The sequence below is a fragment of the Aythya fuligula genome, chromosome 13, assembly GCF_009819795.1.
Source record: "Aythya fuligula isolate bAytFul2 chromosome 13, bAytFul2.pri, whole genome shotgun sequence".
Classification (NCBI taxonomy): domain Eukaryota; kingdom Metazoa; phylum Chordata; class Aves; order Anseriformes; family Anatidae; genus Aythya; species Aythya fuligula.
This window is the reverse complement of record NC_045571.1, coordinates 12851768-12964296: the sequence shown is the minus strand read 5'-3', so window position 1 is coordinate 12964296 and position 112529 is coordinate 12851768. Positions and strand designations below refer to the sequence as shown.

Sequence of the window (112529 nt, the reverse complement as noted above, 5' to 3'; positions counted from 1 at the left end):
CAAGTGGGATTCATGTATAGATTTGCCCCACTCGCAAAATCAGAATTGATTGAGAGCATCTCTGTTTCTTACGAAACCCAGAAGACATGAGCGTGGCTAGATATGTTTTTTTTTTTCTTTTGCTTTGAAGTTTAAAACATGCCTGGCAAATCTGATCTTTGCAGTCTGTTCCCCACCTGATGTGCAAAAATTCAGAGGTCTTTCCAGAAGCATGGGTTCGCTGAATCTTTGTGCTGAAGGTGCCATCCTGAACGCAGAAATCTGGGCAGTTTCTGTTATGAACTTGGCTTCAATTAGCCTAGAAAATACTTGTAATGTAGGTTTAGCAAATGTTGTTTTTAATGTGAAATAATTCAATCCATGAATCAAACAGCCTCCCTGCCCCACCCCCTGCAGCTGATGACAGCATCTTCCCACACTCCTTCCTTGGTAGCATTGTTTGACTGTTCCAGCTCCAGTAGGTTTCAGTTACCAATCAGCGTAATTGTAATAACACACCAATAATAAGAGGAATTTAAGCTTCCTTTTCTTGTAGTTGAAGGCTCTTGTGCAGAAGTTTGAAGTCTTAATAGCAGTCACACGAGCAACATGCTGCACCCATTAAGTGTCTGCAAGAGGGAACGGCAGCACGTTAGAATGATAAAGGGCTGGATTTGGGGGACTCAGAAACAGCCCAGTCCTATCAGATGGCGCCGGTACATGAAATATGAGAATGGAAAACTCTAAGGATGGCTTAACATTTTAGTGGATGCCAAGGACACCCTGAACAGGGATGTTCTGGGAATTGCTTGCAAGTTGCTGGGACTGGAGTAATTAGAGTTGTCTTTAGTCTCACAGAAAAGCACGGCTGTGAGCAACGAGTTAATATTTTCCCCTTGCATGTGGCTCAGGTTTCCCCGTCAGGTTTGCTATGTGTTTTTGCAGGTTCCAAATTTGTGAATCGGTAGTTTGTGCTCAGGTGACATCCCAGACCGCTGCTGCAGCCAGCAACGGGTTAAGCACAACACCTTAGAGCAGTTGGAGGGCTGAGCTGTGGCAGCTCCTTCTGCTTTGTATACAAGAGAGCCACCGGCTGCTCTTCCTGCCAGCACGCTTCCTACAGAAGGGGGAAGGAGGGGGGAAGATTAATGGAAAAAATACACATATCAAGAAAGACCCAACAGCGAAATACCCGTCCTTTGTCTGGAAGGGCTGCCCGCTGGTGCCGCTCCCGGCCGGCTGCCTGCTGGCGGAGGCTCGCAGGCAGTTGTGGGGTCGCAGCCACGGGTGTCGGGGTGTGGGGTGCCCAGTGGGGTCTCTGGGTGGGTGTGCGGGTGTGCGGGTGGTGGCACAGCGGGGCTGGCAGCAGCCGGCGGTGCCCAATGCCCGACGCCGAGCTGCGTCCCCGGTAGTGCCGGAGGCCGGCGGCGTCAGAGCGAGGCATTTTCTGTGCAGTGGGCACAAAAATGAACGTCTGCCAGAAGAGATCGATGTGAAACATTCTCTTTTATTGGGTGGCTGCCCAGCCCTTCTGCTGCAACAGTAAATCCAATTGGTTGCTTCCTCCTACCATGCGCAGCTTCATGTGGGAAATGCCCTTTTTATCTACAATGGCTGACTGCACTGTGCCGCACTGTCAGTGTCTGGGGAGCCCCTCTCCAGCGAGTACGGCTGCTGCTCACAGCTCGAGTTCGGAAAGGGGGCGATTGTCTTGTTGTAGCTGATTCTATTTCTCTTTTTCCTGCAGGTTGCTGAAAAGTGCCTTTCCTGAAGCCACCGCTGCTTGGATTTCTGTCTAGGGCTGCCTCTCTCTTCCCCCTTTGCCCCCCTTTCTTTTTAATTTGGCGTTGCTTGCAGTTCATACCCTGACGGCAACTCATCCATCCTCTTCCTTTTTTTTTTTTTTTTTTTTTTGCTCCCCATTTACACACAGTTTGCTCAGCCATTTTTCTTCCCCGAGTATGTAGCAAATATTTTAAAAAAGAAAAAAAAAAATCTAACATCCTTCAGCTTGTTTTGATGCTCGTGAACCGTAATTTTTAGAAGCAAGAAAAAGAAGGAAAAAAAAAAAGTTTTCCCCCTAAGGACCGAGACCATTCCACAAACTGAAGTGCTGCCAGCAGCATATGCTTTTTGCAAGAATAATTGAAACCATTAACTGGAGAGCACAGAATTCTTTTGAAAGTCTGCCAGTTATTTTCAAGTAACTTAGGCAGTGGCACAAAATATAACACTTATATTTTAACTTCTACAATTGCACTTTTAGGAGCTGGCCTCTAATTTGATTTTCAGTTATTCTGATAAGATTTCTATTTTATGATTGGCTTTATGTTTAATTCTTGTTTAAACAAACACGATTTGACTTAAATGAAAACCTAAGTGCTGATGAATAGGAGTTCTACCAAAGCAACAAGTTAGTTATTTCTTCACATTTAACTTGAATTCACTTTTTTACCCTTTTTTTAAAAAAAAAAGAAAAAAAAGATCAGCAGTAAATATTGCCCTAAAGAAGGGTGTGATTGCTTGCATTTTAATTTTTGTTTTTAATATGGCTGTAAACGTTTCCCTGGTTCGTGATACAAAATGGCTGACATTAGAAGTGTGTCGAGAGTTTCAGAGAGGTACTTGTTCTCGGTCTGATGCAGAGTGCAAGTTCGCCCACCCGTCACGGAGTTGCCATGTGGAAAATGGTCGAGTTATTGCCTGCTTTGACTCCCTAAAGGTGAGGACTGTCTAACACATGCATTACCTAAGCTCACTTGCTTTCCTTCTCTTCTGAATCACTCGGCGTGCTGGGGTATGAGATATACAGAATAACTGGTTTTTGTTCCGTTTCTGCGGAGAGGTTGCTGTTGGTGTGGGATGTAACTCCCAAAATCTAGGTTAGGCAGGAGTCTGCTTTTCCTTTGTTCAGTCTCATTCAAAAATTGAAAGTTTCAGACAGCTTTTTGTTTAGAAATCATAGTGATAGTAGAAATAAGTGATGGGGGGGAGACTCTGCAGCAGTTCTGTTTTGATTGAGTCTGACATCAGGTGCAATTGCATGAAGTGTCAGAGATCACAGGGGGAGAGAGAAAGAAAAAGAGGATTTTATCCAGAGCATTTTCTGATTTCTACCTCAGGTCTGATACAGCTCTCACTAAAATGGAGAATTCATGTGGGCAGCAAATGCAACTGAAATGAGAAAAGTAGAGAACTGAAACCCAGTGCTTTAATTTGTGTCCAGAGCACATTGGCTATGTATTCAGTGCAGGGATCTGAAATGTGCTTTTAATGAGCAGAAATAAAAGCAACATTTTAAGATAATGAATCAGCTTTATGTGTATTTCCTGGAGACGGAGTTGCAGTTGCACTCTACCACTGTCCTGTAGATGAGGAACAGGCAAAATATTTGGAGAGTGGTGTTCACAGGGAAAAAATGGTTGTTGGGAAAATGCATTCTGCAAGGGATATAAAAACACAATTGTTCCGCTAGTATTGTCTAAGTTAGAGCTGAACCTTTTTGCTAGTGATCATCTTTGTAAAGTCAATTTTGCAGGGAGTAAATGGTTCTTGGTTGCTTGTTGCTGTCAGAGTTCCAGGGGTAACTTTCAAAACTTCTGAAATACTCAGATTCTGAGTTAGGGTGGGTTGACAGGGGACGTGAGCATCTCTGGGTCACTTCACTGGAGGTCTCTGGAAAGGAACTTTTTTTTTTTTTCCCTCTCTCCTGAAAGTGGGGCCCCTCAAAGGTGTTTTAACTAGGATGATAAAAACCTTGAGATGTCATGGATAAGTGATTGCTTTCGAGAACTCTTGACATTGTGTTTAATGTTTTGATTTGAGTAATTAACCTGTTTGAATATCTAAAAGGAATCTGGTAAATTTTATAAGCTGAAAAGTTTTCACTTGAACTTCAACTGTTGCTTGAAAAGCTTTGGGTTTATTTTTATGAGCACAATGACTAACAGAACTGGTGGAATTATGTATGTGCAGGTTCAGACCAGGACTGGATCTGGTCTAACATGGGCTTACCCATTTTATTACTGTTTGTGGCTTCTTCATATTTTCACTTCTGTTCCCTTTTACCAAGAAGTTCAAGCTTCCTATTTGCATTTGGTTTTGCTCTTTTTAATCTGAGCGTATACAATGACTTAGTTGTACAGTGACTTTCAAATGTTCATTTACATTGCTGGCCTGCTGACAGTAAGAGACAGAAATATTCTTTATCAGAGGGGGGGGGAAGTAATGTTCTTTATGCCCTTGAAACTTCTTGAATTGTAGCCAGTGGCAGTGCAGATATTTTGAATGAAGAGATTAATATGTTTACGTTTTATAGCATTCATTTGTGAACTGAAAGGAGTGCTGTAATGCCATGTAAGATTACCATGTCTTTTGCAGCACCTGCCCAATGCTTGCAGCTTTCTGAGGGGGGCATCCACTGCGCAGCCACCCCTCTTGGCACTGAGCTACTCTGACAGCAGTGCCCAGTGCATGACGATTCCCCGCGTGCCCCGGTTGCAGCACAGTGTTTGTAACGTGCCCAGGCTCTCTGTGCTGGGCCTTCTTCTTCCTCTGCACAGCTCAGGCCGTGGGATGTGCAGGACACATGTATTCACAGTACAGGTTCAAATCCCTGCTGCTGGCAAGAGCATGCACTTCTCCTGCATCAGCACTGAGGAATGTGATGGGGAACACCATGTTGAAAAAGGGGAAAAAGAAAAAAAAAAAAAAAAAAAAAAGTGTTGGCTCTATTGGTATGGTCTTGGTATGTCTCTACAGCTCAGCTTGTTTCCTCTCTAACTGGCTGTTAATAATGTTCTCATTGCAGTTTTCTCCTGACACAGTAGCAGATGCCCAATATGTGCTAGTTATGTGGCCTGAATTTTCATGGGAACAGGTTTTCCAGATTTTTCAGGCTTCTGATAGCCCTGCGGAGGGCCAGCAGCTCTGCCTCCCAGGAATTACAGCTGGCAGAGAGCAGACTGTTCAGCACGTGGCCAGGGGTTGGGGGGGGCTAGTTCTGCACCCCTCTCCTCACCCAAGGAGTGAGCCACAGCCCTTCCTTCCCCAGCCCCACAGCTCCTCTCTGTAACCCCATGGGTCCAGGTGCTCCTGTTGGGCAGAGCCTGGTTCTGCCATCCCCTGAAGGGTGCAGCTCCCAACCCTGCTTTCCCAGCCGTTGTGGCAGGCTAACAAGGGTGGGTAGGTGGATGTGTGAGCGCACACCGCACATTTCCCAGTGGAGATAACCGCCCTGGTGACTAACCACCCGAACAATAGCCTTTCTGTTCTTGGGCCTTGCGAGCCCAGCTCCAGCCCTGTTTGCAATGGTATCGAGGGGCTTGTGGTCATAACAGTGGCCTCCCTTACCGGTGGCAAGGGCAGCATTACACACACATCCAGAGCTGTAACCACCTCTGCTGTCTGGGTGCATAACTATTCTCTGTCAGTGGCTGCGATGTGTGGAAGTTCATCTTTGTCTTTCACCATGCTGCTGCTTGCTGGGGAGGAGGTTTTCAGTCCTCCAGCCCACCCTAGGCTTGGCCCAGCGTTGTACTGAGGTCCCCCTGTTAACGCTGTTGCATTCTCAGACCTGTTACAGGGAGGTTTTCCCTGCCCGTCCTGTGCACATCTTTGTGTGCTCAATTGCTCTTCCCCTCTGACAGCTGTTAAACACCAACCCTCTCCTCTCCGGCGGAGGGCTTTATGACTGCTTAGTGCTCTTTTCATCTTTTCACGCCCTGCATTAGCCGAACATCTGTGTTGCTTTATTGGAGACAGGATATAAGATGCTTGCTGCTAATAAGTTTTCCCGTTGTCTTGCAGTCGCCCAGGGCTTTGTTCAGAGGTTGCTTATCTGCATCCATTGTGTAGTGCTGTTGCTTGTTTTTTCTCACAGACCTCTTAAGCCTGAACAATGCGTTCATACAGGAACTTCTGATAACCCAGCATACAATGGTTTCACCTCACTGGTCAGGTCACGCACAGCATCTATGCGCTTGCTGCACCTTTTTTATTTTTTCCTTCCCCAGCCTCGCACAGCAGTTCTGCTTCTGTCACAGTGGTAAGAGCAGCAGTGCTTCCAGAAGTAGTCAGAATGCTTTGGTGTCTGTTGGCTCACATGTGAGGGTGTGCTACCTGTAAGCACGTAAAAAAAAAAAAAAAAAAAAAAAAAAAAGGACTCTTGGTGAGGTAATGCAGGGGCTTCATCGATTGCAGGGGCTTCATCGATGCTGCGGTGGGATGCACCAGCATACACTCCGTAGGAGTGATGTGTAGTTGTGAAAAGCTTTGGTCACGAAATATTTGGGTCTTGATTAGGTTGTAAGTGCAGGGCTGGATCTTGTCCTGGAACTGTGGTTCTTCGAAGGGGGAGTTTGCACATTTGTAGGCAACAGAAGGAACCTTTCTCAAGCAGATTGATACGAAATTTAAAAATAGTTCCTGTGAGAAAGCTGTTCACAGATTTGAATGAGATGCCAAGAGATCTCTCACTCTCTACTCATGCTTCCCCCCCCTCATTAGTCTTTAGGAACAGTGTTATTAATTTGCCTGAATGGAAGGACAAGTCTGCCCTGCTTGGTGAGGGGCAGCTCAGGGGTACCCAGTCCAGCTGCAGCCATGCCAGCCCTGTTCCAGAGGGGACCACAGAGGCAGGTGGGCAGTGGCCAAAGCCCTGCAGTACCCCCTGGGTAGGTCTCACGAGGACACTCAGACATCACTTAACAGTGTCACTGAAGAAGAAAGATGTGGTCTTCGTGAGGTGCCCTTCACGTGCAGGGATGTCAGTACAGACAACAGCAGGCTCATTTCAGAACAATGCCATCAGCTCATCCTTTTCCAGAGGGAAGACCTTGCCGCCACCTCCCCCCCCAGCTGCTAGTTGGTGAGGTGGTGTGAAGTCCGTTATGTTTCACTAAGGAACGTTTGTTTAAGAAGCTATAAAGTAGAAAATAACATTTGAGCAAAGGAGAAGACTGTACTGTCATCGCTGTAAACTGAGATGCCCTTTGTGTTCATTCATCAGCTTTTCTCCCAGGCTCAGTATGCCCTGGCCCATGCATAGCTGGTGTTTTTTATAAGGGTCAGGACATGGTTTGCTGGCTCATGGCAATTCCTACAAAGGCTTGTCGTGGCACTGTGGTGGGCTGTCTGCGAGTGCTCATAGAGTCATTAACCTTCCTATTCAGATGGGATCAGGCAGCCGCAGTATGAGTCTGTCTGATTCTTAATTCACTGGCCAGCAAATTGTTAGTTGTATTCTTCAGTTTCTAAGGATGTCAGGAAGAAAAAGAAAAAAAAAAAAGTTCACTTGAAACACAAATTGATAAGCAGTAAGCTGATAGAGAGAGCATTAGTAGACAGTGAGGAGGTATTTAAAGAATATGTGGGTAATACACGCCAGGTGTTCAAAGAAGCTTTAATTTATATTGCTCATAGTTTGGGTATCTGTATCGTGACCTCATGGTTTAAAAAAATACAAGCCTAACTTTGTGTTGTTTTTCTTTTTTTTATTTTGTTTGAATTTGCTTTATAAATAGGTGTTTCCATATGCAAATTAAAGTTTTGAAGAGCACTTCAAAAGACAAAGACTGTGTGGTGAAAATTTTAGGGTTATGAATTTTGACTTCAGGAGATCAGATTTAAAAATACTCATAAAGCTACTGGGTGTTTCAATGAAATTCTAAAGAAAAGTTATCTGTGAACATGCATAAAATCAGTAATATAGTTTTATTTAAATCCTCTGTTCTCTAAAAGAGGTCACTATCTGGTAATCGTATTCAAAGTCCCACAGCAACCTGAAAAGCTGACTGTGTTTAGGCCTGACACTGGAGTACCTGAGGTTGTTCCTTACAGGTTTCATGCTGATTGGTACTTGTTTTTTGCCGACTTCATCAGAACTATTTCTGATTGTTACTGATTTGCAGTCAAATCTTTTCAACTTAAATAAACTACAAACTGGCAAACAACTGAAAACACCCACTAAACTTAGCATATGGTTACACTCTTACAGAGGAAGAAAGAAAACAAAGCCATAGAGATATTTTTGGAGAGACCCTGACTATATCTGAGCTCAACATAATGAAGGTGCAAATAAGTCAGGTGAACAACTTTAAGCCAAGTTACCTTTGTGAGAAACCTTTCCTTCCCATCAGTTAAGTCACTTACCTGCATAGTGGCAGCTTTTGATGATAAGACATATTTGCAGCAGCACGCTGTTGACAGTCAGTGTCTCGTCTGGATGATCGCAAGTCTTATGGCACGCTTTAAGTTTATTTTTTTTCTAGTGAATCAAATATCTGGAAAAGGGAGAAACGTATTTAGACTAAGTTTTTATTTATAGGAACTGTTGTGAATGTATTTCTCTCAAAACAGTCACTTCTGTGTGAAGTACCACTGTGGTTTTGACAGCAGAACCTGACAGGTGTGTGCTGGTGAATCTGGCTTTGGTGGTTTAAAAGGATGCTGTCTTGAGCTGTCCTCTTGCTGCTCTGTCATAGGTTGAACATCTGAGATGAAATCCCCTTGGTCCTGGCTTTTTGTTAAGGTGCTGGATGGGGAACTTAAAGCAACTGGAAACAGACCTGTGTTACCTGCTGACTCTGCAGAACAGTAACAGACAGCAAGGGGCAGGAAGGTATTATTCATTGCAGCTATTTGCAAAGATGTAAGGCAGAGCCTTTGGCAGGAATCTCTTTTCTGTGCTTTATAGCAAGCAGGTGATTTTGAGGCATACTGTAGAGGGAGAAGGGGTTAGCCCTATCCTTATCTCCACTGGGTCTTTCTGCAGCTGAGCAGCCTCAGCAGGGAATGCTTTATCTTGGCCTTTATGTTTCCAAGGATATGTGGCTTGTAAAAACCTGGTGTTGTTCAAGGATAACATGACAAAGACAAGATGTCCATAGATTTTCTTGTGCGTAGTCTAGTTTTGGTGCTACGCTGGAGCAGTGCTCCCTTCTTAGCTCATTGCTAGAAGAGCCGAGGAAATATTGGGAGCATCAAGTAGCTCTGATGGAAACTGAGAAGTGAGACCCCATCCCAGTGTAGAAGGCTTCTTGGGGATTCCTGGAGATTCATACTTTCTTAACTGATAAGGTTTGGGTGACTTCTTCCTGAAAGAGTTGGTCCTGGTATACCAAATTGGCCTGAATGGCCTCAGACTCTTATACCTGTGGAGGGTAGATTTTGGGTGCTTGCTTTCCCAGGAATTCATGTGCTTTGTAGTGGGTGCTTGGCAAGCTTGGTGTTATGCTGGGATTTAACTCGTCAGGGAGATGCTGAGCAGATCTGTGTATGGCAGTGTGCAGTTGCCTGAATTTGGGGTGCTGTTCTCACGTGTGGTGTCCTTGGGTCAGGGTCAGAGAGTCTGGCAGAGGTGCGAGTGCAGACTTGCACTTGAGGGCTGGGCCCCTGAGGTGGTCTTGGTGCAAGGAGCCACACAAGACCTCTGTAGTTTTCTTTTAGGTATGTGATTTTATTTTTTTTTCTAACTTTTCCTTGGGAGAGTTTCTCAGATGTGTTTGCATTTTCCCTAGAACGCGTTGGATAGCAGAGCTGTGGCCACAAACTTGTTCTGAGACCACACTTTGGAGGCCAGCCTCTTAGGGGAGACAGGCCAAGCAAATTCAACAGCAGGATTTTCCTGCCAACCTCTCCTCTCCTCATCAGCCAGCCCTGGCAATGCAGGGCCTCTGCTGCTGTCTGCAGTTCAAAATGTCCCGATCTTGTCCCCGTGGCGTGAGCAAACCACTATCCCAAAAGGATAAAGCCAGCAGCATTTACATTATTAATATCAGCCAAGAGTAACCTTGGTTTTCTGGTTGGGAAGATGATGGTAAAGTGCTGACTGCTGCTCACAGTTGCCTAAAAAAGCAGGAGAGAAATTCTTTTGGGATGTGACTCTAAACCCTTCTGAGTTACGGCGTCCGCTTAAGCACATACATTTTGAAACCTTTTATGGGCATATTGCAGTGTTGCATGGGCCATGGCATGCCATCTCCTGCTCCTGAGTCTTACTTCCCTTTTTTAAGGGCAAAGCCCTCCAGACTGACGTTCCAGTTATGTGAAATACTTAAGTCTGACTTTAAGCAGTTTAGAATTACTGTGGAAAGCGAAGAACTCCTTGTGCTGAAGTGAGCTGTTGAATCAGGTTTTGAGAGAGGGAAAGCCCTTATCAGCCCTTATCCAAGGGGAAGAACTGCCTGTAGTTTCCTCTCTTACCTTTGGTTTTCCAGTTCAGTAGAGCTTTCTTCACACATGCTCACAGTCCTGCCAGCTCTGCTCGGATGTGCAAGCACAAGCTCAGTGCCTGTGACCCAGTGCAAATGCAATGCCGTGTTTGGCAAGCCCCAGGGGTTGTCTCTGCACTGAAAGGAGTGAGATGGGGCTCTAAAACCTAGCTGGCAAGTTCTAGCAGCTTTTACATTTACCCTTGTGTGTCTGTGAGTCAGAGCCAGGAGCTGGCCAAGGGAGTGCAGAGGGGTTGGTTGTGCCTAAAGTGAGCTCTGGCATCTCGGTGTCCAATGTAATGTAACCTGCAGCATCGCTGGATCCACATGGGGAAGGAAGTTCAAGCCTTCCTTCGTCTAGCCCTGATCTGTAACAGTAGCTGATGCTGGGATTCACATAGATGTCCCAAACCTGCAAGTCCCTACCCTAGTGGGGGTTGGGGCAAATGGGATCCTTGTAAATGTGGAGCCACGCTTGGGCATGGTGTCCCGCCTTGCTGCTTCGTCAGCAAATCTACCCAGCTATTTCTCTTGATTGCATTAGCCTGATGAAGCTGGCTGCAGGGAAGAGGGTGGAAGATTCCTTCAAGGAGAATGGCACTGAACGAGCACATGGAGTTGGTGGATTTCTTCAGTAGTGTAGCATCAGTTTGATGTAATCCCTTTGCTGACAATTGCATTCTGCTGCTTGGTTCACTCATCTGAAAGAGGGTGCAGTAATGTGCATTTATGTAATTGAGATGTTTGGAAGCTTTCAAACAAATACAAACAAGATGTGCCAGGTTTTCTGGAGAGCCCATAGTCTGACATCTCCCACAGAACATTTAAATAAGTGGTTAGATTTCCAAGTGAGGAGCTGAGCTCTTTGAAAACCTGCCCCTATAAATATTGTTAAGCTGGTATTAAAATAAATGAATTTGAGGCACTTGGGTGAATGTTGCCCCCATACAAGCACAATTTTCTTTATGGCTTATTAATGTTATTCTTAAAACTGCAGAGAACCATGCAGTGACCACTTGTCCCATTTAGTCTCTCCTACTGTGTCAAACGATGGCCTTTTGATTAAAGGAAAAAACAAGGATTTGGAAAAACAGCCTTCGAAGTCTTGCTATGATGCAGCCTGCCTTAAAAGTGTTGCAATGCCAGTCTCCATGCCTAATTGTACTTCTTGACCTCTCAGAAGCAGTACAAAGAAAATGCCTTAGACTGAGTGGAGTTGAGCTACTGTAGTAACGAGACCCTGGGTGTCTTAGATGTCGTGACTGAGTAAGCATTTCAAAACCTGACTCTGTCTAAATGAATAGCTATCAAATGTGGTTAGTTCTGCAAACAAGACTGCCTGTTACTGAAAGCCCTCTCTCCTGGAACAGAAGGGGAAACATTCTGCTTAACTCTATCTAACGTGTTAAGGTGGTAAAATATTTTTACTGTCCATGCGACATAAAGTACATGGCACAAAAGGAGTGGTGATCTGTGCTCATGGGAGCCTTGGCACTTCTGACATCTGACTCTCTGAACATCTGCTCAGTGTCTGGCCTTGGTGTTGGCTTTCAGTGACTTGGTTACTCTGTCCCCACCATCAGAAGAGTTGGTGGCTGTGATTCTGGACTGCTGGATTTTAACCTCTAGGTTTATTTTCACTTCTGTCTGAAGCCAGCACCTTGGTGTGGCTCTGTGCTGTTTCCTGTGTTATGCTTGAGCTCCAAGCTGGAAAGCTGGGATCCAGAAGTGCCTTTCTGTAGCACGTAGTTAAAACCGTGGGGAAGGTACATACTCCTGAAGGAGAAAATGGGCTTGCTGAGAAATGAGCGTACTCAAACCGAGCACACTTGCAATTCCCAAAGTTTGTAGCGAAATGTTATAGCAGATGGCCCGCTTACAACGTGGGATATTATTAGAACCATGATCAGTGCTAATAAGGTCATTGACAGTGGGGGAGGAGGTCGGTGTCTGACCTTGTTTGCAAGGTGGCAGCCTGCGCTCTAGGGGACAAGTTTTTCTCTTGCGGGAGTAGAATGTGAATACACGAAACAGGCCACTTCTGCATGCTTTAATGTGGCTGCAGAGGAGACAGAAACACCCACTGCCCAGCCCTGCACAACTGCTGTGGAGACACTGTGACCCTTGGCTGAGGTGAGCTCGCAAAGAAAGCACCCTTAAAAAGTGGAGACAAATTCTGCTTACAGTAACAGTCCCAAGAATGGGAGCCCAGGATCAGTTTAGCTAGCTGGTCCTAGAGAATTAGTATATCAGAGGCATTGCCTGGTTCCCTGCTAACTGGTTAGTGGTGTGCACTGAGTTTTGTCATGCCTCTGTCCCCAGCACTCCCTCTGGGTGGGTCTGCATGGATCAAGTTTTCCTTTTCTAGGCACAGCCTCTCCATGTCAGCGAGTGCTGCTCCTCAGTGCATGGGGGAATTGGATCATCTCATAGCAGAGAGAAGGGAAAAGTAGCTCAGGTTTAGAAACATTACGCCTTGAGCCTCCTGAACCTTCTTTGAGCCCAGCTGGAGAGTTGAATCCCCATTTGGGGTTAGCAAGGCTTAGCTGCCACTGCGATGGCTGGAGAGGGCTGGTGTGCATCACTGCTAGGCAGGAAGGTTTGAGGGAAAAGGCAGCTCTCATCCTCCCGGCTCCTCAGCGAAGCAGTGTCTTTTAAACGGATCAACTTGAGGCAGGCTTACCTGGGCACTACATTAACACAGCGTTTGCTTCTAGCTGGTCTCTTCTAAACTAGGCGTCAAAGTAAACCATGACAGACAGGAGTTTGGGGATCAGCTGGGTTGTGGTAGTGGTGCCCTTGTCCCTGTCCAGCAGTACATACACCAGGCTCTGATGAGGGTTTAAGCCCTTAGCCCAGATGGTGATGCTTTAACTCTGTCTCCTTGCTTCTGCTTTGAATGAGCAGGTAGCTGCTGTGGTCAAATCTGTGTGCTTATGGAGAGAAAACAGCTCTGCCCTGCCTGCATGGCCCCACTGCATCGAGGGGCTGCAGGAAGAGCATGTGAAGTACCCGTCTGCTTTTGCTGGGGTCAGGATTCGGCCAGGGCAGTGCAGCCACAGGAGGGTTGCAGTTAGCCTGCCTGAGAGCGCAGCCTCTATGTGACGGGGGTTCCTAAATCCTTATTATCCGCAGGGGCACGGCTGGCGCTGGGAACAATCACATGGAGATTAAGTCCTTAAAGAGCCCCTGCCACAACTGAGCAAAGTTTGAAAACAAAACCTCAGCGTGTAATCTCAACTGCACCGGCTGATCCTGCTGACCGGCGTGTCCTCCCATTGCTGGTAGTTACCGCAGGATCAGAGCGTGAGTTGAGCTTGCTTTCTGACCATTAAGTTCAGCCTGATCGTGCATGCTCCGTTTGTGCAGCACCGTGCCACATGTGGTACTGGGGCTCTGCTCCTGGGGGTCCCTTTTTGTGGCACTGCAGGTACGGAGTGCTGGCTGGGCTCTGAGCTTGGCAGGAGGAAGCAAGAGCCTTGCTGGGGGAGGCATTTCAGCCTATGTAAAAATGCTTGAGTAGCCCAGACAGTAGGGAAGTGAAAGCAGGAAATGGAGATGAACCTTCAAGGAGGGCTTGGAAAGTCACGCAGATATGGCAGAGGTGACTCCCAGAGGTTTGAGGTCAACTGTAGGAAGTAAAGTGCTTCACTCCCTGTGAGGGAATCTTGTTGCATAAAACTGGATTTCTGAGGCACAGGCTTGTCTTCTGATGCAGTGTTGCTTCTTCCCAAACTCTGGAGTGGCAGGTGTTAAAAATGCATCTGGCGCTTTTTGCAGGAGTCCTCCCAAATCTCACTCCCATGTCACAAGACTTGCAGCCTTGTTCCAATGCCCACTTTCTCCTCCTTTCTGCTCTGTATCCTCCTCCCCACTGGGTTTATTTGTCCCTGAGCCCTCCTGCAGCTCTGCTGCCCTCTGCACCCCTGTTATTAGATGGTGGTGTCAGTGGGGACTGAACGAGGCAACCAGGGCAGTCTCCTCAGCCTCTCCCTCCTCCTGTTGCTTCTGTGGTCACTTTTTAGTTCAGTGCATCTGGTACACTTGCAGATAAGCAGTAATCATCACGGTTACCTCCCTGCAGACTTCGGCTCCCTGCTGTGTCAGTCGTGTTGCCTGTAAAGCCCCCGTTGCATTCTGAGGTGTAGGAGCTGGAACAAGGCGAGCAGGCTGAGTGACTCAGAGGTGCTCAGAGCTGGGGAGCTGTCAGCTTGATGAAAGTAGGCCAGAGATGTCTGAAACGTTCATGGGGCCGGGAGAGGTGGATGGCAGGGGAAGGTGGTGGGGGCTGCTGCAGGCAGGGGGGAAATAGCTCCTGGGAGCTCCTGGGGCTGGCACATGGGGTGGAGAGGCTGGGCACAGGCACGCCAGCCTGAGTGGCACGGGCTGGCTGCCCACCGTGCTGTAGCAGGGGGTGGATTATCCAGCACTGCCTCCCCACCAGCTCTGTGTCACACTTCTGTCACCGGAGCCCACTCAAATGGTTTGTGAGCCACGGTTTGGAGCCTTTAGGAAAAAAAAGTGCCTTGGGGGCTGAGAGGTAAATGGATGGGGTTGCTTTCAGCTGGCGATGCAGAGGTGGGGAGAGCACCCTGTCTGCTGCTGGGAGGTAGGAGCTCAGCACCCAGGGCCACGTGGCTGCAGCTCTGCAGCTGCAGCGAGGAGAGGCTCATCTGGAGGCTCGCTTCCAAGTGAATTGTCTGCCTGAGTTAGCAAGTCTTTGAGGAGGGAGCGCAGAAGTGGTCTCCTGCAGAGCCTGTGCGCACAACTTGCAGGCTGAATTCAATTGCCTGGATGTGAAATGCAATGGAGTCAGTCCTCCTGCGAGTCTCAGCAGAATCGTAACTGGATGCTTTCCCCCCTTGCTGTCACACAGCCTCATGGTTATGGAGGATCAGTAATTTGGAGATGATTCATAAAGAATGGTAGCAAGCAGTTCTATATTGTAGCTTCCTACAGTGCAGAGAGACATGGCAGAGAAGGGGGCTCTTCATGTGGCAGATCTGTGGTGTGACTGAGGCTGCTCCCAGCAATAGTGTTGTTTTTTCCACCAAGTCTTGTGTATTGAGACTGTGAAAACTCTTCAGGCAAAGACCGTCTTGTTCTATGTTTGGGTAGTATTCAGAGCAGGACCCAGAGCTGTCTCATCGATGAGTGTTTGTATTCCTACAGACAAAAATCCCCTGTTGTGGCCTTGTGTGATGTAGCGCAGAGTGGATTAAAAGGATTTTGATTGCTGTTGTTTTTGTGTTTTTCTGTGTGGGTTTTTTGGAGAGCCCAAGGTAATGTAAAATCTTTAGAAGCATTTACACAGAACGGAGCTAACGTTAGCTAGGATAAAAACACCAATGTAAATGATTTTTGGTGTCTTGTTTTCTTAGAGTTGGCACAAATCGACTTAAAGCGTCCTCTGAGTGTAACCCTGTCAGGAATAGCCCAGCAAGATAAAAAGTTTTAGTGCTATTCTTTAAATACTCCTCCTTTGTATCAGAGGTACTTACAGAAAAGTTTGCATGGGATTTCTGCCCAGGCTCTATCATAAGTCCATCTATCAGTTTAAACGAGTGAGAGCGTTTTTTCCAGCCGGGTGTTCACTGACGTAGGCACCGGTTGTGCTGCATTCCAGACTCGCTAATGACACTGGAGCTTCTTTGCAGCAGCTACTCCTCTCACGTGGCCAGCGAGGCTGCAGATGTCCTCAGGAAAGGTCACGTTGCCTTGCAGAAAAATCTTTCCTCACCCCATACGCTATGGGCCCGTCTTGCTTAAACACAAATTAATGTTTGCATCACAGCTGACTCTCATCCTGGCTCTACGTGATCAGGGCAGTGAAAGGTCTTTTTCTTGCTGTCCTTTTAAGAGAGGATTGTGCTGTGTCTGAAGGTCTCTCTTGTCGGTGGCAGCAGCAGAATACATGAGGTCGGGTGTCTGCCAGCTTATGTAAGGAAGTCATATTGTCAAGATAGCTTTTAAAGGCTGTTTTCTATTAGAAAGCGAATCTTTGCATTCCTTTGTGTCTGCAAAAGGCTGAATGGCAGGCAGGCTGTATTGTATGGGTGACTGGGACGAGGATAAGCAGCTCAGAGTGGAAGTTGAGGGCAGGAGTTTGGAAATTAGAGTGGTAATATGGAAAGGACAGAAAAAAAGAAAAAAAAAGTAATTTGATCAGTTTGCTTTTTGCGACTGAAGCCTGAATAAACAAGTGTGTGCACATGGATGTGCTTTAGTTCCTTCCACCTCCCTTAGCTTTTATGCTGTTGAACCTAAATACCTGAATCTGGCAGTTACTAAAAACAAACTCCAAAAAACAAAGGGGATGAAATGAAATCTCTGGTCAGTTCCATTTCTGTTGGTCTGCTGAGATGGACAGACAGACACACACACATGTCACGTTCCCCTCTTTACTGTTCTGTTACTGAGCAGTGTTATTCTGGGCTTGTACTAGTGCCACTCAGAAGAGAATTTAGGTCAGGATTTCTGGCAGGGCAGAAGTTGCATCCTGCAGGAGAAAGTGGATACATCTCCAGAATAAGGCTGTACAACCTTTTCAGTGTCCTGTCCTACAGCTCTTGTTACATGAGAGGGAACAGATCTAATCAGCAGCTACATGAAATTAACCTTTCAGCGTCTGAAATTGTTTTCTATAAAATGCCTTATGAGTTAATCCCCGTTTCTGGCATTGTTTGGAGAAAACAGACGTTACTAGATTTTGGGGGTCTTTGAGCAGTATATTGCCATAGCTGCTCTGATTTCCGGGTCTGTAGGTCAGCATTGCAGCCTCCATTTGGCTTCTGTCCTGGGAAGGTTTTATTATTTGACTGTGCTCAGTTAGGAGCAAGGCTGTGGATCTGCTTTGGCTCAGCAGGGTAGGGAGCCTGAATTTGCACAGACCCCCAGGAGACTCTGGATGACAGACTGGGAGGAACAAGGTTCCACAAGGAGCTTTGTAATGAGGACAGATCATTAGAAGTTTTTTCTGTGGCTGAGGCTGCTCTAATATATCTATCATAAATTAACAGGTTTTTAGATGCTGGCACAGAATTAGGCGTGCTGTCCCTTCAGACTAGCTGCCTGTGTGGTACTTGTGACGGGCACACATGACGTGCAGTTAAAGCTGTCCCATAGTTTGCAGTGTGTTATTGACCAAATTCTCTTTGCCCACAGAGATGGTATTGCATTATCTTAATGTCTGCGGACAAATTACTGTCTGTAAAAGACTCCTCCTGTTGTTGCTGCAGCCCATGTGCTCCACTGCTGCTGTGGGCTGTGCCCTGGACTCTTAACAAATATTTACACTGCCTTTACCTTCCTTTCACTTGAGATTGTGGCTAAGATTGGTGACATATCTGCTTTCTAGTGCTAGACATTTCTTAAAGAACACATCTGAAGGAATTTTCTTAAATGAAAAATCCTCTGTGACTTAAATGTGCATACGTTACTGGCTGTAATAAAGTATAAAGAACACAAATCAATCTCCAAAAGCTAACCAAGGTGAAATATTTGCCTGGGGCAAGGCAGGTTTTATTTTTCTTTTCCTTTATTATTATGTTTTTCCTCACTTCATTTCTTTTCAAGCCTTGCTGCCTCCTAGACAGAGGAGGCCTGTGATTCAATGGCACTTGGCCTGGATGCCCCCCTTGGAAGCTCAGACCTGTTTAAGGTGTGCGGTCTTTCCCATTGCGCTTAGCAGGCTGGAGGAGCTCTCTTGAAGGTGCTTTCTTTGCACCAGTCTCAAAGGCCTGTAGGAGGTAGTGGATGGTCTCCAGCTGTAGCTGACGCTCGGGAGCATAGCTGCCAGCAAACCTGAGCTCATCAGCTATGAGGTGAATGCTAAGTGAATATTTGGGAGCAGATCCTACGGTGGCAGCTGAGGACGTCATCCTCTGCTCTGTCTGCCTGTAGTCACCTTCTTCAGTGGATTAAGGTTATGGAAAGAGGGGCCACCCTGTGCTGTTCGGACGTCTGTTGGTGTCACCAGCAGAAGGGTGGAAAGCTGGGGTTGGCACTTCTGTGGTGTGCCCCCCTCTGATAGCTGGAGCTAGGAGAGCCCAGCCAGCATCTTTCCCTGCCCAGAGAGCTGCTGGCACAACGGTGCAGCTGTGTTACTCCATGGCAGCCCCTTCGTAGCTGAGGCTGAAAAACATCCTGCCAAGTTATTTTTCCAGACTGAGGATTCTCCCTGTGAATTGTCAGCCCAGATGGAAATAATTTTTTTTTTTAACTTTTTCATTATTTTTTGAAAAACAGGAATCTGTTTATGCCCATTAAGCTGTTGCTTTCAGAGTGAAGCAACAACACGAACAAAAATTGGGCTAATTCTCAGATGGTAAGATATTATTTCCTGCCAAGTTCTAAAAATTGGGGGGGAGAAGTTTTTATTTGCAGGTTCATTTTCTGTGTTTTTTGTTTTGTTTTTAATTATCTCCAAAGCACAGGGAGAATGAGGCTTTCTGAGCATCACTTTGCCCTCCATAGGACAGGAGAGAGGGTTTGGGGTTTGGCCTCTTAGTTAACAGTCTGTGCTTCCTTGTTTGTCTTTTCCCTTGTGTAAACTCAAGGAGTGAGGCAGCCAGAGGTGGTCACACGTCTGATATTTGTATTCATGAACACAGTGCTTTAACGTTTATTCTCCTGGGCTTTAATGTACTTTGCTTGGGTCTGTCTACGTGTGGTTTGCCTGCTTCAATTGTAATATTCAACAGACTGTAGGTAGAGGAAGGTCAGAAGCATCAACTTTCCATATGACCTTGACAGATTCAATCAGCCAGTGAAAGTTGTAGAATTGGATTATGGGATTTGCAATGAAAAAGTGGTTTAAGGAGCAAGACAAACTACACCTCGTATTGTCAAAAGCTGGCCTGGTGTAATAGCAATCTGGAGCAACACTGACAAAAGGTGTAAAACATATTAAAGAATTTTTTTTGTGTTTTTTTTTTTTTTGTTGTTATTGTTGATTTTAATACTGTATTTGTGCAATATTTTGAGACTGGCATAGTGTTTTTTTTTTAAATTATTACAGAAAAAAATCAATGAAATGCCAGTGTTTCTATCTTCCAGGTAGAATCAATTTCTTTACTTAAGAATACCTCCACACAGAAACATTCACCCCTAGGAATATTAACACTGGAGGATGTCACCTGCTTTATGTCCTACTCTAAATACATGCAGTGATCCTAGGGCTAAACAAGCTTTTAAGCTTGCTCTCTTTACAGGGCACTAAATGCATTCTTTCATAATTGTTATTGATCCGTTGCTTGGACAGTTCTAAGGCTAGGGATGTCTATAAAAGCTTGTTGCACTTGGAGAAAACTTGTATTTGATACTGTATTAAAGAAATATTTCACTATGCTTTTAACATTCCTGAACCTGGGAGCATAGCAGAATACTTTGAAGACATTAGATATGATCAAATGATAAGTTCAGAACTCCAAACTTGATGACACTTCCGTTCTGTTTTAACCTCGTTTCAAGTATGTGCTGTTAACGGATTGTGAACAAAACATAACTTGATCAAAATGTATTGCTGGATAAGTGTTTAAAAAAAAAAAAAAAAAAAAACACAACTTTTTTCCTCTTTTGTGAAATGAGATTGCTGTTCAACACAAGTAGTAATCTCTCACATAAATATGTTTTCCTGCTCTTTGGCTCTGCAGTTCATAAAAAAATATGCTTTGACAGTGCTGTACTCTTTCAATATATATGTCTTGGACTTGGTAAACACTGTCCATTGCTTGGAGCAAGCAAAAATGTTCCACAAAACAAAAAACGTAAAATCAATACACGTTTTTCATTGAGCATAGCAGAGCATGCCATTGGCCTGAATGAAGAGAGCTTGGCAGGAGAACAGAGCTGGAAAGAGTTGTCAAGTTGTAAAAATATAATGAAGGAGCTACAGGGCTTTTCCCCAACAAAATAACTGTTCTGAGTTTGTAAGAACTTCAAGTATAACAAACAGCTTGGAATGAAAATCCTACATGAAAGCAGGACAGCCATGACCTCTTTGTGCTGTCCTGGGGAAATTCAGCAGAACATTGCTGTATTCAGCAATGTGCAAAAGTAAATTTCACTCACAGCAGCTCTCGGCTTTCCTAATTGCCAGGTGAATGAGGAGTGGGGAGACTAAGCTGGTGCCTGTGGCTACTTGGAGTCCACCAGAGAACAACAGAAACATGTCACCCTTATTTCTAATTAAAATTTTTAAAAAATTGCCAGGGTGATGGTACTTGTTTAAATACACGAGCTCCATGCTAACAAGCCATCCTGTCTGTGTGGAGCAGGATTTGCCTGCAGAGTTGGTAGCAGTTATGGTTGTCACTGGTTAAGGTGATACCAAAAAGGGTACACTGATGTAGAAATGTTGCAGTGTTGGCTTTGTTTTTCTCTTGTGTTCTGTTATGAGCTATGTGACAAAATTGGCTTCACAAACATTTTTAGGCTGCAGACTTTTTAAGAGAGTCCTAGATAAGCATGTTTGTATCCCAGCAGAAAGCCTCTGATGTTGAGAAACCCCTGGCCCAAGTGCTTTATAGCTTTGTGCATTCCATTTGAAAGGACCAGTCTCTGCAATAGTATTTGTCCACACTGTGCATCTGTTTCCAGCATTTTGCTTCTGATGTCTACTTCAACACTATTTCACTCACCAAAAAAAAAAAGTTGTGCTTAGCTTCAAAAGTACTGGTGAAATCGTTTAGTAGCTGAACTGTTCCTGTCCCATGATGGGAAGCACGTCCCCTGTATGAGCAAAGTGCTGCTGTTTGTCACACAAAGCCTGCTGATGAGGGCCTGTCAAGCTGTAGGACAGGTGCACGACCAAAGGCCCATCAGCTTGGGTTTGTGGCAGGTTGGAAGGGCAACTTGCTTCCCTGTCTTGGGATGGAGAAGCGGTCGCGGTATCAGGTCCCCTGAGCTTGCCTGGGGTGCTGTGTGGCCTGAAAAAGCCACAAAGGGGGAAATAATGAGTTTGTTTAGATGAAAACTCCTTCCTGGGTAATCAGTGCAGCTGTTGGTTAGTACCTTGTCTCAGCTTCTGAATACCCTGCTCGTCTGTCTTCAACCCAAGGGCTCCAGCACAGTATCTTTCCCCAAGGCAGGGGTGTGCAGGAACATGGTCTCTTCAGCTTTGGTTTGGGCTTTCATGGGCAAAGGCCTGAATGACAGAGAGATGGAGGTACAGGTCTCCAGCACTGTTAGATGAGCAGTCCCCCTCAGCAGGCTGTTGATGGCTTTTGTCTGGACTCAAATGTACTTGCAAAAATGATGCTGACGTTTTGCTTCCTCCTGGCCTTCCTTCCACCTCCCTGCAAAGCAAAAATATTCTAGCAAAGCAGTCACAAGGGTCAGACAGGGAGACTGATGAATGGTGCCAATGTGCTGGAGCCAGGGGTTTTTGTCTCAGCTTCCCATTCCCTCTGCATTTTTCTAATTTACTGGATGTAAAAAGCCTCACTGGACTGAAGTGACTATATTTGCCCCATCTGCCTTTTTAAAGGCTGCAGAGGAACAGAATTTTTTTGAAGCCCAAGTCCTTGCTTACCTCCTGGTTGGCCTCCCAGAGCTCTGCCCACAGCTGTAGGGAGAGAACAAGGTAGAGCAGGACTGGAGAATGTACCAGCATCTCTTCCCTGGGGTGAGCACGATGCGGCTCCTTGGTTCACTCTGAGAGCTTGCTAGCTGCCCTGTGCTTGCACATACCACTGGGCTTTGCTTTGAGCTTTCAGTTCAAAAAGACGCGAACTCTTCAGAGCTGCCAGATGTCACCTGCTTTCATTTGAAATCATGCAAAACATCAGAGTTCACTTGCTTCAGTCAAAATCACATCTAGGCTTGCTCAGAGAGGGCTTGACCTGGCGCTCATTGAAGCCAATGGAAATTCCTTTGCTATTTCAGTGACAAGCCTTGGTAGCGCTGGGAGCTTGTGACAGAGGCAGTTTTTCCCCTGAAGTTTGTGGATGTCTGAGGCAACTTGAGAGTTTTTACTCCTCTGTAGGAAGCACCTCTTCAAACAGTATGTAGGAAATGGCAGCGTGTCTCTTTCTGCCAGGAAATAAGATTGGGAGGAGGGTGAAAGGTACTTCTGACTTGCCCTCTGTTCCCTGACAAAAGACCTGACCTTCTTTGTTTGAGCAGCCTGCGTCTGAACTGACAAGCTGCTGCTGCAGCAGAGAGCATCATTTCATCGGAGCAGAAGCTGCAGCGTGGTTAGACGCCTTGGCACCAGCCCTGAGAGGGGGGGATTGCTTCTGTCCCTGACATGAGGCCAATTAAGTGAATTACATGGTGATGCGTGGAATCATTTTTCTTGTTTGTAGCACTCTTCTGAGCAATATGATAGTAGGAACTTGAAAAGCATTTGGCTTTGCTCTGTTTGCTCCCAACAAAATCTGAAGAGGTTTGTCTAGCTACTGCAGGGGGAGCTGACTTAGGACGAAAGAGCATTTGGGGTATTTTCAGCACTTTTCTTCTCATCTGTCTGCTCAGGCTCAGGGAGGTGGCTCTTTGGATACAGAAGGTGAGAAGTTCAAAGAAGTGAGGCAAAGCTCATCCTACAGACATTGCAAAGCTGTGGTTTTGTGATTTTTATGGGTTGTTTGAAATGTATCTCCAGCAAATCACATATTCATGAACTGTACTCGTTCTTAGCTAGACCATGCATTTCACAAGAGCTGTATTATCTGTGACTGGAAGTTACCAGATCAGCCGTAACTAGCATTTTTCTGCATATACTTTGATACTTCTGAACAGTAGGAAATGTGTGTTGCTGCCCCTCTGTTCGAGGCTGATCAGCCATCTGGTAATTCTCACTAGAAGATAACGTTATACTTTTTCAGCTATGAACTGTTCTCAGCAGGGATCTACATCTTAACAGTAGTCTGTGGGCTACTGAGAAGTAAGTGGGTCTTACACCTGCATTTGAAAAATGTCAGGTTAAACCAGCACCTGAAGAAAAAAAAAAAAGACAACCAAAAAAAACAACCCACAGATTTGCTGTAGTTTTTTTATTAGACTGTTGCAAGTAACTTCAGACCAACAGTTCCATTGTATGAAACATTATGTACAAATGCATGCTTGATTGCAAATTGTCCTGTCCCAGGACGGGTGCAGACCACTAGCTCTCTAGCATCTAACAAGGATGGCAAGAGAGGAGTGGAGGAAGCAGTAGAATTTGAAATCCTTTGGGACGGGTTATTTCAGAGACATGGAGATGGAGCACTGACATTTGATTTGGGAGTCTTTGTGATATGGCACAAATCAGTTTTCAGGCAAGACAGGGAATAAAGCATAGGAGAAACTTCTGTGTGACAACCTGTAACTGTTTGGAAGACTGCTAAGAGTTCAGTAGCAGCCTAGAAGAATGTGTTTGGCAAGACTGTTCAGTTTATTTGATTTTTTTTTTCCTGATGATTTGAATGATGGAAGAGAGATTGTGTTTGTTAAATTTGTAGGGTGTTCTGAGCTGGGAGGAACTACAGGCACTTCAGAGAACCAGGTCTAGAGTTGCAGATAATCTTGACAAGTTGGAAAAATCATCTAGAAAAAAGGTTTAAGTTCAATAAAAGCAGAGTGAAATGAGAAGTAAATAATCTGCTGCTTGATGGAGGCTTTTTGAGAGTCAACCAAAAATGCTATACTGCTACAAGCAAAGAAAATGTCATATTAGGGTGTATAAACAGCAACATCATCTGCAGGGCAGGTAGGGGGAAAAAAAAAAGTCCAATCTCCACAGCAATGGTAAGGGGTTTTCTGGAGCTCTGTACCCTGTGAATGCACACACATCAGCAGGGGTGCAGGGTGACTGGAGAAAGCTGCTCCTAATGAAAGGTTTAGAGACCACGTTCAGAGTTGAAAGAGTGTGGTTTGCATAGTCTAGAGAAGAGAGGTTTGAGGATGGAGATAGATGTGGCTGCAGTCTTTAAGTATGGCACTTTCTCAAACAGGAAAGGAATAATTGCTGTTCTGGCCCTCTGGGGTGAAACAAGGAGTTTGGGACTTCAGTTACAGGAGGTGCAAAACCGCATTTGGGAATCAGGAGTAGCTTTGTAGCTGCAGGGAGAGTGATGTGTTGGAGTTCCTTGCCTGGGAAATACTAAAAGTGGGGAGAATAGGTGGAGTTGATCTGTGTTGGCCTAAGGATGGTCTCTCACTTATCCAGGTCCTTCTAGACCTGCTTGTTAAAATCCTTGTAAGTGGGCCAACAGCCACTGAGAACAATGAGAACACATTTGTGAGGAGCAGGGCTTTGTACATAATCATATTCTAAAACCTCTTTCTGAAAGTCAGCTGCTCTAACACTACAAGGAAAAAAGCATTGCAATTAAGGAGAAGCTATCTGATGTACTGTGCTTTGGTCAATGTTCAAGGGAGGCTACAAGATTGTACTTCCCACTGACTCAGTCAGCAGCGTAACTTCAACATTTCATTAGTCCGTAGAAAGGAATTGCAGATAAGGTATGTAGAGAACTAGTCTTTGAACTGCAGCAAGTGACAGCTTGGCTGCATGAACACCAATCCGTGAGACATAGCACTTGCTAATGATCAGGCTGACTTGTCTGCCCCAGCTTCCTTTGTTTTCCAGTTGCCATTTCCATGCTATTTGATGTTTGCTAGGCATTTTGCTCCAGCGGGGAGATGGACAGCCTTCTTCCTCCAGCACAACCCTGTACTTGTGTGGGAAGAGGAATGTGGCACAGCATCGGAGACAGCAACACGAGCCACACGGTGCAGTAGGCATGCTAGTTGTTCATCCGTGGAACAAACTGCTTAGGGACAAACTGTAGGGAACATGAAACACTTGAGTTAGGGGAGTGGGTGGACAGTGTTCCCAACTCCCCGAACATTTGCATTCCTGGGAAGGTAACTTTGAAGCTGTGAGTCCTTACAGGGTTACCAAAAGACTTGGAGCTTGGACCAGGTGCCAAGTCTGCCTGCCAGTGTCTCTGTCATCTTTAAGAGCAGATAGCAATAGGGTTAGACCTAGGGCAGCACATGCAGCTCCTCACATGCTCATAGCATGGGCATAGGAGACGAAGTCCAGAGCTCCCCTGTTGCTGGCTCCCCCCATCACACGCTAATTCATGCATTGTGGCTACGTCTGCTGCCTGGTCTGTGTCTGCCCTCCAGATGCAGTTACAAAAACCACGGTGGCCAAGGATGTGGTGCACATCCAGCACGTGAATGCTGTGCTGGGCTCTGGCAGGAGCGAGGATCCCCCCAGCTAGGAGAAGGCCTCTGCATGTGTTGAGTGGGTGAAAGCAGAGCGCTTCGTGCCGCAGAGCTGGAGCAAGAGGCACTGAGTAAGCAGGGCCAACGCATCGATGACTGTGCCTCCCCACAGAGTTCCTCTGAGGGGGGGAAAATCTGCTGTTTCATGCAAGGAAGAGTTATGTAGACAAGCTGTGTTTTGGTGCCTGGTTTTGTGCAAAACATGGAAATCCTTTCCTGCCTGGTCTCTTTTCATTCCTTTTCCTGTCAGTCATTGCACGTGTCACCAGTGTCTGTGGAGAAGACAGCACAGTCAGGGCCCAAGACCAGTGCAGCCTCTAGTGTGTGAAAAAGCAACATTAGCTTAAAGATTTTCACATGAGAACTGCTGGTGATTGACAGGACGTACAGCACAGTCATTAAAACCAGAAATGCGTCTGCTCTGGAACCTCTCACTGGCATCCTGAATTAAAGTGTGTAACAAACTTCCTAGCAGTGTGGTGCAAATGTGAGCACAGCCTTTGGTTTATACTGAAGGTTTTGTTTTTGTAGCATGGTTTGGCTCACTTCAGCAGCCTGTAAGGGGAGAATTTGTGCAGCATGCTTGGGGTTGGCTCACCCAGTTAGGATGCAGATGACCAGATGCAGCCCAGCAGACTCCAATGAGGCAGGTGTAATACAGGTATTCTGACTGGATTTAAGTGTGTTGCCATCAGTGCTACACTCAAAACAGCTGGCTTTGTTACCTACACTGCAAGCTGCTGTCGCGTTAGCTCGTGTCAGATGCCAGCCATTTACAGTATGCACCATCACAGCGTGACTTCAGTTGGCAACACAGAGTCAGTCACATGCCAGCAGCCTACTGTAAGGGTGGGGGAGTATGTGGGAAGAAGGGGGAGAAGATACTCTCATAAAATGCTTTAATGATTTATTTTTAATATCCATTTTTTAAGCCTGGGGAATTGCAGTCCATATGCTTTTCCCTCCTGGCTCTAGTTGGCAAAGAAGCTGATGAATATGGTCCTTCATACTCCTTCCATTTTGTGAGGAGCCAGAAAATATGGCTATATTTAGCACGTTTCCAAGGCCAGCAGCAGTGTCTGTTGCTGGGTGGTGATTCCCTGGCTGGAGGCTTGTGTGCCACCCTGGGAAAGGGTGGGAATGTGTGTTGCCTGGAATCGGTACTCGTGCTGAAATAACAGCACCAAAACAAACTCCACCAATTCTAGCGCAATGGATGCAGTGGTTACAGCAGGCTCAGCACGCTGCTTAGTGGTGTGGGTCAGTCTCTCACCGTGCCTTTCCAAATGCACACAGCCATCTAGTTCAGGTGCTTTCCTGTGTGATGCTCTGTGCTACTGTGTAGGGCTCTGAGACTATCTTGTGCCCTTGTGCTGAACGTCGATACGCTGGAGCCGCAGCTGCTCACTGCATCAAAACAATTGGTGCCTTTTAGAGGTAAAAATATTCATCTGAAGCTTAGGAGCCTGACTCCTGTTATATTTTCTCTTCCCATTTTCCTAGGCGAACCCAGGTATAAAATGGAGTTGTCCTTATTTGTCCCCATCTCACTATCCACACAGCAGATTTGCTACCTGTTCCCTGTTGTTTTCCCTGCTGTGTTTCAGCTGGTACTGAGAAGTGAATAATGTCAGTTCCTTCTTCCTTCTGGCTGCTTTCGTAGAGCTCAAATCAGTCTTGAAAAGCTTTTGTGTTGCTGAGAAGCACTGAGAACTGTAGACTTCATGATAGAAGTGTAGAAGAAGAGATTAGCCCTACCAGTATGGATGTTCAGTAGTGCCCATTGCTTTAGAGCAATTTTGAAAGTTTTTTTTTCATAGCTGGATGTCTGAACTGGGGTTGCCAAGAACAGAAATGTTTTGTCTCTCTGTCATACCATCAGTTCCTAACATTCATCGTCAGATGAAGAATCGACAGCAGAGTTGGAGAGTGAAACTCTTCTCAATTGTGGCTTTTAAGCAGTCATGGTGAAATGCAGCAGTTAATGATGCTTGGGACTAAAATGATGACAAGTGGGAGCTAGGTTGAAGGTGCGATTTTGAATTTGCATGCCATGGTGATTCATTTAGCCTTCCTGGAGCCATAGAAGGCCTGAACGACAGCAGTGCTTGCACTTTACAGCCTCTGCTCTGCAGTAGCATCTCTGCAGCTCTTAATTCCTTGCAAATATGTATCACAAATCCTCACTGAAACCAGTAGCCCTCCTTTTGGGCACTGATTTCTGCTCACAGCTCTGTCTGCAGACAAGACCTCATGCTGTATGTTGTTTTTCTGATAACAGAAACATTTTATTTTCAGAACCCCCCAACTGGAATCAAATAAACTCTGTTTTGAAGGGGGAGAAAAAAAAAAAAAAAAAAGCAGGTGCCCCTGCTTGGTGTGAAGCTTTGTGACATGCAAAGTTTCAGTTAGAATAGCAAAGTCCTTTTCCAGCTGAAGTAGGTCCTGTAAGTATTATTTATAAAAATGGAAGCTGTTTTATCTTCTCCATTCCTGCAGTGAGGAAGCAACTTCCCAGATTTATTCCAAATTTGGTAGAAATTTAGTGTTTTCCCAACATGAGCTACTTATGCCAAGTTTCAACCAGGAAGAATTTGTAGGATTAATATGTAAGCCCTTGAAGGCTGTAGCTTAGAATAGAGCAGCTGCCTGGCCGTTGACAGCACACGGCTCTGAGTGGGTCTGCATCCCTGCAGTAGCTGTGGAGGTGGGATGCTGCAGGCGTGCTCTGAGCCTGAAAACTGGGCTCTGGTTCCAGGTGATGGGAAGGGCTGCGGAGGGACCTGATCCTATGGAGCTGGACAGATGCCACCTTCTTTGTGAGCTCTTCAATGCACATGGGTTAGGGAGGGGAAGACCGTAAACAGATCACAGAAACAGCTTGGTTTGGAAAAATAGATTCAAGATGGTGTCTAACGTCACCTTGAAGCAACGTGGTTGCTTTTGCTGTTCCTCCTGTCTGCAGGCAAGGTGAGCAGGATCAGTCTGGGAAGCAGGAAGGACAACCCAGGCCACCCTAATTCCAAACGAGTCTCCTCCTCCTGGTTTAATGCAGTTATTTACCTTTTAGTAGTGCTGACTTATCTGGGCACCAAGCTGCGTGGTGCCTTTTTACCCTCACTTCAAGCAGATGTAAGAAAGTGTCTGGCGATGAAGATTCATGTACTCAGGGCCTGTGAGCAATTAACTCAGTGCTAGGGATCTGGTGCTGTTGGATTGCAGAGAAGCCAAAACAATAGCATTATAAAGCCTCCTCTTTTTTGGTTTGGTTGTCAGGAGACACTTAGCACCTCCTCTAGGAGCAAGGCACACTCAGAAGCCCGCCTTTGCAGAGCGAGAAATTTGCAAGTGTTTTTTTCCTGTCCCAGCAGGTTTAGCCCATCACTTCTTGCATTTAATTATTTGCCTCTAAATAGGAGTGGTGAGCCGGGAGTTGTGTTTAACTGCTTGGTCCCCTCAAAGCAGATAAGAGGAGTCTGTCTCCAGTCTGACACTGCATTGTACGGCCCCTTCCACGCTGCAGACCAACTCTGCAGCCCTCTTCTCCGTGAAGTCCATGTCCCTACCAGGAAAGGGGCAGCAGAAAGCACACCTAGATCTTGCAGCTCCAGCAGCCTGCTTCTCCTGGTGTGCTGAGAGGGTTAAAACCCATAAACCCATCCTCTCCAGGGTGTCAGATCACTGGCTTTGTGCAGTGATTCCACCTGTACTTTTCTACTGGCAGAGACAGGCCTTAAAAATCCCCGGGGGGGGAGCATCCTCAGTTCAGGCAAGGGACATCACAGGGAGGTTTCCACAAGCCTGAGCCCTGTGTCTGGTGGTGTATAGCAGGGTACACATGTGGATCTGGTTATGGGGTTATGGTTATGCTGTGTGTGATCCTGCCAACAGGCAGGGACAGGAGATCACCTCGTTTGCCCTTTTGTTTTTTTTTTGAAAGCACACTTAATTATATTGAGGCTGAAAACTCAGTGTCCAGCCCTTGGAGAGAATGCCTGGGACACAGGCTGGGTAATGGATGCTCCTATTCCTTTGCTGTCTGCAGCAGCAATTATTAGTTATCTGTCATGTAACAGCTCTGCGTCCCTCAGGTCTGGCCCTGTTCTATTAGGCTCTGAATAGCCACAAGAATTACTGTCCCCTTCCCCCTCCTCCTCAAAAAAAAAAAAAAAAGAAAAAAAAAAAAGGCACAAAACCCAGAAACACACAAACATTTTTGCATAAAAGTTATTTATAAAACTTGTGCATAAGTTGTGCAAAATGTCTGTATTATTCTGTATGCCTCTTTTGAGGAGGAAAAACATAGAGAAAGGAAAAAAACAATAAGAATAATTATTTATTCTTAATGTTAAAATTTGTCACTAGTTTTGTGTGGTTAGTGGACTATTGGCATTTATTATTTGTTATTTTATTTAAAAAAAATGTTTATTTGAAGATTCATATGACTACTTGCAAACACTATTAAAGCAAGGTACTGTTTACAGATGGTTTTTGAAAGTGATTCGTTCAGTTTATTTCAGGTAATTTGTATTGTTAGTGATACTCTGCTTTTTTGGGAGCCACAGGTTTCACTTGTACTTTTATTTATTTAGGGGGGGAAAGTAATCAGTGACACAAAGTACTGTGGCTTTTAATGAATGAAAGCACAAAGGGGAAATTGTTTTAATTATTACTGCTGTTACTGCTAGTCTCCAGAATCTCAGACTACATGTGTGCTGAAGACCAGAGGTACTTTTTAGGGAGAAGTTGTCTGTTGTTTTACCCAAAGCAGCTGGGGAAGCGGTAGAGAGAGTTTTGTTTCTCGCTGTCTGGTTGTCAGGGCCAATTAAGTGGCCTGGTGTTGGAAGGGAGGGGAAAAACAAGAATCACAAGAAAATGGGGAATTTTGATACTGCTTCTATAACTGTTGTTGCTAGCTTCTCAGAATAATGGTGTTTGTGTTTTATTTTTATTTTTTTTACAACAATCGTGTTAATGTCAGGAAGCTTCATTTTTGGATTTAGCTTGACAGTGTTCAGTAAGTATTACAGCAGCAGAAGTCATGTTGCTCTTTTCTTCACCTAAGTATGGCATTGCTACAGGAAAATCACAAAAGTAGCACAGTAGGTACCAAAATGCCTCTGCCTGGATGATTGTGTTGTTACAGTAACCCAAACAATCCTTAATTAAATTTCTCTGGCTGCCATTAGTGTTACATGCACTGAGATGCTGTTTCATTATGTTTTCCAGGGCCGGTGTACCCGAGAGAACTGCAAATATCTCCACCCTCCCCCACACTTAAAAACGCAACTCGAAATAAATGGACGCAACAACCTGATCCAGCAAAAGACAGCCGCAGCCATGTTTGCTCAGCAAATGCAGTTCATGCTACCGGGCGCGCAGCTACAGCCAATTGTAAGTTACAGCAGTGGATTGGGTTCACGTTGGTCCAGATTTGTTGCCTGTTTACTTCTGGAGGCCTCAGCCCTATGCCTGAGCTCAAATAGGCAGATCTTCCTTCTGCTCTGACTCAGGCAGCATCTGGGTGGGTGTTGAGTACTGCCTGAGGGCATCCAAGTGCAGGACTGAAGAGCTACAGCAAGCCTGGCCTTTGGGTTGGTCTCATCCAGTCTCTGTTGTCACATACTGTAAGCACAGGGCTCTGTGATGCTGCCTCTGCATATTCTTGCAAGGTGTGGCTCTCCTTTCCTCTGATAACTAAGTACCTGTGCATCAACTGGAAGCATCTTAGCGCTAGCTGGATTTTTGACCAGTTAATTCATGTACATCGCAGAAATTGAGTGTCTTGATTCCAGTGGGTCATGTTTTGGATATCTGGTCTGCACAGGGGTGAGGATGCTGGAATTCTTCTTTTCTGTGGCAAGAAGCCAGCTGAGTTCCTTGGACCAGGTACATTGCACTCAAGGGCTAAAAACATGGAAGGTGAATCCCACCCAGCCTGTAAGGTATTTATGTCTGGGAGTGAGGTGAATTTCATTGCAGCTGCCCCAGCAGAGAACTGTGTTCATGTCACAGACCTGTCATGGTTTTTCACAGTAATGCTGCTTTATACCTACAGCAGGAAAGTTTTACTTCTCTTCAGGTAGGGAGGGAAGCTTGTGGGAGGTAGGTGTTTACAGAGCAGGTGGTTTGATGAAGCCTTCGTTAGCTGTCCCTGCTGTGGACTATCAGTTAAAGCAGGTTTTCAGGCTGGATAACCCTGTTAATGCCAGGGAGAGGATGGCTTGTGCCTGCTGGCTGGTGTATCTGGGAAGAGGCAACAATCATCTGGTGAGTTTGAGTCTGTCACTGTGTTTATCTTTAAGAAAATGTCAAAGGTCTTGAAGAAGCTCTTCAGTGCTGACATAAATAAGCTGCACATTTTTAACTGTGAGCCTAATTAGGAATTTTCCATTTAAAGTCATGGCTGAATGTCTTTCCTGGGGCAGTGTGCACTTGATGTGCAGTTGCTGGGTGAGGCTCCTTGGGCTGTGCCACCCAGGAGGTCTGACTAGATCCCCAAGACAAACTCTTCTAGCCTGAAGACATATGAGTCTGTAAATCAGCCTGCACTTGGCCTCGTGGCGTCCCATCTACAGTGCCTGGCTTCTCTGCACAGATGGGGCTTCAGACTCAGCATCCATCACCCACTTCTGACAAGTTTGGGTATCACTGGTTTATCTTTATAAGACATTGAGGGAGTGTTTTTCCTTCTTGGAGGCTGTTGTGCTGTTTGCTATAGGAGTTTGATATGATGCTGTGCTTCACTCTGCCTCTGGACTGAGGCGTTTCTGCAACATGGCACATTCCTTCTTTCTTGTGAAGGCTACTCCATGATCATCCTGCATGTGCTAGCAGCTTTATCTTCACCCTGCTATGTAAGATAGGGAAATGCTGTTAATTCTTCCAATTTCAAAGGTGGAAAAGTAAAGCAGAAAAGAAAATGGGCCACAAGAAGAATCATTAGTTTCTCTGGATCTTAAACTCAAATCTGCTGCAGATTTTTGCACCTCTTTTTATGGAGTTCACTTTTCACCGAAGTGCATGTACATGAGAAGGAAATCCTGAATTCCCACAAAATGGTAGCACTGGTTTCCTAGCCCTGTATCGAAAGCAAACCTTTCCTGTTTGGGGTTTTCCTCTGTGGGGAATTCACAGTGGATGCTCTTTGGCTGGCTATTCAAAATATCTTTGGGATTTCCTCTTTGGAAAGTTCCCATCTTCCCACTTTGCAATCTTGCAGGTCCAGTTCACTTCTACCACAATTTCTCTGCTGCCTTTTAAATTGCCTCTGAGACTGAATCTGTTGCTTTGTCTAGTTAGTGCTCTCATTTCAGAGGTAACCTTATTTGATGAGAAAGGTCCCTGCTTTCTAAATTGTGCCATGAGGGAGACATGGGCAAAGAAGAAAAATAAAAATTTGTTCTGCGATGACTGTTCATTTCCTGCTTTCCCACACTTTGCTCAGAGTAAACGAGCTCTTGTTGTAATTCCTGCTGCCCAACTTGTTCCACACCAGTTTCAGGACAAACAAGAGACTGCTCTTTCACCTGCCTTTGATTTCCCAAAGATGCTGCCAGTGGAAGCAGGCTTTGAGATTTTTTTTTCCTCTCTCTCTAAATGAGAAGGGTGGGGCCTCCTTCTGGCTACACATGAAATTCTTCAAAGCAAAAAGCATTATATCAGATGCAGCAGCAGAACAAATCCCATGTGATCAGAAAGCTGATCAACAGTATGCCTGCTTAATTGGGATGCTTGCCAGAGACAAGATTTGAAGCTGTATATTTAATAGCTCCAAACAATAGCTGAATGCCTAGACATTTTAAAGTGCATTTTCCCCCAGAAAAGCTACTATGTAAAAACAGTACTTAATTTAGCAGCTTTGCATCACAGTTCCTGAAATGGCATTGGATGCGTCTGTGTATGAGCTTGCATCTAAACATTCACCATCAGATCTTCTTGCACCACTGCTGATATCCAGCGAGTGCTAATCTTCCTGTTGAACCAACAGTCAGGACCCTCATGATGCCTGTTTAATGAAGGCACTGCTTGGAGAACTGTGTCCCAGGTGGGTTGCCTGCTGCACACTGCTCACAGAAGCCTACTAGGTGTGAATTGATGGTTGCTAGCGTGAGCCTATTTCTCTGAAGTCTCTGGTTGCTCTCTGATGTTGCTGTTAACCATCCATGCAAAGCTGAGAATCACATGAATGTTTGATGCCCATGATGCAGTTTTAAACAGAGTGCTTCACGCAGCACTTAAAAACAAGTCAGGCAAGGACACAGAGGAGAGTGTTTACTCTGTACGTTATACTCCTCTTAGAGGAACCTTGGGGAGATCACATAGGTGGCAAGTAGGAAGGCACCTGTGTTAGCAAGTAGTAAAATTTCAACTTTTAAAAGTCCAAATTCACCTTAACTGTTGGCTTTGGCTGAACAGTGTTGGAAGCTCTCTGGGATGGTTTTGCCTGTGTCTCTGTTGAAGACCAAGTAGAAGTCAGCTTGGAGGTGGATAGAGCTGGGTTCTGGCATTGTTACAGAGAGCCATTTCAGTCAATGCTCAGATTCAGTTACTTTGAGACGTGTGTGCAGAAGTAAGGACACCAAAAGGTGATGCACCCTGGGCCTGATCCACACCCTTTTTATTCTGTTTCATCCCTTCGCAGCGGTATGAGGCAGACTTCTGGAGCTGGCCATGGAGGTGCTTCATCACTGATTGTGTGACTGACCCAGTGGTGCCTGGTTGTGACTTTCAAAGTGCTGTCCTGTTAGTGCTGTCAGAACAGATGGCTGAATAGAGCACTGCAGTGTTGGTACAGCTGCCTCTGCTGCCTTGCAGCTGCTTCTGCTGCTGCCCTGGGAAGTTGTTTCCCCTCTCTGCACTCTGCTTTCAAGCCCTACATTTTTTCTTCCTGTCACGCTCTTTGTAGACTGAACTGTGACATCAATCAGTCATGTGCACCCTCAGTGACAACCTGATCCAGGCTTTAACCCAGCCCTCTGTCCCTCTCCTGATGCAGCAGGTCTCTGCCTCTGCCCTGTGGTACTGATCGAGGGGATAAAGCACAGGGTGACCAACTTTCTTGGCCAGTAACATGGATAAAGTGCAGCAGATCAGAATTGATATTTTAGGAACATGCTTGCTCCATGCAGCAAAAATCTGGTCCTGTGGACCTGTAGTCAAAGGCATACTACAAATGGATAAGCACAAATACCTTTGCCTGCCTGGGAGCTGGTATCTGCCAGCAGTCGGTGCCATGGGGCATTTACACCAGACTTTTATGCAACTGCAGCCCAGTCTTTGAGCTATGAGTGTGTCTTTGTGGTCTGACTGGGGAAAGAAACATCTGTGGTAACAGGCAGCTGGACACTTTGTCCAGTTGGGTTCACTCCAGCATGCTCAGCCTTCATGCTGAAGCGATTGTCTTGCAGCAAGTCTCATGCAGTTGCATTGCATGGGAACACAAGTTTTCGCTTTTTCTGAACAGTACCACTTGTGTCTTCAATATCAGGGTCTTCAGCCTTGTCAGTACAAGATTCTTATCTTCTATATTTCTATCATCAGACTGTAATAAAAGCTGCCTTTTTATTTATTTATTTATTTATTTTTACTGGGTCTCTCATTTTCAGGCTTTCCCTTTTTAGGGGCTGAGGTAACTCAGAATCAACACTTCCCGCCTGAGGCAGCACTTGTGCTGTGCTCAACAAAACACCAGCCGCTCCACTGCCTTCCTCTTCACACCCACTCTGTGTTTCTGCTGTAGCTTTAGCACAATTTCTGTTAGGCAAATTGAATGCAACTTCTAGTTTGTTAACAAAATCAGCTGTTCCAGGTCATATGTCATTCTGGTGACACACTCCTCCCTTGGACAGTCCCTTTGTGCTCACGCCTTCAACCAAACACCTCCTGTGCTCTGGATCTGGGAAGAGCTCAGAGCTGGGCAGTCAAACAACGGTTGCTGTGGACAGAGCAGCCTGAGCCTTTGGCAGGTGTTCCTCTGCGAGATAGTCTCTCAACACCCATTTCAGCTCTTTTCTTTCTTGCGAGCATTTTAATATTTAGTAAACGAGTCTTGTGAGCTGCTACTGGTTTGAGCCCCTCTGCTACTACACTGTAACCTGTTTCCCTCTGCTCAGGAGTTACTGGTAGTGTTTGCATATGCTAAGCTTAATAAAAGGCAGTCTGCAAGGAAACCTGTCCCTGTATTTGCTGAACTTGCGAGAGCTCTAAGGAGGACAACAAGGGAAAGTGGTGATGTTTTCCATTAGGCTGTTTTACCCCAGAGCATACTGGTACTTGTGCAGATAGCAGGCTCCTAAGTCTGACATACATGAAGTTTTCAGGGAAAAGCCAGTTCAGTTTCTTCAGATGACCTGGTAGAGTTGATCCTTAATTCTACTGCAGCCGGGCTGCCTGCTTCCAGCAGCATCCCTCTGTCCTCAGTCGGCATGGGGACCTGCAGGCTGCATGCCCTAGTGTCCTGCAGCTCTGAAGGTGATCATCTTTGCTCCCAGTCATTAAAAGGAGCCTATTATGCAGGTCTGTCATTGAACCTTCTTAATGCTATCCAAGCTGGCTGTTGCCTGTGTTGTAGCAACCTGTGTCAGACCTCACACTGCTCAGGGAGTAGGCAGAGCTGATGGCCGTGCTGATGCCTGGCAGCTCGAGGAGGTGTTGGGACTGTCCCGTGGTGTCTCCAGCATCAGCGACTTCACCCAGCCCACCAGGCTCTTCCCTTGCACATGTGTTTGTCGCAGTCTGTACTGCCACAGGTGCTCCAGGTGCTCGACTCAATTTATAGTGGCAGTCGTTTGGATTTTTTTTTATAATCTTTAAGGCAAGCTGAAGCATTTCACCATTCCCACAGAGATGGTGCTTTCAGCCTGCTATTCAAAAGCTTTGTCATGAGATGCTTCATTAGTGTTGTTCCCTCACCAGTGATTTGGAGTTGTATTGTTGGATTTTGCACCGAAATTACCTTAGCAGCCTTCTATCAGGGGCTCACAGCATGTGTGCCTGTCCACTGATTATAAGACATTTTTTTTCTAGTGTGCAGTCAAAATATTGATCTGTCAGGCAAGTCTTTTGCCCAGCTGCAATCACAAGAGATGAATGGGAGGTATGTTAAGGAGAAGACTGCTGTTTGGAGTAGAAATTGCAGTCGGATTCTGGCTGCAAGGAAGAAATTTGCTTCTATTCCCTCGGGACAGGCCTGGCACAGGGGACCTGCACAGACGTAAAGGGAAGAAAGATTTGGCTGGCAGCATCTTTATTACTGGTACTGATGCATAAGCCAGACTGGATTTCCCAATCCAAGACAGGCAGCCGGGGCTGGCAGTGAGCACAGCCCATCTTTTCCCCTCATCAGCCACAATAAATACAGAGCTCCCTGATGCCAGCTTACAAAGGAGCAGTTTTCAGTGCATTTAGCACACATCAGACTTAGACACCCTGTGTTTTTAGGTTTAATGCATTGAGTGAGGTCTGTTTGTTTTCCAGCTGTGCATCTGGATTTTAATACATCCTTCTCCTAGCTAGGCTTTGCCTCTGCTCTCCTGGGTTTCCTGGAAGGAGGAGCCCTGGGTTGGGTTCAGGCTCTTATTTAAATATGGGATTTTCTGGGAAGATCTGCTGACAGATGTGGCCTGAGGAGGGCTGGGGAGCTGCATCAGGGCAGGAGGGGAATGTGTGGGTCTCCCAGTGGCAGTGGCTGCATGGCTCCTGAGTTTTAGACCCCTGCCCTCGGGCAGGGTGCGGAGCAAAGCTGTAGCTTTCAGTCAGCAGCATCAGGTGCATGGTTCAGGCAGGCAGAATAAATAACCATGAAACCTTGGGAATGCTGGAGCAGATGCCAGACAGGGCATGGAAACAGGTGAATAACGGGTAGCAGGAATAAAATAAAAAACATCCTGATCCTTCGTGTACCCCTCTGTAGGCCCCAGAACCGGGAATAAATAGCACTCCTTAATTGCTCTTCATGGACGTTTCTTTCACTTGATTCACATCAGGTTCAGGTCTGTTAGCTTGTGTTTTGTGTTGCTTGCTCCCAGTGAAGAAAGGAGATGCCCATGAGAGTACGGCTTCGTAGATGGGGACTGTGTTTCAGGGAGCAGGACCTGTCTCCCAGTTGTAGTGTTTTTTTTTGTGGAGAGGCTGGTATATATAATCTCTTTGGGAACACTTCAAATATCCTGCTACATATTTCTGGTGAACTCATGCACTGTGAGGCATTGCAAGCCCCCAGCCTTACTTCCTGGCTCCACAAATGCTCCAGCATCTTCCCCTTGAGCAGTGGGAGAAGTGCCTCTCCCTCCATCCACGCTGCTCTCTCAGGATACCTGGGATTCCTGCTGTATTAGGTGCTGGAAAAACATCGAGTAGATTTGCCCACATGTCTGTGAAAGCCACACGTACTGCAAGGTTCAAGCTACTATGGATGCCTAAAATAAGTGCTGACAATGTGTGTCAGGCCCTAGCATAATCCTGTGCAGACTGGCCAGGATGAAGAAGCGCCTTAAAATAGAATTAACAACGTGCATTGTGACAGAAGTAGAGCAAATGCCGTTGTAATTACTAGTGCTCATAGGAAAGAAAATAGCCCAATGGATACTGCTTTCTCACGAAAGTGTTCAGGGAGTCACAGTGTTTGAAGATCCTTAAAGAGCTTTTCTAGCAGCAAAAGGTGTAATATGTCTGGGAGCCACTGAGAAGTGAAAGAGAGAAGAAAATGATTTATTAAAGGGCTGTGGACTGGAGGATCTCTGGGTTTAATAGTTAGTCTCCCATCAGCTGAAGCAGGGCTTGGATCAGGCTCAAAAGAAGGAACATTGGAAATCCCTCTTAGAACATTATTTGGTTCGCTACATTTAAAACACCAAGGCCCACTGATTTCAGGAGGCTGTGTCTTGGCATTGTGGAGAAGAAAGTGGGATGTATGCTGGAGGTGACCTTTCCTATCAGCACAGGGGCTGCTGCTATCACTCTGACCCTAAGAAGAGGGCATCATTAGGCAAAAGATAGGTTAGGTCAGCTTAGCTGGTGTTACTGTGGGTTAATTTATTCCAGACCACAACGAGCAATGTGTTTTCTAGTATGTCAAAGTACTGGGATGAGTGTGCTTTCAGAAAACAAACTGTTCACATACACTTTCTTTTAGAAACCCACAGGACTGGACATACAAATGCAAAGGCAAGGAAGGGGTGATGCGAGTGGCCAAAGCTATGCCTAAGGCCATTTTGTAAGCACACTTGTGTTTATCACTAAGCAGAGGCTCTAGCTACTGAGGACAGTGTCGTGTATGCCAGCAAATGTGATCAGGCTTTAACTGTAAGCCAGAGTTTCCAGTGGAACAGGTGACAGAAGGAAAAATAAAAACAGTTGCAAGTCACGGGCTGTTTCCCCTGGGCTTTGTGGAAAATGCTTCCTTGCAGGCATTTGTAGAAATGCTTCCTTGCAGGCTCTTGCCATCTGGGTGGTCGGGGGGGTTACTTTACATCAACTGGGATTGGTTCCATTCCCAAACACACCTCAGATCTGATGCTTGAAAGTTTCACAAACTCCCTGACTATAGGGGCTATTCACAGACTTAAACTCCTAAGCAGGTATTGAATTTTAGTATGATCATGCCTACCTAGGAGAACGGAAATTCTTCTAACAGACTGGAATTGCTGGAGAAGTTCAGGCAAGGGAAGCTGGTCTCTGGCCAGCTGCACTCTCCTCTGCTCTTCTTGCAGGACCTGCCTAGGGCAATTAAGGATTCAGGAACAGTCAAGGTCTTTATGGCCTGATGTTCTGTCTCCTCATGGGAACATCGCTTCTCGCAGCACAGGTGGGGTCCTGAACCTGCTACTGGCCCACCTGAACGAGCCGTCTCACCTGGCATGCTCTGACCTTGTCGCTTCCAAGCCAGCTACCCATCTGCTCTTGCAAATCTCTGAGGTCTGGCATATTGTGTCGCTAATGATGTTGGTGTCCTCTTGTAGCCATTCCCATGGAGCGTAGGCACGGGATGTTCCTGTAAAATGGCTTTTGCCTGGAGGATGTTGTCAGTCTGAAACCTATCAATGTGCAGAATGGTAGACCTTGAAGGGTATCAGGGCAGAGATGCCTCATGACTCTGAATGATCCAATTTGTCTACCTGAGCCAGACTATCCATGGTAACCTGAAATTCAGTGCAGGTTTATAGTAAATTCAACCATCGAACTAACTGGGTTACCTGCTTCTAGGTCCTGAAGCTTCAGTTTACCTTGAGGTCCCTGTACAGCATTGTGGTGTAGACATACAGAAGCTGAGATATTTATTTGGAAATGAGAAGTCTGTTTTATTTGGGCCTGTCTTAATTGCTGGCATGAAATCCTTAATTGTGTCATTAGACTATAAAGATCATCAATATGCTTTGATCTGACAAATAAAGATGCCTTGTGTTCAGGATGAGTCACAAATTTGTGAGTCAGGAGAAACGAATAGATCACAAGTAAATGGCGATAAATGAATAGATTGAAGAGCACAGCATTTTGATGTTGCTAATCGAATTGTTTAAAGGGATTGAAGTGCTTCAAGGCTTTGTCTGGATAATCCAAGGGAGAGCTCTTTAACTAACATTTTGTTTTTCCTTTTTCTATACACAGACAACGTTTCCTGTGACTCCATCGCTTGCAACAAGCCCCACGATGGCTTTTAGTCCCTACTTGAGTCATGTCTCTCCTGGGATGGGCTTAGTTCCTGCAGAGCTTTTACCAAATACTCCTGTCCTGGTTTCTGGAAATCCTACTGTTACAGTACCAGGAGGCTCTGCTGGGCAGAAACTGATGCGTACGGATAAACTGGAGGTATTTGGACGTCTGATTTAATACTGCTAAAGGGAATGAACAGGGCATGTGGGTCCAACTGTTGCACTCTGCTAGCATGATCTCATGCAGTGCAGTGCAAAGTTAAACTTAGACCTCTCCTAAAACCGGGCTGCTGCCCTCTTCTCGGGCAGACTTACTTGCAGACCAATCCCAAAATCTTATGAAGTTACTGGAAAACTGGGAGCACTCACTCTTCTGATTTCAGTAGGCATTAGAGCAGGCATGGAATTGTTGTTTACTGTGTGTGATTTGCCACGGTTACAAAAAAAAATAGGCAAGTAGATAGTCTGCCCTTTAACTGAGTTGAGTGGGAGATGTTTTGGAATGACAACAAGAGGGTGGAAGTAACAGACACTTCCCTTGTCTTGAGACAAGCTTACTAAGTTTTTACAGAAAATATCAAGCATTATGCTGTTGGGATTGCTGAGTACGGGGCATTGGAAAGACATTTCCCCGGCAGGCTTGCCCTGACAGTTGGCTGGGCATGCTGGGACTTAGTGTTGGAGGAGTTGTATATGTCTTTCAGACCCTGAGCAGAGGCTCTGTAGGAAATAAGGGCTGAGGACTTGAATGCAGAGGCTCCCACAGGTGTAAATTATAACACAGGAAGGTAGTGGAAAAGGGTGTCATTTCAAAACATATTGTTTTGTGTTATGTGCTTTGTATTGCATTGCTGATTGCCTCCTTTCTCACGTGACATCTCACCTTTCCCTGCACACAATCTGATAGCATACCGGTATGTGATTTACGCCACTGGCTGTAGGCCTTAGCAGTGTTTCTTAGTTCTTTCATACCTTCAGACAAGGAAGCCTTGAAGATCCATTTTGTGAAACCTTTTTCTCTACCTTTGCTGCTTCAGTGCTCATAACTTATGAGGAGCTGCACGATCTTTTTAAGGCTAGCACTTTTGGCAACTCCTTATGAACACATTGCAGTGGAATCAAATGCGCTGTCATGTAACCCCAAGGTCAGAGTTTTATTATTGAGGGTAGTGAGACTATATGCATGGAAGAGGTTATTCGTATTTAAGAATAAGAACCTGTTGCAAATACCACAGTTTGCAACATTTAGAATTAAAAGTCCTACCCATGAGTATGCTCCATAAAAAGAATATATGTATATACATATGTATATATGTATAAAATTAACCTGGGACACAAATGGCAGAGTTATTAAAATCTTTTTTTTAAAAACTTTAGAGGCTGGGGAGGAATACTGAGCTCCTCAAGTTTTGGCAAAACACCATTGACTTTCCAGGTTCAGGATTCAGGTCACTTTCCGTTTTGTACAAATTCTGTACTTCACTTACATTTGTTAATTGGCATTGGTAACAATGAGTTTTCCTCATCTTGTGAACCAGTTATGAGTAGCACCAGTCGTCCCTGTGACTGTCTAAGTGGTACCCAAGAGCATGGATTTAGAATATACCCATAATTTAATTCAGCCAAAGAACTGATATTCTTTGTTGAAGATACTAAATGAAGAGTAGCATGATGTCTTTCTCAACAATGTGACTTTCTTTTAAGGTTTGTCGAGAGTTTCAGCGTGGAAATTGCACACGTGGTGAGAATGATTGCCGTTATGCTCACCCTATAGATATTGCAATGATAGACACAAATGAAAATACTGTTACAGTTTGCATGGATTACATCAAAGGTCGATGCTCTAGGGAGAAATGCAAGTACTTTCATCCCCCTGCACACCTGCAAGCCAAAATCAAGGCAGCTCAACACCAGGTGAACCAGACAGCTGCAGCTGCAATGGTAAGTAGAGCTCTTATCAAGCTATATTTCTATTGCTGAGAGATTTCATTTGTGTTATATGTGTCATTTGCGGAAGAGAAGAGTATTTTGTAAATTGCTGAATAGAGAGCTGAGAGCATGTGCAGTGTGAATCCCATCTTTCCATCCTTTGTGTGTGCTTGCTGTAGCATGAAGCACTGAGTGAGGCAGTGCCATCTCACCAGTTAGGGATGCAGTGTTGAACCCTGTGATTTTCTGACAAGACGTCATGAGGTGAAGTGCATCAGGCCTGAAAGCAAGTTCAGCAGTACACAGAGCAAACACCTTCCTGCTAAGACGCAGGTGTCAGGTTAGCTTCCTCAGTACACAATGAAAGGAAAAAATATTCATATTATAATATATCCTTTGCAGGGGAATCTTGGCCTGTTGAAGTCAGTAGCAAAATTTCCACTTACTTCAAAGCAGACAAGGTATCAATTGTTCCAGCCTAGCAAACAGGAGGCTTGTGCCTATTACTTTAGCCAAGGCTTAGTGAAATGACAAGTCTCAAATCAAGGATCACTTCCTGATCTGTTTGATACTTAGAGCCTGGTAAGGATGGTCCCACCTGCATTTTAACTTGAATTGTGATTCTAATACCTAGAATTATAAGAAGTCAAAGAAAACTTACCAGCATGGATCAAATTCCTAGGTGGAGTGAATGTTTGCCATTCTGTTGACTTCCCTTTAATGACACCTTCATTCTAGTTGGAAACTTGTCTTCCAACAGTGCATTAGAAAAATCTAGTTGTACTGTTGAAATTGTCCAGAGTGGGGATGACATTGCTGTTATGATTTTTTCTTGTGCCCTCATGGCAAAAAGGGCCGACAGCATCCTGGGCTGCACTAGGAAGAATAATGTCTGCAGATCAAGGGGGGTGATCCTTCTCTTCTCATTCCTGGTGAGGCCATAACTGGAAGGCTGTAGCCAGTGCTGGGCTCCCCAGTGCAAGAGAGACATGGACATACTGGAGTGAGTCCAGCAAAGGATTCACTCAGATGAGTAGATGAGTAGTTCAGATGATGAAGAACTTGGAGCATCTGACACACTGGGAAAGGCTGAGAGGGCTACAACAGCTGGAGAGAGGGATGGGAGAGGGTAAAGAAGACAGAGGCTTACTCTTCTCTGCAATGCTCAGCGAAAGGACAAGAGGCAGTGGGCACAAATTGAAATACAGGAAATTCCATATGTAAGAAAAAAGATTCTTTACAGTGAGGGTTGCCAAACACCAGAACAGGTTGTTCCATCCTTGGAGATACTCAAAACCTGCCTGGTACAGTCCTTAGCAAGGTACTTTAGTTGACATTGCTTTGAGCAGTAGGTTGGGCCTTTCCAGTCTCATCAGTTTTGTGATTATGTGAATAAGCAACATTAAAAAGGTCCTTGCCTCCTTTTTGATTTAGAAGTAAAGATACTAAAATTTTTCTAAATACCTTTTTTAAAGACAGTTAAGAAGGTTGCTTATCATTCATGGTGAAACATAGTACAAAAAAGGGGAGGATTCACAAATGTTTTTCTGGTAACATCAACATTACCTGGAATGTAATTTGAAGAACCAATTTATAATGGAGTATTTATCTATCCTGAACAGTTTATTTGTTATATTTCTTATTGTTTTTATTATTATTGAAACAGCAGCCAAGGTCTGTTGAAAAAGACCCTTCTGAAATTAAACTCGTGTTTTTTTACAATTGACACTTTACTTTTTCACTAATAATCTAGGACACTGCTATTTAACTAAAGCCAATGCATGTTTTATTCATGCTGCCGGCTTCTCTTAAAAATGTAATTAACCTTATTTGTATGCTGTTAACTAGAACCTTTAAAATATTTATTGATGGCTTGTTGCATCACCCTTGCCACCAAAACAGCTTACATTATTCATTGACTTTTTAAGTTTTGATGCACTTACTGTACCTGTTGAGGAATAAGACTTTATATTAAAGCGAAGACTGGTGCCCAGTCTTCTTGGATCAAAAATCACGTGCCAGAAAAATGGGTGTAATAAGGCCTTCTAAAATAGATTTGGAATGATTCCAAATATAAATTCAGAAGACATTCTGAGGGACACAATCCTGCAGTTACTTTTCACACACGAGTAGTAGCTCTACTCTCTGCAACTTGGCTCAGGACTGTGCAGCACAGCCGGGTGAATTGGGTCAGGCTCACTCCCTGGTTCAGGATCACACTTAAGCTGTGCTTGAACCTTCCTTCTTTACCAGTGGTCCTTTTCCTGCCATGAGCCCTCCTGCTGACCTCCGCATGTAGCTGCAGAATTAGGGCTGGAGCCCAGTGCGAGTCCACGTGCAGGTGCTAATCCCCAAGCACTCCTCACCCGCTGTGCCAGCTGCAGTGAAAATGCTCTAGGGCACACGCCCATGATGTTATTTCTTTATTTCTGAAATTTACTGAGGCAAAATAGCTGACTAGCCACTGGGCCAGGTAATTACTCAGACATCCCATGTTGTGCATGCCTCGTCTTTTTAATATATTGTATAATGCATTCATTTTTATTTTTTTCTCTTCACCTCCCCAAAATATGGCTCTCTTGACACACCTCTGCTTGCTGTTTTTGTTACTGTGCTTGACCCCCCTCCCTGGCCCATTGCCATCATGTGCTCGCTGCCTGCTAATTAAGACTCAGCCAGCTGTCAGATCACTGAAGCGACCGCTCGAGGCAACCTTTGACCTGGTACTTGGACCTTTCACCTTCTCGCTTTGCACGTAACCATCTGCATGAAAGCCTTCCTCGCTTGGTCTGTTGTGTTAGTGCCTGGGGAGACTGCCCATCCGGGTCAGAAATGTTAGTGTCCTTTCAGACATGCCGATCCTGCACCCACACGCCACCCATTAACCACGTGAGCTTTTCCTTCTAAAGCCCAGATGTGTTTTGGAGGCACAGAATAATCCTGGGGGCCTTTGTGGTGGCAGGCAGCTCAGGATTTTGAGCGACTTTTTCCAAACTACAGCAGCAGAGTTGTGAAACGCAGCGTTTCGGTGAGGATTTAACTCCGTTAGTTCTGCACTGTGCTGGATATGCCACAGGATTGGGTGGTGCAGGATAGATCCTGTTTGTGCCACTGAAGGCAGAGAGGCTTTTTGTGGTATGCTCAACAACACGGCCTTGCCCAGCAGTGTCGTGCTGGTACTGCCCTTGGCAGGGTGTTCTGTTCGATGGGCACAGACCAAATTTAGGACTTCTCCAATCCTGCCTGTTTCCACTGTTGAGAGAAGCAGAGAGAGCTAAGCAGCATCACAGAGATTTGTGCTGGGAGCTGAAGCAGGTGTAAGGCAGGACTTTGATCGTGTGTTGGGTAAGCTGGGAAGGCCATGGCTACTGCAGCTGGCTCTGGCTCTGGTTCCTCCTCCTATATCAGAAAAAGCACCTGGCTCTGGGTGCCTGTTTGCTTCTGCCTCAGGCATGGGATCTGCTTTGCAGCCTTCTGCTTGCAAATTGCCTTCATGTAAGCTAATTTTGATTATTTTCTAAGCCCCAGATATATTTACCCATCTTTGTGATCCTCACAGTAAGGCAAAAGTCATCCTCCCAGCCTACTGTCAGTTCTGGCTCTGTAGAAGACAATTCCTTCTCAAATCACCCCAATGTGAGGGAATTAATACACCCTACAAAAAATCTAGTCCCAGAGCTGTAGGTGGAAAGGGAAGAGTGGACACAGAGGAGTCCTGAAACCTTCGAGCCACTGTTGCTCGCCGTTTCCAGCATTGGGAAACACAGCTGATCTGCTCCCCTTCCCCTCTGGCTGGGCAGATTCCTTGTATGAGCAAGGGCTCCCCCACCTTTCTCATTCCCTGTGTCTGGTTGTTCCTCACCCCCAGGCTCAGCAGGTCGCCTTCCCAGGGGTCTCAGTGGGATGAATATTCCCTCCAATGCCAGTGAATATTAGCTCAGGCAGGGAGGCTGTTTTTCCCAGAATGGGAATGTTAGCGTGTTTCTTTAAGCTCTGTTTGGGGAAAATTTAAATGAAAAGAGGTTGTGTTGAGTTTGGCCAGAGGCAAAGCCCCTTTGGCAACTTCGCAAGACTTGTGCTGTTTTTGTTGGTGGTTGTGGTGGTTTTTGTGTGTGTGTGGTGTGTTTTTGTGTGTGTGTTTTTATTTTTTTTTAATAGTCAGCAGGCTTCCCTGTTGCAGCTTTAGACAGCAGCATGAGGAAATCTTGTTAGGGGCCAGCTTCCGCCAGCAGGCTGGAATTACACTGTGACTGACACAACAGCCTCTCAGTGCTCACTGCTGGCACAGGCACAGCCCCAAAGCCAGCTTAGACAGTGACCTACGTAGTGCCTCGCTGCCCTTGCCGAGAGCCACCTCGCTTAGGAGACAGTCTGGCTGAGAATGGGAAAGCCCAGTAACTCCCCTACCCTTCCGACCTTCCCCGCTGAACAAAACCTGATCAGATAAGGGACTTTTAATAGTCTTCCTGCCTTGGAATATCTGAACGTTTTCAGCTATAATGTTGGAATATGTCACCTCCTCTGAACCCTTTGTGAAGGCTGCACCAGAGAATGATTTACAGTGCTGATAAGAACACACATCATCTTCAGAGGAAACTGCTCAGATTGGTTCCCCTGCTTGCCAGGGAATGGGTGCAACCTCTGCCCTCTTTCAAATCATTCTATCTGTTGTGACTTGGACTGAAGCAGCAAGTCAGATACGGAGCCAACCCCTCTAAGCTAAGTGCAAAGGAGTGAAAGTGCGATCTGCTCCCAGGAGATACGGATCTGAGGGGAACTTTGAGGCGCAATTAAATTGTTTGTTGCAAAGATTTAATCCAGTTCCTGTCTTGCAAAAAAATAACAAGAGAGAGTTGTTAACCTGCACGTGGGAAATCTTGACTTAGGCATGCATTGCATTTTTGTCTGTCATTCAGGCTGATTTATTTCTATGCCATGCAGAGAAGTGACAAATCTTTTTGTTCAGATACTCATATTCCAGCAGGAATGTGGCTTTCCCAGCCCCAAAATGGGAGACTGACTGGCATTTTTGTAGTGGGAATTGTTCACTAGGATCAGTTCGGGCTATCAAATAGATACTGAACAGAAAAAAAAATAAAATTAACCCCTTCATGAGTGCAAATGGCCTGATCATGTTACAGAAGTTGCATATCTGTGTGCATGTGGAGACAATAAGAATCAGAAAAGGTTACTGTCAGCTATCAAAGGTTACTGCTACATCTGTTTTGACTGAAGTTTGTCCAGAGGGCAATGACAAGCAGCACTGTGTACCAAACAGCAGGGCAAACTGTCCACTTGCCCCACTCTCAGTAGCTGCAGTGGTGATTAACTCAAGAGTTAGATAGGTTGGCAAAAATAGGAGTTCTGCAGGACATGCTCCAGTACGGATGCTTCCCCAAGAGCTGGCGTGGGAGCAGGACACCCAGAGGGCTGTCAGAACAGGAGCAGACCAAGATGGGCTCCGACTCTTGTGCCCAGGGTGCTCAAGTGGCAGAGCTGGCCTCTGGGCTGCACAGCAGCCACTGCAGTGTGCTTCCTTCTTTAGGAGACTGTAGAAATGTTACGTTTATTTGGGCTTCTTCACCCCAGCTGCTGTGTAGGCATTTCCCAAAGGTGCTGTTCAGGCAACAGAAATGGAATTGCTGTAGCTGCATTCTCTCTCGTGCCCCCAAGGGGATGAAGCTGGGTAGGTGGAAGCACAATGTTAGAGAGACAGTAGGGCAGACTGTTGTGCCTTGACATCCCTGTGGCTTGTTCGTGTTTATATGCCACCTCTGACTGCAGTGCTGGGCTCAGGAATTGTCCCATGTGTAAAGAGACAGCACAGTGAGATCTCAAAGCTTTTGGCACTGACAGTAGGGATAATGAACTTTTTGGGGTGGTGACAGCCTTTGGCCAAGAAGCAAGGAGTCAAAAGTCCATTACGTGCCTGGCACAGTTGCTTTGCTATAATTAGTAATTTCTTTTTTCTCAGGCAGATTTTGGAAAAAGCATGTTTTGCAATCAGGCGCAGTAAAGAATATGGATTTAAGCAGCAAGTTCTTCAGTTACTGTAAATCTGTAAAGCACCTCTGATGTCAGTGGAGTTACTACAGTCTCTTACAAGCTGCAAATCTGTTTTGTGCCTGAAGGAACATTCATGGAACCATCATTAAATAGACATGATGTATATAAAGACAGATTTAGTGTAGATATCAGTGGGGGCTCCCCTAAAAATGGAAACGCTTAGATCTTTACGTAGAAAACCTCATCCTAAAATATAGATCTTAAGCAAGAGACTTTGGTTTCTGTCTGATAATGTTTGCTCATGTTTGACTGCTCTCTCTTGATACTAGCCAGAAGAAATCTAGAAAGATATCATTAAGTCATAATGCTGGCACTGGATGTCTGCTAGCATTAGCAGAGGATGTGTGCATGTCTGAGGGCAGTTTTGCAAATGCAATTTCTTCTACTTATTTATTTTTTTAATATTAAAGGTACCCCAAACCACCACGTGAATAGCAATAGGTTGGAGTAATGTTTTGCCTGGAAGTGTCTTACTTAACGTTTCTCAGATGAGCAGTCTCCTATAGCAAATTAACTTTAAAGTGAAACCTGTTTCTAGATGGTGACAAACTGTTGCAAGCTTTTGGTTATATTCTGTTGCGTGTTGAACTTCATGATATTTTAAAATACCTCTTCCCTTGTTGTGTGTTAGTCTTCATGACATTTTAAAACCTCTCTTTCCTTGTGTCCTTTCTTACAAGTACTATGTGTTTGTAGCCTTAGCTCTTCATTAGCTAAACCTCCCCTAATACCCACCCTTCACTGTCATTTATTTAAAAAAAAAAAAAAAAAAGAGGAGTGATAACCCTATGGTTCAGCCATTGCTTTGCTACATGATATAAAACACAACTAGGCAGAAATGACCTGATTCTGCATGACTTCCACGTGCGTAAATCTCATTGACGTCAATGGGAGTGTTATGTGCAAAAGGACTGCAGGGCATAATTAAAAAGGACCCTTTTCTATCACAATGTGGAAAAAATTGTGTTTTTTGCTTGGGTACAATGAGAAGCTGTAAATCATTAGACACGTTTCTGTCTCCTAAGAACCTGACATACTACTTCGCTGTTGAGACATGCTTTTTGAATGATGAGTACCTTACTGAGAGAAGTTCCTGAGTTGGGTTAATGCTTTTTACCAAGTCTGATCATGAAACAGGTTTGACGGGCTGGAAGAAGCACTGTGGTGTGATAGAACAAAAAGAAAGGATTTGCCTGATAGCAAGACCCACCCAAATCTTGTTCGAACAGCAGATTTGTCAATGGCTTTTTCCACTGTTAATAATGAGCAAGCGGTATTTAACTGTTGGAGGCCTTCTTCTAGTGCTGTGCTACTAGAAATTGGGAGCAAGTCCAAATCTACTGTTTGTGAGCTTTGCAGCTGTTGCAGGCAGCAGAGAATCAGGCCTATTCTTGGCTGTGTTGCTCAGCCTCACTAATAACAAGTGGAAATGCATTTTACTATGAATGTGACATTATATGTGTAATTGGCAACAGCTTTCGCTTGACCACCTGAACACATGGGTCAGCTGCATACAAGAGTGCACACTCCCACAAATGTACACATCCATGTAGGCAGGTATTGGAATAAGCAGAGGCAAGCATCCCTAATTTTTCCATGGCACTTATTACTTACGCTAATCTTTTTGTTTTTAAATAGTCATCTACTGTGTTTCTCTTAGCTGGTATGTTTTTTAAATGCTTGTTGCCTGCAATTGTGCTTTGTGGTATCCTGTCCAGATGATCACCTCTTCCCTTCTTCCCCCTCATGCTTTTTTTCCAAGTCAGTCCTGCTGAAAATCTTCCTTAGTGTTTCCTCATTCTGGACTTTGCCCCTGTCTCCTGGTGCATTTACTAACTGCCTACCTAGTGAAGCTGTGGTTACACCTCCAACTTTTACTGTGATTTAGCTGCTCTTCTATTTCCTGTCTGCTAAGTTGATACAGTTGCAGGTGATTTGCAGCCGAGACCCCCTATTATTTATTGCATGCTCTGTCTGCTCTTGGGTCTCTTTTATATTCCACTTGTCTTTAATGACTCCCTTATCCACAGGCCCTGCCGCCTGGTGCACTTCAACCTTTACCAAAGAGGCCAGCACTTGAAAAAAACAATGGTGCCACCACAGTCTTTAACCCAAGCGTTTTCCACTACCAACAGGCTCTAGCCAACATGCAGTTGCAACAGCCTACGTTCATCCCTACAGGTAAGAGTTTCCTTGCTTTCCCCATCATCATTGCTTTCTTTTTATGGCCTAGACATTGAGCTAATAAGCAGATTTATAAGAGTCCTTCACAAAAGAGTATTAGTTTATAAAGTTTCATGTTAAAAAATCAGTGGAAAGTTAATGTATGTTTGACTTTTTTCCTTCACCTAATATAATTTAGAGCTTTTCACTTGTAAAGATCCCTTCTTAGCCTTCTCTTTTTTTCTTTTTTTTTTTTTTAAAGCAAACTAAGAAAAATGTCTGCATGTTTCTGAATTCACACTTCCTGTTTCTCCTCCTTATGGTTCAACTAGTTAATCCCAAATTAATTCTTTGACTCTTGTGTAGCTATATTATGGACTCATGTTAAAATGTTTGGTGGACCTCTGTGTAGAGCTGTCCACTCACTTCAAGCTGCAGGTATCTTTCTAACCTTCTGTCTCAGTGACCTACATATTCCAGCAGCTGTGATGTTTATGGAGGGAATGGCTCATCTTTAGTAAATACAAATTATATAATCCTCTTTAAAGTCATATATTTTCCTCTTGCGTGTCTTTTGACCAGTATGATAACCTAAGATTTTTAAAAGCAATTTAACTCCCAGCTTTTATTGTACCTTTAAGGTCTCAGAGTAAAATTGAAAGATGCAGTTCAGTAATTCATATAGAAACTGAAATATTGGCATGGCAGATGTGATAGCTGACTAGCCAATTAACCTCTTCGCTGCAACCAAATTAAAACCAAAACCTGCTTAGTACTTAGTAAGTACTGAAAGTGGCTGAAAAAGGAAATATTCCAGAGTTGATAGCTCATTTTTAGTATCATTATTTTCATTGCAGAGCATCATATGAAAATGAATGCCTGAAGTTTTTAATGTCTACTGCTGTATTCATATGCCAAATTTTATATTTACAAAAACATACAAAGTCTTTCTCTGGGCTGTCCATGCAGTGAACATGCAGTGACCCTGGACCTTGGCCTTGCCATTCCCTGAGGTCAGGGGAAAAACTTTGAGATATCCCAATATTGACACCAAACTGCATTTCAGGTGTGAGCATGGATTCAGAGAGCTGAGACCTAAACACTGGGTTCATGTGGCCTTTATGTTACGAGAGTACTTGGAAATATTCAGAATTCAGTAGATGCCGGAATGTTTTTCCTGGGGAATTGGGTCTTGTATGAAGAGATGGATGGAGGGACTAAGCCGGAGCCTTGTGCTCTGCAAAGTGCTCTTGGAGTAGATCAGCTATACCAACCTTACCACAACTTTTTCAGATTCCAACTAAAATACAACCTCAGAAAACAGACACTTTTTAGAAAGTGAAATCTGTGAGCTGGCTACATGCTTCCCTCCCTTGAGGTCGCAGTCTTCAAAGCTGATATAAAGACCTACATTTCTGATGCAAGCACTATAAATTAGCTTTTACCCAGAACTCTTGTAGTGCTGTTGTGCCCTGTCTCATGGGAACAGAATTACACACAGGCAGATGTGTAACAGGTCTATTTACTGGCATCTGCTCTCATCTGACGATATTAACACTGGTCAGAGGAGTAAATTTCCAGTCACAGAGTGAATCTCTGATGAATTTACACATCCACATTTTCCCTTCCTGATGCATCAGGCTGAAAATCTGGTCTAAGCCTTTGCAGCACTCTTGAAAGCAAAGCAGAGAGGTGGCATGTAACAACTCACATGGCTGGGAGTGGAAGTGAGTGGTTGTTTTTGTTAATTTCACCTTTTCAGTTATTGAGAGATCAGCATCATGGTTTCCCATCGAGCCAGGGGCAGTCAGAGTGAATATTCAAAGTGGTGTCAGAACTGCAACTGTTTCAAATCTAAAAGCAACTGCCTCTTTCAGTTTAAACTAGAGACTTTGAATCCCAATCCTTGCTTTCAGGAGTAAATTGCTTTTAGAAAATTGGTTTTAACATGAGTGTGTTTTTCCTATAAAGCAAATTTGTCTGTTGACATCATCAGAAAAAAATCAACACACTTGATATCAAAAAAACAAAAAAAAAACACCAAACAGCCCTGATTTGTCAGATAGATCACATCACCTAATACCAGGGTTGGAGAAGAAATACTTTTTCTACTACCCAAGAATTCAAGAATTAATTTGGTTTGCTATGTTCTCTTAAAACTGAGTTTAAACTATCTATGTATCAACATGCAGAATCTGTTTTGCATGTGCTTAAATATTGAATGCTGCAAAGAGAATACCTGCTTTTTAGTTAAAGTGATTTCTAACACTGAAGCTTCACTAATGAAATATCCCTTTTGTTCATCTTTCCACGCTTCAATGCATGGTGTGCAGGGTCAGTTCTGTGCATGACACCCACTGCAAGCGTTGGTAGGTTTTTCTACACAAACTTCTCAACTTTTCCTAATCTGAAAGAGACAGCAAATTAGTATGCATCAGTGAGAACCTGGGTGGCTGAGTGGTGTGACTGTCTATCCACTGTCTTCTTTGAGGCTTAAATGGTTGTATCCCTTTTAATTTCTGTGCAGTGCAGTGTTTTGTGTGACTAATATGAGAATCCAAGGCAATGCATTCCCACCCCTATTTAGTTCTGCTGCAGAGACAAAAATCTGTCAACCTAAATGTCTTTATAACCCATTTAAGTCATCTAACAAAAGAAATATCAATGGGAGGTTACTCTTGGTTTATTATTTTTGTATCAGGTGTATTAGCATTCAGATTTTTGGTCGTCCTTCTGAGGACATTTTAAGAGACTGTTTTAATAAAGGCTTTAAGAAGGAATGTATCCAAGGTCAGCCCCTTTACCAGAGCAGGGTGCTGCTTGTACAGTGAGTGAAGAAGAGCTTAAACTGTGGACCAGCTGAAGATTCATCTCTTTTTAGTAAATTGTCAGTTGTGCAGGTACAAGTTGCTGTGAGGAGGTACCAGGGATGCAGTGAGGCTGAGAACATGCTCTCTGCTGCTAACATACAGTCTCAGGATCCGGCATATGCTAGGAACCTGTGTGGGTCTTTGAGGGACCCTCCCCTCTCTCTACGGCTGCTGGGTACAGCAGGATGGGTGAAAGCTGAGGTTTCATCCTCCAGTCAAGGTTATGCAAGACTGCAACCATCCAGGAGCGTAGCTGCTTCAGCCAGAGTGAGAAAGAGGGGAGCAGGAGCTTTGGGAAGAGAATAGAGCAGGGCCTCCAGGGAACCATTTGGGGTAGCCTGAAAGCCAGCAGCTTTGGCAGCAATGGCTGAGCACTCTGCTCTTGAACCTCCCCATCCTTCCAGGCTGCTTTATCCACCTGAGGGTGATCCTGCGGGGCAGGAGGCCCTGTGGGCACAGGGTTATCCCGCTGCTGAACCCTGCCATCGCTCCTGCAGACCCCAGCTCCCAGTCCTGATGAACTTTGCTGAATCCTATGTCTGTGCTGAGATGGGCTGGGTGGGAGCACACACAGACAAGCTATGGCTGTGGATATACCTGGGTGACCGCAGTAGCCTCTGAACTGTCCCCATGGAAGGCCAGGTGTGTCTCCAGGGTTTTGGTGCCAAAAAGTTCACTGCTATCTGCTGCTCTGCGCCCAGGTCTTTCCTGGCCAGGAGGAGAAATCAGTGGCTGCAGGTTGGAGTGATCCAGGGCAGCATCCTCCCCATCCTCCCGTGGGTTTGGGGGGTGGCTCTGTGCACCCCAAGAGCATCCCCTCCAGCTCCGCGCTCCATGGGAAGTGCAGCTTCGAAAGGCTGCCGAGCTCCCTGCTGCTGCGTTGTCCTTTCAGATGCTCTTCCTGCGAGTTGTGACCGTTTGAATGCATTCGTGAATTTCTCCCACTCGGCCTCCTCCCCTTTCTATTCCCTCCTACCTCGCAAGGAGGGAATTTTGCCAAATCCTCTAGAATTAGAGCGGAAAGGAAGCACGCTGGATTTGTGCGGAGAGAGCTCGGGCTGCTAGCCGCTCGTCTGCAGTGCCTTCACCCCTGTACTGTGCCGAAACGTCCCCGCTAGAGAGAGGCGAGAAAACCCGGTTGAAGAGCCGCTCTGCGGCTGCTGGCCCGGCGAGATCGTAGCCGTGAAATGGGCCCTGCCAGCGGCTCGCTGCAAAGTGCATCATGTACCTCTGGTTCCTGGCGGGGACGGGGAGGGGAGGGAAGGGGATGAGCTTTCCAAGGCGGGTGGGAGGGTGCGCTTGCCAAAATGTCCCCACCCAAAGGAACGTGCACTGGCTGTGTCTAACTCCCCACGGGTGCGAGCTGACGTGGGCTTTTGCTAGCACACCCGCCCTCCCCCCCTTTGGAAATTTGGCCCTCGGAGTCTAATACATCATTGTTCTGCTTATAAATGTACTAAGTGTTGAGAATGTTTTGGTTTTTTCCTTAATTATAATTGTAATTGGCTTTTCCCCTTCTCTCTTGTTTATTTTTTTTCCCAACGCTGTCTTGCTTTGCACTGTGATTGCATGCTGCGCCCCGATGTGTCCTTCATGACGATGTCACATGGCTTGTTGCTGTGATTCCTGCCACGCCCCCAAATCCACCACATGTTGCCATGGTTACATATATAAAAAAAAAAAAAAAAAAAACGCTCCACCCTCCCGTATGTCGCTTCCATGGTTCCCTTCCGAAAGTGCCCATGATGCACGGTGCTACGCCCACCACTGTGTCTGCAGCAACAACTCCTGCCACCAGCGTCCCCTTCGCTGCAACAGCTACCGCCAATCAGGTTTGGCCCTTTCAATGGCTTTCTTTCACGTGTTCAGATCTCGAGGACCGGGCGAGGGCCGGATCCTGCGCAGTGCCGAGCGCCTCCGGGTCCCGCTCGGCTCGGCGCAGGCTCGGGCGCGCAGAGGCAGCGTGTGCGTGTGTGTGTGTGCGTGTGTGTGTGTCTGGGGATCGGTGAGGGGGCACCGGTGCTGGTCCTGCTGCGGTGTCTAGCCCAGCCGGAGAGTAGGGATGGGCGATCCTCAGGGGTGTGTGGGCTCCCGGAGGTCTGGGCGCTTCTCTGGCAGCGTGTCCGGCTTCTCCAAAACCCCCGGGTCCTGAAAAAAAAACAGGCTGTAAAACTCCCGACGATGCTGTCGCACTAGACCTGCAGCACTTCTGCTTTCAGTCTCAAGCAGAAATACCACCCCGAGCATCCTACCCTGTGGTATTTTGGCATGTCCTCTCCTGGCTGGAAAGTGGAAGTGGGAACACGAGGAGGTCTGCCCCAGTGCAAGATTGGGCTCTGAAAACAATCTCCCCACTCCCCCCAAAAAAATGAAAAATGGGAGTGAGGCAATGAAGTCTGAAGCTTATTTCCATCAGTAACATGTCACCCATCCCTACAGAAATTACTCTGGATGTGCAGTACGTGCCATTGTAGCACTGCCATAAGTGTACAGGACTTCATGCATGTCTGCCAAGCCATAATTCTCTCCAAAACTTTCCTCTGAAGATACTGAGTTGTGATGGCTGCTTCCGCACCAGTCCTGAACTGTATATGCACAATCTGTCCTAGTGATGCTTCCTGATAATTTGGTGTGCCACAACTTTTCCCAGTTAGACCAGAGAAATTTCAAGTGCTTTCCCCACCACTCCCCAATACCACTTGTAGCATTTTTTTAGTTCTTTGTCCTGCTCTCAGGTTTAGAGCTGTAGCAAAGAAAATGGGGTATCACTTTATTCAATAGGATGCTATTGGGCATGCTGAACGCCAGCGTTATCTCAGGGGGTATCCTGTAGTCTTTTGCTAGTGCAAGGTCATAAAGCTTTCAGAAGAAGTTTTGCCTGCATAAGTCCTCAGCAGTTTTTTACTGCTTGCAGTAGGTATTGCTATTCTTTTTGTGTGCTTTGTTGTAATTTTCAGGCAGAGAAGGTCTTACTCATACTTGTATCAGTCATGAGAAGAAAGCAGAGATTTCTGTGCAGTGTTGCTCTGTGGCTATATGAGTCTGGACAAAGTTACGCTCCTTATGTTTCAGCCAGCTAGCTTCAGGGCATTTTGTCTTACTTGTAGTCCATGGAGTTAAAATCCCAGTACAATTACCTCCACTCCACGAGGCATCCATAGTGATGCAACTGTGTTGTACTTAATGTGTGGCAAAATAAAGACAGCTTGGGAATGGATCATGTTTTATAAGACACTGATGTACTTACTAATGTGAAACTGAAGACAGAATGAAGAGACTTTTCTCAAGGCAATGTTTTAATGTGTTGTGTTCTTTGTTTGTTTTGCTGTAGATATCCCAGTTATCAGTAGATGAACTGAGTAGCAGCATGTTTGTTTCACAGATGTAGAAGTTCCCGATAGAACAGTAAGTTGCTTTTTGGTATTTCTCTTTACAGTGGAGTACTTTGTACAAGGGCACTGCATCCCCCAAAAGGGGCTGGTTTGGGCAGAGGGACTGAGCCTGCAGGACCCCGCTGGCTTTGCTCTCTGCCAAGTCGACAAGAAATTCAGCAGCTGAAGCACAGATATGGACCAGCCTTGTAATTTACAACAAGCCATGTTTTGTTGTGCCTAAAATACCTGTTTCATGGTATTCATAGCCTCCTGTCTTGCATCCCCCTGAGCCTGGCAGTTGTGTTTACACGTTACTCTTGCTCTGCACAGCTCCCAGCTGCCTGTAGGTGCCTCAGGGGGTTGTGCTATGGATGGTAAAGACTGCTCTGGTAATGAGTCAGCTGAAAAGGGGAAACTTCTGTTTTGCTGTTAGTGGCATATTCCTTTTCCTGGGGTAAGCAAGACTGGGTCATCAGCAGCTGCTGTGCCTCAGCAGGACTGGCTTGGTATGGGCACAGATCTGCTGTTAACTGCAGTAGGGGCCTGGCCCATGACAATTTGCTTTAGAGGTTCTTGTGCATCTTTAAGATGAATGCCACAAGCAGTGTCCTTCACACTACATGGAAATCCTGGGCTTCCCTAGGCTGCTGGGTTTCTCTGAATGTGAATAACAAAGTTGTTTGTCCTTTTCTTTGACTTTGAGTGATTTAAGGCCTTAGCAGCAGTCATTTTTCCATTGCTTTTATTTGTAAACATTAGCTAATGTTCGTAAGAGAAAATCCCTTGGGGCTTTTAGTTCATCGCTGTGTTTTTCACCCCAAGACGCAAAAGAGTAGTTCAGCCACTTCAACAGGAAATCACCAGATTTTCCCAATGCAGACCATTTAGCGTGCACAGATAGGCAACCTATTTCTTCCATAGGTCACATTTACAGGCAAGTACTTAAATGCTGGAAATTAATTTGGCAAGCAATTCTCTAATTATATCTCTAGTAAATGACAGAAGTTACTCATGTTGGTGGTGGCCCTTATCTCTGGTGACCTAAATAAGCTGTTGTGTGTATAAATGGCCAGCTAACTGTGGCCATCAACCCCTGTTAGTCTAGGGGTGAACACTGAGGTATTCCTGTCAGTTGAAAATGTTCTGCATTATGCAATGTACTGCTCTCCTAAATGACAGACAGATGTGTATGACCATGTGTATGACCCACCAGTCTGCCAGAAGCTCTTGGCCTCTCAACACCTCACAGCTGCAGGGTGTAAACCCCCTTCATAGACTGGTAGAAAAGGGCTATTTCTCCCACTGTCAGGAGCCCTTGTATTTTGATCCCATATCTGTGTTGTTTCCTACCATATCCATGTGTAAACTAAAGGCCAGCAAATCTCCCAAGCACACGTCGTTTCATGCTGCCACCCAAGCATGTGAAGTTGTGCATGTGCTCAAGTTTTTTTTTTGCCAGATAAGGATCTTCACTGACATTTCTCAGTGCCAAGGGGTGAATTCCCAAAGCTGCTGTGAGTAGGAGTTTTGTTATAGAAATACTTGCTGCTCTGGCAGATGTTGTTCTTTTTCTTCATGGTTGACAAGGTCCTGGTAGCCAGGCTGACTAGCCTAGCTCTTTACAGGGAGGATTTTCACAAGTATATCCAAGGAGAGAAGATTTGCTCACAGAAGAGGGTAACCTGGGCACAGGGTGTGTATGTTCATATTTTGTCTCTGAGCCTGATTCATATTTGGCTCCCTAGGATTAGATTTTCATGTGAATATATGTGGCTGCCTTCAAAGGACATAGGAGCCAACAGTGGTCAGGGATTCCTCCGGTCCTCTCATTAGTCACTCTCCACCTGCCTTCTTGTCTCACAAATGGAGCTGTTATTCTCCCACCTCCCTATTTCATAAATTGTTTTTTCAGCATGTGTGAAGCACACTGGAAATGGAAAGCCTTAAGTGCAGACTAAAGAGGATGCCAAGTGTGTTATTAGTAGTTTCATCCTACATCAAAATTGAGAGAATAAAACATTGTCTCTCCACAACATACAAATAGCAACCTGTTGGGCAATGCAGTGGGGGTGTAGATGTATCTTAGTAGAATGACTTTATTGATGAAAATATATAGCTAGCTTCACATTCTTTCTTTGTTCTTTTTTTCTTTCTCCTGCAGCAGACCATGTTGAAATTCTGAACCGTAAAATTATGGAGCACCAGGACTTCTTGGTGGGAAGCTGCGCATGGCCTTTCTGTATATATTCCCTCTTCCCTTCTATCGTTCTCTACCACCTCTACAGTAAGCCTGTTGCAGCCTACATGTTAACCAAAAACTGATCAATGGGAATGTCAAAAAAAAAAAAAAGGAAAAAAAGAAAAAAAAAGAAAAAAAAAGCACTATAGAAACAATTAACAAACAGCGCTCTGTTATATGAGATATACAAGTAGAAAATTATAATAGACTTTTATAACACATTACTTTAACACACTTAATCATTTTATGACTACCATCCTGATAAGTGCATCTGCACAGCGGACTGTTGGTTTACTGTATACTATCGATGGATAAATGTTTGTCTTGTTTTTAAAGTGTTATCTTACTGTTTTGTTTACATCATAGTCTATTGATTTGTTTTAAAGTGTACATCATTATCAAGTATACTCAATACCATTTTTTCATTATTGTTATGTCTTAAGTTTTCATATACTGTAGGTTTTATGGGGTTTTGTTTGTTTTTTACTAAAAATGTTATTGTGGGAAACAGGAATTATGTGCTTGAAAAACACGACGCAGGAATGTTCTGCCCTTTTCTGGATTTTGCAGTTAATGTCAGCTAGAGTTGCTTGTGTTAAATGCTCCTTTTATCATGGAAAATTTGCCTTCAAGCAGAGTCTCCAAATTTTTAGTACAAACAATATAAAAGGACAGCTGTCATTTTAGTCCAGTTCAGGGTATTTCTTTAAATACAGTGAGCTCATTTTGGAAACTGAAGAAAAAAGAAAAACACAAAAACCCAATCTCAGTAAGGGGATAAGAAAGATTTGCTCAGATTATGGTAAGCATCAAGGAATTTCTGCAGTTCTGTTGTACGTTGAAGTGCATTCTCAGCTGCAAACGGCGCACAATCTTTCTTGCTGTTTTCATGGTGCAGTGAAAAAGAAACATGTGGATAAGTAAGATGGCTTCAGTTGGGCAAAGATGCATTTGCATTGGAGAGAAACAAATGCCAACTGTTAGCTATAAAACATGTAGCTGGAGCAGGCCCATAATCATGACATAGCCCAAGCTGGGTAATACCATGAAGACTGGGCTTGTTTTCTCTAGGCATGCTGAAACATTTCCACCTGAAATCCTCTGTGGCTCTTTGAAATTTTGTCAGCATGCACCAATTCTTTAATCACCATTGTTCATGATTCGGTGACTTTTCCCAAGATCTCTGGCCCTTTAAAGCAAACACAGCAGTAACAAACCAGAAAAAAAAATCAAAGCATAAACATTCTTTTTAATGGGGTTCTTGCAGGTCAGTGGATGTATTTTGGCACCTTCAACTTGATCAAGACCAACGTTTGTCACAACCAAGGGCTAGTTTTCAATACCTCCTCCTCAAGCGCATGAATAAAACAGCTTCCAGCTGAGCATGCTGGGCAGCACAGCCTGGTGTCGTGCTGCCTTGCTGAACAATCTGGCTACACAGAATGCATTTTAGTTCAACAATGCAGCTAAATTCATCCCTGTCATAGCTGTGTAGTATCACTGGCATTATGGAAGAAATGGATTTGCTCCTGTAAATCCACGAACTCCATAAACGTATCAAGTGCTAGGAGAAAGACAGTCATTATTAAATACAAGCAAGAGACAAGTTCCTAGTGTCCTGCCTCCCTGGATTCACCGTGGTCTTGTAGAGTGCCAAACTCTGACAAACAGGTTATATTTTCTTTTCCAAGTTCCTTGGCCTTGGTTAGAGAATTTCCTTGCCCCCCTCTCCTCCAGTAGGGGCACAGATACATTGATAGACACGTACCTACATGGACCACAAGTGATAAAGGGCCGTGTGGAGCACAACAGGTTTGTCCCTGATGAGGCTCTGATCAGCTGCTTGTGGCAATTTATTCATGGCAAGAATCTTTGAAGAGTCCAGCTCAAAAAGGCCTTGAGCCAGAAGGGATCTTTCTATTCATTTCAGCAGGCTTTGAACCAAACCCTGAAAGAGGGGAAAAAAACATACACCCCTAACCCTTAATCATGAACCTCGTGTTTTGACAGTCACTTGTGTCTGTAGATGTTTCCCAGTCATCACCATTCAAAAGCAAGATGGTGTTGCCTGAAATTAGTGACTCTCATTTATATTGGCTACCACATACCTGTTCTTTTAACCACTGAGTTTCTGTTTCCCAAAACCATAACATTGTTAGTGGAAAAAGTGGATTTGAGTACTTCCTGTTTGAAATTATTTGTGTATCAAAATGGGTTTTGCACAACCTGTGCCAGTGCCTCAACAAAGAACAGAGCTGATCTTCTTAAGCCAGAAAGGATGCATTCAAGCTTGTATGGCTTTATGAGTTAAAGGAGGTTGGAACTTTTTCAGTGCTAAATGGATTTTTGTATATCTTGACACTTTGATGTAACCTCCTATTTTATTTATCTACTTAAACATCTGGCATAGATGTGCATAGAATGTAAACCTAGAATACAGCTGTTTTCACGTCACATTTAAAGCACTGAAAAAAAAACGTTTAAGGATTATTTTTTATTAAAGAGGTCCAATGAGGGATGTTCAGGGTAGTTATATTAGGTGCCACAACAGTTTTTATATTGCTGGCAAATTTAGAGTTAATTTGTAAATGAGTTTAAGGAAAGAAAAGCTTGAAGCACTAAACTTCACCAAATTCAAAACAATCTCGGCAAAAAATGCCATTTTGAGGTAGCACTATTTAAACTAGTTGTGCAATGACTTGCTCTAATTTTCTTTGTTCAAGAAAGAAAAAAAAACAGTCGACAGACTATAAATTTCCTAAATAGACTATTACAAAGTCACCAAGCTAGTTAGTGACTCTAAACAAATGTCATAAAAGCATGAATATCATCCTTTATTTGACAAGAGATGTATGTAAGTTTGTTTAAATCAATATAATTTTAGTGACATTTTTATAAGCTTCCCACTTTCCATGAACCTATATTTTTTATTTATCCAAAGTTATTTCTCTTTGTCCATTTCTCTCAGCCTTATGCAAACAATATGCAAGAAATGCTGAAACTTGGATAAAACGGGTCATGCAGAGGGAAAATGAAAGCTGAGATTGATCATTTTCACGAAAAGGTTGTTAGTAGTTTCAATAATAAGTACTACTACTAAACTGTAACATAAGCAGACAATAAAAGAGGGATTTAAAATAAAATGGATTCATAAAACTATTAAGATTATTTTTGTTAAATACAGTGTTTTTAGTAGTTTGGAACATGATTTCACAATCAGCCGTGTTTTTTAGTTGGAAGTTTCTAGCTGATGATTTTTGACTTTGTATTTTTGCATCGTGATGTTCTAGAAACCATTACCTCCCTGGCCAGCCCGCGCTGGCCCCGTTCCTGAACACTCTGAAGCACTTTTCCTCTCTGCCATACGTGTCATTTCGCACTGCACTCGGAGTGTTCATGAACAGTGGCGCGGGCGGGCTGGCCGCGCGCTCTGCAAACCACAAGCGCCGTGCTCCTGCCACGGCTCCAGCAGCGGCTGCGGAGCTCCAGATTCCTGCGGCGGGGTCCTCCCAGCGTGCAGTCGGCTGCAGACCACGGCGAAAGTCCCGCCCGAGCGGCTGGAGCTGTGCAAACCGTACAGGCAGCGATGGAGATGGGTATGTGTCTCTTGTAAGGTGCATCGGGTCGGATAAGGAGACGTGTGTGTCTGATGAGATGTCTTCTCCACCTTGCAGACTCCTTGCTAACGCAGTAGAGTAACTCTAGGACATGCTAGTACACAATGATTGAGAAACTGGAGTCCTCATTTTTTTTTTTATCCCTTGTACATTTCACATACATGAAAATTGAAAAAGGTGAAATTTATGAGGAAAATCTAATTTCCCATTCCTGTTGAATGGATTTAGTTTGATATTGACCTGATTTTACCATGTGCCTGTTGAAGGCCTTAGAGTATATACTGTATGTTAAAGACTGTAATAACATTAAAAAAAAATAGTTGATAGCCTAATCCAAATGTAAATATAGCTACAACACATTGTTACTAGGCTACAACGCATTAATTCATGTCATATATTTTCATTTCTTTACCATTAGTTTTTAAGGTTTTCATTATTGCTTTTTTGATATCTTTAGTAACTAATGAATTTAATTTTGAAGGAGAGTTAGAGAAAGTTTAAAATTTTTACTACATGTATTCAACCCATTTAGTTATATTCTAAACCAACACTGAAGCATGGTAAGGTATAGAATACAGTCCATAACTAGTTTGTATAGTTTACAGTTTAAGAACAAAATTAACTTTGTATGTAACTCCTACAATGATAGATTCATTGTTAACTAATTATATTAAGTTGTTGTTGCTATGGCAACAAAACTACAACATGGCTACCTTTGTATACATTATTTGTGAAATTTTCACATGTAAATTAAAAGTGATGTGTAACAGTATGAGCTTGTTAAAGGTACAGTTCGATACTGTCAGATAAAGATATGATTGAATATTTTTAAAATCCCAAAGTCCCATGTGAACGCTGAATTTGTGTCTTTATGTCACTTTTTCAGTCAAGAAGTTTACAACACATGGATTTAGAGTCAGGTTTTATAGCTTGTAGAAATTGTTGTGTGGCAAGGGTTATTCCACAGTATTTTAACTTTGAAAACACGACAGCCTGTATTTACGACATAGTGACTGGTCTTTCTTTCATTTCACGTTCACCTGCATTGTGGGAATTCAGAATTAATCCGTTTCAGTACTGTAGCTCTGCTTGCAATTTTGGTTTGTTTTGTTTTCCTAAAATTGAACACTCACATGATTATGTTACGATCAGGGCTAAATAATTAAACGTGTAACTATTTTAATACTAATTTATATTAGCAAAAACTGTACATAAGAAAAAATATTGTGGAATGACCCTGTAACAGTGTTGAAGATACAAATATGCTGCAGTTAAACTGATTCAGTTAGTGTACGAATGTGTGAGACACACCTTTTTTGCACTTATGTACATAGTCCACGAAAGAAATCCTTGGAACTTATTTTGAATATAAAAAGTCTGTAATAATACAGGAAAAGTTTGTAAAAGAGATAGGTATTACTAAGGCTTTGAAAAGGAGGAGTTTTTTGCTATAAAACTTATCTGAAAGCATGATGTTGCTTTGCTGTTGTAAAAGCTTTGTAGTTTGCCATAGCTTATTATACAGCAGACTGATAACAGGTCAGCTCCAACCTGCAGCACAGAGAAATGGGAAACAGTGCTTAATTAATTAGTAAGGTCACTAGCAAAGATTTTTTTAATCAGCCTACATTTTCAAACACACCCTAGGTCATGCTTCTGATGCTTTGTATTCTCGGTGAATCCTATTAGGACTGATAAGTCAGTGACAGCATACACACGTTTTTCCTAGCACCTAATCCTATTTCTAGCTGGAAGTGTTTATCTCTTATAGGTGGCTGTCATTGCAGCAAGTGTTTTAAATCCCAGAGGGAGTTTGAACTGGTGCAACATGCTGGTTTGTTGTTTGTTTTGGTTGTTTTGTTTTTGCTGATTTATTTTTTTCCTTTTTCTAAACCTTTTGGGGCAAGCTAACCAAATTGAAGTGACCAGTGAGCAGTGGAGGAGCTGTTTCGTATTGTCCTGGGATAGTTTTCTCCTGCTGTGCCCCTTCCGTAGTGCTCATCTGAGAGAGCCAAAGGTCCTGGTCAGACAGCAGTGCTGCACAGTGCTGCCTGCCATGAGGAAGCTGTTAGATGGATGCTGGGCAGGGAAGTGAATGCTAATCGTGGCACTGTGGCCAGCTTGCTTCTTCTGGCTGGGGTTAACAGGCCCTATTGTCTTGCCATCAAAAGGGAGTGCAACCATCCCGCCCAGCCTGCTGAGCAGCAGCACAGTGCTCCTCAAGCATCTTCTGGGTAGAAAGGGGCTGCCCGGTGGCTGAGGGCTGCATGGCTCTGGTTCTTATCTCCCTGTAGTCGGTCACAGTTTAACAGAGAGAACTGGCACTTCCAGAAGGACCTGGCTGTGCATTCCCTGTCCAGCCAAGGCTGCCCCTGGTTCTTTGGAGTTGTCAGGCTGCCCTCTGTACAGCACGAAGCAGCCCACAGCCAAGTGTCAGGAATCCCAAGCAAAGACCTGTGCCCTTACTAGCCAGGAGATGCTCTCATATGCGGAGCTGGTTGTCCTTTTGTTTACTGCTAAGCATGTTGCTTTGCCTAATGAAACGTTAGTCGTAACAGAGAAAACAGAAGATGAACGGTGTAAAATATCCTTCCCCTCCAGCAGATTCCTAATTCCCAGCAGCCCTGGGTCCCTGGGCTCTCTTGATTCCCTTCCCACTCCAGCTCTATTGGTTGTACTGGCAACTCTCTGCAGTACTGAGTGTTTTTTGGAAAAGCTAGAGGGCCTGTACTGACCCACTTAGTTTTTGGTTGGAAACAGTTGTGGGTTTTGTTTGTTTGATTGATTTTCAAAATGCAAACCTCAGATTTGCTTTGGTAAGGTTGCTGGTTTTGCCACAAGGCTGGTCCCAGCTCAGCCTGCTGAGCTGAACACCCAAAACAGTGCCAGTGGGTGGTGGCACCCGGTGTCTCTGGCTGCCTTTCCTGCCCATCCCAGGGCTGGGGGCTGTTGTGTTGCTGCCAGGTAACTGCTCTTCAGCCACCGCTGCTGGTGGCTGTCTTAGAGATTGCTCTCTTGACATCGTTGACAAAATGTCCTCTACCCAGACTGTATTTCACCATGTGGTTTGTTTAAACAGGTGGTTTGATGAATCAGAACCTGAGCATCATGTGGTCCCAGTGTCTTTAAAACAGTGGGAAAAAAAAATCAGATGTCTCTTTGTGGGCGTTACAATAACCTAGATTTTAGTATGAAATAATCAGCAAATTCTAGTCACTGTGCTATTAAGGCTTCCCTTTGCTGTAATCAATTTTATAATCAAGCTCTTACTCATTTCTAAGATTGAGAGAAACATATTTTGCACTATGTGAAATGAATCGTAGCTGGTAAAACTTCCTTGGGATATGAGTATGATCATGACAACACTGCTAAAATCTTTGCTAGTGATCTTTACTGACATCTCTATCATCAAAAATAACTCTATATGCCTCTCAAATGGGATATTTAAACATGCAAAATAACACAACTATTAAATAAAATGAAGTTATTCTTTCCAAACACACAACAGAGAGAATTACCTGACACCGAATTACAAGGTTCCAGTTCTTTATTACTGTACACAGATGCTATTTGATAGTGGTGGAAGCCAAATGATTTTGTTGCCATGGCTTTTGTATCCTAGCAGATGAGGGGATGATAAGACCATTCTTAGATTGGATTATGGGATTTTTTTTCTTTACAATTAGCTTTCTTTCAGTTATATTTATATTTTAAATCATGAAAATGAAACTAAACTCCCCATGCTCCTTATTATATCACCTGACAACAGATCACTTTTTTTTTTTTTAATAGAGAATTGTATTTTAGGCAATCAAATCAAACAGAGAATGTTCTAAATTGTCAATTTTTTAATTTAAATAAATAAAAACACTTATACTGTACTGTGTAAAGTAGATATTTGAAGCACATTCTTCTTTTCATAGGCATTTCTGGTAAAACAAAGTAAGGGAAACATTAGGAATCAATTTAATGGTATAGTTTAGAATATATACAAACAATTACAGTTAGCCCTGTGGAATTGTAAGAAATTAAAACATCATCAGATTCAGACAGGCATAGGCTAATGCAATATTTCAGTTCCATAACACAATAGTTCATTCCCTCAACTGCTACCAACAGGGTGTACGCTTTGAATTTATTTTTCTTTTTGCCACGTTATATTGCTGTAGTGCTTGTACGTGCTTTAGAAATGTGCATAATGCTACTCATTTTAGTATGTTACTTCTATATTGTTATTGTTTATTTTTTGATCTTTTAATAAAGTGTATAAAATTCTTGGTTATGTTTTTTATGGATCCATATCTACACATTAATAGGAGTTTACTTTAAGAACTTTTCAAGTTCCAGTTTATTAGTCCCAATCTTTAAAGGTTCTGATGTAAAAATAATAACTAATGAATTTGATTCAATGTTATATCTAAAGTGTAGAAGAACAGAATAAATTTCTTTCCAGAAAATACTTTCAGTATTTTGAATTCTGTAGCCAGTGCCTCCTCTTTATTGGATGCATTAGGCCTATCATATTAAAGTTACTAACACAAGAAAGAAATTTGTATTTTAGAAAAATAAAAGTAAAACTTTCCAGATGCTGCCTTTTGGTTTCTCTTGTGCCTTAGACCTTCTGAGACACATGTGATGTGTTATGTTTGTTTTGTATTTTTCCATGCTTCCTTTCTGACCCTATCTATGATGTGATTAGAGAGGAGATCAGAGCTGTGCATTTGAAGATAACCATGAAGAATAAATTGAATATAATTCAAAGGCCTGCAGCTTTTGTAGCACAGTGATGTGTGTATTAATTTTTCTCTTTCAGCATTTGTGTCAGATACTGTTTTGAACGTCCCAGTGCAGTAATACAACAGTAATCTCCCTTTGGCAGAGTCCTGGATTCCCAGATTCTCCTCCAAGTGCCCGGCTCTTTCCCTGGGCTGCCTGGCCAAGCTCCGCACCCCCGGCTGCACGCAGCCAGCGGGGCTGATGTGCCTCTCGCTGCACCTGGGGCGACTGCAGCGACGCTTGGTCTGATCTTCCTCATGGGAAATGTGCTTCTTGCTGAGACACAGAGGTTTTGTTCCTTCTGTAGCACTGAGTAGATGTAGAGATAAGAACATCGTTCAGCAGCGTCTTCCCTCCTTGGTTGCCACCCGTGTGCCAGCAGCACTGCTGTAAGGGGACTTTTGCCCCTAAACTCTCTTGAGGTCACCACTTACTCCCTAAAGGCATTAGCCTCCATTTTCCTGAGCCCCAGGGGATTCAGGTCTGAAAGTGAAGCAGAAATCGTCTTTCCTTGTGATGCTGATCCTGATGTGCCTGGGGTCCCCACTGTGAGCTTGATGACAGCATCAGGGCCACGTCCTCCTACAGCGATCAGAGGGAGCTGCATGGGAACCATTGGAGGTGCCTCTTCCTCAACCACACCGCAATGCAGAATCTGCCTTGGCCAAGGAACGGCCAGGGTTGTCTGTGATGGCAAAAGGGAGGGGATGGCACATGCAGGGGCTCCTGATGTTCACTGCGAGCTCTTCTGTGGTACCAGTTGCTTTCGCGCTCACGTGTTGGGTCCAGCTGGAGGCACCAAGCCCTGCGGCATGGCTTTGGCAGGAAGGGCTCTCAGCAGCAGGAAAGGACACCTGGAAGCCCCTGAAGATGTGGAAGGCTCTCATCTTTGTTTAAGTCTTGAGTCGCATTTTGGCCTTGGCACCCAGGCTGCTGCAACACAGGTGATGCAAGATGACAAGCAGGTCAAGACCTGTGCAACAGAAGGTGTTTAATGCCAACACGAGGAAAGGGACTGCAGCATGGGCATTGTTGGCCATTTTCGCTACAGGTTCCTTTGTTGATTTAACTAGATCCGAGGCAGGTTCTTTGCAGCTCCTGGGCAGCCTACATGTGTGCATGCCTAGCCAGGGATGGCATCTGACCTGGAATCCTGCCTCATAGCCCAGAAAAACAGGGTGGGACACCAGGTGAACTGTTCTGCATTTCACATCCAAGGTGCAAGCCACATGGATAGTAAGGATCTTGGTTCCTAAATGTGTTCAAGAATCTGATACCAGGGAAAAATAGGAGTTTTAAAATAAATATGTCAGGCTCCTGGTCTACTAGAGCTGCCTGGTGGTGTGCAGAGCAGAAGCAGGAGCAATGCTCCCAGGCACGCACTGTTGTTCCCCATCAGCTTTAGTAGGACACGCTGTTGACTTTGAGAAAAGACAGACCAAGTCTAGGACAAAATTATATAACTGTTTCTTTTTCATCAGCCTGTTTCCCTGTCTTCTCCTTGCAGGTTAATTGACTCTATTTATGTGTCAAGGCCACTTAGATTTTTTTTTTCTATAAATGACTCCTGCCTAGTCTGATGGCGTAATTAAGTGTCTGTATTGTTTCTGAAACCAAAAAAGAACAGGGAAAACTGAAACTTTTCTAAGCAATGGATGCTTTGGTGTTCTACTAATGGTGTGGAACCATTCCCGAATGGTTACTCAGTTTTCATTACCTGCTTTCCTCTGCTTCACTTTTACTGCTGCAAACACTGTGCCATGGGTCAGTTGGAGAAACCCAAAGCTTTGGAGCTGAGAAATGTTAATGGGTTTAATTTTATGGCCCTGTGTATCAGAGAGGGTGATGCACCCATGGCTCTTAATTGAGTTCGTACCAAGCTCATCTTTTGACCAGCAGTAGCAGGAAGGGTTTTACTGGGCTGGCAGCGGGCAGCGCTGGGCTGCAGGCAGGTTCCCAGCCCCGCAGGATGGAGCAACACTGCTGCAAAGCTGAAGCCTGCTCAGGAAAGGCAGAATCCACCTCTCAGCTGACACAAGCCCAAGGCAGCCAGTCCACCGCTGCCAGCTCAGGTATGACCATGCTGAGATTGAGGTTGGGCGTGAGGGAAAATGAGGCCAGAAGAAGAGCTGCCAGTGTTTTTTGCCAGCAAGCCAAGTGCTCCTGACTGCTCAGGTGCAATTACTTGTCTTGAGCCAGGACTAGTGCTTTATAGATGAAGTTGGATTAAAGAACCCAAGCACACCGTACATGATGCTGTATTTATGGCAAGTGTCATCTGGAAATATTGCAGCACCTGGCCTATCTATCTTCCTCTCTGCTGGGGCATGTTTGTGCAGGAAAGCCAAGTTTAATAAAAATCTCCATTTAGCTCTTTGGCTATTGAAACTTCAGTGGGAAACCCAGGGAAGATATCTATTTTTCAAGGCTTGTTCCTTATTAAGATGGGCCTCTGTGGTCCAAAGCCAGACAGTTTTTACCCAATCTGGACTTAGTACTGGATAAATAGATCACTTTGATCTATTTATTAAAAGGAAAAGGAGGATGGAGAAAGAAAAGTTTGGCTAATCCCCTATGAGTTGTGGATTTAAAATATTTTCACCAACAAAAGCAGCCAGTTAACCCTTCCTGGTGGAGGGAGCATGCTCAGAGCAAGCTGCAGCCCATCTACCCAAAAAGCAACACCTGTGAAGGGCCCAGAAAGGTCTTGTGGTGTCTGTGGGTAGAGGGACCTGCCTGGAGGGGGAAAATCACAGCTTAAAGGCCATGCAGAGGCGCTTGGAGGAGCAGACACTCCTCCGGGTTTGGTTTGGCTGGGCTACAAGACCTTTGCTGCAAATGCCTTTGCCCTTTCCTCCCCATTTTGCCTTTTTCAGGGTGTTTCTGCCAGTCAGTGCAGCAGCAGCGTGTTATCCTGTTCCTGCTGTCCTTGCCTTGGATCTGGAGGTGTAAATCCAGCCCAGGGCGACGGGATGTGTGCAGCAGCTGCCACAGCAAGGAGCAACACAGCCAGGCAGGAGGCTGCGGTATGATGCTGCACCATGGATTTCTTTGGAGCTGCACCTGGGTCACACAGAGGTATTTCTGCTTCCCTCCGCAGTGCATGCAAATTATTTGCTTGTAAATGTTATCTGCACCATCCCAAAGGAGCTGCTTCTGCCTTCTTCCCCTCTGTGGCCATCACATTCCCAAAGCCTGTGTTTATAATCGATGCAGCTTCTGCTTTAACAGGCTGCCACCATAATTCAGCTGATCTCGGTGTGGTTTCTGCTGCAGCTTCTGTGCACAAGCAGTGGCTCCAGACAGTGTGGGCTCTCCAGCATGCACTGTGTCCCTGCTGACAGCCCCATTTCTGCCCCCCCACCTGCAGTGTGGCTGCTGTCTGGAAGGGCCCTGGCTTGTGAGCAGCTCCTGGCAGAAGCTCCACGGTGCCCGGGATGTGGAGAGGTGTTTTGAGGTGCATGCGTGTGTGTGTGCCACAGTAACAGTACTCACAGCTACTCTGTGAGGCTTCTGGAAAATGCCTGTCAAAGAAAAATACTGTTTGACTTCCACTGCAGAAACCCAGGCCTGAACAACAGCCGCCGTCCTTCTGTCCCTGCAGTGTGACCCTGCCCGAGGGACGTGGTGGTGAGGAGATGTGTGAGGAGATGTGGGACGTACCGCCGGCGCTCGAGGGCACTGCTGAACTGTCAGGCAGGTTACGGCACAAGAGGCCCAGACCGTGCCCCATTGAGCCCCACGCTGGGCTCGGTGTTTGTCCCCCACTGGGGCAGGGGAAGCAGCAATGGGAATTTGGTGACCTCAGGCTGAAACAATCCCCTGCCCTCTGTGCCAAATGCCAAAGGGACACAGCTCCCTTCATCTCTCAGCGGGGCAGTCTGGGGGACTTGGAGGGGCGAAGGGATGACAGACTTGGGACCTGGGGCTCATGCCCAGGAGCCTTGGGGCAGGATGGGCCAGCTCTGCCCAGGCTATGTTAGCACATCCCGGCTGCAAAGGGCACTCCCACTCCATGCAGCTACAGAGGCTGCTGTATTTAATTGATTGCATCGTTCAAACAGGGTCGTCTGGCTTATGCTAAAGCCTGGAGCGAGGAATTTAAGAGCCCAGCACTGCCTAGAGCAGGGCAGCTAATTGCAGGCGGTGACCCCTCATAAAGTAGTTGTCCTCGCTGGCCCTGGGCACATTACTCTGTGTCCCTCACTGCAGTGCTGCTGAGCAGAACAAGAGGAGGCAGCACCCACCTGGCCATGCCCTGGGCTGTCCCTCCCCGTGGGGACACTGCCCTGGAGACACCGCTGGGTTCTGTGGAGCCCTGGGGTTGAAATGCTGTGCTAGGGCAGGCATGGGGCAGGTCTTGGGGAGCCCAGCCAGAGTTTTAGAGCAGATGTGGCCCCTCAGTTCAGGGAGCCAGAGAGAGAGCTGGGATGTACCAGGCACTGCCCCTGATGCAGGGTGACGGTGGGAGCCTGAGGTTTAGGACTGGGCAGGATGAGGCCTTGGAAGTCTTCTTAATTCCTAGTCTGAGGGTGGGGCTGTGGCTGGATTTGGACCAGCAGGGACAGGCAGAGCATGGCCCATGCCGGGTGGGGAGGTGGGCTGCAGTTCCCCCTCCCAGGCTCTCACCCCTCTGCCAGCTTTGCTCAATTATGGGAAATCCTTTAAGCTTTTGCATTAGTGCTGTATTTAGGTCTGCGCTGTATTAGGACTTGGCACGGGAAGCGGAGTCAGATTTCTCACTTAATAAAGAACATTTTAAAGGCATTTGTTGCCATGGCCCCGGCACTGCCAGCCCACTGGCTGGGGCATGACGGGTGCTGCAGGAGGGGAGGGTGCTGGCGGTGCTGGAGGGCTCCTCATCAGCCACGCCTGGCCCTGGCAGACCCAGCCCTCTTCCCTGCCTCGCTCCCGTGAGGCTGCTGGGCTGGCAGGAGGCCGGTCCTGCTGGCAATAAATGTGTCATCAGGATGCGAGCAGGGATAATGAGTCACAGACGCCCACCGCCAGCCAGCCTGGTCCTGGCACAGGGCTGCAGGGCAGGAGCAGAGAGCAGGGATGCTCCAGCCCACACCGCTGCTCTCCTCCCCTGCCTTTGTGCTGGGGCTATCAGGCAGGGGTTGTCCTGTTTGTGACATTATTGACCTGTGTCTTTCACAGGACACAAAATGAGGGAGCATCTTTCCTGCCCAGTCCTGCTGTAAGGTTTCTGGTAGTGCTGACCTGGGGCTGGGATGGCAGCATGGGGATGCAGCGGTACCCTCGTGTCTCCTCCCGCAGGTGCCTGGGACATCCACATCTTTGCCTGCTGCTGATGAACAGCTGGGCAAGGACGGGACCATGTGTGTCCTCCAGCCTGCAAGGGGCTGGGGTGTGCTGGCAGGAGCGGGAGAATCCTCCCGACTCCCATTTTGGGTATGCACATGGCTGTGGTTTTCACAAAGAAGATAGGAGACAAATTGTGGCTGTCGTTCGAGCAATGTCCCCTGGGTGAGCTTGGCACAAGTGTGTGCTTCCTATCCAGCCCTGCAGCACCGAGCCAGGAAATCCAAGGTGAGACGGATCCTCACAGATCCAATGCTTGTGGCACCTGTGTCTGGGCCAGCCCCAGCAGCAAAAGCAGCCTCAGCACATATTCCCTCCCCAAACTTCCCCAAACTCCAAGGGGGTGGAACTAACCTAGGGCAGGCATCTGCCTGGTGGAGGAAGCTTCTGTTTTCCATCCACCTATGGGGCATGCAGGGACAAATTCCCTTCACCCCATCCCAGAGACTGTCAGTTTCAGCTGGGCTGCACAAGCCGGGCCACAAGGCGTCAGCAGATACTGGAACAGAACTTAAAAGGCTGCTAATTGCCTTTTATCCACCTCTAATCCTTAACTGAGCTGCTGCGGCTCTTCTTGGTGTGATGTCCGTTCCTATTCATTGTAAAGCACTGGATAATGGAGGATAATTTTCTTTCTAGGGAACATGCAAGAATTTGTGTCAAGCAGGCATAATATGCAAAGAGCTCATGTTTAAATGATCAGAACATAGTGGTGGTGTAAGGTATGAAGTCTAAATGCAGACGGATTCGAAACACTTCACAGTGGGGGAAAAAAAAAAAAAAAGAAGTAAGAGACTTGAAGAATTTTAAGAGGATGAGGAAGAATTTGGCATGGGATTACTTATTGGGGAAAATATTAGAAAAGTGAGAATGAGGAGATGAGAAAAGCCCTGGGGATGAGGCAGTGACACCAGATCAAGGAGAGCTGCCAGCCCATGGATGAGGGTGAGACCACAGATGAGCCTCAGCACTCTCCCCCCAGCATCCCAAATCCGCATCCCCCAACTCCCTGGGACACTGAGCCAGGCTGGCAGATGCGTCCCCTGTCCTCCACCACTGGGACAAAGGAATTGCAGGTGGGCTGGGGTGGGAGCGGGGCTCAGCCCAGGCAGGGACAGGGACAGAATTTTAATATTTACACCGGCCTCTGGGTCTGCTGTGGTACAAGGCAGAGGTGAGAGCATCCTCCCCCTTCTGCTGGGGCAGCTGGGCTTACCCAGAGGCTGCTGATACTGAGGTGCCCGTGGGCCCCTGGCTGCAGCATTTTTTGTGCAGGGCTCTGTCTGTTTGTCCATCTGCAGGGCCGGTGAGGCAGCTGGAGGCCGGGAGGGAGTGCTGGCCCTGCCAGAGCCACCCTCACTTTCATCAGCCCGCGGTTTGATCCTCTCCAGACTGAGCGAATTAGGAAATTCTTTGAAACGCCGAAGTGCTGCTCTGCAAAACTGGAAGAGCCAGCAGCCCCTCACTGCTGAGGGCAGGGAGACAGCTGGGGTTTGGATTGCTAGCTTTTGCCCACAAAATGAACTCAAGCAAGTTCATAAACTGCAGAACAAAACACTAACGACTGCGGGCAACTACTGCAGACACCTGGTGAGTCCTCAGCAGTGCGGAGAGCCCCGATGAGCCTGTTGATGGCCCCTGCTGCTCCTGCTCCTGCCTGGCAAATATTAGCTCTGTTTTTCGAGTCAAGAAAGAAACCGTTTTGCAACCCTGTCCAATCTGAATGCTCTAATGAGGCCTCGAGGAGTTTCTCCATCCAAGTGCTTCAAGTCCTCTGCTCCTGTGCCGGGCTCCCAGAGTGGTGGGGCTCTGAGCTCTGCTGCTCCAGCTCCCCTGGTGCTGGATGCCACGTGTTCTCCAGGCCGTAGCTTTCGGGGGTGCCATGGAGCTTCTCGCTGTCACCTGGATTGCCTCCAAGCAGCCAGGTGCTGTTTCCAGGGGAGCTGACAGGTTCTGGCAAGGAGGAGGCGCAGCTCGGCGCCATCATCCTCCCTTGCCAGGAAAGCTGATAAAGTGTCTCCTAATGAGATTGCTGTGTTCTCGCTTCGCAGACAGCTTTGTTAGCTTTCACAAATGCAGTCTGGGGAGAATCTCTGGCTGTCTGGACACTACTCACAGCTCTGCCAATACACTTGTCTGGGAAGTCTTTTCCTCTGGCCTCAGGTTGATCCTCTCCAGAAGCATCTCAGCCTGTTACCTGCCTCCTCCCTCCAGCAACAGCTGCATGCAGCGCCATGACCTGGGGACATGCACACGAGTTCTCCTCTGGCTTTGATGTGTGTGTGCACCCTCAGCTGCCACAGGAAAAAAGTGATGGGCATGAAGGAGACTGCACAGGGATGGGGCACGGTGCACAGCTTTCCTCAGACCTAGAGCCAGCCCTGGCCACATCTTCCACCCAGGGCTGCACAGAGATCTTAACAGCCTTGGTCAGCGTGCGCTGCACAGGAGCACAGCCTTGCACCCAGCACGTGTTAACGGAGTCCGAATGGAGGAATCAGCATCTAGGAGAAGCACTTGTCACCGTGCTACAAGGAAACTGTCAAGTGAAAAGTAACTTATTATAAAGAATATAGAAATGGTTTTGCCAATTAAGATCAACATAATATTAACGTGTTTTCACAAAACCCCATTTGGGTTGAATTTTACATTTTATCTCTCCCTTCAATGGGAATAAAGCAGAGCATTTCACTTTAATTAATTGTTAGCTGCTTGAGTCTTTTATTCCATTTCATGCACAAGTTTGCACATTTCTTTAGCATTTGAATTGTAAGTGCTGCAGGAATATGATTAAAAAAAAAATGAAAATCCATGGAACATAAAAAGAACTCTTCTGTTTGGTGTTAGTTTAAAATTGCTTTATTTCCACAAATCCTAAATACATCCTGATGGTATGTTAAGCTTTCCCCACTTTTCCTTTCAGTTCAGGTTTAAAGCAACAGGTTTGGTTTATTTGTTCACTGCTGCCTTCTGGCTTTTGAGCCTTATGGAGACATTTTCAGCTTCACTCCGGGACAGCATTGTCTGGAAACCTTTCTGTGTATTTGTATGGAGGGAGGCTGTCACACACATCGGTAACCTGCCAAGGTAAAGTTTGAGGCCATCCCTGTGAGGGCATTGCATGGTGTGTGGGATGTAGGAAGGCGAGCGGTGTGGATTATTTCAGCGTGGACCATGAAGGGCTATAAAGAGACAGCAGATCTCTGTGGCTGGGCGCAGGGCTGAGGATGAGCACGTGTTTAAAACCAGAAAGAGCAATAAAGCCCATTGCTGGGGACAGCCCTGCAGAGCTGGGGAGCTGGGAGCAGGCTGGGGTGTCCTTTGGGCTCCCCTAGACCTGGCCAGGGCAGCAGCAGGAAGAGTGGGGGTGTGTCTGTGGCTGCCCCCAGGAGCCAGCTTCAACCTCAAGTCAGCAATAACCAGTGCCTGGGCCAAGCTTTTCTAAATTGCTTGTGGTCTGGTACCATGCCTGGGGAACAGAGAGCAATGCTTCTCCTGCCCTGAAATCACGGTCACCTCCTTGTATCAACCATAATTCAGTGCATTCCCCAAATCACTAATTGCTTTGGAAAAAATCCATAACTTTTTTTTTACTTGCCAGCATGCCTTTAGGTGCTACTAAAATAATGGCTGAAAGCTGCATGGCAGAAATATGAAATTTCAGAGAAAAGTCCTCAGAATTTGCCTCTGAGTCATCTCTATGTTGGCAGGAGAAGCTGGCAAAGAAGAAAGTATCTCTGCAGGTAATACTGACTGCAGTGGCCCTGGATTAGGAGGCTCGGCCAGGTGAATACATCCAGCCCCCAAGACATATCTCACTGTACTCCAAAGGAGCTGGAATAGAAAACCGTCCTTGTGGTTCTGTGATCGGTACAAAGGGAACACCTTGAAAAAGCCTTATATGAAATCAAACCCAACACCCCAGCAGCCCTCTGGCCCTGAGGATCCAGTCCCTGCACTGCATGACCACCATAACGCACAAGTGGATTAGCAAAACCGCTGAAAAGAGGTGGAAAAAAAAAATGACACAGGGTCTTAAGCTGTTTTTGTGTGTATTCATGCAAATTACGTGCTCAGCTAGAGGGTAACAGGTGAAATCCTGGTGTCTGCCCTGCTGCCTTCACTCAGCCGCCTGCTGTATGCCTGCTGGCAGAGCTTGGTGCAGAGCTCGGGCAGCGGCGGTGAGTCACAGCAGCCGACTGGGCAGTAATTACCGCCTGCAACAGGCTCCAGCAGCAGCCAGGCAGCGTTCACGCTTTGTCTGGTGAGGAGGAGGATGCAGTACCCCCGCGAGAAAAAGGCTCCACACCCTCTCCCTCCTTCCAGAGGCCGGGATGCTGCTCTCTGGACTTCAGGGCAGGGCAGGATGCTGCCCTCCGTCCATACCTGCCTCGCTGCAGGACACAGCACTGTGCAGGAGCTGTCTCTCACGTTCGTGAGATGGGGATTGCAATTATTTCTGGCCCTTGCTTGTGCCATCTGTCCATTCCCCGAACATCCCTGCAGGATCTGTGTCTTAGCAGGTTAATTTAATAAGAGCCTGCTTTATTGTTGCTGGCTGCGGGCATGGCACAGAGCAGCTGAGTCCATCAACAGCGCAGAGCAGCTCGGGCAGGAATCAAATCCTGCCCAGATGCTCATTTGGGAGGTTTGTTTTGCTGAGGGAGCACAAGCCCTCCCAAGAACTGAGCTCTGCATTTTTCTCCTTGGCAGGAGCTGGGGAAAGTACAGCAGCAGAGATTAAATCAGGTCTTTGACCCAGGGAGTGCTGCACCTCCACAGGTGTGGCGAGACAGTGCCAGTGAGGGAGCAGCAGAAAGGCATCACTGGCTGGAGGTGGCCGTGTGGCTCACGCAGGGCTTGGCCATTTACAGGAACAGCAGCTATTCCCATCTGGAGTTTCAAAGCTTTTACATCACCAGCAATTTTCATGGCTCCAGTGCATGGTAGCATACAGCCCAGTGAGATAACCCAGCGAACTGATGAAGGAATTACTTGCTTTAAGGATGATGAGCAATAGTGTGCACTTTGCGCTCTGCCTTTTTTTTTTTTCAGATGTAAGATATGTAGGGGAAAGTATCGAGTGCTGTACGCTGGAAAATAAATGCCAGGAACTCCAAACTGATATTGATTATACACCAAGGACCTGGCGGAAAAATCCAAGCTCCCAATCCCACACCACCCCCTCGGGCTGCCCGCTCTGCCCACAAGCAAGGCGCTGCTGGTTAAGTCAAATTATCTTAAGACAAAAGGGTTTTTTCTTTGGCTTGCCCCACCTTTGTGCTCTATGCCCCAGTCCCTTTCCCTTAGTCACTCCTCCACCCGTCCCACACATAAAGGACCAGCAGCACCACAAAGACGTGCACACAATGAACCTAAGTGACCGTGTAATCTTATTATTGCAACCCTCATCCTCCCTTTCCCCTTTTCTCCCTCTCTCCCCCCTCTCCCCGTTTGTCACCGTGGCTGACTGTGTGATGGCTGACACCAGACAGCAGCACCTCAGGGTGTCGGTGCCTTTCTCCTCTTTACCCCGCGCACCTTGAGCGCAGCAGGTGGTTTGCAACGACTCGCGATTTATGACAGAGCTGAGGCAGGAGGCTTTTAATGTTCACCTTTATACAGTTTCGAGCTGATTCACCAGCCACACGAGGATCTCCCATCCTCGCACATCTACCTCACAGTTCACCTGACAAAACGACGTTGGGGCAGGGCCATGGGAGGAGGAATTCCTTGGGTGTAACAAACAGCGCCTCAAATCATGTCCCCTACCGACACCTACCGGCCCGGCACCCAGCGCCCTGCCCGGCTCCCGCCCCCCCGGGGCTGTGCCCTGAGGAAAGACTCGGATAACGCATAAATAAACAGGACACGCGTTCTTTTCTCACAGGTTTTATTTTATTAGTGAAATTATTATTTCGGCCCAAGCCGAAAAGCGCACGGCGCTGCCTCCCCCGCTTGCTTTTCTCTGCGGGGGGGTGCAGCTTCACGACGGAACCCCCCAGCCCGGCAGCGATCACCCACAGCCCCGGAGAGGCGTGAGCCCAGCTCAGGGCCCGCCATCGCCCCCCGTGAGGGAGCCGGAACCGGCTCCATGCTCCGGGCCAGGCCGGGCCGGGCGGCGGCCGCCATCTTGGGGCGGGCCCCGCGGGCAGGGCGGGGCTGGAGGGGAGGGGAGGGGAGGGGTGGGAAGGGGAGGGGGGGGGCGGTGCCGTCCCCTTGCGCGGCGGTGCCACACGCAACCCCTTCCCCCGCGGCGGAAGCCAGGCGGGGCGGGGCTGCGCCGCGGGTGTCGCAGCGAAAGCCTTCCGGGCGGGGCGGCCGCTGCCGGGCGGGTCCCGCGGCGCGATGGAGTGAGGCGAGGCGAGGCGGTAAGGAGCGGAGCGGGGCCGCGCGGCCCCTCACGGCCCCTAACGGCTGCTAACGGCCCTTTAACGGCTCCCTTAACGGCTGTGTCTCCCCTGCAGGCCGTCGCGGGAGCCAGCGGGGCCTCGCCCTTCTCCGCTAGGCGGGCCGGGGCTATGCGAGGGCCGCGCTGCCGCCTGCCCTAGGCCCGGGCCCGGCTTGGGGAGCGGCGAGAGGCTGCGGGGCCCGATGCGGGAGTACAAGGTGGTGGTGCTGGGCAGCGGGGGGGTGGGGAAGTCCGCCCTGACGGTGCAGTTCGTCACCGGGACCTTCATCGAGAAGTACGACCCCACCATCGAGGACTTCTACCGCAAGGAGATCGAGGTGGACTCGTCGCCCTCGGTGCTGGAGATCCTGGACACGGCGGGCACCGAGCAGTTCGCCTCCATGCGCGACCTCTACATCAAGAACGGGCAGGGCTTCATCCTGGTCTACAGCCTGGTCAATCAGCAGTCCTTCCAGGTAACCCCGCGGGGGGACGGGACGGCAAGGGGAGAGGAGGCGGCTGAAGGCCGAGGAGGAAGTTTTAGGGCTGGCCGGCCGTGCCCACAGCCTTCCTCCGAAAGGGAGCGAGTTAAAATGTGTGTGTCCCCCCCCCCTCAAAAGTGCCTTTAGGAGCCCGGCTTCCCGCTGGAAAACTGCTTGCCTTGCAGGTACTTATCGGGGTGCCACCATTGTTAAATCCCACGCAGTGCTGGAGAACAATGACCCGCTCCCACTTCCCTAATAGAAATGTTTTGGCAATCCCCTTCTATGAAGAAATCACTCAGTATTAAAATCGAGGCTTCCGCCTTTTTTTTTTTTCCTCTTCTTGAAAGGCATCTGTCTTCAGTTGCTTTTGAAGAGAGAATTATTGTTCTTCAGTTATGACTTGTTAAATAAGCTGTTATTTTCCACCCCCTCCCCCCCAAACATATTCCTGTCCAGCATAAGCTCGATGCTTTCACAGCGTAGGTGGTGTACTGAAGAAGAGAAGCAAGCCATATGTGATAATTCGTGGGTCTGGATTTCATTTCTACTGGTAAAACTCTTGAAAAAATTGAAATGTTTTGGCCGGTAACTGGTCTAAGCTGCCTCTAGAAATGAGGCTTTATTTGAGGGGAACACATGGATTTAGCAGCACTGCATACAGCACAGGGATTTGCAACTACTGCGTTGGCTTTGGTTTCTGAGTTGGGTGTATTCCAGCTGCTTGGCACAACCTTGCACACCCCCACTGAAGCAGAATGTTTGCTTCTGCTGAAGGCTAAACTTTATCTTAGCAGAGACCTCGATGTAGCTCAAGTACAAGCTGCAGACATGCTGTCTTTAGAAAGGAACAGCAATGACATTAGGATGCTTCTCCTCTTGTTTTCACACATTTTTGGGACCAATGAGACCTCCTTATTTAAGGAACAGGCATACAGTTAGTAATTCACTCTGTTAATGTTTAGTTGTGCTTGTCTGTCTGTCGCATGTTTACTCCAAACCTGTAGGCGTAAACCCCTCTCTATGGTTCTTTTCCACAGTAGTAACTTCAAAGCTTAATTGCTTTGTCTCAGGACTATGCCAGAATTTGTAGAACTTAGTGACACTGATAGTAACATAAAACATGCAGGGGGCAGAGGAGGCTGACTCAGACTTTCAAATGTAAACTCCTAATGTTAGCTTGGGCTTGAATAAATGCGTCTCTAGGTAGTACAGTATTCTTACAGCATCTAATTTGGTTACTTACATGTGATTAAATGTGTTCACAATGAATTATTTTAAGCATTCTAGAAGTGAGAAGTCTCTAGATCACAAACTTTCTCAAGTTGTAAACTAAATACAGGTTTTCTAAGCGATCATGTAAGGGTATCATGTTGCTAATGTTACAGGTTTGCTGTCATTAGACTTGAGACAAATTTTTCAGAAAACTGAAATCGACTTTTTCAAAACAGATGTACCGTGTCTTCCTCTGGCTGAACCAAAAATCTGAGTGCTTTCTGTTTATGTATAATATGTGTACGTTTTATACAAGTTAGTTCTTATTTCATATAAATGTATATAGCTTACTAGAAGTGGGTAATGAACATGCTCTGATTTCTAGATCTACATGGATATGAATTTAAGAAACCTCCTGGAATATTTTCAATTTTCAGTAGCATGTGAGGGTTGATTAAAATGTGCTTTTGTAGTGTTTATATGGCAATTTCATGTGATTGCTTGCACATACTAACCGCTTGGATTGTTTGATCAGGACATCAAGCCAATGAGGGACCAGATTGTCCGGGTGAAGAGATACGAGAAAGTTCCTCTGATCCTAGTGGGAAATAAAGTGGATCTGGAGCCGGAGAGGGAGGTCTTGTCTGCAGAAGGCCGAGCTCTGGCTCAGGAGTGGGGCTGTCCCTTCATGGAGACGTCAGCCAAGAGCAAAACAATGGTGGATGAACTGTTTGCTGAGATCGTCAGGCAAATGAACTATGCCTCCCTGCCTGAAAAACAAGATCAGTGTTGTACAACTTGCATCGTCCAGTGAGAGAAATTAAGAAAAACCTCAGTCATGGCCATACAGAGCAGGTTGGTTGAACAGTCATAACTAATTGAGGTGCACAAGCATGCTGTTGAAGTAAGCAGATAAAGTGTGACAAGGAGTCTGAAGTTAAGTAGCCTAACTTGGAGGTAGCTTTCCTCTGGAAGAGCTGGAAGCTTGTGGATTCAGTGGCATATAAGTACTTGAGTCAATGGACTTCTTGCATTACTGCATATGGGTTAGTCAGGGAACACTGCCTTTACTTGTAGCAATTTTGCAGTGAGACAAGTGTATGATCTCATCCTCACCTATTTTGACTGTCACTGCTGTATTTGACATTGCTGTATCCTTAAAAATGCTTTGTGATGTTGCAGTGTGATTCTTTGTTGGTTCCACTTGCTATCTGAATTATTTGCAAGTTAATGTGAATTACTTTGGACCTATACAGGAGTATTGTGATCAAGTTTTCCACTAATTATTCTGAGAAACTTTGTGTGTGTTTTTTTGAAAGAGGGCGGGTTTAAAAACAAAGCAAAAAGAACTGTGGTACAGAAACTGAGTGTACTTAGAGCACATTTCTGCCTTATCAGGAGAATAAGTTTAAAAGAAAACTACCCTGAGCTGTAAGGAGTGGCTTGAAGCCCACACATACTAGTCAAGGACATGTGCAAAGTGCTTTTCATCTGAAAACTCCTGAGCAGAGAACACATGATAATGGCTTCCCGATGCGGGACTCTTTCCTTTTCCAGTGACTCATAGAAGATGTTGCAAGAGTGCAGTGTTCAGAGGGGACCCTGAAGTAAAGCTTCACTAGTCTTGGGTATTGCTTTGATTCTTCTGCAAGGATAGCTACTCTTGGCTCTTCACATGCGCGGTCATCTTTCTGTACCATTCCTTGCCTCTCACGTGACTGTGTAAATGGATCAGGTCCTCTTGTGCAAGCAGCAGCGCTGTCATTCCTGTGCGAGATGCTACTGTTACCCCTGCTCTGTTTTCCTTGTAGCCGTTGTGGGTGCAGTTTCACCATCAGCTTGAACCCACGCTGCTGTAAGGGGCTCTTCTGTGTCATTGGCACGCTTCTTGCATGGGCTCCCAGTGCAGCCAGGTGGTCCTGTAGACCTGCAGTTGTCTGTTGGATCTGTCTCTGCAAACAACTTGATGTAATCTGTAAGGGCAAGTGCAGGGATGAGGGAGGACATGAAAATTCTGGGGAAAGAACTGCTTGTCTTGACAGCTACACTGATTAAAGCTTAGGCGCTGACTGCCCTGTTAGTAACTCGAGTCAAAGGAGCTTTTTGTGTCTGAGTGACAAGAGCGAAAATAGGTTATTACTGGAAGCTTTGGACTATGTATCCTCTTTAATCTTGAGTGTAAGGTCAGAGAGTGAAGTCTCAGAGCTTGTCTCTGAGATTGTTATCGAGTGCTTTGTGAATACAAAATTTTGGGTACTCATGACCCTGGTACTGTCATGCTCAAGATAATAGACAATATTTTTATCTCTAATTCTGTGAAATAAGGAAAGACTGCTGTGAGCATGTAAGAGGTGTGTACAGGTTCAAGCCTTTCTTGCTGAAAGGCAAGCAAACTGCTTGTCTCGGAGGAGAGCAAAGTACAAATAAAGTGGTACAGGGTTAATATCTTGGACCACCTCCAGTAATGCAGTTTCAGTGAATTCTAAGGTAGACTTACAAATAAGAGCATCTGTACTTAAGGTATCATGCTAGAAGTTATGGCAGTTGTTGGCGTTACTAGTGGTTCGTCTTGTGCAGGTTCCGGTCTTCAACTCTGACAAAATTGGGTCACTTATGCATGAAATTTATACTTCCAGAGTTGATTACAGCTAAGGGAAGCTTCTGTGTAACTAGACCAGTTCTGGACTTAACATTAAATACCAAGTTTAATTTTCAAGTTGAAATTGAGGAGGAATGGGGCTATGTGTTACTCTTTTGAGTCCTTCTAATTTATGATGATTTGATGAGCTTCCAAAGCAGAGCGTGCTCTTGCTTCTCAAGAAACATTTGTATTTTTATGTCTGTTATCTCTTGAGATAGAGGATATTAAGCTTCTGGTATATAGATTTCTTCTTCATTCTGCTTTGCTCATGTCACATAAAACCTCTAGAAGCGAAATACTTCCATAGTTCCAGGAAGTGCTGCTTCTGCCCAATACCACACTTCAGCTTCACACTTTTGGGATATTTTCTTCTTCCTGGCTCCCACTATGTCCTTGTTCTTTGAGAAGGTGTAGGATCTCATTAACTTTATGATAAGCCTTTGCTACCTGGTAATATCTGTCTCGTGCTCTAGTGTAGGAGAGCTGCTGATGGTGTCTTCTGATAGCTGTAATCTTCTCTGCAGGGATAAGTGTTCTTCTTATCTGTGATCCAAGGGACAATTGCTGCTTCTCAAACATCTGCCGTAGCAGTGACCCCTCCTAGGTATAGTGAAAACAGCTGTCTAAAAACCTGCGTGTAAGGAATGGGTTTAAACGATTGCTCTGTCCTAACATCATCACATCTCAGTTCTGCAACCTGTCTGTCTAAGGGCAGTCTTTGGTCTGAACCAGTAAGTCACCTCAGGATAAGGTTTATAGAAACAGTTTTTCTACAGTTCTGGTGGAGAAACTAGTGCGTGTGGGAGAGGAGGGGTGTGTGCTGGGCCTAGACTCATCTAAGACTGTTTCAGTATCAGTTTTATCTAGCCGTTATCACTTCTTTTGAGTATGGGTACCTCAGTCTGTATGTGAAGTAGGATGTTGTGTAGGTTCTTTTTTGAGTAGGTATTTTTGAGCTTAGATTGCTGTTTCAGTCCTTCCGGTGAAATGGAGGATGGAACGTAACTACATAATCAGAATAACCCATAGTTCCTTTTAAAATGTGTGTTGTTCTTGCATCCTGTTTCCCCCTCCTTCCCTTTCCTGCTTCTGCAGTGGTCTTCTGTCATCTCGTTGTTGCATTCAGAGATGTGAGATTCCCAGTAGCTGCATTCTGTTGCTTGCTGAGCATTTCTCTCAATTTTTCAGTATGATAGTGGTTTTTATTTTGCATCATAGTTGAAATACCGTACCTGTTCCAGTGTTGGTGTTAAAGGTGTTCTGTAAGAGGTACTGAGCAGATGGAGAACATTTGATATTGGGGTGAAAGATTGATCCTGATTAATGATTTCTGCCCCTTCCATTCATGAGTAACTGAAATTAGCAAGTGCTGAAGGAATAGTTCTCTCTAGGGAGAAAACCGAAAGTATACTGGCTTCTGGTTTGTGTGGCTATGCAACGCAGGCAAATTTATCCTACTAGTCTACCGTCTCCCACCCCTGCATGCCTGCTTGCAGGAGAATAGAGAATAGTATAGGAATGTCATAGGTAAGTAAAGCCAGATAGGTACAAGTCAAATTGAAAAGAAACAGTTGTGTAGGAAAAGTAGAGTCCTGACTCCTGTATACTTCAAGTAATTTCTCAGTAGACTCATCAAAATTCCCTCAAAAGCCAAGCATCAAACTTGAATGAAATGTATGCATGTGAATATGGAGGACTGGTTTCAACAGACTTTGAGCTTCTACCGAGCTGTTTAGGATATCTGCCAATAAATCTTGTGAAATGTAAGCAAATTATCAGAAATACAAAGATTTATTGGTCATTGCTGGTAGAACTGTGTGCTTGGTTAAGAAAAGTAGCGTACAATTCTCCCTAAGTCTGGTAAATGCTAAGGTTTTTTTGATAGTAATTTAGGGCATCTGAATGCTGAGGACTCAGATGTCAAAACCGGATTAGTTGGATCACTGTCTGTTCCCAGAAATCGTGTAAAATACCATTGCTTCATGTTGCTGAGTGATGTAGTGCCTCCTTACCACCAATGCAAAGCCCAGTCATACATATACATCACTGTACAGGAGAACTTAAATTTCCTAGCGGTTTCAGATCTTTAGAAGCAGTTTAGTATCCCTTAGGGCAGCTGTTATGAGCTGTTGTTGTTACCTGCTTGCCTCTTACATTACCAGAATTATATGAAAAGAAGTTCAAGAATGCCACTGTAAAGCAGTGCTTTGAAGCCCAGTGTGGACAGCGAGTTGTTCCAATCTATGGGAGAAGCTGAGTTCACTTTGAATATGTATTGAATGTGGCTTTCATTGGTTATTTTGTTTAAATTTCAGATAAAACTCAGAGGAAACTTGCACAGATGCTGCTTTGGAGAACTTTCAGCCCAGGTTGCAGAGCTGAGCCTTGGTAAACCTGTCTCTATTACAGCACATTGCCATACATCTAAGTGCATAAGGTTGGTGGCCTCCAGGATCCACACACCTTAATCAGAATGCTTAGCATGTTTACCATAAGTTTAAAATCTGTTCTTTATCTATCAGTCCTTTTATAGCTTTCTAAGTTCATATAATGGCTAATATGCAAGAGTTCATTTTTAATAGTTTAATTGATTTCTTTAATCAATTTCTGAACTTGTATTTATTAAATACTTAAACTCAGTATTACCTACTCAATGCCTTTTAAAAGAGAGTTTTAATGGAGAATAAATTGAGCCTTAAACAAATGGTTACTTCTGTATATTACCTCGCATCAGTGCTTATTTCTATTTGCAAAGTTTTCTCCTACAATGTAGTTGGTCATTCTTCGAGACTTTTTGTTTACGTGTGACAGTGTCGTGAAAAGATACTGAGGGCACCTCTGTTGTATGGATGTAGTATCCCTTTTCTTGGCAAATGCAGCTGTGATATTGTTTGTTAACTGCTCTGATTTAACAATAGGGATCACTTGGAACGGGATGTGAAGTCTCTGGCTGATGTTTCTTTTCTTGCAATCATGAGTTTCTTAAACTCATTTAATCAAAAAATGACAATTGTAGCATTGCAAAATGGCAGCACACTTTTCCTCCTACTGAGTTTCTAAACTTGCTTGTTTACAAGTAGCTTCTTCATGCCTTTGAAAAGGGATAATGTATCCTTCAAAATGGGCTGTATGCCTAGTCAGAGTCAGCTCAGCTTTGCCTGGCACATTGAGACATCTTGTAGACCTCTGCACATGTAAATCTAATGCAAATAAGATCACTTTACATTTTATAGTTCCTAATATTGTCTTTCTGAATAATATTTTAAAGCAATATTTGTTAAAGTTTTTCTTGCACTGTCACAAATTGCTTTTTAGTTTTTTTTTTCCCAGTAAGCAAGTTTAATGTTAGAGACAAGTTGGTGTAACAAGGGGAAAAGCACCAGGTTTCAGTGATACTAACTGTAAGCGTGCTTTAAACAGCCATTGCCTTCCGTATTGTTTACCTGATCAACATTTTCTCTGAATACTTGAAAATTTTAACAATAACACAGGTATAAAGAGCAGAATGAAAATGTACAAAGAACAGATGAAATCTTTTTGTTCTGTTTTATTAACATGTTGCATACATGAGAGCTTTTTCTAGCAGTGGTTTAAAATGTGTAATTTTTTTTTGCAGAAGTTTAATAACTGCAGCTCACCTACTGCACCAAAGTTCTAGGTTTTTAGGAGCCCAGCTTTAGTCATTTGAACATGCTTCTAGAAATGTACATTCTTTTCCTGTAATAGCTAAATAACTTTGAGAAAAGCTCCAGTAAAAGCAGTGATGGATATATGAGGTTAAGCAGTTTAAAACTCACAAAATGTATTGTGGATGATGGCATTTGAAACAATAAAAGATCACCGGTACAGTATCTCAACATTAATGTGTTTTATTGGTAATAATGCAGGCTGACTTTACAGTGTTTAGCAGAAATAAAGGTTCTGAGTCTACATTCAGTGTTGAATTTGAATCCTGAAAAGAAGAGAACATCAGGTTTTCTGCTTGGGTATTAAAACACCTGTTTTTTTTTTCCTGTGGGGTTACTTGAATTTTTTTTCCCCCCTGTTTGTACAAACTTTATAAACAGGCTGAGGCTAATGTTTAGGTTTGCACTTTAATATCAGAATTAAACCAAACCTTGTATTCAAAGTAGACTTTTAAGTGGTGGTTGTTGCTCTTTTTTTGTAGGTTGTAAGGAAGTAATAGGAAATAAAAGTAATTCATAAAAATCTTAGTTTTCCTTTATCTAAGGGGGGAAAAGTTGATTAATATTAATCAGTGGTTCATTCCTATGGGTAGTTATCAAGCCAGTGTTCATTTTCATCGACCTCAGCAAAAAAAAAAAAAAAAAAAAAAAGAGGAAAAAAAAAAAACTTGAACTAGCTTAGAGTGACAGGACTGGGAAAACGAGAGATGGTTTCTTCAGCACACTTTGGGGGGGAAAAAGGGACCAAAAGTTATTTTAGGCTTCCTCAATAGATTGCATGTGAAGTTGCTTATTAGAGTAAGAGGCTAATAATAAATGAAATATGTATTGTCTTTACTATGGCATCTGTTTAGGAGTTGTTCAAATCACTGCAGTAGGGCTCTACAAATAAAAATGTAACCTAACATCATGTATCTAATGTACTGTATCTTTATCAGTGATAGGTGAAATCTGGAATAACAAGTGCAAAAATGGAACAATTACCTATAATGCTTTGTAAAAAGTTTTTTCCAGTAGAAATCATTCTTGTCATTTTGTAAGACAACCCTACAGTCCACCTGTTTGTAACTTTTTTAATAAAATAGATACCTGTATTACCAAACTGGGGTGACTAGTCTGTGTTCAATTTCTTCTGAAGTGGGCTGAATAAACAAGCCTCTTATTTAGTAACTTTTTTTTTTTTTTTTTTTTTGAGGTACTGGTTATTCTGAACATAGTAGCTACACCTGAATTGTCATGGATTACAACTTCTAGCTCAGGGAAACCATGCCTGCACCCCTGCTGGGATGGCATAAAGCACTATCTCATGCCTTGAATAGAGAAGATGGGGTCCAAGGGCTGCCTGTTCAGAGCTGCAGTGGTGCTTCTGCTCGCAGGCTGGTATGATGAGGCTTTGTTCGAAAGCATCCATGTTTGTCTTGTCCAAATCTGTAATGTCCTTATTTTTCATACAGGCTTTTGTGTTCACAAAGGTGACAATGGGTTGGGGTCCTGACATCAGGTTATGATGTTCCTGTAGCTACTCTCCCTCATAGTAACCCTGAACTGGCATCTTTCCACCACACCATCCAATAAGCACACTCTCAGTTCTGCCTCAAGAGAGGTGGAATATTTGTCTACAAAACCTTTCAGCTGAGAGTGCTATTTGATAACCATTATCTTAAATGCTCAGTAAAAGCCTTGAATTTGCTAAGTCAGTGATTGAATCATCTAGACTCTATAACAAAAAGTGCATCTTCCTCGGAACTTAATGTCTTGGTACTGACCTTTTATACGGCTTTTGTAACTAAAGCCACGTATTAGTGTGAAATGTGCTTTAAACTTTAAAAAAACAACAACAAAAATCTTGCTACTTTAGCAGCACCTTTGGTTGTCTGCATTGTGTCGGCGGGCAAAATCACCTAGCACGCTTAATGCTTCTCTTCCTGGTAAAAAGTGTTAGCCTTATCTTGTTGGTAGGCATCCATACTGTTCCTTCCTCCTCCTCAGACAGGGAAATAATTTCCATCTCAAGGGAAAATGACAGAGAAGAAAGGTAGGCTCCCGTTCTAAATGATCTTGGAGTAAATGTATGCTTCCCCAACCTCCTCCTCTCAAGGAGTGTTGCTCTGAGTAGCACTGATGTGTCAGCGAGTGTGTTAGCTGACAAAGGCTGATGTGCATTCAGATGTAACTAGTTGATGGGTCGTTGTCTGTGTCTGTTTTCTCATGCAGTTTAAAAAAGTCATAGTTGGGTGATAATATTCCTGGTTCTCGCGGCACTCCAGTGTAACTAAGCTGCTTCCTCTTCTCGCTCAGGCCAGGAACTGACGACACGTGCAGCCAGGAAGTCCCCGGGACTTCACAGCACTGGTTTGTTTCAAGGTGACAGTAGAGTCATTGGGGATGGGGTTTTAAGGAAGTGTGGAAGATTTATGTCTAAGGCCATTATATTTCAATTTATTATATTTCATTTATATTTCAAAAGTCTTGGTGCTGAGAGTCAACTCGGTTACTGCTGTACAATTGTTAAGTAGTGTCCTTCATAAAACAGGTGTGACAGCTTCGTGTTGTTTTAAACCTGGGCTAGCTGGTTTAGAGGGCTGTATAGATGGGACTTCATAAGCAAAGCTTTACTTTTGGTGCAACAGTTCCTGCTGTAAAAGTGCCCATACCATGCAGAAAGCCACCCAGTGTCCCACTTCTCCCGTGTGGTCAGGACAGGTATGGCCCCCAGTGTATTTGGAAGGCACTAGCTAACCACGGCACAGGCAAGAGGACTCTCCCACCCCGCTCCCATGTAGCAGGGTGTCAGGTAAATGAATTGCTAACAAGGGCAGAGCTGGCCTTGCAGCCTGGCTGGCTGCACTGGGCTATGAACCAACAACCGCACGAACCCTGCAGTGGAGATGGCTCTAGGAGGAAGTACACAGGGTACCCGGAGTGGGTGGGGTGCGAGCCGACCGCCACACCTCATGTCGGGTAGCAAGCTGTTATCTGCCCTAATAGGCTTTGCTGTAATTACAGTTTTGAGCTAGGTGGAAGTGTCTAGCCTTAATTAAAATGAGATACGGGTTCTCAAACAATGTCTATTGACCTGTTTGAGTTATCTCTGCTGAAAAGTCAGCAGTCCTGCTAGCTTGGCTTGCTGGTAGGCGCTTCAGTCGTTTGTTGGTTGAGTCACTGCTCGCTTAGTAGCTGGAGGAAGCGTGTGCACAGCTACTGCGGCTGCGGGCAAGTTCAGTCAAGAGATGAGGTGGCTGTGGTCCTGTGCTCTGCACAGTGTGAAAGTGAAATAATAAAGGGTGCTTCACTTTTAGCTCTGGCTGGTCAGTACAGCTGTGAGGAGCAGAGAAGATGGACTTTCAGCTGTAAATCAGCAACTGTGTTTTTCAATTCAAAGGTCAAATCCTACCTGTAATTATTTCTTGGCTCTGTTGAGGGCAGCATTGAGCTTACAATAGCTTTGCTTGCAGCAATGATACAGTTCAACTACAAGACTGAGGGGGATAATTTTTTTTTTTTTTTATGAAACCAATATATTTAGCCTGGAATCAATCTTAAAAGATCACCCCTCGAAGCTGTGGTTCTCCTCATGGCCCTTCAAAAAGTCCAGAGTTAACTGCATCAGTTGATGGGGAAGGGTCTCTTGTGTTGCAGGAACCTGAAAAACACTCAATGAAGGGAAGCGTTTGCTGTTTATATTTGTTTTCTGATGTGTCTGTGCTCTTCGGTGTTCTGCAGGGTCTGTTTGAAAGTGCTTTCTACCAGTGACTTACTTCCTCCAAATCATATTTTCAGTGATGAAGCTTACGTGGCATTTGAGGCTCTGAGACATTGCTGGCTACTGGGTAACCTCAGTTCTTAATTAGAAGAAAAATGTTAATTTGGGGGGGGGGGGGCATAAAGTGAAGACTGCATTAAGGCTACAAGTTGCTTAGGCTTACCTGGAGTCAGATGCACTGACATAGTAGAATAATTTTCATATTGCATAGTAGAATAATTTTGACATTTCATTTCTTGAATGTAAATAAATAAGTGGGCTAGATCTAAAAATCAAAATGTTTTTTTTTTTCAGATTTATTAGAAGTCTTTTATACTTTTGTAATACCACGATAGAAGTGATTATGCTTCTTATGCTTATACAAAATATAGGAATAACAGTTGATATAATTAATAAGTAAACACAGTAATTCAGATAGATTCTTGGGAAATTTCAGGCTCTTAAGTTCCTTGCTTTTTTTTTTTTTTTTTCCCCTGCCTCTAGGCTGACTTTTTTCTCCATTTTTATGTCCTTAGAAGATCTGCCTTGACATTAGATTTAAATTATGTGGTCAGCACAGAAAAGAGAAAATATATTTGCTGTTTGTAACATTCCTTAAGGGCTACTTGTCCTTTTGGGAACTAGCAGATAGGATCGTTAATTGTCAGCCTGGGATTCATCCTACCACTGTAAAAGAACTTAGACAATTAAAAGCAAATTAGGAATGTAATCACCCATAGCATGACTACTCTGGGAAAGCAAGAAGGAATAAACAGAATTTTCAGCAAAGCTGATTTATGTTGGAAATCAGAGAAAACATCTCACTGGATGGCTGACGTGCTGGAGCAAGCTGCATTTGGAGGTGATGGAGAATTTTTGAAGTCAACACTGGGTAACCATTTGCTGAAGGAAGGAGAATGTGTGGTGTGTATAGCTCCTGCCTCTGTATGCTGGGTTGTCATGTGGGATCTCCTGAAGTCCCTTGCAGCCCTGTATTTCTATGACCTCAGTCACATTACTGATCCTGGCACTGTTTTCCATTTGATGTTCCAGGAATTAGCACAGACTTGCCAAATGCCTTATGTTTAATCTCAGTAATGCAAATGTATTTTCTAATAGGTTTGAATAAAGATTTTAGCTTCAGGGCCTGTCCTAGGGTCAAGCTGTGGTTGGAAGTACTTTGCAGTCTGGCTGTGAGTGGTTTCTTTTGGGGAAAATCTGTTAGTTACCTCTCTGAACAAACATTTTAACTATGTAGGCTGTTTCTCTATGAACTGTCAGCACGCTATCTCGGGCCGTCTGAATTGTTTTATCTTGTGGCCAAAATTAATGATTGAGAAAGATTTTATGAATATACCCCTGAAACTTTTTGCCAGTCACGGTATGGGAATGTTTCCTGTTCTTTGAAACACGTCTGTCTTTCAGTTTCCACCCTCTGCCAGAAGGCCCTGGAAGAGGAACTGTAAAACAGGGGTTGCCTTTGATCACTACAAAGTTACCAAGTTCCCAACTTCAGATGGATGCTGCTCTATTGTCCTCTGCTTCCTGCTGTGAAGAATGGCTTTGACTCAACTTCAGCTCTGCTTTGAGCTATATGCTTGGAATTTGGTGGGCCTTAATAGGACTGAAGTGTGATAAGGGTTTTTAAATGAAGAATAAAAGCAAAGGAAGTGAGTGGGAGAAGAGAGACTACCTGGGAGGGAAACATGTTAACAAAATGCAGGATCAAGATCTATATGGTGAGATGGGTCTGATCCGTTAGCCTGGAGGCACCTTGAGAACACGTGCGTTTCTTCACCTAGATGTAATCAAGGCTTACTCAACCAGAGCTAGTTGTCTCCAGCCAAGAAGGAAACCACATCTGTCATGAAAACAAGCAATATAGTTCCTTAGAAGTCTGTCCTTTTCTCTAGGATTCAGTTTCTTCATCTGGTATTGCAGACTTAATTTGGCTGCTTCCTCAGAGTCAGCCTTTGGCCGTAGGATCCTTCCTGATGACAATCAGCAAAGGAAGCTGCCTTTATTACCTTATCAATTTCATTCCCTTCTGAAGAGTTGCTGCTGTTTATCGTCTCCAAACTCTCGATTGCCAGAGCTGCGTGAGCAGAAGAGCAGACACTACCCACCCGTCAGTCAGGTTTCTGCAGTGTAGTGCGTGTATGTTGAAATCAATATTCATTCCTAGCTGGGGTCTGATGTTTTCTCCCTTTGGGGCATAAGTTGGGAAAGATCTGCATGCTCCTCTTGGAGAGCCCGAGGGGGAGGATTGATTGGTTTGTCTTCCTGACAACACTCACAAGGACAGAGAGCCTAGGCATCCTGAGACCTTGTCACAGGACTGCTGCATTACAGGTAAATTTACGCTACCTTTACCCTGTTGACATGGACACCACATGCAAGTGGACTGTGAAATGTTCATGCTTGAAACAAATTAAGGATGGTATATCCTAGTCTGACTTTTTGTACTATTACATGGATGTAGTGAGATGCATCTCCCTAGCCAGAAATGACTGAAAGCTGAAACATGCCTGAGTCTCTGGAGCAATCAGTGCTCCTTTGACTTGATGTGTTCACAAGGCTTTCTTTTTCTGTATAAATTGCTTTGTGTCTTGGAAGTGATCTGTTAGAATTAAACATCACTGAGTGCTTTTTACATAGCTGTGCCAACAATGGAGCACAACTGACGCATTAAAAATGAGATAACATCATATTCTGGATAATACCAGAGTTGTACTACTATTTTTCTTACAAAGGTTATTTTTCTTATATAGGTTTCTTATATAGCATTAGCATAAAGCAAGCTGCCTTCTTCACTGCCTGATAATAGTTTTTACATAGCATCTGAAAAACGAAGAAAAGTTAGCAATATACATCAACGCATGGTATGTAGTGTTATTGCTGTACCGAATAGCTTGTATGTGCACACTGAGTTGTCACCCGTACTGTCTGGTTGTTGGGCACAAAAACCACGAGAGGGAGCTTGGAAGCAAGGATCTGTTTCCTCCTGGCAATGGTCTTTGTATTGCGGGGCTGTGCTCTGTCCCTGGAGAGCAAACGCGGTTGTGTACAGGTTGAGAACAAAAGAATAACTGAGATAAATTTATATTTCAGGACTTTGGTAGCATGGTCAGAGTATATCTTAGTAAGACTTCCAAGGAAGTTTTACACTTACAGTTAATTTATCTATTGGGTGTCTGGAATTGCAGATCACACTCGGAGACTTTTTGTGCATAATGAAGGGTTATTTTTTTTTTCCTACTCTATTATTACATCTTGGTAAATATTGTTATTTACCTCAGCTGCCGAGACAGAAGCAAAAATGTCATCACAAGAATAAGATCTGATACGACTCTGCTTCCTTGGATATCAGAAATTATCACTGGAAAAAAAGAAAAAGAAAAAAAAAAAAAAAAACAGGAGGAGCAGGGTGATTGACTCTTAATTTGACTTAGTGCTTAAATAAAGCTGAATCTACTTTTTCTGATTTTGTTTGTTTGTTTGTTTTTTAAATTGCAACCTGGTCCAACAGCTGAAACGTCAACATGCTTCTTACCACGTCAGGGTCACCCTCTGCTCCCACACAGACAGATGCCTGCAGGCTGTAATGAACACGGGTCTGCTGGTTTGGCTGGGATGCCTGCCTGCAGGAGAGCTGCCTCCACAGAAGCTGGACCACTCCAAAAAAGTCCCGTCCCTTGTTTATCTTGCAATACTTCCCAGCTGAACACTGATGCAAATAATTCATACAGCTAGTGTGTAATTGTGTCATCACCTGCCCTGGCACCACCTGGTGAGAGACTGGCAGACGGCACAATTCTTCCTTATACTTGTCTTCATTTCCAGCCTAACACCAGGGGTGTTGCCCATCAGTCTTCTTGTCAGAGTTCAGGCATCAAGGCTGGTCCCCTCCTGCCAGCCTCATCAAGTTTTGCAGACGAATATATTAACGCTGATGAACACCGGGGTGTCTGTGGAGCTTCTTTCAGTGAGTAATTTGTGATGTTGCATTGCCATAAGTACAGCTCTCAGTGGAAATTCTAGCAAGAAGAGCAGCCACCAAGCATCTGAAATACTACACAACCTTTCCTTGGGTAGGACTGGGGCAAACCGGGGGCAAATTACGCTGCTGCATAATGTCACCTTCTGGTGTCAAAGCAAAGCGTGGCCTGATCCTGCTGTTGGAAGCTAATGGGCAAAACCCACCTAAAACACAAAATTAAAAATGCAACCGTTTCTACTTTCCCAGCAATTACTTATGAGTAATAAGTTACAGCAGAGTGATGTCAGACTGTTTAACTGATGTTTGGCAAGAAAATTTGATGGAAATGCAAATGTGTCATTGTTGATTATATTCAATCCATAGAATGGTTCTGGTGCAGAAGTTTCTGGAAGGGCAGGACTTGGCTGGTCAATTGTATCTGTTGAGATACGCTCCAAATATAATGACTTGTGAAATCAATGAAAAATAATAGTCATTGTTAAAGCTTTAGGGAACTTTTTTGTTTTGTACCAATCACTGATGTATTTCTGAGAATAGGCCCATTTGAGAACTGTCAGTGAATACCACTTTGGCAGATGTCTTTATGATCTTTTCTCAACAACGAATTAATGAATTATTTATATGCAACCTTCTTAATCCAGGGATGGGCCTGGACTTTGACAGTGTGACGTCGCGGAGTGGCGGCGCGCTTGCTGGCAGCCTCCCACGGAATTAGCAGCATAAACGCTTTCCTTTTCCTTCCAGTTGCTTCCCCTGCCCACACAGGTCTCCAGTTGTCATCGCCAGCAACAGGCATTCCAGGAATGATTGCATCAATTGGGAAGTCTCCTTACTAATGCAAGACTGCAAGCAGGAGGCATCTGTGCTCATACCTGGAGTCAGAGAAGAGGCTGGCTGAAAGGACGCAGCTCATCCTTTCCTTGGCCCCGTAGCAGGACCCAATTTTCTTGGACTGTCTGCTCGAGTGTTTCCCTTGCCTCACAGTTCACAGGTCTTGCTTAGCACCTAACTCAAATTTTTTCTGCAGTTTCAAATTATTTCTTTGTTTCCCTCATAGCTCAGAGCCCAGCCAGCTGGTCATCCTGGCATGGTCCCACAGAGAAATAGATCATTGCTGTTTCCCCTCTTTTTTTTTTTTTTTTTTTTTTAAACAAATTTAATTATTTCAGACTTTAGTTTTTGAAGTTACATTTTGGGGGAGGGGGTGAGGTAAGGCATTAAAATAAATAAAGCAACTAGTACCTAAGCCAAGACCCCAGCATAGAGTGAAACAATTCCTTTTGCTGTGTGGCAGCAGAAACATTGCAGGAATCGTGTTGCAGAAAGAAACTTACCTGTTTTGCAGTATCAGTGCCCTACCTCAGGCTTCTTAACCAGCTGGTTAATGACCTATGCTCCTTGTGCCTCACACTGTTCAGCCAGGACTTCAGCTTCACCTGAGCCTGTGGCCAGAGACAGCAGCCAAGCCATGGTGCTGCTTCCTTGAGGAGCTCCCTGCCTGGGTGGAAGTCCTCCAGCAGCTCCGTCTGGCATGGTCATACCGAGGAAGAGGAGATCAGTCCTCTTTGGGAGGGCTGCACGTGACACTGCCACCTTCCAGAGACACAACAAGCATGACTTCTGGGCCAAGGAAAGCACTAGGAATTCAGTCCCACAGTGCAGTGACCAGACACTTAGCACAGCCAGTCCCTTTCCCTCGCCACTGGCAGAAGATCAGTTCACCTGCTTTGCAGAGCACATTCACATGGAAAAGCACATTAGCTTCAATTTATATATATATAAAATTATTATTTTTTTGCCCCAGTCAGTAGAATACTAATAGGAAGGTGGTTCTGTAGGTTTTTACTCTCTGCAGCCCAGAGAGCAAGCTAAGCATGTGCCCTGAGAGGCTCTGTCCTGCCATTGCCAGGAATAACTGGGAAGTGTAAGAGGGACCATAGCAAGTGGCTCAGCTGCCTGGAGTTGCTGACAGCGGATATTTCAGTGGAAACTGAGAAGAAAGCAATGAGCAAAATCTCAGCAGCGCTTAATGTGGCTTTTTAGCTTTGCTTTGAGTCCCCCAGGACTGCGAGTGGTTGGGGCTTTTTCCGGGAGCAGCAGTAGTGATCCCCTGTAACAATCCAGCGGCTGCCTTTTGGTGCGTTCATGTACTCACTGCCTCTTTGCTCTGTGAGCAGGGGCTCTCATGCTGCTGTTATCCAAGCACTCAGAGAGGGGGACAAGGGGCAGTCAGAGGAACAGGGCAGAGAACGGGGTGAGGGGGCACACCCCAGGCCCTCCTCTGCCTCCCCAAGAAGGGCTCCCACGGCATTTTGGTTCAGCAGGAAACATTATTGGGTCTCTGGTGAAGTCCATCAGCCCTCCTGCCAGGTTCACGTGCATCTGCTGGGCTGATAGGACCTGACCTACCAAGAGGCTCACCTCGCCGCACCAGCCAAATGCAAGACTGCTAGCGAGCAAAAGTTTCAATGCAACTTAACTGGAGCAAAGCGCAGGTAATGCTCACTGCTCAGTGACTTCTGCAGGAGAGCTGCTCACCTCTTTTTTTCCCCCGACCCTGCTGTGTAAAACCTGAGCTCGCTTTGCCCTCACATTTCTCAGCAGGAGCTGCAAAACTGCATGTTTATCAGACACTGTCCCTTCCCCATCAGTGTGACTCTTGCACAGCCTTCTCCCCTAGCGACAGAAGCATCATTCACAGGGGGAAGTATCCTGCAGTGTAGTGGTGATCTTCAGACCAGGGGAGGCATCAGTATTTTTTTTTTTTTGACTTGGTTTTAGACATTCCACTCCTTTGCTGCGACCTCCACTCCACATCTGTGACTGCAGCCTTCTGCACCCAGCTGAGAAGGAAATTATGTGTGAGCGAGGAGTCGGGGCTCCCTGTTCACAGCACTAGGACTCCGCGCCTGCTGCACTGCACGCTCAGCCACATGCTTGAGGATGCTGCATCTGAAAGTCCAGTTCCTGGATGACTCCCAGAAGATCTTTGTAGTTGATGTAAGTGGGTATGATATTATTGGGTTTTGTGCTAATTAATGAAGTAATTTCTACTCTGCAGGATTGCATAGCTCTCTAATGTCCTCTGCTAGCTTCTGGTGTTCAGCTTTGCAAAGCAAAAGGACAAAACAAACAAACAAAAAGCTTAAAAAAATGAGCTCACAGTGCTGATTACTAAGTGTCTTTCAGCACCAACACACTCCCACTCTCTCCTCTTGTTGGGATTACTTATAAAGAAGGAGGAATGGCTTTTATTTATCTGGTGTTATCTTTTGGAAATCAGCTAATATGAAGTGATGTTCTTGACAAGCGTGGAGTTCTCTTATTTGTCTGACTGCTAGCATGAGCATTCAACAAGGAAGAAAAATCTGAGAACGGAATAAAAATAGCATATTTAACTACACTACCCATGGTGAGAAACATCTGTGTACATCTCTTCTTGGGCATTCTGTTGAAAAAGAAAGCTGTGGTTTTGGGGATAAGTGAGGAAAAAAACTCATTGTGTCTTGTTTTCTGTATGACAGTGTCCCAAAACACACTGTCATTAATAATTCATATTTAATAAATACTAGCTTTGAGTATTGACTGCTGGAATATATTTTAAATATCGGGAATCAATATCTATGATATTAGATGTATATGTATTTATGTGTGTATAGATAACTGGAACTAAATGTAATGGATGTCCTGTCTATGTGTTAGAATTACAAGTGTCATTGAGCAGTTGCTGTTGGTTAGGATTTGACAATCACAGTAGCTAAACGAATTAGGTAATTCAGGTAGATCTGTTCTAGTCCTCACCTACATATCTTATGGGACCAGTGTGTTTTATAGATAACCATTTTTTTTTCAAGTTCTTTTACATTTCTTAGACATTCCTGTCCTTTTTTATAGCATAGCCTAAGAACTACTTGGTCTCAACGTACTGGTCAGTTTCTTTGCAATGGCAATTTTGCACAAAAGAGGATTGCAAAGGAATCTCATCTCTTGGACTGATATAGAAGTTTTCTGATTTAGTTTAATTAATATATCATAGACCTGGAGTCTGCTTAAAAATGAGATTAGTGTTAATTTTATGTATTTATTTATTTTTGTATCAATTAGATCAGGGCACAGTAAAAGACAATTTAGAAGCTGCTGCTGTTACAATATTGCTGCACTTTATCCATCTCTGCTTTCTTATTTCCCAAAACACTTCCAGTCCTGCAGCAACATGTTATTGCAGCAAATGGCTTCCATTAAGGGACTCGGAGCTGATTCCTTTTTTAGCATGGAAGGGTCATGGAAACCCCTTTTAGCCATTTCATGTGTTTCATGCTGCGTGGTTGCGATAAATGAGTAGCTGAATTAGTGAGTTCTCCATTATATCAGGACCGCTTTGGGCTAAGTCTTGAGCATACATTTCAAGCAACTCTTCCTAAACCCGACTTTGGAAAGCTCTTTTCAATGGCTAGTACGTCAGTATAATGGCTGGGAGAAAGACAGCAGAAAGAAAGCCCAGTGGACTCGATGCCTTGTGCTCAGCGTGTGCGTTTGTACCTACCTTGCATGGGTATGGCAGCTGCTAGCACCTGTGGCCAGACTTTTGCAGGTGGCCAGGACTGGTGCCCTCCCTGCAGCCACACACCAGGGCCAGCTCTGCAAGAGGGCACTGCAGCTGCAATCCCCAGCTGGCAAGTTAAAAGCTGCTGGGGGTGTAACGAGGTGATCCCATGGCAGGGGAAGGCATTAGCCTGGTGCTGGCACATCCCTGCGTGCTCCAGTGGGCCCAGCACCTTGCACTTGGGAGGACACTGGGATGCCCTGCCCCAGTGCCCTGGCACCCAGACAGCCCCACGTCAGTATTCACTGGCCTCTGGCACTGAGAGGAGACCTCGCAAAGCTGCCTCCCTACTTCTCCCCCCTGCCCCAGATATCTAAAGCTGTGAACTGGCGCGTGCTCTTGCCTATAAAGCCACTCTCCTCTCTGGAAAGGGTTTAAACAAAGCAGCCCTGAGCCCCTGGAGCCTTGAGAGAGGCACAGAAAGAGCATGATCCACTTCGCAGCTTCACAAAAGCTGGGTGTTTGCAGGGTTCGCATCTTTGCAAGTAGACTTTGCTACAGGGCAAGATTCATTGGGAAGGAAAAAAAAAAAAAAAAAAAAAGAAAGAAAAGGGAAACCATACAAGCCAGGAAAACTAATTGCTGGAACTGAGTGAAGGACAAAGTCTCCCTTGGTCTTGTGTTCCTTCTAATGAGAAAAGACTGGAATTTTTGAAAGGAGGTGCATAGAGCTGGCTGCATGCAAGCTGGTCCAGCAAGGGGGTGGGGAGCACTAGGGCTGGTGGCTTTTTGGGGTATGGTCACAGCAATTCGCCCCCCAAAACACATTTATGGGTGCAGTGACAGGAAAAGCCAATGAAATGTGGCTTTGTCCTTGGAGCACAGGCACTGCCAGGAGGTCCTTTGGGGAAGGCTGTGCATGTCCCTGTGCATCACACATGCTGCTGTCTGCTTCTGGACATGCCACTCCATTTCATACCCTGCTTATGGTCCCATCTGCGCCCAACATGTAGAGGAAGGGTGCGTGCAGCCCCTCCTTTCTATCGGCCTCACCACTGAGGTTTCTGCCTGTGGGTGCTGCCCTGGCCCTGCAGCATCATTGTACAGACCACCAGTGGCACATTTGGGCTGGGATGTAGGTTCCAGTCCCGCACGTCGCACGCCTGCTTTGCAGTGCAGCACAGCCCCATCTACAAGCACCAAGGAGAGTGGCTCGCTGCCCACAGATGTGGAGGCTAATAACCTGGTAGGAAATGCTTGTCTTCCCTGGATGCCTGACAAAGGCCAAGGCCTTTCATGCTGGAAAATTCTAGCTTGGAAATCAACAATTATAATTGTTTTAATTACCTCTGCGATCCAGTAATTTTGAGGAGAACCGGGAGTGCTGCAGAGCGAATGCTGTTATTACGTTATCACTTTTCAGCAGCCTTACAGAGCGGAGCTAGCAATTTCACCCAGGGAGAAGCTGTGAAAGGCGGTCATTAGCATGCAGCCCCGCCAGCACCCCATCCCCTCCCACCCCTGCGCAGGCTGTGCAGCACGACTCCCCTGCCCTACTCCTGGCCCCAGCTGGCCTTTGCAATGACCACTGCTCATTTCTGGACCGCTTTTCCTGGGTTAATGATTTAGGAACATGAATTTTTGCTGGGTTTGGTCATTTCCGTGGTCACCTTTGGTGTTTTCTGGCCTGCCAGGTCATTCCCCAGCAGTGTGGTGACAAAGCCGAATGCCCTCCTAGTGTTTCTGTTTCCTGGGTGTACATAAACTTGGCCTCCCTTATCAGTGTGCAGTGCCACTTAATTAACATCGCTGAAGTTCACAGATGACCCAGGGCCCAAGGCACAGGATCTCTGCAAGGTCCAGTTGCTGTTAATTACCATTAACGACAGCTCATCCTGGCCATCTGCCTGCAGGCTGGCCGCACTGGTGGGGTGCCCTGGTTCGCAGTGACCCGTGCACCTTTGCCTGCAATGTGCCTGTCCACAGGCTCCAGCCAGGGACAGACCTGTCCCAATGGCTGTAACAGGCAAGGTGAGACTGATATTTCTTTCCTCTTCCTTCCCCTCCTGATTTATTAAGTTCCTTAATAAAGGCGAGAAGTGGTGGGGAGGAATCTGACTTCCAAGAGCTGAGGTAAACGTCATACAGCTGCCATCATCCCGTCCCACATACCAAAGCCATCAGCATTTACTGAGTAAGGTTTTGCTGTGGCACAGTTTGGAAAAATCCCACAGCCTATCTCAGCTGAAGGGAGGGCGTTAAATCGTTTTCCCAATCTCCCTGAAATCCTCGCACCACTGCTGTCAGCATTGCCTAACCTGCTGCTTCCCTGCTGTGTTTGCTCACTAGCAAAAATCCTGTGGAAGAGGGCTGTTTAACCTCACCTGCAGCCACCTCAACCTGGTGGAGAAGGAGTACTTCGGGCTGGAGTTTCGCAGCCAGGCCGGGAACCACGTGAGTGCAGTTGCAGCACAGCCCCATTGCAATGCCCACAGCCAGGCAGAAGCAGCCCGCGCTGCTGCAGGTGCTGGAACCTCCACGAAATACTGGGTGGAAAATCAAAATGGAAAGGCTTGCCATAATGCTAAAAAAAATTGAAAATAGGAGTCAGAAGCCATGACCTGGTCGGCAAAGCCCTGCTGACAGCCACAGCATAGGATTTATCCATAACCATCTGTGGCAAGCAGCGCAGCCCCAGCAGGATGGTTTGTGGTGGTCCCCAAGCTAGCCAGTGTTCCTTTATGGTGTTCCAGCACGATGCTCCTGCTTCTATTCCCACTGCCCTTGTGCTGTTTATTCAGCCAGTTCATTGCCTTATTTCAGGTCTGGCTGGAGCCACTAAAGCCCATAACAAAGCAAGTCAAAAGTAAGTATTTCAAACATAAAACTCATCTCAGTCGCTACCAGTGGGGGCACATTTGTGTAGTTTCTTGTGCTGGAGGATGGGATCTCAGGTTTTTGGCACTTACCTGAGCAACTCATGTGGTGTGAAGCTGGGCAGAATTGTTTGCAAAAACAGCATTGTCCACCTAAAATCCTGCAGAAATGCCTTTTCAATCTGCTTTTTGCAGCATTTTGAGCCTGAGCTGTTAATATCCTGACAGCTTGGCGGAGGGGCAGGGGCGGCTGCGTGCATGTGCGCGTGTGTGTTTGTGCGTGCTGCTGTGCTGGCAGAGCAGTAGGAACGGCTCTCTGAGTGTCCTCCTTTCCCCTTTGCAGCTCTTAGCAGCCCAGATGCCCACACAGCGTGAGCCCTGTGTAGAGCAGGGTTAACCCTGTGCCTCGCAGGCGTGCGGTGACCCCACTCAGCCCCCAGACCCCCACGCTGCTGCACAGTGATGCAGCGCAGCCTGACCTGAATCCATGGCCTGTGTTAACACAGCACCTCTTTCAGCCTGTTTCCACCCCCATGATGAACCAAACCATGTATTGTCCCCAAATACATGATGACTAGCAAGTGGTCGAGAGCACGAGGCCATGACCCATGTGTTTGCAAGAGGGAGTCCCAGAGCCATCCTGTGGTGGCCTGGGATGGTTGGTGCCTACACAATCGCCTCCCTGCACTTTGCCTGGGGTTTGGCTGCTTGCTCTCGCCTAGCCCACAAACCAGCTTTGCCCAAATGGCCTCCCCTGAAGCTGCTGCATCCCAAGTGCTTGCAGGGCTGGGTAAAGCCCAGGGCTTTTGCTGAGGGTTTAATGTACAGTTTCTGATGGCAGCTATGGTGGGGCTCTGGCCACACTTCAGAACAGCACCCATAGCACTGCTCCAGTGGGGACCAATGTGGCAACCCCACTCCTGGCAGGGGCAATTTTGAGATGTCCAACTCCCTGTTTGCTTCCATCCTGGATGCCACGGGTTGGGGCAGGCTCGTCCTTCCAGGCAGAATGGAGATCTTGATGCTCAGGGCTTCCAGCCCTGGTTTGTAAGTGACCAGGGTGATTTGCTCTGTAAGGAGACAGCATGTGTGAAAAGAGTTGTAAATGTTCTCAATAGGCACATAAAAGAAAACTTATGAAGATGTTGTGTTTTAAGATCCTAAGGAGGTTCTTTTCAAATTTATGGTGAAATTTTTCCCAGTGGACCCTGGACATCTGAGAGAAGAGCTGACCAGGTACTGTGTTTGTTCTGCTCCTTCCTTATTGCACAGTCCTATGTTTTCGCAGTTGCAGTGCATGTGTATAAAAGTCCTTATCTTCATCCAACCAAACCGATCTGTTAGCAATGCTAATACTAAGTGTTGACTGAGCTCTGTGCTTTACAAAACAAAACTGCAAATAGTATCTTGGTGCTCTATTTTTATATAAAAACCACTTGAAAATCAGCCATCTTAAGAGGCTGCAGTGTGTTTACTGCCAAACGTTTTAGCAGTTGAGCACCAAGTCTGACTTTGCTCAGTCTAGCTCCTGCCTCAAGCTGTGTTCTGAAAGAAAAACCTTAATTTTATTTTTAAAAATGACATTGCTAGCTCTTACATTTCAGAGGACGCGTTGCAAACAGGAGCTAAGAATAAAACCAATACAGTGCTTCTGCACAACATTAGCCCTGAGAGGAGACACAAATGCCCTCTGAAGCATAAAGGAATGTTAGCTCTGAAACCTATTAATGGCCATTTAAATGGCAGGGGCATGCTGCTCATGGTGGTGCCCAGCTATAGGCTCAGGGAGGGGCTGCACACTCCTACTGTGACCCCCCCAGACCTGCATCCCTTGTGCTAGGGCACAGGCGAGCGCTGGGAGGGGCACGGGGACAGCCTGGCTGTGCTGAGCTGGGGCCCGAGAAGAGTCCCCTCTTAGGGCATCTCCTGTCCCCTCCGCAGGTATCTCTTCACACTCCAGATCAAGAAGGACCTGGCGCTGGGGCGGCTGCCCTGCAGTGACAAGAGCGCGGCGCTGCTCGTCTCCCACCTGCTGCAGTGTAAGGGCAGGCACATGCCTGCAGCAGGGGGGCACCAGGGCTTTGCTTTGACTGCATGGCAAAGGGTGCCTCTAACCCCACTCTCCCTGCGCCCCCCACAGCTGAGCTGGGTGACTTCCACGAGGAGACAGACCAGCAGCACCTGGCCACCCACAGGTACCTGCCCAACCAGGAGTACCTGGACAACAAGATCATGCACTACCACCGAAGGCACGGGTAAGGGCTGCTGTGCACAGGTTCCTTCCCATCAGCACACAGGGCCAGCAGTGGCATGGGTGCTCAGCACCCCGGCATGCACACCTCCAAAATGGGGTCTTTTCAGCCCATTTCAGCAGTTGCTTTTACATTCCTGTCACTTCCCAGTGTGTTTGTGTCTCCAGGGGGAAGACGCCAGCTGAGTCAGATGTTCAGCTGCTGGACGTGGCCAGGAAACTGGAGATGTATGGGATTCGCCCGCACCCCGCCAGCGACGGCGAGGGGACGCAGATCAACCTGGCCGTGACACACATGGGGGTGCTGGTCCTGCGGGTAAGCTGGGGGCTCAGGGTGGGCTCTGTGAGGACATAACCTCCTGCTCTCAGCCTTCTCCCTTCACCTGCTCTAAACCCTCCCAAATCCCGTGGAGCAATCTCACCCTAGCAAACCTCAAGCAGGGATGTGATGCTCTGGGATATCACCCTGGGCTCAGCCCCAGCACCTCTGCCAGCACAGGCTGCACACAGCTGTGCCTGCCCAGGCTCTGGCAGAGCCCTGCTGGCCCTTGTCATTGCAGGCACAGCCGTGTAAGCACCACAGGTTACACGGCTGCGTCACATGCATTCACCGTATAATCTTCCAGCAAAAATAGCCACCTAATGTCTGTGCAATTACATAACGTTGTAATCACAGCATAGCTGAGGAATAAATACAGACTTCCTTGCAGCCGGCGTGAAACAGTGCTTGCCTCCCACACTGACTAATTTCAACCTGGGAACATCTTGCCAGAGCAGAAAAAAATCCTAACTGCGGGTCTGCTGTTCATAATTAGTGCTGCCAGACCCAGTTATTTATTCAAAGATGTAAACACCCCTCGTGTGCATGCATGATTAGAGCATCTGTGAGCCCATGCGAGTCTGGGCTCTCCCAGAGAGCTGAGAGGGTCTCAGTGCCATAGCACAAGGTAGCACAGTTTTATCTGTTCCTGCTGGGATATGTGTTGTATGGCTGCATCCAAACTGATACATAGCAGTAATGAAGGTAAGGTGTGCTTGCAGTCTGCTTAAGCTGGCATTAAAGGTGTGGAAATGAGCTGAGCTCTGCTGTGCTTCCCATCTCACTTCTTTTGGGAGACAGATTCTGCATTAACACCTCACCTGCCCTGTGAGCTGGGAAGGATGGGACATTCTGCCTTGACCTCTGTGAGTTTTCTCTCGGACTACTGCTGTTTTACAGTTAGCTTCATTAGGCAGAGTTCAGCCCTGAGCCTTAATTCCTGCTCTTGGGATCAGCTGGTAGAGAACTGAGGGTCAAATGCTAAATCCCCATTGCCTCTTCCCCAGGCCCAGAAGCAGTGAGAGCTGTAGAAATGGCTCATGTGGTGTCCTGGGAGCCCAGGTCTTGGCCAGTCATATTTCTGCATCTTGCCCCATCCCAGTATAACTGCTGTGTCCGTCCTTGCAGGGCAATACAAAGATCAACACATTCAACTGGTCCAAAATTCGCAAACTGAGTTTCAAGAGGAAGCATTTTCTCATCAAGCTCCATGCAAACATTTCTGTAAGTAGGTCTCTGTAAGCTGCTAAGGCAGCTGCCCAGCTCAGGACTGTGAGGGCAAGCAGCAGAGTCTGGCCCAGCGTGCCCCTGACACCCCCGTGCTTGTCCCTGGCCACACAGGCACTGTGCAAGGACACGCTGGAGTTCACCATGGCGAGCAGGGATGCCTGCAAGGCTTTCTGGAAGACGTGTGTGGAGTACCATGCATTTTTCCGGTTGTCTGAAGAGCCCAAGTCAAAGCCCAAAGCCCTTCTGTGCAGCAAGGGCTCGAGTTTCCGCTACAGGTAAAGTCCCAGAGCAAAAACCCTGGTGTGCAGAGGCTCTAACTCTCCCCTTTACATCTGTCCTGGCTGGGTGCAAGAGGCTGATGCCTGACAGCTGCTTCCCGGGTCCTGCTGTTGCCAGTCAGTCCTGCCGTGTCCCCTCACCTCCCCCAGGTGAGGGGCTGTGCTGATGGTGCTGCTCACACCTTTTCCTCCTTGCTGCTGCAGTGGGAGGACACAGAGACAGCTGCTGGAACACGGGAGGAAGGCGAAGATGAAGAGCCTGCCCTTTGAGAGGTACCGAGGGCAGGGAGGGGGGCAGTACTGAGGTGTGTATGGGGGGTATCCTGGCCCTGCATCCACCCCATGCACTCGGCCTTGCAGGAAGCACCATGCATCCCGCTACGATGAGAGGCAGTGTCGCTCTTCCCCGGACCTCCTGACAGATGTGTCCAAGCAGGTATGTCCCCGCAGTGTGCACAAGAGGCAGCCAGAATCCTGGCTCTTCATCCTGCTGCTGGCCCTGCTCTGCTCCCCCTGCCCGCCTTGGGGCTGAGCAGGATGCCCACACACCCTTTTTTTTTTCCGCCAGGTGGAAGAGCTGCGCCTGGCCTACGGCAGCCGGGGCTCCTTCCGCACTGCCAATGGGGTGCACACCTCAGAGCCCACACTGGACAGCCGCTGCTGCAGCTCCACCACGGAGGTGACATTCGCTGCCGAGCTGGAGCGCTCCAAGCCCGAAGCAGCCCCCATCTTCCTGCCCCACTCCAAGAGCAGCTCTGCCTTCCCCCTGCTCTACGCCGAGCTGGAGCTGGAGCGGGCGTGGGAGCCCGCCGACCTCTTCGGCTCCAGGAACCCCTTGACGTCCTTTCGGCCCCACCACAAGTTTGCTGGGAACAGTAAGAGCACCTCGGTGGGCAACATGCGGGAGGTCAGCAGGAGGCCGCTGGTGTACACGGACGTGCCGTGCCCCCAGCCACTGGCCTCCCCGGCCCCGCAGGTCCTTTTTTACGTAGACAGGCCACCACAGCCCCTGTGCCACATGCAAACACCCAGCCAGGAGGCAGCAGGAGCAGCCGGTGGATCTGTCCCCACGGCCACAAAAACACCCAAGTGGAGCCCAAGCACTGCCTGGATGGGGGACTTACAGCACGAGGCTTCGCACAGGGCTGCGGGCAGCAGTGCAGCCCCAGAAGGGGGGAGCAGGCCGCTGGCTCGCTCCTTTGATTACGGCCTTCAAGAGCAGCCTCCCAAACGCTCCTGGAGCCAGTCGGACATGAAAACCATCCGCTTCCCCTATGGCTCGGAGTTCAGGCCCCTGGGCCCACGGCCTGCCCTGAGCAGCCGCAAGGCAGGAATCCTACGGCACGCGCTGGCCCAGCAAGGGCTCGCCCCACGGCCGCGGCACCCTGCCGAGCGCTACGTGGGCAGCAGCACTGAGTCCAGCGACTCTGACTCCGACCTCCTGGCCGCTGAATACTGCTCCCTGTACGGCCGGGTGCTGCGCTCACCCATGGCTCGGGTGCGGCTGTCCTCTGGCAGTCTCCAGCTAGAAGAAGAGGATGAAGAGGTGTCCTTTGCGACCAGCGCTGCTGAAGAGAGGACTTCCAGGTATTTCACTTAGGTGCCTCACACCGGCTGAAAGGAGCCACAGGTGGCCAGGACTGATCCAGACCCAGAGAATGGTCCCTGTCCTGCTTGCAGGGCTGCTTACTGCTTGTGAAATGTTGTGATGGGCTCATGTTGTGTGAGTGCTTTTAGCTGTAGAGGAAGTGTTAAGGGACAGCTGGGGAATGTTCTGAGGTACCCATCTCCTGCATCATAACCTGAAACTGGTGCATCTCTGCCGCAGGGCTTTTCACATGCAGGGGTCCAGCTTTAGCCAGATGGGCAGGGGCTCTCGCTTAAGCCCTGCATAGACACTGCGTGCAGTCCAAGCAGGCCACAGTCAGAGCTCAGACACTTAAGTCTTCATCAGTGAGGCGGAAGAAAAGAAAAGGAAAAAAAAAAAAAAAAAGACATTTTATGGGAGATCTTAAACATTAGTTTATCACAACTCCAGGGAAGCCTGCTGGTGGGAGGAATGTTTGAGGCCAAGTGGGAGAGGAGCAGGATGGCCAGGGGAAGCTGAGCAGAGATGTCTGCTCTTGGAGCTGTGCCAATGCTGCAGGAACACCCAGTGCTCAGGACAGGATGCCACGCATGGGGTGCTCCTTGTGATGCTTGGAGCCATGTACTCCATGCAAGCAGCTCCGTCTTGTCCCTGGCCAGGTTAGGGCATTATCCTGCCCAGGAAATATCATAGCAGCTCTCGTAAATCATTAAACAGCATCCCACTCTGAGCTGTAGTAAGTGGGTTAATGAATGATGATGTATAGCTCCACTCTTCTTAGGCCTAGTAGCTGTTATTTTCTGTCAGCAGCTCCACAGCCCAGGCACCTCAGTGTCCTGCTTAAATCAGGGGGGAGTGAGGCACGCAGAGGATGGTCTTGCTCCCCCAAATCAGGCCTCCACCAAGCAGCATGGGGAAAAAGCTCTCAGGAGGAGGGCAGGAAAGAGAGGCAGCTGGTGCTTACCCTTTTGGCATTAGGAAGGCTGCTGTAACCATGGTGCTTCTAAACGTTCCTGTTTGCTACATGAATGCAATGTTATTTTTACGAGGGCCATTTCTAGTTATAGAAGAGCGGGAGAGGGAGCTTCTCACTATACATAGGGCAGCAGGAGGGAGATTCGTTTTTTGTGCATTGCTCCCTGAAGTGAAAAGGTACAGATACTTCCTAGACATGTTTTCATAACAAAGAACTTATTACCCTAAAAACACAGGAAATCTACTCTGAAAACAGGAGAATGATGTTACTTCTGTAAGATGTTAAGAGAAGTTACTATTTTTCTTTAAGAACAACTCTGTAAAACTGCAGGACATGACTATAAGGAGAGGAACAGCCCCATAATACATATGCTTGAGAAAACAGGGGAAAGCAGTTGAAGGGATTTCAGGAACAAGGAAGCTGGGGCAGAGATGGAAAATAAGTGTGAAAAGAACTAGGTTCGTGGTTACTGCCTCGCTGTGCATTGCTGTCTTTTGTTTTAGAAGCTGGACAATAAAATAATAAAAAAAAACAGTTGTTCACATTAGAGTTTTCGTTTCCTCCTTTTGGATGGGGCCCAAGCTGCTGCAGCTAAGGCAATCTGCACTTCAGCCCACCTTCCCCTACAGCTCACAGCCCCCAGGCAGCCCTCATTGCTCCATAGAGCTGCCAGGCTGCTTTCCCTGTGTGTGTTCATTGTCTTAGAGGCAGCTGAGACTCACTGAATGCTGCTGAAAACAATCACATTCTTGGTCAGCTGCCCAAAGAAATGTGTTAGATCAACAAGAGAGCACACTGTTTGCTTTTGCTCCAGGTTATTCTGGGATGAAGAAGCTATGAACTACCTGGACCCCACATGCTGCTCTGGGACTGGCACACATTCTGGTGAAGGAAAAAAAAAAAAAAGAAAAAAAAAAAAGGAAAAACAAACTGCATAAATAGAAAGTTTACTTTCTCCATGCTCTGCATCTTGGAAACAGCAAAAACTGCCATTCAATGCAGCATTTAAGTATGGCAATCTACATGTATGGTGTGGTAAGGGGAAAAAAATAGCTGTAGTGATTCAACTACAAAATTTACATGTAGTCCCCAGAGAACATCCCTTAAAGGGTTATTATACCTTAAGCACGCAGGCAAACCTACAATCAGTTAGGTCCTGAAATCATGTAGAGACATGGAAGGCTGGCCCAGGTCAGCTTTACCTTGAGCATAGCCCAGAACAGAAAAGCAGCCTTACTGGGAGGGATCAACGTGAAAACTACACTGCACAAAACTCCAGGAGGTCCTAGCTCTGGCATTTGAGACTGCTGGGGACACTGCAATAAGATGGAGAAACAAGGACTTGGGAACTATTTTTGGATTTTTCCATTGACTAGGGAGTACTGGGGCACAGCATGTACACTGTGACTTAGCACATCATACATAATGGTCAACAATAGCAGAGGAACAAAGCAGTCCTGAGTAAGTGACAGAAATTAAGCTAGAATCATTACATAAGCCAACTTTGCTGGGACTGACTAAAATAAAGGAACAATCTCAGTAAGCAGTGGCACACATGCAAAGGAACAACCAAAATAACCTTTGCATCAGTCCTTCCCTGTGGTACCTGTATAGCCCCTTCTCAGCCCTGTTCACCAAGAAGAGGAAAGAATATTGAGTGTGTTTCACTAGTAAAACAAATGAACAAAAAATACCGAGGATAGAGAGATGACAGGGACTGCTGCTGATAAAAGACATATCACTACCTGGGAAAATGCAAACATATCCCTTAAGCAAGCAAGCAGTATTAATTGGGTGGGGGCACAGAAGCATTATAGCATCAAAACGTTAAGCTACTCAATGCATTTGGACTGATGTAGCTGGGGGTCATAAAATACATCACTTACAGATAAAGCTAATCTTGAGATTTACATGCAAGATATTCAGTTTTTTTTTTTTTTTGTTTTGTTTTGTTTTTAAACATATAGGTGTATACATTAAGTTAAAAAAGCATCAAAATGTACACAGTATATGAAGAACATTAGTTTGGAGGAGCTCTAAGATTCCAGTAAATTTAACTAATTTCTATATTAAAGTGTAACTTAATTTATTGGAAAGATGTGAAATAAGGCAAGCCAACATACATACCATTAAAACTTTGTAAAGAATAAAATAATTTTATTCCAGTGTTAAGTCATAAAACAGTGTTATAAAAATGAGACCTTTAACAATTGCTAAGCCTTGTGCAAACACATCAAGAATCTATGTACTTTCCTATTCAACTATAGACATTCAATTGAATGCAAGAACAGGTTTTTACAATACTACAAAGCTTACTGTACAGAAGTGTGCTAGAGGAATTAAGAGACCAGGGGTTTTAAGAATGATTACATTGATAAAGGACTCATCTACCCATGAACAAACATATTTCTCTACTCTGTGATTCAGACTACTTTGATAAGACTACTTCAATATCAATTCTTCTCCATCTACTGTGGGAAACCAAACACACAAGAAGATGATTCCTAAATGAATATCTTGATATCTCTTCCCATTATCTATCTGCCAGCAACAGAATACTGCTGATTAAGTTACACAGTTCATCAATATCTAACAAGTCATGGGGAAAAAGACACTGTTCTCTGGAAACCAGTAATACAGACGTCCATTTTTAAGAGTTACAGTCGTACAATGCACAGAGACCTTAGGTGCAAGAATTCCATGTGCAGTACAATAAAGTAGTCTTTAAATGGACTGTTCTTACAAGAGAATGAAGCTGTTTTATGCATATATGGATGACTTTTTCCCAATACTGTCCAGTGAGGTAGGCATAGGACCCACCCATTTCACAGGAAGAGATACCATAGTTCAGTAACATGCTACAGTCTTACCACATAAATAGGACAGATTAATTAATTCACTAACCCTTGCTACCCAGAACAGGATATGGAGTTGCATAGATTAAAGACTGTGTCAACAGGGTATTACCACTAATTACAAAATTCAGGAGAAATTCTTATCACCTCTCCCCTTGGTCTCATAAAAAAAAAACAACACACCTTAAGGGAAGTGACATACAGGAGAAAACATGATTTTAATTCTGAGAAATGAATATGGAGGTCTTTGCAATGAGATTTAGGATGAGACTGGTGAAGTAAAAGCTGAGGTAACTGTGGCCCTGGCCTTTTTGTACCTTCATTTTACAATGCCAAATTCACAATTAAGCCCACAGAGATATTAGGTCACACTATGTTGTCACAGGCCATGAACATTCATTTGAGCACACAGATCCTGAACACTCCTCTACGGGACTGAAACCAAAACTGAACCCTGGAGTTGCTCTGTCTCTCTAGCACTCCCTGTTGCATAGCAGCTGGTAGGTATCTTCCAGGCAAGAACAGCATGGGGGGTGGGGGAGAGTGACCCAAAACCTTTTCAAAACAACTGTGTAAGGAACACCTTTGCTAAACCATAAGACAAGATAGGAGGTATATCCACGCCTCTGCACATTTATTAAAATCCAGAATAAAATGCACAACAGAAAGAGCTCATGAAAGTTTACAGAACTTAAATATTTATTTTTAAACCATTTAAAACCCCCCAAAACATTGAAATAAGCTTCATCTATAAACAGATTTACAAGACTAACAACTACAGAAGCTAGAGAAGCACTACAATTTGTTTCTGTGATGCAGTTATTTTGTAAAGCTTCAGATCAACTGTATTTACAACTTTTGCTGCTTTTACATTTATAAAAATATTTATTTAATCCATAACATTATTGTTTTCAAAAACTATTTCCAGACTTTTTCTCAGATATAAATTCTAATTGAATTTCAGTTATATAGCAGATGAAAGTTTTAAACAGAAACACTTCTTTAAAATTAAAACAAAGTTATTCTTTTTTTTCCTT

General features: G+C 45.6%; 3 protein-coding genes across 7 annotated transcripts; all 3 read left to right on the top strand.

The window, feature by feature from the left end:
• The first annotated feature begins 1891 nt into the window (after positions 1–1891).
• Positions 1892–66777, top strand: MBNL3 (muscleblind like splicing regulator 3). 4 transcript variants are annotated; one of them, XM_032196293.1, is made up of 9 exons: positions 1892–2701; positions 30639–30803; positions 40017–40217; positions 41765–42001; positions 50086–50236; positions 52552–52587; positions 54826–54920; positions 56420–56493; positions 58624–66777. In XM_032196293.1, the coding sequence occupies exons 1-8, from the start codon at positions 2528–2530 to the stop codon at positions 56474–56476; spliced, it is 1116 nt and encodes a 371-aa protein (XP_032052184.1). In that variant the 5' UTR covers positions 1892–2527; the 3' UTR covers positions 56477–56493; positions 58624–66777. The 4 variants fall into 4 exon arrangements, 2 of the variants coding, with proteins under 2 accessions (XP_032052184.1, XP_032052185.1); XR_004253860.1 differs by lacking the exon at positions 54826–54920; XM_032196294.1 differs by lacking the exon at positions 52552–52587.
• An 11938-nt stretch (positions 66778–78715) lies between these two features.
• RAP2C (RAP2C, member of RAS oncogene family) lies at positions 78716–87936 on the top strand. Of its 2 annotated transcripts, XM_032196147.1 has the most exons (4): positions 78716–78790; positions 78887–79286; positions 81043–81362; positions 85464–87936. In XM_032196147.1, the coding sequence occupies exons 2-3, from the start codon at positions 79014–79016 to the stop codon at positions 81319–81321; spliced, it is 552 nt and encodes a 183-aa protein (XP_032052038.1). In that variant the 5' UTR covers positions 78716–78790; positions 78887–79013; the 3' UTR covers positions 81322–81362; positions 85464–87936. The 2 variants fall into 2 exon arrangements, with proteins under 2 accessions (XP_032052038.1, XP_032052040.1); XM_032196149.1 differs by having other exon boundaries at positions 78764–79286.
• A 9583-nt stretch (positions 87937–97519) lies between these two features.
• Positions 97520–107673, top strand: FRMD7 (FERM domain containing 7). The gene is made up of 12 exons (XM_032196494.1): positions 97520–97576; positions 101469–101573; positions 101943–101985; positions 103153–103231; positions 103937–104034; positions 104136–104250; positions 104415–104562; positions 105694–105789; positions 105907–106070; positions 106278–106346; positions 106434–106509; positions 106642–107673. Exons 1-12 carry the CDS (start codon positions 97520–97522, stop codon positions 107671–107673), a joined length of 2082 nt encoding a protein of 693 aa, XP_032052385.1.
• Positions 107674–112529: the final 4856 nt, after the last annotated feature.

Coding starts and splice junctions, on each gene's coding strand:
- FRMD7 (XM_032196494.1), top strand. CDS start 97,520: ATGCTGCATCTGAAAGTCCAGTTCCTGGATGACTCCCAGAAGATCTTT. Junction 104,035..104,135: donor CGTCTCCCACCTGCTGCAGT/GTAAGGGCAGGC, acceptor CGCCCCCCACAG/CTGAGCTGGGTGACTTCCAC. Junction 106,347..106,433: donor AAGAGCCTGCCCTTTGAGAG/GTACCGAGGGCA, acceptor TCGGCCTTGCAG/GAAGCACCATGCATCCCGCT.
- RAP2C (XM_032196147.1), top strand. CDS start 79,014: ATGCGGGAGTACAAGGTGGTGGTGCTGGGCAGCGGGGGGGTGGGGAAG. Junction 79,287..81,042: donor TCAATCAGCAGTCCTTCCAG/GTAACCCCGCGG, acceptor TTGTTTGATCAG/GACATCAAGCCAATGAGGGA.
- MBNL3 (XM_032196293.1), top strand. CDS start 2,528: ATGGCTGTAAACGTTTCCCTGGTTCGTGATACAAAATGGCTGACATTA. Junction 42,002..50,085: donor AGACAGCTGCAGCTGCAATG/GTAAGTAGAGCT, acceptor CCTTATCCACAG/GCCCTGCCGCCTGGTGCACT. Junction 52,588..54,825: donor GACACCCACTGCAAGCGTTG/GTAGGTTTTTCT, acceptor CCCTTCCGAAAG/TGCCCATGATGCACGGTGCT.